This window comes from Aphis gossypii, chromosome 1, assembly GCF_020184175.1.
Source record: "Aphis gossypii isolate Hap1 chromosome 1, ASM2018417v2, whole genome shotgun sequence".
Taxonomy (NCBI): Eukaryota; Metazoa; Arthropoda; class Insecta; order Hemiptera; family Aphididae; genus Aphis; species Aphis gossypii.
Genome location: NC_065530.1, coordinates 2,124,898 through 2,239,214, shown reverse-complemented (window position 1 = coordinate 2,239,214; position 114,317 = coordinate 2,124,898). Strand labels below are relative to the sequence as shown.

The 114,317-nt window shown below is 27.5% G+C and overlaps 2 protein-coding genes and 1 pseudogene across 8 annotated transcripts; 1 reads left to right on the top strand and 2 right to left on the bottom strand.

The window, feature by feature from the left end:
• Window positions 1-1,055: 1,055 nt before the first annotated feature.
• On the bottom strand, window positions 1,056-24,812 carry LOC114131090 (uncharacterized). 4 transcript variants are annotated; one of them, XM_050198903.1, is made up of 8 exons: window positions 24,400-24,811; window positions 17,047-17,470; window positions 11,576-11,740; window positions 10,756-11,055; window positions 8,731-8,819; window positions 7,489-7,687; window positions 1,867-2,125; window positions 1,056-1,594 (listed from the first exon to the last, which is right to left on the bottom strand). In XM_050198903.1, coding segments are annotated over exons 2-8 (1,374 nt in total). In that variant the 5' UTR covers window positions 17,408-17,470; window positions 24,400-24,811; the 3' UTR covers window positions 1,056-1,593. The 4 variants fall into 4 exon arrangements, with proteins under 4 accessions (XP_050054860.1, XP_050054863.1, XP_050054870.1 ...); XM_050198906.1 differs by lacking the exon at window positions 1,056-1,594 and having other exon boundaries at window positions 1,798-2,125; window positions 24,362-24,812; XM_050198913.1 differs by lacking the exon at window positions 1,056-1,594 and having other exon boundaries at window positions 1,798-2,125; window positions 24,366-24,812.
• A 24,181-nt stretch (window positions 24,813-48,993) lies between these two features.
• Window positions 48,994-95,545, top strand: LOC114120849 (gamma-aminobutyric acid receptor subunit beta-like). Of its 4 annotated transcripts, XM_050198507.1 has the most exons (10): window positions 49,001-49,914; window positions 49,987-50,715; window positions 61,099-61,184; window positions 68,809-68,876; window positions 89,438-89,664; window positions 89,859-89,941; window positions 90,211-90,348; window positions 90,995-91,279; window positions 93,395-93,810; window positions 95,070-95,545. In XM_050198507.1, the coding sequence occupies exons 2-10, from the start codon at window positions 50,258-50,260 to the stop codon at window positions 95,361-95,363; spliced, it is 2,055 nt and encodes a 684-aa protein (XP_050054464.1). In that variant the 5' UTR covers window positions 49,001-49,914; window positions 49,987-50,257; the 3' UTR covers window positions 95,364-95,545. The 4 variants fall into 4 exon arrangements, with proteins under 4 accessions (XP_050054463.1, XP_050054464.1, XP_050054462.1 ...); XM_050198506.1 differs by lacking the exon at window positions 68,809-68,876 and adding an exon at window positions 82,457-82,524 and having other exon boundaries at window positions 48,994-50,715; XM_050198505.1 differs by having other exon boundaries at window positions 49,001-50,715.
• Window positions 95,546-100,712: 5,167 nt separating this feature from the next.
• LOC114120748 (ras-related protein Rab6-like) lies at window positions 100,713-102,197 on the bottom strand (annotated as a pseudogene).
• Between the last annotated feature and the right edge of the window lie 12,120 nt (window positions 102,198-114,317).

Sequence of the window (114,317 nt, the reverse complement as noted above, 5' to 3'; positions counted from 1 at the left end):
TAATAGTAATAATATAACAATAATGATAATAATATATAATATTGTTGTGTAAATACATATATATGTGTGTATGTACGATAACTGCAGACTAGGTGGGGTCGTTATTACGCGGGACGCTGTGAAATTGGTGCTAAATAAAATAAAATTAATAAAATTCGAGATCAGTTATTTATTCTTTTTTTAAATGTTTCAGAACTTTAGGTGCTATTATAAGTACAACAGTTATTTTTTAAATACGTAGAGGATATAGGTATATGCGTATAAATATAAAAAAAAATACTTGTTATAATTATTCAATACGGCCTTGGGTAATAATCGTTGTTTCGCGACGAAATTCGTTGGGATTTTTGATAAAGTGTTGATGATAAATAAGACGTGTTTCACAATAATAACCTTCTCGAATATGATTTAAAAATATAGTTATATAACTAGAATAATATGCGTTGTTACACATTTTCGAAAACAAATCTAATATATATTTTTTTACATATACAAGTGATGAAATTTTATCGAATATTTACACGTAATTATAACATTTTACAGACGCTTTAGAAAGAGTATTTGATTATATTCTGTGCACAAATTTAAAACCTTTAGCAAATATCTATGCACGACGATATAGTATGTTTTCAATATAAAAGATACTCGACAGAAATTTTAAAGTTGTTTTATGCCCGTTTCTCTTTACATTTATACCCGGTTTATCGAGGCGCTGTTTTATAATCAATATTATTCAATATTCTTTTATTTCTATTTCTTAGCCATAAACAAGAATGCATAATATTATCAATTGTACGAGCAGTCCGCTACAGACCTCTACCAGCTAAGGCTCTCCTGAAAAAGTACAAATAGATCGCCACTGCTAATACCTAATGTATATAATATATAATTTTAAATTATCGATAAGTAATTGTATCATAAGTGTTTGAAAAAATTGTGCCGTTAGCTGTGTTTGATGATTAAAGAGAAATGTTTTTTCGAGTAAAAATTGATACGAAACACTTAATTTGTTTGGGATCTCTCATATTATCGGAGGTAAAAAAAAATAATAATAATTTTGTTAGTTCAAAATATATATTATTGTGGTACATATAATATATTATAACATAATAATTAATATCTATAAAATACACATATAGTTATGGCAAAATAATGTATAAAAATTTAAAATACAAAAGTATATAATATAAATATTCAAAAAAGTAAAAAATACGACTACAACAAACAATTTATTAATCAACAACAAAAAACAAAAAAAACGAGTGATTTTTAGTACTTCTAAAAAATATCGTCTTATTTTTGTCTATGTTAGTTGGTACTCGTATGTCGGAAATCGATATCAGTTGTCCATCATTTTTTTTAGCTTTATAAAAAAGTTGTTTTAAAAACAGTAATCAATATTAATTTAAGTATAAAAACATTGATAAGTTATTTAGAATAGAATTATTTATGTTTTTTTTTTTAAAGTCTAAAAACCCATATCTGCCATATCCGTTTAATTTCTCTACTATCATCGATTATTTTTTATTAGACATTTTATACTCTCTCGTTGGCTGCTATAGCTTCATCCATCGTCCGCACGCGGTACATTTATCTAAAATAGAAATAATTTCATTTTGAATAAGCTTCGCCTACTTTCTAACGTGCAATTCGGACGACCATATTATGTATACAATAAACATTGTATTTTATAATATGCCTAACGGATTGTAGTACGATCGAAGAATTAACGCGAAAAGACACCTTTGCTAATAATGTATAAAATCGTTAAAAAAATAAAATAAAATAAAACCAAAAATTAAAAAAATGATATTATATTTATACAAATACGAATATTATTATAGATATATTTTTTAACACACTAACTAGAGAACTTGGAGATTTTCACAGTTTTTCATTTTCGTGTCCTCTTTTCCAAACACCCACGTGAACATCTGTCTAGCTTTGAGACTGGCTTTTAGGATGTTTCGGTTTTTGTACCAATGGTCGTGCCCCTCACCCCCGTCGGCTCGCTTGAGCCTGATCTGCGTGAGGATGCCCACCAGCAGCTCGTCGACGTTGTGATTGATGCCCACGGATACCTCGATGTACTTGGCCCTACATGTGCACGCCAAGTATCTACCTTCTGTACGTAAAACAAACAAACGAAAAAAAAGGATATTGTTAGTATAATATTGATATCGATAATCAATTTCACGTTTTAAATATTGATTTTTGTCCAAAATCATTAAAAAAAAAAATAAATAACTGACAATCGAAAGTTCAATAAAATATTCTGTAAACATATCGTCGTTACGATTTTGTTAATAGAGTTCAGTATAAACGTCCATTAAATGAACCGATGTTATTTAGAAAATAATTTTCTCGTTTCGAAACATGTATGCGCATATATTTAACTTATAAATACGCGTATAGTAGAATATTTTTAAAAACGTAGTAGGCATACATTTTTATTTTATTTAGCTTTAAATTAAAACCGGGTTATAAAATCAAATATAGGTATAGTCGTTAATTGTCAATGTCAATATAGTCGGTTAAAATTTTAAAATTCAATGGTTAACGCACGGACTTAAGTTTAAAAATATTAAATGTTAGAGTTGCATGTGTTTTAATCATTTTTCCGAAAGAAAATTGCATTACAGAAATGGAACAATTTAACTTTTCGAAATAATGAGAGTTTTTCGTTAAGAAATTGAATCACTTATAAATACTACCGTGCCTCGTACAGAATGTACGATGACCCGATTACTATACGTATTATATTATAACTACTTTAACTAATCTAATTGACTGTTAAAATAATACCCATAGCTTTTTTCAGTTGATTTAAAAGTAAATAGGTAGTAACATGGTTTTAAACAAAAATAAATTCAGTAAAACATATACTAACTGAATACCTGAAAATAATTGGATGGATATTAGGGCTAGGTAAATTGAGTCCGGAAAATTTTAACGTGCTAGGTAAATTGAGTCCCGAGTAATAATATTTTTCAAAAAAATAATTTACAAATAACGACGATATAAATAAAAAGTTTCTACATTCAATGAGTACTGTATAGTGACTATAGTCACCAATTAGTGATTATTTCTAGATAAAATAATATTATATGCATAGATATAGGCAAAAAATACTTTGTATATAATGATCTATGTATCAATTAAAAAAAAAATTAAAAAAAAGTAAAAAAAAAGTTTGTTAAACTGAATTAAGTTAATATTATTTTCCATATTAACTTCAAAATTAACGAGTTAAATTTATTATTTGTTAACTATCAACTTTTAATATATTTTAACCTTTTGCTCACTTAACTCAACTTAAATTAAGTTAATTATTTTCATTAACTTGTCCATATTTGAACAGTACATATTACATTAGTACTGTTAAGCAGTGAATAGCGTAACCGGGATATTTTCAAGGAGAGGGCATACTTATATTTATGCGCTGAATGTTGGTAAATGTTCTCCATAGCTGGTTACCATTTTCATAATAAATAACATAAAATCGTTATTATCTTTGATAATTATTATTCGTCATATTACGTATATTCCAAGTTAACAATAAAAACTTCTTTAAAAAATTATATTTTAAATATTATGCTTTTTATTTATAATTTAGATTTGACCAAGTCAATGTCTAAGGTTTACTTTATATTTTATAGAGTATACAGTGGCTCTTATAACATATCGATTCTATAAACTTAATATTTTATTGATGATAACATTTACTGGTCATGAGCTTTTTAATGAACTTTAATAAACAATATTTAAACACTAACTTTTGGTCAAACACTAGTTACCACTAACGGGTAACCGATAGATCACTATCGCGCTAAGTAGATTACACATAACAATAATAGTACTCAGTAAGTAACCCAAAACAGTCACATTTATACCCAGCCCAATACGATTTAAACAATAATACTTTAATACATTGAATATTTTTAAAGTTTAGATATATATATATATATTTTTTTACTAAACTAAAAACGCAATGATTAATGACAGAATAAGTGTAGCCGGTCGAATAAATTACTCTAAATGTGACGTAATGAGCTTGCTTGAAACTCCTCAAAGGTTGAACATTTTTTAAAATGTCGTTAGCTCTCGATTTAACGAGAGGCCTTTTTTAGATTCTGAGTGGAGCGATAAATGCACTGGTTTTACAATAATGTATAACGTATATGTGTTTTTTTTCCACTGTGTACACTTTTTACAGTAGGGTAAATGCTTCGATCTTTAACTTCAAAGGTTTCTGATAACAAATTAGATCAATTCTGTACTTTTGAAGGTAGAAAAGGGGGATCAAAAGAAAGTGCTTTTCAAAATAACCAAGATAAATAAAAAAAAAAAATGGAAAAGCTCTCTTTGCTGTACAGTAGTTGTTGAGTATACCTCAAAATTGAGTAGGTCAATGTAATTGAGGTGTTAAATTTGAATTCAACAATAAATCATTGCATACAAAATACAATTCTCATCTTATACTATCTGTCGGTCTACATAATATCAATATATCATATTATTATATATTTATAAGCTATTAGTAATTTATTTCATTATTAGAAGTTATGTGGTAGATTTAATAAATTTTCGATTGAAACAAAACATATATTGTTACAAAAATGGCTAGTATACATTTAATAAATCATAAAATAGATAGTTTAAAAGTGATATAACCAAAAAAACGACTAAAATTGATCTATTATATATATATTGTATATATTATACATATTTTGAAAATTTTATTATGTATATAAAGTGAAACAATAATATATAGGTAAAATTGTCAAGATCTCATCAACAATTATATTTTTAAATTACAACAAAATAACTGAAATAATAATTATTATTTTTTATATATATATATATATAAATAAAGTGTAAAAATTGTTCAGATGTATTTTTTGAATTTTTAGAAAAGAAAAAAAACTATTTATAGCAGTTATATACATAATAATATTATATTGTAATAAAAATACATTAAATTATATTAATTTTATATTTAATTAAAAATATAGGTACCTATTTCTATATAATCTATTGATATCTATTGACAAATAGATAGTCGGTATGCTAAACATATTTTTCGTTTTTAATAAAAATAAATATATAAATTATATATAAATTTAAATTTTAGCACTAACTATCTTAATTTTGATTTATACAACCATTGAAGTACATTCAATATCTATTATATTAAAGCAGTGTGTCTTGCACGTTTTTTTTTTTTTTAACATTTAAGACAAACAGTATAATATGGAGGTAGTCATCTGCCAAATTTACTTTTGATGTTTTAAAGGCATATACAACAAATTGGCGATGATCAAGGACTGTGGTAAATACGGGATATATACATACAGACCATCGTTGTTATTATCAATTGACGACGCATGTGGTGCATTGGCCAATTGTTCAAACAACGTTGTTCACAGTGGCGGATATCAATGAACGGCGAAGAACCGTTTCCGATTTAATATTGCTTTAAAAATGTCTGCACAAATATTATATTTATTATTTAATGATAATAATAATATATCAAAGTACAATTTTTCTTTCGAATGTTTTTATAGCGTTCTTGTATACGGACATGTAAGATTTACCTATCTATCTTATTCGTTTCAAAGGGTAAACAATATAATATAGGTACAAGAAAAAACGAGTTTTTTAATCGTACAACTTTTGCAGTGTATAAATAATAATGTAAACAATATTGTTTAGACTGTTTGAAATAAATTTGCGAATCACGCTTAGTATTTATAAATGAACAAACAAACTATAAAAATGTGAATAGCTTCCGAAGTATTATGTGGGTGGTGGGGAGGAGTGCCTATATGGTTTTTTTTGCTTTTTATGAAAGTGGCCATATATGAATGAATATTTAATTTTTGCATCAATATTTATTATTTGACCATTCCTGAACATGTATAAAATAATATATAACATACAAACAATTCCATAAAAACTAATATAATCTTAGTTAAAATCTTTTGATTTTCTATTTTTTATTTTTTGATAATATTTTTTATTATATATTATCATAAAACAAACATATTTTTCCGGTTGAGTAATATCATTGGATATTTTCTTAAACGATGTTACTTAACTTTATATTTCTTATTAAATAAAATACATTAAAAAAATATCTTTAATATCACTAATATCACTCGAATCATTACACGATTGATAGTCGTAAAGATTAAGTTAATATATAACTGCTCTCCTGTACAGTAGGTGTCAAATGAACCTCGATATTGAGTTAAATCATTGCATACAAAAAACAATTCTGATATACTATTATATATCAATTATATACAGGTGTATCACATAGGTAGTTATATTTTTAATATTAACTTTTGAATCAATAATAACTACCCACTTACCATAGAATGGTATGAATATAGGCAGCAACTTAAAATAAAATTAAATATTTTGGAAAAGTTATTGTGTATGATATTGAAATGGGAAAAAAATACGTATGTAATTATAGTTTCAAGTCACTTTAAAAAATATTTTGAGTTAAAATAAAATAAATAAAATCATTATTATTCATTTAAATATACAATTCCATTAACATTTAAACAACAAACAACAACTATAAAAAAGCAATTTATTTTTTTAAGATTTTTGAATATCAATACTTAACTTTTTTTTAAAAGAATTTTAGTGTTAGGTACATTTTCAACTTTTAACTATAAAAGTTGATAATTTTATATATTTTTAATTATACAATTTTTTTATCAACAGTAATTAAATTTCAAAAGTTTGAACAAAACTCACGTCTGCCTTTCCATTTCAATATTTTTAAATTATTTTAATATTGATATTACCATATATTTTAAATAAATGTAGACTTAGTAAATTAAGAGATCAATGATGTTTTTAGTTAACAAACTCATTCCCTTTTCTCGTATTGATTTATCACTGAACAAAAATGATATATTTGAACACTTTTTGTAAGATATAAGAAACATTATTAATATAAGTTTAATGTAATTCCTCTCTATATAACAATACGTGTTTACTGAAAAGCGTACTTGAATATTGTGTGTGCGTACAAGTGCTAAATAATAGTAAGCACCATATTATATAGTGCATTGTTATTATTATTAAGAGGCGAGTCTTGGACTCTGTTTCGATTGTTATCCAGTTAAATAATGTATAATGTGAGTATTATTTTCATTTTTAATAAAGTTGGTTTCAATAAGAGCATTTTGTGTAGATAACTATTATATAGGTATGTTCTAAATGATGTTAGAGTGAAGCGTTTTCTACATTTTTCAGTTAAATTTTTATTTTATCAAAATAAAATTTTACATTATCTTACGTAAGTAGCTTGAAATATTTTAAACACTAACCTTTTAACTGTTTCCCGTAAGTGTCAATAGTATTACGTACAAATTTATGTAGATAAAAAATAGATAGTTTAAAATTTACATCTGTGCATGTTAATAATTTAGTATGTACTATTATTTAAAATAATATTATGCATACCCTGGGCCGTCACTTCTCTGCTTCTGGCCATGTCAACTTTGTTGCCCACCAATATGGCTGGTTTCAATCGTAATAATTCGTGTTCCCGGAGGTTCTTTAGTATCGTCTCAGCCGTTTCAAAACTGTTTTTGTCCACTACTGAGAAGATCACCAGGTACGCGTCTGCGGGTTTGCTCCCAGTCAGTCGACTTTCCTTCGCCTATACACATACATAATAATATAGTACTATACATTATTAATTTTTTAACTTTTCAAAGATTTTTTATTCAACGTAGCATAATGGAAAAATGACCTATGGAAATGCAATATTAATGTAGAATGTACACTTGTTTTTTACCATAAAAATAGATATTTAAATTTTGTGATGCAATATTATGACACAAGCTTTTAAGAACACCACGTAATATATATATAATAATACAACAACGTGAAATCAATAGTATTGTCTCCAAGAGTAATTAGTTATGACAAATTAATATAATACATTAAAACATTATATTATGCATGATGATGTTCATCGACTACAAAAAAACACATTAAGTAGATTTATTAGGATTGGCACAAAATCAAATTTTGTTCTGGGCCACTTATAAAAAAATAAGTACCATCTCCAAAAATCATTCATGTAAGATTGCAGTGACATTTACTCATTGACAATTTTATTATTTTTGCGTGCATGGAAGAAACTTTGGATGTCATCCTTAAACATTAATGCAAGTCGATCATCGTATATAATTAAACATGACAACGCGCTCATACGTATTTTTATTTATTTATTTAAGAAGATAATAGGTCCAAATGAACAAGTTTGTGTATAGCACGTTATAAATTTAAAAAGTACAACAAATTATATAATTTTAAACCAAGCCTCAAAATTACAAAGAAAGTACATACCTATAAAACTGTTAAATTAATTCTACATAAAAAAGTAATACACCAAACTTCTAAAACTAAAACTATATTATAAGTAGGTAAATTAATTAAATAAATATTTTAAACAAACAGTGGATTATTTATTATTTAAAATATTCATACTTTGTTTTTTCAGAAGTTAAGTTAAAATTTTGTTTTTAAAAATTTTAAGAGACTACAATTTTTAACGTTTAAGTGTAATACATTATACATAAACACATAATATATTCGTGAACTAAATAAAATCAGATTGTATAAGTATTAATTTTCTATACATTAATAATACATTGCATATCAATACAATACAATAATTAATAAAAGTCGTCTTACCGAAATTTCTCCGTCATTGATAAACCTCAATTCAGATTCCTCGCCGTTTAACATTATGCATACCGACTGCATTGACGACTCGTTGTTGTCTGAAATAATACATACAATTTCATATTATGTATATTGATATAGATTTGGTATAATGTTATAAACTATAAAGTAATGATTTAAAGTGGAGTAGAATACACATTTGTAATTCTCCTAGACAGAGTAAATACTTGACCAGATTTCGAAAATTGTTTGCTATTTCGAAAAGTCAACTATAATAAAATATGATAGGTATATAATACAGCAATAATATTTTATAATATTATTATGGTTATAAAGTCACATACAAATATGATATAGTCACGTCATTGGTCTGGTCAGAAATATTATGTCGAAATTCGAAACGCGAGTTGTCGCCGAAAAGACGGACAACTTATCGTCATTAATAATTTATGGTAGTTGTAGTATTTGTAATAAATGAGGTGGTGGTAGTAATATAAGTATTTGTTGAAGATTGTAGTAGTTATACAGTGACAGTGCTCTATTGCCAAACGGTTTACAGCCGCGTCGTGGAAGGGTCGGGAAAATAGTTTGAAATGTTTGAATACCGTTTATCGGAGAATAGGTCGTCTCGGCTTCAACGGCGCTGTCATCACGATCTAGGGCTTAGATTCTGGGCGAATATTAGTACAATTATGACAGTAATAAAAGATGATAATAATATAATAATTTTTATCATAATTACACTACATTATGGCTATCCATATCACGATTTTCACATTGCCATTTAGTACCTATTGGAAGAGATGGGAAAAGAAAGAAACGTTCTATAAAGAAGTATTTTCGAAAACAAAGTATTTTATGAAATCGTAAAATCATAATTATTGGTTTTTGATTTACCCAAGAGTTATAATCAAAAATTCTATTAATATTAATATTAATATTATTTTATACATCTATAATATCCGTTTTTGTTTTATGTAGATGAATACTACGATTTTGGCGGAAATATATAATAATATTTATTACAATAATAAGTTATAGTAAGTAAAAATTTGTCATAAAATAGTCGGCTTTGAGCGAAATTGTGCCAGTGTAACGTTGATAGTATTATATTATTCTTATTGACTGTGGCGTCTATATATACATGTATGTATGTATATATATATATATATATATATATATATTTGTGTGTGTGTGTGTAGGTCTTGCGATAAATTCGTAAAGAAATTAATCTTTGAGTATACACTTTTTTGTGCGATTATAATGGGTAAGTACCTATTTGTCTATTTATACACATAAACTTTAAAGTATCTTCAATAAATTACCGTTAGTGTATATATATTTTGAATGGAGCTAATTTTATTCGATAACTAAGCCTAAAATCACGATTGTATACAATATTATTAATGTTATTTGTTTATTCAACAGTATTGAATGTATTTGAAAGAAAAAACTGTTATTAGAAATTTTAGGCACCTATATTTGCAATTACAATTTTTAGTGAATTTGTTTATTATTTTTATTAATTTCAATATTGAATTGTGGATAGTGTTAGTGTATTATAAGCCTAATAGCAAAGAATACCCTGGAAACTAATGTTATGGTCTATGTTCTATGATTCAAGAGTCAAAATATAAGATTGTACGTTCGTCTAAACTTATGCTAATAATTACAATTATTTATTTAATATGTGATGTATAATTATAATGCATCAACCTTTTTCAAAGAAAATATAATACAAAAATACTATGTTAAGTTTTTAAGTATTAAATTATAGATCTTTATTTAAAAAAGGAAAATTTAAAAAAAAAAATGTGTTTGTCGAAAAATAGTAAAAATTAGATTTTTTTTAAAGACAAAGTGCCTACTTAAAATTATTAAAAAATAAAAAAAAATAGTGCACCTTGTTAAAATGGATCATTGAACAACTCTTAAATATATAATATTATATAAAAAAGTTGATAATGCCACAAAAAGTCGATAAAAGTATATATGCATTACATTAATGTATTATAAAGTAAAACAACGACAAACCTTTTTGCCTCTCATAGGCGTTAATGTATTCTGAAGTCATGAACTGACTTATTAGAGTGGTCTTGCCCACTCCTCTTGATCCCATCAGTGACACTGTGTACGATGAGATGTCGTCGCCGCTTTCGTTTTGATGGTGTTGCTGCTGTTGTTGATTTTGAACTTGCTGTTGTTGTACCTGCTGCTGCTGACTATTATTGTCGTACGGGATCGGTGGTGTGAATTCTTTAGGGTCGTCTTCTCGGGCTAGGCTGTTGCTCCTCGACCGGCGTTTCCTGAACGAATCGCCTCTGTTGATGATACCTGTGAAAGAAATATCATTGTTATCTTATTGGTTTTTTTGAAAAATCGTTGTGTTTAAATATAATAAATTGGTTATCTTAAAATAAAATACGTAAATTGTTCTGAAGCGTATAAACTAGTTTACAATATTTTAATTTATATAAATTTCACTCAATCTCAATACATTATTTTACTTATTTTATTTAGTCATTGTTTATTTTTCACCATAATTAATTGTGGGTAAAACATTTATCGAAAATTAAAATTTTTAAGTTTAGAATATAAAGTAAAAAGTAAAAGAGTAAAAGGCTTTTTAAAAGAATTTTTTTAAAACATTCTCTCAAAATTCCTATTCTTACCATTTTCCTAATAATAATAATACAAAATGTTTTCTGCTAATTGTTTTAATTTTAGAAACTTTTACTTTTTCATTAATAGTTAAAAACTGATTTAATTTTGGATATCACGTTGTATTTTAAAGTAGTTTTATTTGATACGGTCTTTACTTTTCTCCACTTTCAGTTTATTAACACTAACTCACCTTTTGACGTAAAACTAAACGATCTAAGTCTGTATGAGTTTTCAGGATCTTCGGGTTCCGTGAGCTTTTTGTTTTCACCCGGCGGCACGTCTAAGAATGCTCCGGATTTCCTGTGGTTCGAGTTGACTTTCCTGGAAGATGGTTTCCGTTTGAACGCCGTTGCGTCTGAAAAAGAAGAACTTTATTTTTAAAACGATTTATACTCACCGAATAGAAATATAACGCATTCACGTACTCATATATATATATATGTATATACATATATATATACAAATATGAATGATAAATAAAACCCTAGTCGGCAATGGATCAATGGCAAGGCGTTTTGCCAAAGGGCCACTCCAGACACGTTTCTATATATAAAACCATGAACCAACGATCCTTTGTCAGTGGCGATGGACTGGGAGTCATGTACGCATATACCATAGTTCAAGCTACCATATATATGTACACGATTTGATCTTTTTGTACGCACAAGAGAGACGGGAGACGAAGCGAGACGGGCACATTTTACACATATGCTATTCGCGTCTTCACATATTTATTGTAACAAATATAAAATGTAGATGTTTGTATGTATAGAGATTTCAGCGATTGAAGAGATATCCGGAAATCCGTTTTAAAAGCGTTGTAAAAACGTGTCGTTGCCAAACCAAAAATCTATTTTCTAGTCTATATTTTCTATTATTACAAATTTTATATTTTTTATTACTTAAAACATCAAATTCGTATTGTAATAATATTCAATACGAATCAATATTTTATTCTTCATAGAAATGAATAATAATAATGATAATGAAAATTAAAGCGGAAACGGCAGAATTAATTAATTAAACTAGTGTTTAACCTTTGTCGAATCCGAACAGAAATTTAGCAAAAATATCCTTGAGATATATATTTTTTGAATACCTACATATTATACTTGTTAAAGATTTTATTTTACATGATTTTTAAATTTTTATGTACATTATATTATCGAAAATTATAAGACACTTATCACCGAACTCTAGATAGACTATAGAAGTTAGATGATTAGATTTGAGTAGACTGAGTAGAGAGTTTAATGTATCTACTTACTATCATGTGGATATTGATCAAATAGTAGAATACCTATGTTAGTATTAAGTAAGTCATATTGTTGATAATATATTTGAATATGTATATGTTTAATTTAAATTATTTTAACCATAAAAAGAATTATAAAAAAAGAATTCACTAGCAAGAATCATTTCAATAAATACTAAAAAGAATACGAATCACATTAAAACAAGACAACATTTTTAGGAAGGGGGAGGACATATAATATATTCGGTGGGGACTTATCCTCGTCTCCACCCATGTCACCACCATTTTTGGCTTCCGTTTTCGTCCTTTGATAAGTGTACGATCTATAATATCGCATAGGCTCTGATGATAAACACAACACACTGCTGTCGTATATAGAGGTACATCAGTAGAGGACCCGTTCGTATTTGGCTCAGCAGCGACGAAAAAACAACAATCGTTGTCGACGATTTTGGCACGTTCCCATTGTAAATCACCACTCCTACTGCATGCGGTTGTGTTTCTGTTAATTGCCACGCGTTGTTTAATATTAAGAACAACGTGTGTAGGGTGATTTGTTCATTTGACTTCATTAGTTTTCTAAGTAGCAAGTAATGATTATTAAACCTATTTTATTATTTTTTAATCGATACCGGCCTTTTTAGATTCTGAACGAAGTGATTTATGAATTTATTTTACAATGATATATTTTTTTTGTGTACAGCATAACTTGTCAAATTAATGCTTCAATTTCAAACTTTGGGGGTGGTTTCCGATGGAAAAATGAATATTCTTGGTGTATTATAGAGGTAAAAAATAAACATTTTATAGCAGTTTTCAAAAAAAAATGATTTTTTTTTACATGGTTGTAACTCAAAAACTAATCACTGTAAATACTTGAAATTTTCACCAAATGTCTTATTATTATATTATGATACATAATATATAAATACCGATTGTATTTTTAATCGTTTATTATATATGATTATAATTTACTAGGTACCTAACGATATTTAAAAAAAAAAAATTTAAACATTAATTTTTTAAACACAACCTATAAGTAATACATATTTCAATAATGTACTATGTATAATGTACGAAAATTCAAACAATGATTTAAAAAATGCATAACCATAAATTATAATATAGGTTTTAGGTATATATTTCCACATTGAAGGTCAGTAATTAACGCGAATCAAAATCGTTTAAAATAGGAAATATACGAATTAAATCTTTTTAGATTGATTTTGGGTCTTTGATATCGGTGATGCGTAGGTAACGTGTGTAATAAATAATTATGTTGCGTCTTGAAAAATTATGCGATGAGAATGTTATATAATTTATATCGGAAAGTTTTCTTTGTATTTATAGACTATATTATTATACCTATAGAATGGTCTTAAGTTTTTATTGAAGCGCAATTACAGTATTTATACTGCCATATAACATCACCTACTCAGCGTGTAAACATAACTCCATACACGCATTTCAAGGAAAAAAGCTTATAATGCTTACATATATTTATATAAAAAAAAAAAAATACCTGGTTTTATTTAGAGACTTTATATATAAGATTTTTTTTTTTGGAAATCGTTCTACAAAGGTCTCGGATGATGTCTAATATTTTTAACTAGAAAATGTTATTATTAATATATCATATTTAAGACTTGTAAAATAGTATTATATTTATAGATAATTATTAGTTATTACTTTAAAATAGTTTCATATTTTTCATATATAACTTTTTTTATTTTCTTATAAATTAAGTATCAACAGAAAAGACTTTTTTTTAACATTTTTATGTTCTCGATAATTGTATAGAATATTTTTTCACAGTATAATTTGATGTAACTATATTATATTATTATCTGTTTTATTTTTCAAGGAATTTATGTTTTTTGTTGGGTATAATTTACAGCAAAAAAATATGTAATATACTCGTACTTGCATATTATTATATATAAATATTATAATTTGTAATATTATCGATGTATATTTTATATAATTTTTTGTGATTAAATTTAAAATATAAAATATAAACTAAATACAAAAAGTATTTGAATATTTTTACTCAAGTACTTTATAAAATTGGTATATTAACAACTTTTTAAAATTTCGCTGTAGGAATAATTAATAAATGTGTTATTTGTATAAGCTTATCATAATATAAAGGGCATAATATTAAGATTTCATAAAAAATAAAAACGTCACTATAACGGCGCTACGATTGATGAACGAGATTGTGTTTAAAAACTTTAGTATTAACTGATTTCATAATTTTCTTCTGGATAATTTAAGATACCCACATAATAGAATTTGAACATTTTATTTTTTCTTATTTATTTTGTGAGTTAAGCCACTGTCATCTTTTGATTTTTAAACAACAACGTTTACAGGAAAATATTCAATAAATCGTTTAAGAAATTATAAGTATTTTATATGTTACTCTTTCAGATTATACTCGTAATGTATTGCCACGGTGAGAAACCATTTACACGAACAGTTGTATGCATTTTTTTCTTTTTAAGAGAAATGATATTTATTTATACTTGCTTTGATCATATTTTGATAGGTAATAATATTTGAACACTCCGACGGATTTTGTCTTTTATGTCTATGCAAAAAAATATTACAGGGTCATAAAATAAAACCAAAAGTTTAATATAAAATATTTACATTATATAATATTATTATTATATTTGCTTACATCGCATTAAATTCTTACACACATTATAATGTATAGCTGTTGTCGTATTGGCGTCTTCACAAAGATATACTTTTTACGAACCCAATGTTTACGTCCCGTTATTCACATATTATAGCTGAAGTAGTGCAGTGTTATACTTAATATATACGAGTTATACGACTGACGTGAACTATAAAACGTCTTACCTACAATAATTGCCGCTCGAGAAAAAATTAAGAACTCTGTCATTGCATGAATAAAAATTGCTTTTTTACGTGCCAAAAATCCGTTGCGTGTAATCGTCCGAATCTACGAAAAAAAAAATGCGTATCCGAAAACCGGAATTAGTATGTACGGAGGGTGTTTTCTTAACGTGTTTTCAGACGAATGCATACGAAATTAAAACAGCGACCACTGCGAGTAGGTAGCCGAGTAAATTATATACAAACGTTTTTCTCGTCCATTGGACTGCAAAAATACTCTAATGTCAACGAGGGTACGCGATGTGGTGGTGGTAAATGGAATAAAAAGTTCACCGGCGCTTATCGGATGGTTTCGATCGGTGAACCGACTTTTCCACCGAGGTCATTTGCCTACTAAACGTGATGGTGCAACAGGCGTTTTTACAAACAAAACAGGAATTTGACAAACGCGTTTTTTCTTTAACATATTATTATAATTTTTCTGTTAAAGGTTTTATTACCACAGACGACGATAATGCACATCAAATCAATAAAATATACACGATTTCTTCTTCTTCTCATATGCTGCTGATAGTTTTTCGCTTCTGGTCGTATAAATTTATAATATATTATTATATTATATTGCGCTTTTCTATGTGTGTTTAATAGTAGCGAGTTCGGTGGATTATTCCCGTGAGCGGAAGTATAATATTTTACGACCCGCGCCGGGCATTATAATATAATGTATGGAATAAAATCGTTTTTCCGCCTACCGATTTTGCAGACACTGCCAAAGTCTCTGTTGGCTGATTTTCTATTTCTACGACGCATATTATTTCACACAAGTGTATTATATTATATTATATTATATTATATTTTATAAACGTGCGACGGCGACCCGACAGTAGTTAAAATAATCTTGCGAAGTTTTTACGACTATTGCATCGTACGCAAACGTATGGTATAATATATTTAATATATATAGTATATACGATAGCTCATCCGTATTTAACTAACTACTTGAATTTTCTGAGAAGATTTTTTTGGAAAATAAGTTAGATTTTTATAGCTACTTAATTTTATACAATTTATAACTATAATCGTTCAAATTTCTAATACCCACGTAAGATGTCTTTTCCTTACAAACGGATAACAATTTTGTGTTTAGAATTTTATGTTGTTAACTAAAATATTAGTGATTTAATCTATTAAAAATTAATGGTAAAAAATTATCTGTATTCTCTAGTTGGTTTTCATAATATTTTAATTTTTAACCGAGTAATAATATGTAATAAGTATGTAAAAACCATCGAGTGAACTTATAGTTTATGTTAGAAAGACGAAGACAACATAATAATATACATATGATGTATTCTTAATATAGTTTTTAATTTCATAATAATTGCAAAAAGTATTGTTTCGATGATTAAATATTGTAGAAAAGACATTTCGAAAAAAAGACTAAAGATTATACTTTGAGGCATAAAAACCTATACCTAGTTAACGTCAGTGGAAGGTCATATCGAAGTCATAATAATATTGCATTTTATCGTTATTACCTTGGGGCGAAGACTCGTGGAGCCTTGGATCGCTGTAACCGCTACGGACACTCGTCCTGCTGTCACTGAAATACTGGCCGTGTTGAGCACCCACAGCTGCGGCCACCAGCGCTTTTTTCCGGATGGACCGGCCACCACTGGTCCGAGCGCTCTGCGACCGAACGGCTGGCCGACGGCGCTTGTTATCCTCAGCGGCCGCTATGGCGGCCGCACCACCGATGTGCCTGTGTGGTGGAGGTGTGGATGCGGCTGACTTGGCACAGGCCATCAGGTATTCGGTGCTGCCGGGTGGAAACCCGAAAGCGCATATGGACGCCGACCGAGCCTTGTTGTACATCATTCCGTTTTCCTCGGCTGCCATATTTGTTGTCAGCAGCTCCAGTCGTAGTCAGAAATTCTTCTCGTCGTCGTGTGTCTGAATTTTCTGCGAAAGAAAATGTAGCTAAATAAGATCTCATGATGAATAATTTGTACATTGTCGCATTGACGTGTTGGAGGTGCATAATTTCAGCAGCTTGACATAGAAGATTTTTTCAAATTTTATTTAAATATTAGTTATCTAAGTACCTAAAATAAGTATATTTTATATTTTATATATTATACACATGTATATTGTATATATATACATTATACACACTATAAATTATATATTATTTGTATTGTATTTGTCATTTTTTTATTATTCGTCCGTTATACATAAAACTACTGGATCAAGATTATTAATAGATCTCTAGAGACTTGGAGGGTTTTTGAATGTTATTTTTCCAACTCATTTAGGTTGCTATAGGACAGTTTACATATGAGTGTAGTTTTGGCTTATGAAAATTGAATATTTTTCGTTCATTAAAATTAATGGCATATAGAATATTATTTAATAACATGTTAAAAAAAAAGAAAATTAAAATCAAATACTTATAATACAATTGCAACTATTACTTTTATGAATTTCTATTTTAGTTAGCTTTCTTTACACCTTACATATTTTTGATGAATGCACATAAACACAACTACAAATTTTAACAATAGCCGTTGTACAAATTATTGATTTTTTAAAATTAATTTTTCAAAAACAAAATAATTTTGAAAGTTATTAGACTGATCTATCTGCTTATCTTACTGTTATGTGCTTTTTTATATACCTCTTAATAATACATAATAAGAAGTTGAATATTAAAGTTACCACTTATAATAAAAAAGAAACTTAAAAATGAATGACATGTCATACTATTATGTAGAAAATATGTACAGTTAAAATTTATTGAACGATACCTATTTTTTTTTGATTTAATACTCCAAATAGCATAATCTTTACTACACACATATACAAACCCACGTGCGCAATCATGTCTGTAACTATACATATCAATTTTTTAATGTTGAATCTAATATTAACACATCTCAACACTATAATAATTTGTATTTTTAAATTATGCAATTTGATTAAATCAATAAACATAGTTTATCATCTGCTTGTCAGGTGTTAGTATTTTCATTACGTTTATTTATTTTTCCACGAAGGCTCAAATTTATAAATTATAAAATTATATTATCATAAAAAGATATAATTGTTCTTTGCGAGCTGAATATGTTGGCAGGGGGGATGGTGGATAGTGAAAGAACCAATATGTTTAAAAATAAAAAAGGATATTGATGCCCGGAATCAAGAATTAATGTTTTGAATTTATCTAATAGTCGTTTAAAGATTTTGAAATATATAATATATATATCATGCATGCATCACTGAAAAATATTGTTACATGACGTATTGCGATCAATTATCATGCAAAGTATAGTATATACTATATATGATTTTCACTTTAATGGTTAATATATTTAAAAAAAAGCAATAAAACGTCAAAACATAAAAACTATATTTGTATAAAGAAAAAACGAGTTTATATTAACAAAAGTATTATTGATATTATGGAGAAAAAACATATTATTATTATTATTTTATTCTGCTTTAGTGTGTTTACGATACTAAATCAGCGATTGAAGCGTGTGGAGTTGGATCGATTTTAGTAAACTATAGTTCAAAAGAGAAGAATAAACAATGATTTTGATTAAGTGATGAAAAACGTTAACAGTATACCTATTATTATATTTACAAATGTTTAATCCTGTATTGTCGTTTTTTTTTATTTAATATATTTTTCACGTCGATCCTAGTTACGTTTCGTTAATTTTTTTGACCCACTATATTATTGCTATACACTTAGATTTATATGCAATTCAACGAAAACACTATTAATTATATTATAAAATAAAAAATATGAAACAGTGTTGTATAAAAATAAAGGACGATATGTGATAACTAATATTGTTTTGGAGTTAGGTATATTATATAAGTTTGTCAAGCAAACCTATTTTGACCATGTACTGTGTAATATTATCATTTATGATGACGGACGGAATACTTTGTACGTTTGTTTGACATCTGTCAGCAGACTTATATCAATTATTATGCAAAACATCATAGTTGCTTTATGGTCCGATGTTATGCATGTCAAACCTTTTCATGAATCAAATATATTATTTTATTTATTTTCGCCAATCTTTGAATATAGATACAGTAATAATTAATAATAATTTCGTTAAATTTTGTATTGGCTATTTTGGCACGAATAATATAATATGAAACGTACATATTTTATAGTGTTGTGGTTTTTGTTAGTTGTCATAAAAATGTTAAGTACACATAGTATTGAATTTGAATGAATTACCATAGTTATTATTTTTTTAATACTTTGAACGTTTTTCTGAAATATTTTTAACTCTGTTTACGCGTATTGGCGTTCGCTGCACTTATTTACTATAGACTTTTGTCACAACCACGATATGACTACACGAATATCATTTTTTTTCGTGTTTATATTTTTTTTTTTTTTTGAGCGATACAAACTTTAGTATACTTTCTTATTGAATAGAACTAATATCAATATGGTTCGAGTTCGCTTAGTCGAACATTTAACATATTTTTTACTTAGCGATTGCTACATTGCGTGTAAATTGTTTGTCATTCGAAAAATTTGTTACTTTATTTTTCAATTCTAAAAACGGAAAGAATTTTGAACTATTTTTACACGTGAAGAAACTGTGTGGGATTGAAATATTCGGTACTCACTATGCGCGTTGTCAACAAAATATTATTTAAAAATCCCGACATTGAAGCACCAGTAGCAGTTTACTTTTCTTTGTCGTGTAATATAGTTTCGTCATAAAACATTTTATTAAAAATAAAATGAATCTCTAAGCGTGATGGTGTTATTTCATCGCCCTATCATTAAATTTAAAGACGCTAATAATTTATAAAAACAGATTATTTATATTATGCATACAATTGTATATTTTCATCTGAATTTATCTTCAAGAAGTCAAACATACAATTATTGGCTGAGAGATTGAAACAATAATAAGTATATTACGCATGTTGTGTGTGATTAAAAAATAATAATAAATCGCTTTTAATCAGATTATCTGTTTGTAATACAAGTATAATAAATATAATATTATTAATCGTTTGATGTACTATTACCAGTAAGACAATCTATAGTTAGTTAATATTATATTTATTTAGATATCATATAAAATATTATGAAATTATACTAATTTGAGAGTAAGTGTTTCATATTTATTGGAAAATTTGTAATGTTTTTATGAATTCCTATTTTAATTTTAAAATTATTTTCTGAAACTATAAAACCCAGTGATTCGTTAAATTTTACAATATATTGTATGGGTGCTGTAAATAATTATTTGTGCAAAAGAAAAAAGCTAATTGAAAAGATTTAAAAAATATATATACAATCACTATATGTTCTAAATGCATTTAGAATTTTAAACGTTAACTAGTGCCAACTGACAATTACCGTTTCGTCTAAAAACATTTATATGACTGGTGAAATTGGTTATACATTTAAAAATAAGCTTATACCCACCGTTTAACGACGCCAAAAAAAACAAAATAATTTTCGATGTTATAGTAGTACTAAATCAATAAACATTTGAATTTATTAATTTATTATGTATTGTATATTTATTTGCTAGATTATAGTAAAAACCACAATGCAAGGGTGATAACTGGTATATTTTTGTTTATTTAAAATTTTATTATAATAATATTTGTATTTTTAACAGATATGTGAATATAATGAATTTACATATTTTTTATAATCGTTAGAAAAATTGTTAGTTCGATCAAAATTAGTTATGCATTTACTTAATACATAAGTTATTAATACTTGATGTATATTTTTTATTTATTATTTATACCACAATGGTTGAATAAAATAAAATAGCAATTTTGTTTTTATTAATAAATAAGTTATATTTTGTATAATTTATAATTATATAATATTAATAAATATTTTTATATTTTATTTGAAAAAAAAAACTAATTTTTAATAAAACTGCTTGTTTTTTTTTACATTTTTCATTGTTATTTTTAATGAATAAATGCTAGCTAATTTATTAGTATTCAGTATGTTACATTTACATATCTGTAAATTATATTATTAGAAATATTTGGTGGATGTAGTACATATTTTATGTAATGAATATTTTTAATAAAAACTCATTAGGTGCTGTTATAAAATTATAATAAATGAGTTGCATAACAAAAGATGATGGAAGTATGTAATTTATCATTACTTTGATATATTTTAATTTTTAATACAAATAATTTTAAATTTTAGCCCGAGTGGTTCAGGTGTCGTTGATAAAATACTTTTATAATATTATACTTGTCTTACAACTTGACTTAATACGACGCCAAACGTCATTATATAAAGCGGGCTACACGCACTCAATGTAGAGACTGCTGTATGAGTTTACTGTTATTTAGGTATAATATAGTAGAAAGAAGGATGGTGCACTTAAAAATTAGACCACCGGTCCTGTTGGTTGAAGTAAAGGGTGAGAGCAAGGACGGTTATATTTTTTATTTTTTGGCATAAGCATCGCGTAATATAATTTTTCGGAGTATAGACGAAAATTATTTGGCAAACCGTTTTCAGGTTGAGGTCAAGTGTTTTACATCGGAGAAATTACACGTTGGCCTTGCTGAGTTCATAACGCCATGTAGGAAAATAATACATAATGACACTAGCAAAATATCGCGTCCGCACACTTACGCATAGGATGTATGTCTCGTCAGTAAATTACACGTGTTACGCGTCTCATAGGTTTTGAGTTGTAAGTTGTACATAGTAATTATATTATTACTATTATGCGCTATTAGTATTTTAATATTATCTGTATTACTATAAAGGCATTATAAAGAAAGTAAGTACTTTATGGATTAATTTAAAAACGTTACGAACACTCGACTACTTATAATTTACGGTACCTATAAACAATATAATACTATTGAGGGATCCATTTGATACTTGCAGACTTCACAAGCTTTCTACATAAGGTTGAATATTTTACTAAAAATATCAAACAATGAGTAAATAATTTATTGTATTAATAAGCATTTAAATTTAAGATTATTTGAATGTTTGTTGAAAATGTATTTTATGCTTTAAAATAAAATCAAATAGGTAAAAGTTTGATTTTTTTCTTTTTTAAATTTAAGTGTTCTAAATATTACAAATAAATTTTTTTAAATACCATTGATTTACACTTTCAGAACTATAGTAGTGGTAATTAAACGGAATAGATACCTACATCTTTTGTTACATTAAATAGGTACTAATTATAATTGATAAATAATAAGTAATAATGTAACTATCAATACTTATAATAATATATTACATAGTATAAACTAGTTATACAAAATATTATTATACAATCATCCTGATTAATAAACTATTAATACGCGTGTCATAATCTACCACTAAAAATGAATATTAGTATGGAAACTGATAAATTACCCACAGATCATGTACATGTTGCGAACGTGTCGAACTCGATTTATATCGTTGTGAAAAATATTTAAAAACATACGGATTATTAATCAAGCAAAAATCAGAAGCGTATAAACCTTTTATAGAACTATTTTTGTACCTGTTTATTGTGTTTACTCTTTATACGAGTACATTATACGTATAAAAGTTTAAATCGTAATTAATTAAAAAAATGTGGTTATTTTCTCTCGAAAATACAAAATAAACAAGCAACAATTGCTTGAGTGTCATGCGCGATCGAAATTTCACCACCACCTTAAAGTAGTCTGATAGAGGGTATCTTAAATAACTCATTTAGAATTTCAGGGTTGTAATTTTCAAACAATTATTATTTACTAGTTTACACTTATCATTAATATGGTTGTATAGACTTCGTGTGGTTTATTGTTCTCGAAACATGTTTATGAAGTTTTTTCTTTTTTTTAGTTACCTATCCAATGTAACAATCCCTGATTTTGAGATTAATTCAAACTTGAACTGAACCAAACTTCATCTTATCTTAAATTAAAGTTCACTTATATGATATTATTATGAATTATTAATTTTTGATAACAACAAAAATACAAAATAGAGCAGGTTCAAGCCTATTTGACATACAAACATTTCTATTTTATTTATTATTTTTTATGTTAGACCATTTTCTTCAACAAATCAAGTTATAAAAACAAGTTATAAGTGCTAAGTTATTTTGCTAACATAGGTAACAACTATTGTTTTTTATTTTTGAGTGATTTGCAAAAAAAAAAAAACAAAAAAAAAATATTAAAACCAATTGATCTAAGTAAAGGTTTTAATTAAATTTAGGGGATATCATTTAACCCAGAGAACTCCATATAGGGGACCTTTATTAACTAAAAAATGGATATTTTCCATTATATTAGGAACAAATCATAGATCATTAAAGTAGTGGTTATTATGTAGTTTTATGTAGTTATAGTAATTATGTGGTTCTAAGATAAAAAACGCAGAAAACACCAAAATTTATCAAATTTTCTGGCGAAAAGGTGATCAGCAAATAGCGGAAAATAGCAAAGAGATCAATATAAATAAAGGGTTTTGTGAATATGTGGACATTTAACCCGGAAAACCCTAGGCAGTTAATCCATTCATCCACCACATTATTAGGAGACTTAAAGTTACTATAATTATACCACTGTCATCGTTATCCGTGCAAACCGTGTTTAGGTTTTTCTTGTTATCTATTTAATGAAATACTATTAGATAGATAGATAAGGTAAAACGATTTCACTAGTGATTATAATAACAATTTTTAAATAACCACCAAATCCACAGCGGAGGAGTAGTTGAATATTTGCAACTACTACTTGGTACAATATTGTGAAAACGGTTTGACTATTTCTAATTGCAGGTATAAACGAAATACGGTGACATGTAATAGTACCTACCTACCTCAATCGCTGATCATTAGAACGGTAATCGTTACCTGCAGCGAGCGTGGGTTCGCGAATCCGGTTCTCCTCGACAATAACTGATATAATAATCGATTTAACGACAAAAACGGTAAATATGACTGCGACTGCGTCTCGTCGGCTCGGCGTGACTGCCGCGGCGAGCAACCGCGGTAACCGCGCAATGGGGAACTGTGGTAACCGCTCAGTTTCGTCGTCGCAGAGAGACACCGCGAGTTGATAAGCTGCTATACCGTGGTCACGGGAGTACTCGTATACGCGCGCACGCCGTTTCGTAATGCGTTTTGTACGCTCAAGTACTCCAAACACGAAAGACAAACTACTGATGCGTCGCTGCAACGGCCGGTACGGACGTCGTCTGTGGTCCGCTGCAAGTGGCCGCCGTGACGAATCACCGTCGGGCCTGCGCGCGTCCGTCTCGCGTTTTTCTATTCTCCGCGTCGTACGCCGTCCAACGGGCGTTTATAAATAATCCACGCGCGTATGCGGCCGCCCGTCTTCTCGCAGCGCGTTTAATTTTAAATATTTTAATCCATTTCGAGTTCGCCAACCCGGTCGTGGGCGCCGCCGAGTCGTTGTCTTCGTTGCCGTATGTTACATAATAATAATAATAATAATAGAAAAATAACGAAAATTTAGCGTATAATATTATCATGAAATTTATGTCGTCGCGTCAGCATCGCACGTTTTTCACGTGCGCTTTTTCCCATCGTTAGTCATAATCAGTATCGTAACAAAAAAATTTGACCCCCCCCCCATCCGCAAAAATAAAAAAATGGGCCACTAAAATATTGTTACAGTGTTACACCAAATAAACCATATAACCAAAGGCCCCAAATTACCATGCCCCCCCCCCTTCGCAACGCGTGATCCGCGGGCCCTCAATTACGACACTGGCCATAATAATGTAATATCATATTATATCGAAATGTATCGCAATCATAATAATAAAACAAAAAAACAAAAATGTCAAATGTTTAATGTGGATGCACAGATTGTAAAATAATAAAGCATTATAATCATACAATTGACTAGACGCCGCGGGGCCGATAATAAAGTCATAATTATTTAAGTTAACTAAGTCGGGTGAAAACGCGTTTTAGGAAATGTAGATCAATATTTTATTTTAAAGTGACAATTAGTTTCTGGTTCAAGAAATAATGATTAAAATCTTGAAAGAATATATTACATTATTCACTAATTGTTTAAATTCGGTCTGTCGTATATTCTATAGTTGTCTACATCGATTTTTTTCAAATATTAAAACTCGTTGTATTTACTATAAATCACAATATTCAAGTTGAACATTACATTTATCTATTTTAATCACCCACGCAAAATTTTAAGTGGCTTTAATTTAGACGCACCACTATTTAAATAACGCTAAATCAAATGAATTTCGAGGTATCAACCATTTTTTTTCTTAAACTGTAATAAATATTTACACTCATATTATGTAAACTACATTAGTATACCATTAACTTGTGTTCGATTTTTTCTAAAAGAAAGATAGAGAGAGAGATATATAGAAAAAAATAGATTATCAAATTATTATTACCAAATTCATTTAAATTTCAACCGTCATCCTCAAACTTACACGTCATTGAGGTATGGTATTATATAATAATAATAATAATAAAAAAAAATTCCAATGGAAAAATTTTCAGAAAATAAGTCAATACAATGCGTTAGATATTATCATTTATGTAAATACTAGTTATTTTTGCGAAATATTAGACGGGCTTGTTTTTCTACCTTTACACAAAGCAATGGATATTTACTAGAAAGTAATGAATTACATTAATTAATCAGAAAATGCATACAATTACTCCAAATTTAAATGTTGAATTTACCAGAGACGTATTGAAGCGACATCATACGGAGAACATTAAACAAAAGATTGAGAGAAAATATGAATTTTTTCGCTTAAAATCTGCAGTATTTGACAAAATTGATTTTTTATTATTATTATTATTTAAAATTTGAACATAAATAATCAAAAATTTAAAATGCTAATTAATTATAAATATTAGCATTTTAAAATATGAAATTTTAAAAAATATTTAAATTGATTTTAAAATTTTTTTTTTTTTGTTGACAACACCATTATACCGTGATTCATATTAACTTAATATGTTGATGAGAGCTAGTTAATAATTATATTATATTAATTAATGTTACCTACTTGTTTTTACCAACATCAAGTTAAGTTACTGTATTACTTATAAATAATAAACTAAAAAAAAAATTAAAAAAACTGTTTATTGGTAATAAAATTTCCTTAGAATTTAGTTTAATAAAACCATCTAGACACATATTCGTTTTTTCATGGATACATTTATGTTATTTATCATCAGTTAATTCAAATCTAACACTTCCAATACAGTGACCAACACATTGACCCTCAAAACCTGATATTCAGCTCAGCAAGTCCACCTCTTTTTACATTTATTCGAATTTTATCCCCTGACTTTTTTACTGTTTAATACGTAGCATATAACGAGAACGAATCGAATTTCACATGTGAATGATTATTTTTATCCATTTAGAGTTTGCCAACTCAACACAGCACCGATTCATCGTCGTCACGTTGTATAACTATGTGTGTGACAACGACGACGACGACACGACGACGGCGTAGTAATAATATTTATATCGTCGATGACGCGATCGTAGGTCCACAGCTGTACACCACGATTACGCATCCGTTTTTCACGGAATAGAATTATTTAAACAAATCCGTTTCTCCTTAATGTTCTATATGCACAATTGATATAAATAATATACGGACAGAGTTAGTTGAAATAGATATGTGACAAGTCTTTAGATTATTTTAAATTTTTTGCAAAAAATTGTTCACAAACTTAAGTAATATTTTACCTTTATGAAATGAGGTGAATTTATACTCCAATTATGTCGGGCATGAGTATAGCTGCTATTCCATTTACATTGAACTATTGATATGAGTAGATAGGAAACTCTGTCAGTCGATCCGAGAACCTAACCTACATGTAACTTACACCAATAGAGTTGAATTTATTCCTGGATCATTTAGAAGTATGAAAGAGTAAATTTACTATTTTTAAATATCAGTAACGAAAATGGAATAATTCAAGATAAATATTTTTTTTGAGAGAGAGTAATGACTAAGAATACCGATAATCTCATTACCAGAAACCAGTGTTGAAAAATAACATAATTTAAATAATTACCTAACTACTGAACTTTTTAATAAATAATAAATATAATACGATTAATGAAAATTAATGATGCTATTAGGCTAAATATTTTATAATAATATATTATAATATTTCCATTATTAGTATACAAATAATAGAATTATCAATTCGTGCATACCTCTAAATAGCCCGGAAATCAACTAATACATAAGTCTCAGGAGACAACTCACTAATCAATAGCGATAATTTCCTTCGGAAAGATCTCTAAGATATGTAATTTAAATTATTAAAATGCACGAACAATTTTATTAGTAAAAAAAAATCTACAATACATAAAAAAAATTAAAAAGTCTAAAATAATTATAAGTTTATATTATAATAATTATAATTTATGAATTTATGTTGAACTACACATAAATGTTAATTTATTTTGTTTATTTTTATTTATGTATATATTTTTTTATTATTAATATTACAAAAAATATATTATTATTATCATAATAATATAATCAATCCATTACCCTTTGGTTAAAAATCTAAAATAATAAAATTAAGATGGTTTTCAAATTATTGGTTTTACTTGAACCTTAATAAAAATTGAAATATAAATAAATAAATAAATACCATATAATATCTGCATATGACTGGCGAGAAGGGCTAGATGATAATTGGTATTGGTCCGAAAAGGATGTATAGTGCCATGGAATCGTCCCTGAATGACAAACCTATACCTATCTATATTATGTTTTAAACTCCAAAATGTGAAATGGAATAGGCTTTCAAAACAAATTGTCGTATATCAAACAAATATGAACTAAACAATATTTTGAGATTAATATTAGTCGACAAGTCAATTTTAATTTTAAGCTGCATCTTTTTTTTCAACTTTTCTTTATTTACAATCTAGAAAGATTTAATTTATAAATTATTTCGGTCAGCATGTATATAGTGCCATAAAACATAATTTACAGATGATAAGTATACTAGAAAGTTATTCATAGTTTGTGTTTAAATTTATAAAATATAAACAATTTAAACATTTACTCTTCCTGGCCAAAGTCAATCATTATTTAAACATATTTTATAAATTTGATTTTGAATATGAAATTTTAAATTGTTTACTATATTTAACTAGTTAAAAAATATTTAAAACCGTGAATTACCTGTTTACTATAACAAATCTCTGGAAAATGTCGTGAAATGAAATTGTAACGAGAATGATAACATTGGGTAGGTATAAGTGGAATGTTAATGATAAAAATGAAGACCAGATAATAGATCTTACTGCTAACGGGGACCTTTTAAGATCTATTATCGATCTCACTGGAGATGACGAAAGTTTAACAATTATTATTACAACCGTATACATTATTTTAATATTTTATTAGATAATAATAATAAGTGTAATAAGTACCTATAAACATGTTTTTTTGATATTTTAAATTTAATTAGACAAGCTCGGATGACTCAAGTGTTGGAATGAATTCTGTGGACTAGAGAGATGACGTCAACGATATGAATTCTACAAATTCTGGAAAAGAAGTATGTATATATATTTTATAAATAAAAATATAAAAATTAACACTATGATATAATTTTTTTTTAATTTTTTAAATTCAATTATACGTTTATAAGTGTAGAATCATCTTTTGATGAATCGTATTCTGATATAGTTACTACGATTAAGTAATAATATGAGTAGAACTGCAGATTACCTAGTTGAAAATTATTATTTTTTTTGAAATTTAATTGATATTCTATTATTATTTCTTCTTTATGACCATAATATTATTATAATATAGAGCCTTGTGTTAAGACATTTTTTTATTTTTTAATACTCCACACTCCACATTAAGTTTGCCCTACGTTAAACCATTTCCATGAATAAATCACGTACTGGCTGTTAATCCTCTTAAAAATAAAAAAATAAAAATAAATCGAACTATTAGGATATATGTCTAAATCATTCTACCCCTTACTAATCAAATAATAGTAATAACTACTATTAATTTTCATTGAATTACAATTATGTATATTATATTACTCGTGATCTTGATTGATTTTATGTATTGTGTAATTTTTAGAAATAATAAATGAGATAAAGAGAAGCTGTTAAAATATCAGGTTTTTACATGCGACTATGGATGATTAAAGAAAAGTGGAAGAATTCCGTTCTATAAAGAACATAAAACATTTGAATAATAATATTTATATTTTCATTTTTTCTCTTATATTAATTTATAGGTAATTGTTTATATATTAACCAAATTAATTTATTTTCTTATATAAATTAATTATTGTTTATAATATATTAACCAAATTAATTTATTTTTTTATATTAATTAATAATTCTTTATACATATATTAACAAAAATCATTCATTTATTATTATTTGTTATTTATTAATTTGTACAACACTTTTTTAAATATTAAAATTATGTTATTTATAGTTATAATAACATTTTTTTTCCTTTTGTGCATATTTGTATAAACATTATAACAATATAAAGGGTATTTTTTTAAATGCATGCGTTCTACCTACTGAACTTTTAATGTTTCATACATGTTCTGTTATATTGTTATGTCTGTTTTGATACTTTTAATAATTTGACATTTGACATTAAGGGGATTGGTTAATGATATCTGTGTAGCTTTTGTCTTTTATATGTGATGCATTGTAAGACTATGGCGAAAGTACGATTACATCAAACATATTATATTATGTTGGTTCAGCCAAACTATCTCTTATACAACCCGGTTTGTCGCAGTTGTTAACTTTGATTAGCTGATAATTTTAGTATTATTTGACGAGGAAATTTGTAGAAAAATGTATAATATTTATCTCTTTTTAAAATATTGCGCTAAACCAAATACATCATTTTAAATTTTTTATTATAAAAATTTCCAGATTATTTAGTACGACGATTAAAGATACAAGGGTTCTGTGATCTATTAAATAATAATTAACTATAATAATTAATTTAAACTATCAATTTCTACTATTCTGTATTCATTCATTGGATTGGCCGATAAGTAGACTTCGGTCGCTGTTAGACTTTGTATATAACAAGTGGTCTAGCAAACTATTTCTATCTAAACTTGATTTTATCTTTAAATTTAAAAATGCGTGTAACGTTTTTTGTTTGTTTTATTTTTAAAATAAACTTTTATGATTATTCTGTTATATATTTAGTGTATATTAAAAATAATATATACTTACTTTTTTGTACATTAGATTGTATGTCTGCATATGTTTTAAATTTCTGGAGCACAGTTTAAATTTTAAATTTTTGATGCAAAATAATTACATATTTTTTAATAGTTTCTGTTTTTTAATGCATTTAATTTGAACCTATTATTATAATTAAGTGATTATTAAAAATATGAAAATACTGCATTAAGGCTAGAAAAAAAGTATGCAGTTGGTATGTGGTCTACCAATAATTTTGTCTATAAAAATGTTATAAATTATATAATATGTAATATAAGTTATACAGTTCTGTTCAATAATATTAATTGAGTATTGATGTTAATAATAAAAAAATTTTTTTATAATAAATATCTCAGTACCTTTCAAATCATTATAATATAATATAATATATTATATAGATATAAATAAATGTTATGTTCATATGAATTGCTCTATTTAATAAAATTATACAGTTATTTTAAGGGTATATTACAAAGTCAAGAAAAATGTAGATCGACCGCATCGAGTATAAAAAATAGCCAAATATTTTACTAAATATTACAATACAGATAGGATTAGTATTTCTCGGTGTTTTGCAACAATGAGTGTCGAATCCACGTAAATATATGTATGTATTAATTGTTACTAGCACCATTGAAACACACCCAAATCCAATAATGATTAACGATAATATATTATCTCATTTAATATTACAAAACGAAGAGCGGCGAAAGAATAACACTAAATGAAACGAGACAAGACGATATTATGATATGATATAATATTAAATATTATATACATATATATTATGGCTGTATATCATCGCAGTAGAGGAGTGATTAATCTAGACGGCTACAGACGCGTGAGCAATACGACGCCGGGAGATGACGCGTCTTTACAGCAAACGTTGTATCTGCAGCGCTGTTTGCCGAAGACGACGCGGTCAGTCCAAAAGAAATTTATGTGTCGTCTAGTGATTAATTTCCTAGTTGGATGCGCCAAATGAAAATAATTACTCGCAATTTTTTTTGTTTTTTGTATTCGTATTTTTTTTTTTTTTTGTGCTCAGGCGTAACATAAAGACACCCCTAATGAGCTTTTAAAGTTTCGTAATTAGAATAATGAATTTGATTGTTTAATTCTATATAATATAATGTATACTCGAGTAATATTACTGAACTTGGGTGTATATATAAATTAAACTTTTTTTTTAAATATTTTTAAAAAAGCCTACAGGGATAAAATAAATGACGACAATTTGTTCTAAAACCAAAGATTGATCTTGGTTTTAAAAAGCACCAAAAAAGATCGTTTTATGAGGTAAAAGGATCTTTAAGATGTTTATCTATTCTTTTTCTTCAGATAGATAGTACGTATAGCTTATGAAATACAACGACATTATACATATTTTACATATTTTTATGACGATATTGGTCTAAAAAAATTAAAATATTACAATATGCTTTACATTTGTTTTTGGTGACGTGATATTATACACATTAATATTTTACAATATTTATATTCACGATCGCTTCAGCTGCAGGATTGTCAACGTTTCAGTCGGTTTTTGGATTCAGAGACTTGTTAGATTTAACAGTACGAGTTTATTACCACAATCGAACAGGCAAGTGTACGTGTGTTTGTAAACATAATATATATAATAATGACAACCATATACGATATACTATTAACTACGATTGACTACTGCCACCTATCCACTACGCTGTACTTACACTCGGAATCGACAAACCCATCAAAGTCTTGCTCGTTACAAATCGACATTAACTCGTCTGATCTCTCTCTCGGTCATATATTTACATGTCACTTCCGTGACCCTAATAAAATACAAGTTGTATAACTTGCGTGTTCTTCGATACGGCTATCGTACGTACGAGTTTGATTATGTTCACACATTCTCAGAACGGTAAATTATTGATCGAGACTATGAACGATAATAATGCAATTTAGTATAATATTATTATATTTGTTTTTATGGTTTATTTTAATAGATATTTTTATGAATTTTATATTTTCACATTATCTGTAGCAAGAAAAATTTTATTAAAATAATTTATATTTATATACATATTCTTAATATTATAAAAGAGGAACTTCATAGAAGTGGCCTTGTTGACACTCGTAAAAATATATATCCTAATATTGTTCTATTAAATTTTCAAGACTATGACATTAAATATACATATATAGATGCAGTTGTTAAAAATATAACACTATAAAATATTACTTTTTTAAGTTTTACTATAGGTAATAATAATCTTACTAGTTAAATTCAAATTATGTTGTGTACACACTTGAATCTGAAAAAAATGGTTTTTTAATCTCTATACATTATGAATGGAAATTAGTTATGATGATTGATTTTTAATAAATTTGATAACGTCAAAGAATATCAAAATTTATTTTATTAGAGTATTATAATATTAGTTTATCAATTATTATTTTATTATTAGTCTTATTAGTATTAGAATTAGTACACATTTCCAGTTTCACATTATAATAAAATATAATTTCTTAGAAAATACCACTAAAACTGATAATTTTTAATTTTAATTTAATATGTTATATGTGTAAGGAAATATTAATAATATAAAATTATCATAGTGTAATAATCTTGCATTGAAAATTAGAAATGTAACAATTTTTAGAGCATGTTATATTTTTAAAAATCACATTATCCATTTTGTTGTCGAGACGAATTTCACAAATGACTCAAAACAGTGTATTATATCATAAAAACCAATTTTTAGTATGTCATTAAACTATATGAGTAATATTTTAAAGACGAATAAAACATTGCAGCGACAACAAAATAAAACGGAGAGACAATAAACATCTTCGTATTCATGAATATTTATAACATAATATATTGGGAGCAATCCAATTTTTATCGAACTAAAGGATTTTAACTTAAGATTATCATGTTTTTGTATAATAATAAATTGTCAATAGAAAAAGTTAATTTCTTATCGGTACATAACATTAAAAAATAATCATTCTCGGGATGTGTTTTCTCAAAAATAATCACATTAATAAATTAATAGTATATTTTCAACATTTATTGTACTTTGAATAAAATAGAATATACTTTATCCTGTTGTGTATTTGTTTACAACATATTTATTTTTAGTACCTTGTTTGTAAAAATCAAACATGTTTTGTTATGTGGTGTTTAATTTTTTGATACTTAAGTACACAAACTTCCAGATAGTATAAAAAAATGTTTGTCCGTCGAAAATACTTTTCTCAGGAATATAAGCAAATTGAATAATAGAACTAGATTAGTAGATAAGTGATATATTTATTCTTCATCATATAGTATAAATTAAATTTATAATACAATAATATAGATCGTGGACACTATAAAAATTAAAAACTAAACATTGTTCTGTAGCTACGCGCAAGCACTGATCGAGTAGCCAATCGGAGCTCATTTTAATATTTCTACTCTCGTGATGCAATGTCACTAGCAATAATAGACCTTCCAAGTTGACTTTGGCTGCCTGTCGAAATAATGGATAATCAGAAGGCATTAGATGACTGAGGTTTGATAAATAAGTTTCGACAGCTTAGTCAATAATTATTAATATTATAATAAAAGTAATTTTTGACTGATATAAATAATTGATGACTGTTGAAATACAAGTATTTACCTAGGTGCATTTTTTAAAAACAATACTTAACAACAAATAATGAACAATTGTAATTCCGCAATACTTTAATTTAAATTAGTATTATGTAGTTGTAAAGCTGTATGTTTAATACGTTTATGTGGTTATTTTTTTTTTACTAATAGGAAAATAATTGAGTTTAGTATAAATTGGTTTTACATATCTTTTAGGACCTAATAAACAAACACAAATGCAATTTGATTAGATATTAAATATTTAAAAATATTAGGTATTTCATATATTTTTTTAACATTTTTATGTGTTAAAATATTTATTTTTTTTTATGCTTTTAGTAAATTCAGAGAATCGTAACTATTTATTAATCTCGGGATTTATTTTGATTTTGATCAATTCATTAATTTCAGTAGTAATTTGCATTGTCTTTTAGAAGATAAATTATTTTTAGATTAGGTTAGGTTAGGTTTAGCCGATTGTTGATAAAACATATTATGCAATACTTTTAATATTTATTTATTATAACAATAGAATAACATAGGTACTTAAAATATCCAAAAAAAATTTTATATAAATAAAAATGACAATGCAAAATAATTGGGATTTCAAGATTATATTTTATAAATTTTTCATCCATATAGGTACTTAATAACTGTTTTACTGTTTTTATATAATTATAAAAAGACATGATTCTGTAAATATTCTTATTAAAAAACACGTAAATGGTGTAATTGATAAAATAGATACAACCAGTTGTCGATTAAAATCATTTTACCATGAGCTATGAACATTTTACTTATCAGAAATATTTTTATTAATACAAAATTTACTTATCTTATCTTATCAGACCGTAAAAATTAGTTTAATTTCAAAGCAAGTGCTTGGAAAAAATGAACATAATCAAGTTAAAAAATTAAATTATATCCTTGTGTTGCAGTATAGCTTGGCGACTCTTTAAATAATAAAAATACGAGTATTGGAGTTTTTTTATTTATGTAATGAATTTTGCTTTATATTTACCATGACCGTATAATAATAAAAATATATATACAGCTTTCATCATACACCAACACACTGTTTTTTTGAAGAAAAAATATTGTTATTAGATATTTTTCTTAATGACTTCAAAAATTGTAAGCCGAGATTTATGTACTCTTTTTTTAGTCTTATGTGTGCTTGGCATCGTTGTATGAAAAATCCACCATATACTTACTAAAACGTGTTCCAAATCAGAAGAAATATTACCAGAGCTTAACGTGAAAATATCGTACAAGTTGATGCTGCGGTTTACTAGCAGCCATTTTAGCGTTTTTACGATAGCTAACAATAGTATATGCAATTGTCACACGATATGATATTATAGAACAATGATACGGATCCAATACAAATAACAATACTTTTATTTTTTTTATAGTGTAGCAAATAATAATAATAATAATAATAATAATAATAATAATAATATGTACATATATTATATATATTATAAACGTTTCTTTGCTTTTAAAATCGAAAGTTCAATGATAACGTTTTTGTTTTTCAAACCCCGCATTTTTTCTTTCATTGCATTTTTCAAAATCACATCATATTTTAAAAGTAAGATTCGATTCTTAAACAACATTCTAATAATGCAATTTAAAAAATAAAATTGAGTATTACGTATACCAATAAGAGTACCTCATTTAATGTCTGTTTACAATTTTTCCATTCTTAAATAATTAACATTAATACTTTTTTAATACTAATTAGAGTGATGTAAAGATTAAATGAAATACACCGTGACATGCATATGACAGGAGCAATAGTTAATAAAATTGGTCAGATGCTTTTTATCATTGTTTTGTTTTTAGGGATGAGCTCAAAGCACATAAGCTTTTGTAGGATAGTCGTATATGATTTAAATTAATTTTAAATTAAAATCACTTTATTATACATTGTTTATTATTATTTAATAAAAACAATGTTTGACTATCCAAACTTAACAGTCTATGATAATTTACTCTTCCCCTCCTCCCTTTACTACCACTAAAAAATCTTTAAATGAAATGTTTAATATAAAGCCGGTCGATGTTTATAATAATGTAGAAAAATATGTAAAATAGCATAGTGTAAGAATATGAAAAAAACCTAACATTTCACGATAAATCTCATACACGATGACATCCCCTCTTTTAATCTTTTAACAAATGGAATAAGGCGTGAAGGATTTACTTTTCAAGATTTTCAATAATTTACATGTCGATTTAATGTTTCAGAAGGCATTCATTTTTCGTCGTGTCAAGAAATCTATTTCATACTTATTTGATCGTGATAATTTATTTTATGTTTAAATATTGGCAATGCCACTGCAGTGAACTTGATTTACCATGAGAAACATCTGTCGTCGTCCTTTATAAGAATTTTATGTGCAATATTTCATTAATAATTTATTATGTTTGCACTTAAACAATATACTCGTATTCAAATATTTTACAATAAATTAATCGTAACTTAAATTCAACTAAATTATTATACAATATAATGGAATCATAATAATTAGTTACTCACTCAGTGCTCTTACTAATATAAAAATTATTCAATATTCAATTGATATGACGAGAAATGTACAGATTATTAGTTACATCGTCCATATAAAAAACAAATATATTTCTTTTTTGTGAATTAAAGTTACAGCAACAAAACTTACTTATTTGATTTGCCGTGAGTAAGATACAATTTACCGAATTCGTTTTATGGATAGGCCAAATTGGAATTGTGGGTTGATCGCCTGTGTGGCTGCGGTGGTTATGATGAAAAGTGTAATAGTCTATTTGTCAGAAATAAGGCAAGCAGTTGACAAAATAGTCTTACGGCTCAGTGACTCGTTTAGTATACAAACTATACGACCCCGGATGGAAGACCAACGATGACGTCTCGCTGGTTAGCGGATATTCTTCAGTCCTTTTAACTATCTAATACCACGACTATTGTGGTTCATTTCAATTCGTTTAATGTTTGTTAAACATGGACCATCATCAATTTATAATCAATCTTAATGATTAGCAATCTCAAATTCAACATTTAATCAAATTTATACCAAAAACCACATAATACACTTCTGAGACTGACAAATGCCGACTGACCCTGTATAACAGAAAGCGGCCGCTGAAAGATTCGTGGCCCATCTAAATTAGTCTTACAGACACCTTCAAGATTTAACACACCTTATATTTTCCGTCAGAAATAGGTATCTTTATATTATTTTAACTGTTTATTAGCTATAAGGTTGAAAATACGGGATGTCCGCACAAAATGCAGAACACTAATGGTATAATATAATATAATTGCTTTGTATAAAAACACGTTTGTTATTTTAATATAAATATTTAATTTTCCCTTAAGCCATTAAGAGGTTATTTATTTCTAATAAAAACGTTTTATAATTTGAATATAAAATAACATTATAAACATGTATTCGCTCGATGATTTTGTCAACTATACATTATAGCTAGTGAAGACGCTTTTTAGCATTATTCTTAAGTAAAAACTAGATCTTGATATCAGTAACCACCCTTAAAATTTAAAATTAAAGTATTTTTCTGCTATAAAATGAGATATAAAAACACACATAATTTTTAAATTTATTAATTTCTTTGCTCTAAATCTATAAGACAAATAAATAATAATAGATTTTAATTTTTGTTTCAAAAACATAAAAAAAAAAGAAAGTAATCGTAAGCATCACCACTATTACTTACCGGTAATTTGATCAATTTTTCACGTGATAATAAAATGCGTAATTTAGGATTATATTATTATTATAGCAACGATTGTTTTTGTAACGGTGTTTGTTTAATTCAGTGTGTAAACAAAACAGAATTCTGCAAAAGACGTTATAACTATATATTCGTATATAGGTCACTCGTGGGTAATAGTTAAACTTATTTACGCAAGCCTGATAAATATATATACCTATGCGTATATTATGTAAAATTATTATCTTTCGTTAAAACACAAAATAATATTGTAGATAGGTAGAGGTACACAATATTATCCAACCTGACCTCGCGAAAATATAATTTTTTTATGAACTTTTATACGGTACTTCAATTTAATTTCTCTGAGTCTATTAAAAACTTTTTCACGGGGGCAAAGTCATCATCAGTCATCACAGTCACCCATAATAGACGTGCATAAATTACATTAGAGTGGAAATTTCGAAAACTCTTCACTGAAGTAATATGCGCGTAAACATGCATAATGTAATCATTTTTCCCTTATTATATTTAAGCACACTTTTTAATCATTTATTTAATAGTATACAGTAAATATCTTAATTAAAATAATTATGTATATATTTTTAAACAAAAGACCATTTTAAAATCGATTATGAAACAATTAATGTTGCACATTATGAACTAGTTTAATACTATAATGTTATATTATATTATTTACCCACTGGAGAAAAAAGAATGTTCTTGTTAATAATATTTGCAGTGTTACCGAACGTTGATCACATATTTTAGAAAATGTATGTTATGTTCTGAATTTTGGTCTTATTTGTAGTTTGAATTGAATTTTAATAATAAATCACTAAATCATATACTGAAAATATAACTTGTCTTTATAACAACACAAAAGATAAATAACTATAAATATATTATGTATGTACCTATCGACTATCACATATATTTTATAGCTTATATATTTATACGAAATAAACTATAGCGTTCAATCTCTCAAAATTGATCGTTTTGATTGAGAAAAGCACTATAATATTATCATTGATACTTTATGATTTGTATTTTTTTTTATACAATAATATCGCTATGTTATATCAAAACCGACATCAACTATAAATATTGCAAACTAATTTTACCAAACGATCGTCGTGTATTTTTATCGGAGTTTATATATTACTTATTGTATTGTATACTATTTATATTATAAAATATGATAATAAATTGACAAAGGTACACACTAATCAGTAATCATATAATTATTATTAGGTAAGCCACATAATATAATAATTATATATATTTAATTATTATTATATACATAATACGAGTATACTTTTCAAATCAAATAATTATGGATTTTTTAGTTGGTTTTGTAGTAATAATTATTAATTGTATATATTAAATAGAAATGTAATTGAACTTTTTTAAAATTTCGATTCCATTTGGATACATTTTCATAATTATTCAGGTTATTATTCACTACTATTTTATTGATTTCATCGAAATCAATTCATCAAACATTATGAATTGGCATAATATTAATTATAATAAAACAAAAAACAAAATATAATTGTACGAGTATTTAGATTTAAATATTTATCTATATAAACGTCAAAAATATATGCAGATTTAAAGAACACATTCGAGATTATATTTGGCCGTTGTACGTACGTGTAATATGTATAGTTATGTACAAAATTGCGCATTTAATAATTAGTACGATAATAGTGTCTATAATAGTATATAAATTGTGTATAAACACTTGCACGAGTGGTTGCAGTTTTCATGCATATAGAACTGTTGTTACTTGTTAATAAGTGCGTTGTGAATTTGAATGTTCGTCTCGTATAATAATATAATAATCTGAGGCGAGTATATACATTATATAGTACTTAGGTACTACCTATGTGCATTTCATAGGATGATGATTTTTTTTTTTGTTTTGCAGCATCGATTGCTCTCGATTTTTGTCGTTTAATCTTCAATATACGCATATGTACGTTTAGAACTAATTCAATAGCTACATAATTTATGTTAAATAATATGATAATTATTAATTTTAAAGTTATGAATGTGCAGTATAGTATAAAATTGTATCGTAATGTATATCATTCACTCACTATCTTAATTCAGATAATACAATAAATTGTAATGATAATATACTTAATAAATTGCTCAAACAATTACTGTCTGTTACTAAAATATTGTACGTTATAACCCGATCTATAATAGGTGTCCGAGCGTCAGTATTTCACCGTCAATAAATTATTATTCTATTAAAATATATTTTTAAAACGGGGTTTACCAAATATGGTGATTATTATAACTTCAATTTACTATACATCTTATATACATACGATTTATAATTTTATTGTAGTTTATTTGTGAAGCTAATTATCGGTAACAACAAATTAACATACTTATGAAAGTTAAAATGTTTACAAATTAATCAAGCCATATTATACTCTTACCAAATTTTCTACAGAAAACAACAATTCTTATTATCTAAGTTTATATCACGCATACAACTTTCAATGATTTTTTTTTTCAATTTTCTGCATTGGGTTTAATTTAAAAGTTGTAGAAAAAAATTATATTTACTTACTACGTAATTGACGAGAACTCGATTTGAGAGGACTTGGTATAGTTTTATGAGGTTTAAACCCTCGCTTTCGGTCGTCTCAATCGTTATATATGCTTTTAAGTTGAGACTACAGGAGGTGAGTAGAGGGTAATAAACCTAGAAAGGTTGGTTTGTATGTCGTTTATTGCCACAGACCGCAAAACGTGTATACTCTGTATAAATATTAAACATAATGTATATTATATCTGCCAGAGTTGAGATCCGAATAAACTTAATTTTGTAAAAATTCAAAAAATACTTTTTTTTTTTACTTTAAGTCTTCTATAAACTTCTATAGAATATAAATATTATTATACAAAAAAATGGTAGTAAAATGTGTTTACTGAAATAATAAAAAAAGAGTACATCATTACGCATGTGAGAGTTCAATATTATTATCGATTTTAAGTATAGAGTTAAAAAAAACTCGCTGTCCGATAGAAAATTGTGTGGTTTACACCTTGTATTGTACCTATTTTAATTCTTATTGCGGAAAAACTAAAATAATAACGTTATAACAAATGTATTTATTCTTTATCGGTGTATTTAAAAACTGAAACGATTAATGTTTATAAATTATTATACATATTTCGGTATTCCAGCAATTCGCTTGAATACAACGTGTTAAAAACAATTAAATAAGTGTCCACCATTACAAAAAAAAAAAAAAAAATAAAACAATACTTTTATCGTCCTTAAAAATGTTCTGTCTATGCTGATCGTCCACCTTTCCACCTCCATAAAAGCGACATCGAATTGTCGATTTATCACAGTCGTCGTTCGCTGCTTGCGTATGAAATATTCTGATTGAAAAAAACAATCATACACGTTTTTGGGAGAAATGAAAATTAAAACGTGAATTAATAATATTTGAACTGGGAGTCGGTAACGCTGAACGATTATTGGATTGTATTGTTTTTAATTTCAAAATGAAAATGTTCGATTTTGTTCAAATGGAAGAGCATAATTGGTTTAAAAGTGATTTTATTGATGCTAAATATAAATTATTATATATATTAGATGACATGACATCGCGTTTTATTTATTATGTGCTTTCCTTAATCCGAAATATTTTGAACGTTGTAGTACGTGTACAAAATGATTTCGTGTTCACGTTGAACCATTATTATTTATTCAAAAGTAATTCCTGTAGATAGGTATAACGAAGATGAATAAACGAAATAATTAATAAATAAACAGCCTTCGATGCTTGCAAAAACGCTGCACAGAAAGTGTAACACAATAATAAATAGAGCGTATCTAGTAGATTTGATGGTTAAAATGTCACGGTACTTTATTATATATAATTTAATACTCGTAATAGTTACGTCATACTAAATATGGCTTAATCAATGCAAATTATCTAAACCAATCGCATTGTTAAGTATAATATTATATTTAACACTAATGTAATGATAATTTGAAATGAAAATCCAAATTATTCATATAATAATAATATAAATATCATTAAATATCGGTATATCAAACCAGACAAGATGACCTACGTATGTGTTATTAATGTCTAATTAGACAGCAGCAAACTGATGTGCGAATGTACCCTTCTTAGTTAATAATTTACTTTGGAAAAACATTGTTTTCAAATTTTTCGTTTTAATTAGATAAATTTATGCAAGGGTGAAGGGTGTAACCAGAGAGGGATAAGGGTTTAGACCCCCCCCCCAAAAAAAAAAAAAAAATAAATATTTTGCTTTGTTTGGTATTTTAAGTATGCAATTTATTAAAGTAAAATATTATAAAAGATTATTATTGTAATGGCTGTGACGTGGTCGACTTGCAGATAATTTTTTCGCAACGGTGTGTGCGTAAAAATGAAAAGAGGTTGATTTTTCAAAATCAATAGTAGCTGTGAACTTTTTTAAATTCCCTGAGAAATTATTTGGCAGTAGTTAGTTCAGGAAACGTCGTAATGTATAATAGAATGGTGCAGTAAGTATAGTAACAATATTATTATTATTATTAGTAGTAGTAGTAGTAGAACAGTACTAGAGTAGTGGTTTTAGTGGCGTACTCAGGATTTCAGGTCGGACAGTATTTTTTTTTTTTAGACTTATAGCGGGTATGTGATACACTTTGCCTCCAGGCTCTCTTCACATTATTGATCAATAATTTATAAATATATTTATTACTTTATTCCTTCACATTTTTTCATTATTAAAAATGGATAACGTGCATCGATGTAGCACACGAGTGAAAATGTGAAATAAAATAATATATTCGGGGTCACTAAAGTAATATAGTTGGTTAGGTCTTATAGTCTTATAACTTTATAAGACACTATATTATATATAATAATAGTCGTATATATACTAAATATATACTTAAATAAGTGCACGTCTTACCTACGACGTTATTACACTTTGATTTTGATCGACGATTAGTGTCATTACCATACAAGACTTGTTATGTACATATAAAAGAGTGATGGCCAACGACATAATTTTAAATATAAAGTTCATATATCTTTGATACTTTGTGATTTTATATAACTTATAATATTTAAATATTTTTTTAATTTATCTTAATATTATTGATTTTACAAAAATAAACAATATGATATTCATAATATTTGAAATCAACGGACATATCAATTAATCTCTAGCAGTGTGTGACATGTGAGCTATATATATATATATTTTTTTTTTTTTTTTGTAGTAACAGTGTGTTAATAAAATATTATTTAAATAATATATTATGTTCCTCTTCATAAAAGTGTTTTTAGCTCACCAAGCTACTGCATCTTGAGGAGGGGTGAGCGGGCGGACTTGAGTACTGACGGCTATAGACCATCGACAAGAGTTTATTCACCTAAACACTATATTATAATAAACAACACACATATATATATATATTTATATTGAACTAATACAATAATTATTTCAAAAATAATTAAAGTGTTAGAAAATATTTTTTAATATAATTTTGAGTTGTTAAACACAAAATTGTTCTTAAAAAAAAAAAATAATATTTTAATATTTTTTAATCACCACCAAACAATTTGTTTCTATAAGTATTTTTCTTCTTTTAAAGACTATATAATGTGTAGGTAGCAATGACAATATTAATATTTTTGTTATTATATTTTTAATTTCTTATCTCAAAGCATAATAATTTTGTTGAAATATATTGAAGGATAAAAATTATAATTTTGGAAGAGTGGCTAATGAGTTAATAGAATTTAAAATGTATTTGAGTTAAATTGAGCAATAGAAAGGCACTCCACAAAACATCGAATCACTACTCAGATCATCAGATCTTTAAACTACTTTAAAATTTTTTTAAAAAAAGTAAAAGTAAAAAGTTTTTTTTTTCAAAAATATTATACTTTAATGACTTAAAATACTATTTTAAAGAAATATTTTCAAAAACGTCAGGGATTTTTTTTTAAATGAATGTCTGACGTTAAATGGCTGTACAGGGATCCTTTATACACATACATACAACAATTGCATATTATAACGAGAGACATTATTCGTTACCGCGTCTGATAGAATAATAATAATAAGCGTAAGCTCGTAATAGATATGTATGTACGTATGTCCACGTGTTTGTTTTCGCGGTACGTACGTCTTTTTTTACGAAGGGTTGAAAGCCACCAAGGCCGACGGGGTAGTATTATATATTCGTTTAAATAGTATGAGCACTGATTTATCGTGTTCCGGACAAGACCGCGCAATGTACCACTGTATAATAATAATATTATTATACATACGTCCTCGCCTGGAAGTGCGTATAATATATATATTTATATAATATATAGTATAATATGCTTTCGAAACAATCCCCAGTTTTTCGCGAGGTTATAATAATAGCCCGCGGCGTTGAACATAAATATAAAATACGTGTGCACCAACTTCCCCACCGATATGTCTTCTGGATGATACGTTTTTGGCTATATATGGCCGCGGCAAGTTACACCCCGTTGTAAAAAATATAAAACACACATACTCGTATGTATAAAACCCATATTTTTATATTTTTTTATCATTCGGACCTTATCAGAACTACGTGTACATAATATTATTATTATATTGTGTGTGTACGTTCGTCTACGTGTGTGGCGGTACTATGTGCGCATTGGAGTAGGCTTATTATACATATAATAATATAATATCTATATACGTGTCGTGTTTTTATATAGATTTTATTATCGTCGGGCCTTACGTTTTACGCAGGAGCGAATTCTGCAGCATCATCATTATCATTGGCTTTACAGCGACGATTCCGGTTGTCCCGGTAAATATATATTATATACTACAAATATGTTATATACCGCAGCAGTTTTAAGTGTAGCCGTGGATATCATATCGATTGAAAATTTCATCTGGTTGGTATAATATATATATTATACTAATACACTGGGTGATCCATTTAACGTAATACACTTATAATTTCAAAAACTATTATCGTGTTATAAAAAGTATTTTGATACATCATTTTAAGTTATCAAAAAACAATATTTTTCAAACATATAACTGATAATTATAGTTTTTTAAATGTCTACTTTTTAAATTACAACATAAAATTTTAATTCCTGATTCTAAAGAAAAATAGTTTTTTGAGTACATCGATATAGGTATACAAATCAAATTTTAAACAAAGTATTTTTAAGTAAATTTACAAGTCTTTAAAATTTTAATGAGTGAAGCACAGTGATTCAACTAAATTTTAAATACTATAACTAATAAATAAGGGTTTGAAAATCGATTCCACAAATTGAATAATATTATGTTCGGAAATATGAAATTCATAATACATGTTGTCGTTCAAAAAAGTAAAAATACTTAAAAGTAGTAAAAAATGTAATTATTTTATTATAATGTTGTTTTATTATGACTTAAAATATTATTTTTAAAAATATAGTGTTTTCTAAAATAATGAATGTTTTACATTAAACAGGTCACCCCGTATATATATTTTACAAGATATATTTTGAGAGAATATTACTATTTTCATATATTATGTTATATACAATCGTTTAAGCTATATAAACAAGTACAACGTTTTGTAAGGTTGTAACTCGATAAATGTGGGCTTCATTATTCTTTTCTTATAGATAAAATATTATTTTAATGTGTAGTATAAAATATTTTGAGACTCTATGAAACATTTCAATTAGTTTTTATTAATTTTCCTAGGGACATTATAATATGATTAACAATTATTATTATTATTTTTTTATTTGATAATAATACCCTAAGGCCTTGCAGTCATGATATAAATTTCTATTTTTATTCCCAGGTTATTTAAAAATACATCATATACCTGTATATGAAGTATATTTGTTTATTTGTTTCTATAGTTCAATCTAAAATTTCTCTATTTATACCAGAATGAAAACTAATAAGTACAGTACTAAAATATAAGCAATTTTATATCAGTTATTGGTCTGACTTAATTATATTTATTTTAAAATAAATATTTCTAATTTTGAACCCTTATTATTATATTGTTTTTCAACCCATATTATATGATTACTAACATTATACAGTGCAATAATAGGATTAATATATTATTTTATATTATGATCTAACAGCACGACAAAAACTGCACTCTACCACGTGGCACATCCAAATTCTGCAGCTGTATTTAATCTTGCAAATAGACAACTTTTTTTTCTTTAATTTATATATATATATATATATATAAATAAATGTATCAAATCACTACGCGTATAAACTTTGCACTCGAGTTTCACGATTCACCGCGTCGGCTTCCGCAGTCTGTTGAGCAAATATTATACGCTCGAGTTTAAACGGTTTTAATATGCTACTATATATATAGAATAATACGTATATATATAAAAGTGTATACGTTTTTGAAATATTATCATAATATTTCGTAAGCAACTCTTCTTCGCACGGCTATAATATTATATTTTATAGTTAAATTTTTACTACGTATACTTCCTATACACATTCAATATAATAATATCAATACTTATACTTTATATAAAGTTGTGCTATACGTGGACTATCTAATGATTCTTTTAATTAATAAATTACTATTTATACAAAATTCATGGACTCATGGCGCTGCTATTGAGCCATTTTGATTTATAATGACGGCATATTTAAAAAGAAAAAAAAATTATCTTCAAAAATCAATATCATAGGTAGTTTTTTTTTATGCGTGTAGATATCATTTTTAATAATTTTTTTAGTTTATAATGATTATGAATATAAATCATGATATTACAATTATTCAGTAAGTTTATTAAGGTAACTAAATATTATAAGATTACAATATGATTAAAAATTAAAAAACAAAAAAAAAAAACAATTAAACATTACATAGTTTTTAATTTTATTTTTAAATTAATATTTATTATGTATTCTGTAATATCTTAAAATAATATAGCTAAACTATTTGTTTTTACTGAATGGTTTATTGTAATTTGTAATAAATATTCTATTGAATAAAAGCCATAGCATTTAATGTCATAAATGCGTTTTTATATTATTATTCGTGTAAATGTTCACACTTAAAAAATGACGAACGTCAAAATGTACACACAAGCATAATATACACAATATACCTAATATATAGGTACAATAGGTACTTATGTACTTGTAATTACCGCGTACCCTAGCTACCACCCAATCGACTTTTTTTAACGGTTTACCCTCCAATTTTATGTTTTTAAGTTAACTTAACTTAAAACCATAAACGTTATATGATTCTTTTTACTTAATTTACAAAAATTGTTTAAACTCAACATGGTAGTAATAAATATAATTAAAAATTGCATATTTTAAAATGAGCAATTCACTTTTCAATCATATTTTATTATGCAGATACATCGTACTGCATATCTCAGTTAAAAGTAAAAATGTAACTATATATTTACATAAATACATTCATAAAACCTTCTGATATTATATATTTGGCATGTATGTTAATATGATTATGAGCTTGACAAAAATATGTTTTTCTCCAGGAAGCTTTCACGATATTTTATTTACTATATTGTCAAACTTCTCGTCGTCGGATACTGCAACTATTAAAATCATTGTTTATTTTTTTTTAATAGACCTAACACTCATTCACCGTACAACTATGGAAACATCTGGTCAAAGTTGTGTTTATAATAATGAAGCACATAATATAAAATATTTCGTCAACATCCGAAGTCGTATTATACCATTATAAAAGCTTCGTCATCTCCCCTCACTGTTTTATAATATTTAATATAAATAATAATAGGCGCGTCTTCTTGGGTATAAAGTATGATATAAGAATATAGAAATGCCTTGAATAGTCATCAATTCAACTGAATGAAAACGAATTCGATTATCGTCATCGTCGACTTTGTATAATATATATAAAGCCAGAACGGGCGTCAAGGACCCTATTCGTCGTGGACCAACCAATTTATGGTCGTGTGAGGAGGAGGGAAGAAAGAACCATTTATATGCTATTATTAAAACGACTGCAGCCGATCGACCAGGGGCGGATTGCGAGATTTTAAAAAATATGTATTTTCTCTGTTCTTGCAGTATAGAAAAGAATGAAAACTTCAATACTATAATAATATATATATGTGTGTGTGTATATATGTATAATATACATATTCATATACATTGTATACCTACATAGTAATATATTTATAGTATTATAATATTACGTCATCTGCTATCTGTCATCACATATAATCGACACTAAATGTAAAAAAAAATGTTCAAATATACTTGATTAAAATAGACGATAAAACTTTTTAAAAAAATTCCATAGTATAGGCGGTTTTGAGGCGGGACTTGTGGAGCATAAGCCCCGCCCCTGATCAGCTTTCAGTTTGACCAATTTATTTTCAATTAATTATTATCATGCAGTACAACTCTTACATCACTTCGAAGACGACGGAATAAAGTATTAAAAAAATAAAATTAGTGTAATTTAGGGAAGTGCTCAAGTATTTTAAATAGCTACAATATTAATTTATAATAATATCAATTATCAATAAATTTCAATTAAAAACAATAAAATTTCTGAATTATTGCCGATTGATTGAGGTTTTGCAGTGCTGGACCGTCCCCAAACACAAAACACGCTTGCAGATAGAAAACGTTACAAAAGATATTATAACAAGAAAATAATAATATCTAATAAAAGTCGTATCGATTTATTTTATAAATCCATAAACCGTATAAAAATTTGAGTATAAGTAGTAAAATACTGGCGATAAGACATATCGAGTTTATTAGATAATAATATTATATCGCGACGACGATAACACGAATTCAGCGATATATTATTATATTCCGACGTATGGCGGCGGGGCGAACGCGTTTTCGTCCAAAGTTTTGGGCCGCGAGCGCGCCCGCGTGCACGTGTATCGAAAAAACCTATATAAGGTAATTGGGTGGTGTCGGCGGCGGCGGCGGCGTATGTGAATGAGCGAGCGGGACCAGGAGGGAGAAAGGGTCGAAGGGTCGGTTGGCGGTTTAAGGCGAGGCGAGGTGAGGCGTCACAAGGTGGCGGCGGCGGAGGTCGCGAACGAGCAGCATTACGAGGGTGTAGGCGGGCGACGAAGACAGGGTCGTGACGCGGACGGAGTGGCGGGCGTCGTCGGGTGGCCCCCGTGCCGAATCAATACGGCGCGCGCGGCGTACAACTATGCGCGACCGGCCCCGCCACCGTCGCCTCAAAGCTCGCGAGAGTGTCGGTGCGCGCCAAGCGGAATACCCGGGCGGCACGGGGCGTCCCGTCGCCCAGCTGCCGGAGCGCGCAAACAACCCTGGAGAAAGCTCTCCGGGACCGCGCACGGACAATCGCGCTCGCGGACGGACGGTCGCTCGCACACCGTACACACACGCGCACACCCGCACACCCGCACACCCACACACAAACACCTATACACCAGCCGCACGTAATACGCACGCGCAAGCGAACACGCTTTTTCCTATTTTTCCGGTCCTTTTTATATTCTACTCTCGCTCCGCGGCATCTCTGTTTCGGCCGCTCGGGCGCGCGCGTTCTCTGTCGAGCTCTCGTCGTCGTCGTCTCTCTCTCTCTCTCTTTCTCGCTCGCCGTCCGCAAGGCGCACGGCGCGCGCGTCGCACTCTGCACCGCGTATAGGTACGTCGCGTACGTGTGTATACGCGCGCCCGGCTCCGCGGAAATATCCCGGCCGAAGTCGTCTCCGTCGCCGTTAAACAGGTACCGATAATAATAATAATAATATTGTTTGACGCACCGACCGACGGCACGTTAATCCGCGTGTCGTATCAGTGATTTTTCGTACGGTTTTTTTTTTTTATCCGACCGACGAGCCAGACCCCCGGGAGCGGCGCGGGCAGAGGAAAAGGCGGCGGTTGCGGTAGGCCAACCCCCCCACCTCCACCACTCGTTATCGCCGCTACGACGACCGCGACGACGTCGCCGTATATGGTGCTCTGGCGACGGCCGTGCCAGATCGGTGGTTGGCCCGCGGGACGTCCACGACGACGCGCCGACAGCACCATAGTCACCGCCCGTACCAGCCGCAGCGGCCACGGCCACGATGACGTGTGGCGGCCGGCGGCTATCGCCGTCGTATTACCGACACCACAGGCGCCGGTGTCGGCACGCCGGCGACCAGCAGCACCGCCGCCGTATGAACCACCAACACGATCACCGCAACCATCACCACTATCACCACAACTACTATCGTCACCATCATCACCACTACCACCATCACAATCACCATCGCCAACACGACCGAAACGGGCGCGGCCCGCACCGGCCGCGGGCCACCGTCACTGCCGATAGCCGCGCCCGTATGCCGTACGCGGCCACTGAAGCCGTGGACGCGTCAGATGCGAAGTCGCCGCCGTTGTCGCCGCCGACAATGAAGCACTCGACCAACCCCCGAAGGCATTCGTCGTCTCTGTCGTCGGCGGCGGCTGTCCGCCGGATGTCCGCGTGGCTGGTGGCCTGCGTTGCCTTTTGGGCCCCATCGACGCCCTGCACGCATGCCGCGTGAGTATACCAGTTTTTGATCCGTTTTTTAAGTTGTTTAAACCTTTTTTTCCCCATCGTTTATTTGCTTCGAGTCCCACGACGATTTGTGCACGAAAACTTGCCGGATCATTTCAAAAATCAAACCACGAGAATGGCTTTGAATCGGTTTTCCTCCTCCTACTCCTTTCACTTTAGATATTGGTCCTTAATTATTCCTCGTGCTCACGTTAGAATGTGTGTGCACCATCGTTTACGCACTAAATTATCATCGTTTGCACACAAACACTCGTTGAGATATACCACGAAAGCCAAACGGGGAGGATCTTGTAAGTCTTTGTAAGCAACACTTTTCTAACCCTCAAAAATCTCAAGTAAATTAGAGTGTCTTTTCGGGGCGAGCTGTCTTATTCGAGTGCCATAGGCCAGATTTCGAGAGACTCGGCGGAGCTCGTTGCACGTTAATTTTGTATTATAATATTATATATACATAATAATATAATAACAATAATAATATAATATAATAAAGGCGATGAACAGCCACTATATAAACGCTGCCGCCGTTGTTGTCGTGTCCTCGAGACGTAAAGAGCTCGTTCGAGTCGGGACTTTAGTGTATAGATATATAGATGTTAACAGCGAGAGTATGTCCTCGAAACGCGCCTCACACACAATGCCCGGGACTCGAGAGTAACGCACCACTACACATAATATTATATAATATTTTATTATTGTTATTATATAAGTTCCAGTATTGTACCATACTCTTCCTTAATCTTATCAAATCACCGTAACAACACTAATTACATGAAAAGGAGACTAATGTTAAGCGGGGCTGATTTTCTATAAAAACAAAGAAAACCTTGAAAAATCAAAAACAAAAAATATATTAAGCATTTTCCATTTTTTTTCTAAAAATTGTTTTGTTCATTATTATTATGTTTATCTATCCTGTAAATACTAAAATCACATACTAATTTTTTGAGACCTTTGTTTTACTTGTTTTATTAAGCACGAAATCACAACACAAATATATTCCAATTGTATTTATAAAGTTCAGTTATATTTTATCACAATGATTTTAATGTTAATTTGTTTCGTATTTGATGTTAACCTTTACATACAAATATTATGTTGAATAATATTCTTTGTCAGGAAATGATAGGAACCTCATAATAAAATTAATATTATGGATATTTCTATATATAGTGGAAAATGTTTGGTGGGGGAAACATTTTAAGATGTGTTTTGTATATATTTTTTTTAAAAATGATCGGTAGAAGTTCATTTTCATCAATTATTTTATACTTTTACTATCTATTTTTTTTTTTTAAATAGTGGCCATGGTTTTCTGATTAGGTTAGATAAGATAAAGTACACAACAAATTAATTTTATAGAACTCTGCTGTATTAATATTTCAAAATAGTATTGATATTTAAATATATAAGACGTGATAAGAACGTATTGTGTTATACTACACAATTCATGCACATCCTGGTTGTTATAAATACGTATAATATAAATTTCATTTAAACGGGTATATGATGTGCTTTAGACGATTATAGTTTTTACGCTGAGGTGTAACTGTATTACATGTTGTTCCGGTAATTATATATTAATTCGACTGTCGTTTAGAAAATATTTCGGTTATTTACCGGACATTAAATCACCGCGAGCTGTTGTTATCAATTCAATTTTTGTTTTCTATCCGTCTTACGTACCTAAGTTATGCGTATGTCATAATATTTTCTTGAAAGTCTATTTATTATGTTGTTGGTATTTAGAATTTGGTGGTTTTTACTTTTTAGTTTTAGTACTAATCGTGTCATCAATTATTTACCACCGCTCTGAGAGTATAAATATTATTTGTTCCACACTCGATATAATATACAATTCATTATATTAGGATTAGGAGATCGATTGATTTTTAAACTTAGATTTTTGTTTTATGAGTTTTTTTCCTTCAAATAAAACACCTTTTGCCAACTTATAAAAATGCATTTCTTATAATTTTCTTGTAATAAATATTGAATTGCATACATTTTAATATTAAATAAAGAAAATATCTTATCGACTTTTAGTGTATGTATAATATAATATTCACAGCGTCTTTATCGATTTAAAAATTACTTAATATCTCCGATGTTTTTCAATGAACGGTTTCAAAACTTTCTTTAACAAGCTTATCACAATACTCATTTATAGGCAAATTTGAATTTTTAAGCTCCGCAGTAGGCGCATGCAAGCACTATAACACTTCTATTATTATTTTTAATTATCAACTAATTTTTTTGATATTATATTTGATTACCTAGTCCTATTTATTTTTCAAAGTAGATTTTACATAATTCTGTGAGGTATTTTTTTACTTAACACTTAACTCATTGAGAGCTATTAATGTTTACTGTCGATACATTTTTCAAAATGTTTAAAATTGAACAATTTTTAACATTTTTAGACTTATTATTTAATGATTATCATTATTCATTTTTATTATTTAGTATGCATAGGTAATTGTAATATATTCATTTAAAAGTTATGCAAAAAATGTATACCTATTTAAATATAGACAATTTAAATTAAGTCTAAATATAAATTCTAATATTTTTGAAAAATATTTTTAATAAAATAGTTGATTGCGCGAACTTTTAACGTACCTACGCTTGATCATTTTTTCTCGTCAGTCACTCATTTAACTAAACTTAAAATGGTTTTTGAGTTTATTATACATATATTTTGATAAAATTACCGATTTGACACATCATAGCAGTTAAAAAATAAAGATCATCAATCAACGAATACAAATAACAAAAAAGTAGTGATCAATAATTTAAATTAAATATTCTAAAACTGTAGGGTTTGATAGTATTTATTTTCAATTTTTTCATATTAACATTTTATAAGCTAATATCCATATCATAATATAATCATTAATAATTGTTATTTTATTAAAATATAATGTTCAGGTATTTTTATTGAATATTATGCAAATCACTAAAAACTTAATTGAATTACCAGTGTTTTAAAGTATTTTAAAGTAAATAATAAAAAAAAACTGTGCATTGGAAAATATTTTATAGAACTTGGCAAATGTCATTATTATCGCTAAGTATTTTTAAATTAAATTAAATTAGTTTATTTAATATAAAATCAACTTGAAAACCACTTAACAGAAACAAACATAATAATTTATCTTTGGATGTTGAGTTATGGATTTTGTGTTCACTTTATTTTAAGATAAGATTGCAACTAAAATTGAGAGCCGAAGACATTCACTTACCTTACTCTTCCGTTCATCACACCTTTGACAATTTCAGTGAATTAGTTTCAAAATTTTGAAAATTTTTATTTTTCCGTTAAGATCTTACATGATAGTTTAAACGGCCTGAAAAAATTATTGTTTCGTGTTTCTTATAAAAACTTGATTAAGTAGATATCAAAAATAAAAATAAAATTTCGTGATGGTACATGAATGTTATTTATATTCGTATTTAATAATATATTTAGTAGTAGCTTATTGAAAGAAAATCGTATATTTTTGATAGTTGAAATCCGTCGCTCGTCTGGTATAATAATATTATCACTTTATTTGCGAAAATATACCTATACAAATATACAATAATAATATTATAAATAAGTTCGAAAAAGTCATTGAATACCACTTGCGCCGCAAACAGTATACACTTGCACTCAGAATAGAATGTCAGTACCAGCAACAATGTTTTAACACTATACTGTCAATCGATGCTCTTATTTCCGTCATTTCCATAACACTCACGCACACATATATCAGAGTGCGCATTTTCTATTTGAAGTGCCATACTTTTTGAGTGTTTTCGCGAGTGGCGTAATATGTTGTATATTCATTTTTTAAACCGGAGAAATATCATCATAATATTATATTGCATTGTATACGAATCGGTGTTTTTCCATCGTATACAATATTGTTATTATATTATATTTCGTGTATATATCGACGAGAAAACGACAAGTACATACAAAGTTTTAACTTTTGAGCAACATGTGTGTTATAGCCTCGTAACTCTTCCGATACATAAAACTACATGAAATTTGTTACAATATATTATATGACATCATACACATAATATTATTATTATAAAATTACTAGTTTTTTTATAAATAATACATGGTCTGTAAGCAAATTATTCTCTTAAAAACTTCAACGAAATGTAATGATAATATTATTTACCAATAACTGTTGCAAAGAACTAAAAGGCAGAAAAGCTTAGTTAAAAGATTCAAACACTAGTGCCGCAATGACTTATAATCAAAACTAGACCATCATGAAATAATAATATTTATAATACTTATAAAATCATAAAATAAAAACCTATACCTATATTATTTAAGATTAGTATTTAAAAAATCTTTTAAATAATTTGAGTGAAATTGAAGAGTGCTCAACCGAAGTATATACGAAAAAAACTTACTGCATAATATGTATACTAATACATGTATTACTGCTGGTTATCAAGAAATCATTCTTTGCAATGATTGAACGTTCCTCTTCTCGTCATCAGCTAATAACGTTTTATATATTTTTCTCATATTCTGCTCTGCTTTTAGATAAAATATCGCTTTATTTTTTTATAATTGTAATTTTATGCTTTTAGTCTCACGTATTGATTAACAGTGTTATTTTTTTCTATTCCATTCCCTTATCATCAGACCATCATAGTTGTAGAGGATTCTTTTGAGTATCTGGAGTTTATTTTAACGATTTCATAGTCGATGGAGAAAAAAATACTGATATAAATAAGTTGCTTCTATATAATATTATACAATTATAGAGTATTTGATAGTCGCTACAGCAAAAAAGTCAGTGCATGATATGTCATTTTAAAATTAGAATAGGTAGTAAATTATAAAATGCAATTTGAGTCGTATTCGATTATAGTATAAAGTAACGAGTAGGTTTCAACGTTCGAATTTGAATTTCGTTTATTATGTTATCTCGAAGATCTCAGGAGATATGTTTAAAGTACATTTTAGTTTTATAAAAATTATAATAATTATTAAACTGCAGTAGATATTTTATATTTCAATTAATCATAATACATAATATGTATTTTCTTTAACTTATTGGCTTCATATTTTCATCAAACTGATATATAATAAAAATTTAATAAAAATAATTCGATGGAATACAGATCATAGATTGGATGTAGCATTTATATAACAATAATAACAATAACTATAATATCGGATATAATATATTGTTATTGCAGTGATAGACGAGTGGTTTAAATTGTAGATAAAAATAATATCACGTCTTTCATAAATCTATCAAAGCGTGTTAGGCGAACTTTTCTATTATCTGTTTCCCGCACCACATTGAGTACATATATAATACGAATACAATGAGACATGTATTGGTGGCCGATTCCTTACACAACCTTTGCCAATCTTGGCAAAATCTCAAAAAAATTTAAAAAAAGAGAAAATAAAACCCGTTCCTAGTAAATTCTAATGATTCGTATCTCATATTTTGTTCTGTCAATTTTATTATTGTCATGTGCGGACTTTGTACGTCAATCGCTCGACCAATAGTTATTCTATATGTAAACAGAGATTATTAATTTGACGGTAAACCTGAAACGCATTATCTCGGGAAGTACTTTTTTCCCCGGAATAGTATTGTGTTTTAGAATGTTAAAGTAAATGCGTATGTTATAATATTAATAAAAGAATAAAAAGAACTAATAAAACACTTTAAAAATAAAGTAAATTTAACGTTGTTGAATTTAAATGTCACTCGATATAATATAATATTCATCATACTAATTTTTATTGAATCTATCAATAATTGTACAGTGCCATTATAGTATTTAAATAATTAATCGTTAAAATTAAAAAAAAAAAAAAAACAATCTAATGAATGCACAAATAATAATATTATGATATTATGAATTAGATATTAAAAATTATCATGTGACTTTTTTTAAACAAATGTATATCGGACGGGGAGTCTAGACGAAATTTATTTCAAACACACATCGTGTTTACAGTTCTATAAATTTATACAATATGTGTCTTTTTCCGGAAAACAAGCATCGGGTATCAAAACTCTTATATAACATTATATTATATACATATGGTATATATATTTAGACGGTGAGATCTAATAACCACGTAGGAAAGTAAATATTTGTACGGCATGCGATGACGTGTCGACAGAACGTCATTTCAACCACCACGCCAGTACCGGAGCTGTCGTTTTTAAAATGGATGCGCTCAAAGGAGGGTATAATAGTTTCATTCATACAACGAAATTGAACAGAAAAATTATGTTTTACGATTATATATGGAGTAAATTAGCCGATTATTGAATTGTTGATTTGTATATTGAATAGCTTGAAAACTGTTTAAAGTGCGTAAAATAAATTTACTATATTATCGTATAATGTGAAAACATTTTCCAAAATCGCTGTTAATTTACGTATTAGTATTGTTTTTTTTCTTTTTTCTCCGTAGTATTAATTAATTCATTATAATTAATTCTCTCATATCATAATACAATATTATTATGATGAAATTAAAGGTAATTTTTTTAATAATACAGAGTAAACGTTAGTTATTTGACGCCTGGCTAAAATCTTCATTTAAATATTGGAGACAAACAAGTTTTTATAAACTTATAATCATATAATACTATCACATAAGAAAAATGTATCTATAAGGGTCTTAGCGAGTTGCTTACACTGGTTTGAAGGGTCAATGTTTATTTTTAAGGGTATATTTATATACATTTTAGACTATTTTATTTCATATGTTTCAAGGACCAATACTATTTTGATGCCTTAATATATCAAAAAGTACTACAGATTTAAAAATAATTTTTTTTATTTAAGTAAGTAATTATTTATAGAAAAAAAATAGTATTTATTTAATTTTCATACTTATTATTATATATGTTTATATTTATAATTATAAATGGTTATTATTTGAAATATTTAAATAAATATTTATTAAAACATTTTTATTTAATTTTTTTATTTCTATAAATAAGTATGAGTATATTATTTTATTCTTAAAAATTTCACCTTATTGACTCATCAGGTTAATGAATTCAAATACTTTAGTTCCAAAGTGAGTCCATTAAGCAATGACTATTGCATATAAGTTAGCTCCATTGTCACACTATTTTACATATAATTTATAATGTGAAGTGAATTCACTGTCGCCATTACAGTACTCATGGGCATCTACACAAGTAGTTGAGACATATTTATCATAACCATCATAATCATCACAATATCAAACAATATAAATTTATATAAAAGCTTAATAAACTTTTTCCGGCCTAATGGTAATTTTTGGAATTATTTTTTTTTTTTTTTTAATACGAGTATATTATTAAATGCTCCGTAAAGCTCAACAAGTACTATTAAAACTCACTGTAAAAAAAATAACTTAAGTATTTTTCCAATTGGTTAAATTGATTTTTTATCATTGGTTTTTTTGTATAAATGAAAAAATTGTGTTATTTCTAATTAGTCGCTAACTTTAGTTGATGTTAAACTGACAAATTTAGAATTTATTCACTAAATTAGGTAATATTGATATATTTCTATTATATGAAAAAAGTTTTGCCAAATAGCTACTATTAACCGAATCATAAGTAAATAATGGTTATTATTATTGTTAATAATATAAATTAACATAAATATTTGTTTCCAACAAATAATTTTTTAAATAGATATTTTGTAATTGTTAGGATGCTATTTAAAATATCAGATGAAAATAACGCGTTAAAAAAAAAAAAAAAACAAAGAAAAGAATATCACGAAAAGAAATCAAAGAAAACAATTAAAAGAAAGAACAAACAGAAGAATCTAAATATTTAGCGTTATGAAAGAGAGGGTTGGTGAGTAAATCGAGTAGAGGGCAGAGCGTCATAGTAAAATAAAACAAAAATAATCAACACAGACACTTCCATTGAAATAATTTTTTTCTATTTACATAATATAATATAATATTGCACTTTATTAGCTATATAATATACTTAAAAATTAATTTATAATTACTATAGTATTATGACATAGAGCAATTATTGATGGTTTAATAATATAGTATATATATTGATATTATTAAGATGATAGATTGATTTAAGGAATCATATTATATTTTGTAAAATCCTCATTAAGTATTTTAAAATTAAAACGTTTTATCTTATTTTGGATAATACATACATTTAATAAGTAACTAAGTAAAAAAAAAATTTTTATATAAAAAATAAAGTTGGGCCAGAAAGAATTTTAGATTCTCATGATAACGCAACCAAAAAACAACCTATACAGTCATGTACCCAAATTGCCTATATGGCGCGCCGGCTTATAAATATAAATTAATTATTGTCTTATTACTAATAATAATAAATTATAATATAATATTATTAACAGATAAGTATCGAGAAAAATAACCATTAACTATTTATTTCCTATACAAAAAATCGTACACACTGTTCAATATGAGTGTATCAGAATAAAAATAAGCGATAATGAATAATTTTATATTTCACACCTATGATTATGATAATGTTGTTTGAAAATATTATAAATTATACAATTTCATAGTTTATTTTTCATTTTTATTTTTTTTTTATTGATTTACTGGGAATTGTATATATTTAGTGATTATTAATTGAAAAAAATGCTAATTGTAATAATTATTATCATATTAATATATATATTTATTTTTCAGTTTAGTATTTAAGTTTGTTACTTTAAATATTGTTTATATGAACATTGAATAATATATAATTAATGATTTAACGCTATTATATAAATATTAAGTAATATTCTGTTTATAAATAAAATGCGTCTATTCTTGCATTATGTACCACTAAATACTTTGGCCATGTTATTAATACCTTGGATTGAAATTTGGTTAACAAAATAACTAACAAGTAATAACTAAAGTACCAAAATAAATATGTATGATCTTTCCATTAAAAAATTACTTTTTGTATTTGTACACAATACTTAGTACATAAATCTCTATTTATTTTTTTTTCACCATATTATTATACGATGCATTTAATTGTTTTAAGTAATTATTTTCCATAAACTTGTTATTATATTATGACTCTATTCTTAAAATTAGATCAGGAAAAGTTATTTTAAGTTTTAATATACATGCATAGTACAAGTACAGTTGAACGAAGGTATTAAATTATGATAGAGTTATGCAATTTTGTCTCTTTTCTAGTTTTTATATATAGAAAATTATCCAAAATCGTGAAAAAATTATTTTTCAATTGTTTTAATTTTTTTTAAAAGATATAAGGATGTTAATATATATTCAATTTTTCGATAAATATAAATTATTACATTTTGGATTTAGGACCATGATATAGATCGAAGTTTATTAAAATAATAATTAAAAATTCATAGTAATGAAAAAATATATACTGCTATAACAAAAAAAAAAAAAAACTAAGGTGTATTGTGTATTAAAATGAAACATTTTATTATACTTTTTATATATCATATAGATTTTTTTTATTACATAATATACTGTGTTAATATCTAGCATTTTGTCAAAAAATAAAAAAATAAAATAATATTATATGTATTATATTATTTTAATACACTGTAATATGTGAAAATTTAATTACTAAAAGCAATTTCTGAAGTTAATTATACTTAATAATCGTGTTAATAATAAAAGAAATGAATTAGTCAAGAAACTTCAAAATTATATTTTATAATTAAACTGATGATTATGTAATACCTATGATATTGACATATGATTATATTATATATATTTTTTTTTTTTTGATTAATGGTGGGAACTTTGTTTCATTACTGCAAAGGTAGGAGTGAAACAGTTATTGTGTTTGACTGATTTATGTTGTATACGAGTTAAGATGAGGTTTTCGTAAAATGAGTATTATTTATACGAAGCTAATACAACCCCGGGCATAGGGCGCTTACGATATTATTTGAGAAATTACTATTTTCACATTTAACGAGATGATGGAGGAGGGGGAACGGGAACAATAATATTATTAGTGTAATATTAAGCATAAAAATCAATGCGCTATGAAGAAAAGCGTTAGTTAATTTTTTATTATTATTATTATATTTCCTATCATTATTCCCTTCTATAATGTTTATTTCTAAATATTATTCTTATAACGATGTCGTTTTCCATAAATTATATGTATATCTGCAAACCACTGCTGTTATTAGAATACACCGTCATTCATTTTGTGTAATACATAAATAAAATATTTTTTCATATTATTATAAATATTTTATAACACACTTGATCATACTGAACTAGACCTCCATGCGAGATACTACATAATGATTTTGAACAATGGTCGTTTTCTCTAGCAAACAAACTGTGACGATTGTATCGCTTTGTTTCAGCAGTAGTATGTTTGGAGACGTGAATATTTCGGCCATACTCGATTCATTCAGCGGCAGTTACGACAAAAGAGTAAGACCGAATTACGGAGGTGAGTCAATAATTATTTTTATAAAATAATTTACATGCAATAATAATACTATTATCTTATATTTAAATCAATATAATAATATGTACTTCGTATATTTTATATAATACCAGTTATAATCACTTTAAACAAAATATTATTGTTGTATAATACGTAATAGTATTGTACAACCATCATAATTCAAAATACTCAAATCCGGTGTTATTATATTATATTATAATAAAGCATATGTCATTAAGATATGCAATATAATTGTTATTATTACAAGATGTTATATTTTATTTATGTTAATTTAATTTTTAATTTGAACAACAGATCGGTAATTATTCTACAAGAGGTATTTTTTTTTTTACGCATTACATTATCCTGGTTTTTGGTAAATCATTTCAGTATTTACTTTTTATATAAATACAAACTTATGTTAGTAAACGCATTACTATTATTAAAAAAACACTGATCCAATTAAACTGACCTTTAATTATTGTTCATAACAAATGATAATACATTTATACGACTGTTAATACATTTAATATATTTATTGATAAAAATGTAATAGGATAATTTTATATTCTGATATAATTCATTACCGTATCAGTATTATACTAGTATAATCTTAAAAAGTTAATATGAAAAGTAAAGACATAAACTATTTGTGTAGATTGAGTTGTTTTACGATAATAAAATATGCTAAAACTATTCCAAGAAATATATTATTATAGTTATTTTATTATATATAATTTTTAAAAATTCAGTATTGATACGAGTTTATCATAATAATAGCCATTAATTCATAATCATTTCGTTGTAAATTTATGCTTTTTAACAAAGTCGTAATTGAGGGAGGATTTTAGGTATTAATTAATTATTTTCCTTAAGCTTGATTTCATTTTTGTATCATATTCAAATCACCTATAGTCTATTAAAAAATATAATATTAAATAACGATTTATATTTTCAAGAATTCATCCGAAACGTTTTTCTAATTACTGTTTTTTTACATCACTAGAACATGATATTGTAATCGTACTATTATGATATTATAGAATTTCCAACATTTTTTTTTTTACATTATTAAGATAATAATTAAGTATTATTATAACAAATACTTCTCAGATGATACCACACATTAATGGTTATTAAGTAGATGTTACAATTTTCAATATTAAGCCCTAATAATTACAATATACAATATTATATTATACTCAATTCAAATTAAAACTAAAAACATGAATACAATTTCTTTTTAATAATATACTTCGTTAAATACATGCGATTTATATATTATATACTATAAATTATGTACAGATCCCAAAAGAGTATATCAAACAAACGGTAGTATGTACTGTATAATGTATATGATATGTTATATTATATTTATACTATTGTACAGTTATGTGTTTATAGTAGATCGATATATACGTTTAAAGTTTGGGCGATCCAAATGTGGAAATACACACATACAAAGTAATATAAGTGCATGCGAAGAAATTGTATATATTTTCCTCTGCCGCCACTCTTGTAAAAAACTCGTCTAAACTTTAAACGGATCTCACACTCTATCTCACTCTCTGTATACAAAGTGTGTGTATATATCATGTGCGTGCAATACGCGTCGTTTGTAGTGTAATATCAAATCGTTACCTTTTCAATACTATAAAAAAATTTAGAGAAAAAATATCCATTTAAATCGTTTGTTTGCCACTGTATCATCAAATACGTCACGCTAGTCCCCTGGCCTTATTTTTTTTTTATATAAGTCTTTAAGGATTTTTATAAAAATAGAGTGCAAATTGATGCTCAAATTTATTTTTTAAACATTTTAAATCGGTTGTCTTATGTGACGTACGTTATATACGTCACATATTATATACGACTTACGACGAGACTTGTAATAATTGAAATACAATATACATATTGTGTGTGAGAGCGTGCGTGCGTGTTGCGTGCTGCGTGCATAGTGGGATGGTTTATGTGGTTTGAGCAACCCCGATCCATCTATACAATATATTCGAAACATCGACTAGTTGAAAAATAACTATAAATTTATATAACATTGCTTCCCTCTTTTTAAAGAATTATAAAATTAACGTGTCTAATCTCTCGTTGAAAATTCTTAAGAACGCCTTTTGGTGTTCTTATACACATGCTAGACGATTTTATGCCTTAATAAAATAATGTTTTTAGGATTTATGCTTTTTTATTTATTATTTATTAATCATGCTGTATACAAAATGACCGCTTGCCGTCATCAATAATTTACTTTCAATATACACTCTATATTTCAATGATAGATTGCACATAACCAGATAGGTGGACGGACACTTCGTTATAACTGATAGCATACGTCTTACGTTTTATTTATTTTATCATAGGTATATTTCCCTATTATACGTTTCATATGCTAGTCTATCTATAGAGTATTTTATTTTTTCCGTTATTATTAAATAATAAAATATTGAAATATGGGTTATGAAAGTATTATAAAAAATATATATATCAACCCTCTTAATACAGTATAATATATACGAGTTAACACAAATACACACGGAGATAGTGTACACTTGTACAGGTTGGGTGATTGAGTGTAGTGGCAAATCCGGTTCCTCACCCCTCTGAATCACGTGATTCCGTTCATAATATTGATATCCGTAACAATGGACGACGTCTACGTTGATGAAAATACAGTAAAGATGATGGCGTACACGCACCAGTTGACCCATATTAGATGCGGCGCATATGTTATGATATAAGTATAATAATATATTATGCATTATATATTATATATTATATACGTATAATGTCTACCTGCGCCTCGACGATATGGTTACCGCGCCGCTGCGATTGTGCTGCTGTGATGTCGGCTACATTCTGCCGAAGCCGTGGCAAGGCGGCAGCGTAGGTCGGTTTGTCGGACACTGGTGCAGCAGTGGTATACGGAGTTGGGAGGGGGGCTGCAGCTAGGCAAAGGACGATATGTGGGTGTGCGGAACGCACAGTAAACACCCTCTCCGGTCATACATTTCCGACCCACTCGACCGCCGTCACCCGTTCCCCACGAGGGTATCCATACATATATAGGTCACATTTGTACCAGATCTAAATCATACACACGATAGAATGTATATACATATATAATGACAGAGAGTGGGGGAGAGAGAGATACGGGTGAGAAACGGGCGACGGGTTGGCAGGACGAGTTAAATACATACACACATATAATATCGCACTATCGTGGTGCTGAGTGCTTCTGGCGGCGGCCGTGTACACATTGTATATGGCGAGACAGCAGAAGCAGCAGCAGCAGCACTATCGTAGACCACTGTTACACCGTGGGTTTGGGTACGGTGCGGGTCGCGAGAGGAATAAGCAGCGGCAGTGGCGGTGTAACGGCGGTGTGTGGGCGTGTAAACTCCGGCCATCATCTCTCCCGAAATCGATTTGACCTGTAGCGCCGTGACTCTATTTTCGATTTCACCGGCTCCCGGCTTTTTTTAGGCTAAACACGCCCCGGAACACGATATATATATATACATACACCTAGCTCTGGTAAATGCACACGCGCACTTTAGGTGTGTAAGACCTAAGCTACACACACGCACACATGATGCACACACGCGCGCGCACTTATAAACGGATATAAATGCGTGCACGCATATATGGGTTATTCGACTTAGGTCGCGGTCGACGGCGACTCGAAAGAGGTGTATACCGAACACGGTACATACTACGTCTACCACAGTATCATGTATCTTGCTTGCGTAAGCTTTGTCGGTAGTTTTTTGTTGGCGTCCGTTTTCTTTAGCTTTTCTGTTTTCCTCGCGGCGTTCTCGTGTTTTCCTTTCCGTTTTCGCTTACCGTCTCCGCAGTCCTGTAAGAGATACTTTTTAAAAGTGTTTAAGTACGCAGATACAAATGCGCTTATTTCGGAAAAAAAGTATTATTAAAAAACGAATACACCGTGAAAAATGATTTCCGTTATACGAATACGAATACGGATAATTTAAAGTTTTTGTAGATCGTTTCATAGTTATGAATATTTTTAAATTATTTATAAAACGTTTTGTTTTGTCTTATTATACATCATATACATCAATTAAACCAAATTATGCTTTCATTTTTATTCGATGTACGAGTACTTTTTTTCAAAAGCATTTAAAATACGCATTTGATTACTTAAAAAGTATTTAAATACTTTAACTCAAGTATACTTTACAAAACTGTGTATAACATAATATAAATGTATGCACAGGTTCGTTTAGTTTAAAAAAAAATGAATAAACTATAGGCGAACATTTACGTCATCAGCAATGCGTATTTTACGTAGTTGAAACTTTGAACTTGATGATATTTAATTTTTATGATAACTATATCAGCTTGCGTCATACAATTTCGTGGTATACAAATATACAATGTAAAATATATAATATATTTTATATATTATGTTACGGGTAAGGTATACAAAAAGGAGTAGTGTACATATTACCTGAGTAATGTAAACCTTATCCATATGAACAGTGTAATGTATACATTATATACTTTAAATATGTACAATGTATACATTGCCCGGTGAGCTATAGATAAAGTATTACTATATAATCCTAAGTGGACAATGTTGGTACAACACGACCAACGCACCAAACATTTCAAATATTTCAATTATACAGATTTATTCTAGTTTAAAAACCAAATTATACTAATCTAAAAAAAAAATTATTAATTGGTGATCATCTAATTATATAATTAGACTATTAAATCATTAAGTAATTATAATATACTACTTGAGAAATTTTATTAGAATTTAATTTAAATTTAAAATGAAATACGAGTTAATACAATTATTTATTAGAGAATTTATTTCCATAAATTTGGGTGAAATTTTGATTTGCAAAGTATTTTCTTGAATTTACATTTATATTTATTTGATTGACATTGTTTAAGCTTTGACCACCGGAACAAGTTTGTACGTTAACTACTTAACGCGACTAAAAAATCTACAGTATTTACTATTGGTTAAGGATATATAGTAAATTGATTTATAGAATTAAGCTAAAGAAGGGTACCATTTTTATTTCTGAATTCATAGAGCTAATTATCGCTAATAGACACAATTTCAAAAATTAGGTTTCTACAATCTAAGGTCATCTCTGATTCTGTCTACTTCTGGTAGTTTGGCAATCGTTATTTTCGTTTCATGAATAATATTTTTATTTTATCTAATAGGTTTGTATATAATGTTAAGTGTTCACCTTACCTAAATTTATACATTATCCGATTTTTGTATTTTATCCGTAACATAAAAACATACATACATAAACATACGCACGCACGCCAGCACGCACCCACCCATTCGCGCTCACCACCACACTGCTTTGAGAACATAATGTACGTGTATTAATTATAATATAATTAACATAAATATAATTATGGAAACTATGTGTATAAATCATAGTTAACATTTCCTGGGTTGAACGCTATTTGCAGAATTTTAATTATCGACGGGTCGTACTTCTGTGGTTGTTATCTGTATAATATTATATCATCATACATTGGCTAAAAGTGTTCGCTTTTCTAAAAGGAACGTTGGTTTACGTTCACAAATATCGATTTTTATCGTAATCTCGATCGAAATTAATTTATCGATATCTAGTTGATATTTTATTTTTTATCTGAACCTTTACAATGCGTAACCCCTTTGAAGAAAACAATAATGACAACATATTTTATTATAACATTGCTATAATATTATGGCTACGTTGTCTTTTCAGCAACCGCGTTCAAATAGAGCCGCGACCTCGGCATTTCAACCGAGCGAAATAATGATAAATCGGCTTTGAAAATATATACGTATATAATATATTTTATTATTCACGCGGTGGCGGTCTTTGAAGGAAAAAAAAAAATTAAAAAAAAAACTACGTAAAAACGAAACCTTTATTATTATCCGACGTCATTAATCCTCTCCCCAGCCAACAACCACCTCACCACCATACACGACCGGTCAACCGAAATAAATTAAAATCTTGCGGATTTCCCCAGCAAAACGTCGTGAGGTATACATACGGTATCGTTGAACTCGGTTTCATTGTTTTAAAATGTGTTATACAGAGTGAATCGTCAAGCACGCTCACATTTATTTTTATTTTTACTATTCATTTATTTAAATTTAAATTCTAGGAATTTTTAAATACATGCTTTATATTTTTGAATTCCTGAAATATTTTTTGTACTTCTAAGAGTGTCATGTTTAGGCAATTAAAACTTTTGATTTTCAAATAATAACCACCCTTCTTAGAAGAAAGTGGTTCTTATTTAAATGTACACAAGTTTAGGTTAAACAACAAATCTTAAGAATTTAAAAATATTATGTTTATATAAGTATTAAAAAAAAAAAAAAAAAAAATACTAAAGTTTAGTTTAGAATAATTTCATTATCAGAGAAACGGGATAATGATTAATGAGCATACTTGGTAAATTACCCTGTCCTGGACATGTACGCCATCTTAGTTTCTTATTCGCAAACACCAATTGAAAAATATCGACCATCAAAGGTCGTACAATAATAACTAGATATATCTGTCCAAGATAATTTTTACTACGGTCTTTGATGGTACTTATTAGAAAGCTTTCGTTTTAATGTTTTTTTTTTTTTAAATAATACATTTCGGTAGCTCGATATTCATAATTTGTTTTCAAAGTATTTTGATAATTTTAGTTTTAACCTTTATCGACACAACGACTGAGACGGCCCGTTGATAATTTTAAACAGGTATGCGTTCTATTTTGTACTATAATATTATACGTATTATATAGCATTAAGCATTTTACATGTGTGTGTTTCGATAATAATATTATAATATACATTTTGCCTTTAAGATTTTTAATCGTAGAATTTTCGACTTATTTGAGTTGGTATTGAAATTAAATTTAAAAACCTGCGTGATCTATAATATTCAAATGTAATGTTGATCGAGCTTTAAATTCGAGTGTAAAAAAATCTAGAATGGTACGTACAAATAACGATAAACGAATGATATTATTATATTGGTTTATGGAGAGTTATACATAGTTCAGTTTATATGTATTATACTAGCCTTAAAATAGTACATTTTATAAAGGTTTCCAAACGAGTTAAATATGATATAATATATATTATATGCACCGTGGCAATAATATAATATATTTAGATGTATTTATGTTAAAGCCAAGGACGTGCATTTGGTGCGTATAATAATATAATGTTTAACGTATATTATATTGTTTAGCTTAACCATTGAAATTTTAGTATAATTGGTATTATAACATAATGTTTACAGGAGCATATTCGTCTCTTTAGTTTTTATTTATAAGGTCGTCGGTAACCTACGCATATGATGATAATATATTATTATATTACCAACGAATCATACGTTGCCAATGTTTGGCATAGGTACTTTTATCGATTTAATGTAATTGATTTAATTAGTTTAATGTGTTTTATAATATCGTATACATTTATACCATAATATAACACGTGTAATAAAATTTATATTAAATTTGTATATATTATCGTCGCTTCAGAGAATTTCCAATATTTCGTATCATTTTTTGATTTTGATTTTTTTTTTTTTTTTAATCTGCCGGGTTTCAGGTACTCCAGTAGAAGTCGGTGTCACCATGTACGTGCTGAGCATCAGCTCATTGTCTGAAGTGCAAATGGTACAATAAATATATATTTTTAAGCAAACTACATAATATAATATTGTTATGCATATCGGACCATTTATATTATAATGTGTTTATTTACAACTATTATTAATTTTATTATTTTTTTATAATTTAAACATTTTTAATTAACTCAAATACACACTATCTATTATTATATTATATTATCATCCTAGCTGAACTAGTTGCATCCAAACGAATATATTCTTAAACCATTAATCTCATCTAGTCTCATTATTATAATTATGTTACAAACCATTTGGAACGCTTTGTTGTAATACATAAACGTTGGGTTTGAAGCACGTTGTAGACTGTCGTTTTTTCGTTGTTGTGATATATATATATATACATATATAGGTGTATACTATATATACATATATTGTAATATAAAAAAAAAATTGTCCCGGAAATTTCGTAATTATATATATTTGTAGATTGTATATATATTACATATATATGTGTATGTGTATATAATATATATATACATGTATATGTATTATGTATACAAATATACTATATAATCTTACAAATCGACAACGACTAGAGTATTATATAATATAAAACAAACTGTATGATAATCATCCAAACACACTGCATTTGATAACGCAACAGGTATTATTATTGTAGCGAGCTTTACGCGTAGCGTGTACTACTTAGACGTGTAAATACTATAAATGGTCAAAATAGAGTCGGATTAAAGAGTAACCGAGTGATTTTATTTTGTGGCTATTAAGTAATGTTGTTTTGTCGATATCACGTCTTTGAGCGTTTAATATTGTTATAAATACTTAAATACTCGTGTATAGTGACGTTATATATTGTACAACTATGGAGTATAGATCAAGGATTCGTTGATATAGGGGGAGGCTTCCACTTATCAAATTATCGTTTGTAAAATTTTAAAAACGCTAGAAATACTTAAAAAATATATACATATTTATAAATAATATTATAACGATATTGGGTTACACAGTAGTACCATGTCCAAGTAAAATGTTGGTATTAATATTACCTAATATTGCAATATGATAAAAAAAAACCGATCGGCGCCCGGATATATGAAAACAATTAATGTCACCGAAATGATAGTATTGTTATAGTGAGATGTGGGTACTATACAAATAACAGTGATAGTGGGCGAACTCTACCGAGCGTTGAGTGTTGTATTTAAAGCACTCAACGTTCATATATTATCGACGTACCCACACACCCATATTACTACACACGTGCCACATCGCAAATTCAGGAATAAATTTGTATCCCGTTTCTTTAGATTTTCACTGGGAATTTATTTTGTTAAATCGCTATATCGATCTATTGCTTGGCTTCGGACCGCACATACCTATAGAGTATTATAGGTACATGACGTATACTGCACCGCGCGGCAGCCGGCTGGCGACCGAGAATTGCGGTGAAACGATATTTGTGGAAAATCATTTGCGTTTTAGTACGTTTTTATGTAAATTCAACTATATTCACGTCCGTATATTATAAATAATATAATAACACGTGAGGTTTCTCGTGGGAATACCAATGAAGTTTAATAGTGGCCGCCGTCGACGCATTTTACGGATCTCGCGTCTTCTGTAGCGCGAGAAACCCCAACCGACTGCGTAATAATAATATTATTAATAGCTACATACATATAATATATTGCAACGTGTACTATATTATATTATAAGGAACGTCGATTTTTTTTTTATATACTATTATTTTATATTTTTACGTGCTCTGCACGTCGTATATAATAAATATAGAACACCAGAGATGTAATCTATTTAACTGACTACACAATTATTTTCTGTAACTTATTAGACATTTGTGCTTTAACATCATTCAGGTTTCACACTTATTTTAAATATTCTTCATAATATTTTGTTTCAAAGTATTCAATTAAAAATGTTTGTTAATTATTTAAAAGAGTAAAATTTAAAATATAATAACTATTAACAAATATAAAAAGTGTAAAAAAATATTTTAAAAAAAGTAAATATTTTATGAAGTAATTAGTCAAATATACCTAATATTAATTACTTTTTCTTCAGTGTCTAGTTGCTATTATATAATATGAGCTTTCAAATATAGTAATAAGTTTTGAGGAATATCTCACGCAATTTCATTTTAACATTTGATTTTGAAAATTGGTGAGTAGCAAATCAAACTAATCACACCGTATTTCGACAATGCGTCTATAAGGTCAAAACATAAATATATATTTATAAGCCATCAGCATTACAGTATGTGCATCTGAAAACCATACGGGTTTCTATATAAAAATCGGAAGTAGTAGCAGTATCGTTCACCGCTTGCAAAACACAGAGTTGTATATAATATAATCAATAAGTGCGATGAATAGTTTTCAATAGAAAAAGAAAAAAAGGCGTTAAAAAATATTATTACCCCTAATAACGACGCGAAGATTTAGTGGTCGAAATTTCCGGTGAAAACAAAAATCGATCAAAACATAACCTAACCCGGAAAATATCACCCGAACGGAAATGGTTGTTATTATTTTTATTATTATTATGTGTATGATAGTATGAACACTTTACACATCAAAAATCGTTTATTAACGTTTCACATTTTAGGATTGTGTATACTAATATGTAACATAAACACAAGTATAATGTATAACATAGTTTTTTGGAAATTCACCGCCAAAGGGGACTGAATTTTTTTTTTTTTTGGACAACAGTTTCATATCTGTAGCTTAAAATATGCCACTTTTTTATATCATCAAAAAGACGGACGTAGGTATGTACGGTATTATGTTCGGACGAGGATGGCTTTGCATTATTGAACGCGGCTGACTGTTTGATATTCATGGGCTGTACGGCGGCTGCGTTGGTCTGTACCATTATTACAATGGAAACCTGCGCGCGACGTATACATACATTATGATAACAATATGAACATATTATATATATTTATGTGCATACAGGGTGACACACTTTTGTCTTTTTCCGGTCGATTGTTGCATCCAGATGTTTCATTATGTTCAGGTTAATAGCTATTTTTCCCAATTTAATAATGTTTTTGAAATAATACTCGTATTTTAAAAAAAAAATTATTGTAATAACTTGCTTGGCTGTGCATTTATGCTTTCTCTGACGTTATGGTATTTCGACCAACATAATATTGTATGTAATAACGATAATGATTTTTCCGTAAACCAGTCTTATGATATATGGTAACCTTATCGAGGTTACGAGATTGTGCTACAGACCAGACGGGTGGGTATCGATCGGAAACTCGAATGATTTACCCGTTGTATCATACACCCTATGCCATGTTGGTAATTGATCCATCCGATGATTTACTAGTTAATTATGATCTAAAACAACCAATAAAAAGCCATTTACCATAATTAGGTCAACTCACGGTTTAGAAGAATAGAAGACGACGCAGTCAAAACGCCACAGGGAAATAAACATACTACTAGTAGGTACATTATTTTCATTTTATATAATACACATCCTAAGTGCGGCGATTGCGGTTTTTGCGTTTCGTAATTAAAAAAATAAAAACGAGTTTCCGTGTTCTGATCGTTTTTTTACTCTTTTAAAATATATAATAACGACACTCGTGGTTGAGTGTTGAATAACAGTCATATATATATACAATAAATATTATAATATATGTTTTTTTTAGATTCTGAACGGAGTGAAGAATGTATTGATTTTACAATGATGTATGTTTTTTTTTTTTTTTTTTTTTGTTTTTTTTTTTTTTGTGTCTGTGTACAGCATAACTAGTCGAAATAATGCTCCAATTTCAAACAATGGGGGTGGTTTCCGATGTAAAAGTGAATATCCTTGGTGCATTATAGAGGTAAAAAGTTAACATTTTCCAACAGTTTTCAAAAAAATCGAGAAAAACAAAAAAAAAATGACGGAAAAACGGCAATTTTTACGCAAAACCAGTTTTCGACCAAATCGATTTTTTTTTATGGTTGTAATTCAAAAACTAATCACTGAAAATACTTGAAATTTTCACCAAATGTTAATGTCAGTGGTATCCGTATATAGTTAAATTTTCAAAAAATTTTGACTTTTTTTGAGTTATTTATAGACTACTGAAATTTTCGATTTTTTTGAAAATTTTTTTTTAAAGTGTCGATAAAAAATTTTTGGATGACCAAAAAGTTTTGAAAATTTAATACAAGGTTCCTTATGAGTTGTTTTTAATGTAGCTAAAAAAATTAAAAATCGTTAGTCACAATTTTTTTTTATAAGCGTTTTTAGTTCAAATTTTTACGAAATCTGTCGAAAACGCGAAAATTTGCAAGAAATTTTGAAGTTGAAAAATCATAAAATTTTTTTCTTTTATAACTAAGTTTTGAAAATTTGGTACAAGGTTCTCCATACATTTTTCTTCAAATATCTGTAAAAAAAACTCTACCGGATTCAGGCAAAAAATTTTTATGAGTGTTTGAAATTTAAATTTTTACAAAAACCGCGTTAAATAACAGTTTAGCCTCAAACGATTTTTGATATTTGTTATTATTCAAAAAGTATAAGTCGTAGATACTTGAAAATTTTACCAGTTATTAAGATTCGCGTTTTCTTTACGTGATTTAAATTTCAAAATATTTTGACTTTTTTTGAGCTATTTATAGACAACTGAAATTTTCAATTTTTCTGAAAAAATATTTTTGAAGTGTCGATAAAATTTTTTTGGCCCTATCAAAATACTTGAAAATTTAATACAAAGTTCCTCATATGTTATTCTTATAGTGATTAAAAAATTATAAGAATACATAGGCACAATTTTTTTTTATTAGCATTTGAAGTTCTAATTTTGACGAAAATTCGTCAAAATTATGAATATTTGCGAAATATTTGAAGTTGAAAAATCATAAAATTTTTTGTGTTTATAACTAAGGATTAAAAATACAACACTAAGTTTTCCATAAGTTTACCTTCAAGTATCTATAGAGAAAACTCGAAGCATCATTATAGGAAAAATTTTAAGTGCGTTTGAATTTTAAATTTTAACGAAATAGCGTAATGATAACGATTTATCCTCAAACGATTTTAAATATTTGTTATTATTCAAAAAGTATAAGTCGTAGATACTTGAAAATTTTACCAGTTATTAAGATTCGCGTTTTCTTTACGTGATTTAATTTTCAAAATATTTTTTAATATAAGCTGGTTTTTTTAAACCACCTTTTTCACCAACCACTAGAAATTATATCCTAGGCTGACAAATCATCTTCGTTCAGAATCGTTTTTCGTATACAATGATAACTATCATTGGATTCAAATTTAACACTCCTATAATATATAATAATGATCCATACAGCACCTAATGTACAGCAGAGCGGTACTCACTTGCCGACTTTTTTAATATATATTTTCTCATTTGAAACTTATTGTCGTAAGCTTTATCACAACGAGTCATGACTCTTCTCAGTAACTACGCATAACGAGTTAAAGACGTATGTATAAAGGTGACATATAGCTGTGGCATTCAGCTACAGACGCCTTTGTCAGACGACCGTGTGATTTTTTTTTTTACCCCTTTATAATCGCGCCACCAGCACAAAACGATCGGTTTTATACGCGCTCGTGACTCATAAAATTCATCGGGTTAATTTCACCGGGTTTTATATTTTTTTTTATTATTTCATCGTATGCGTTTCTCTAAAGCACAAAAATATTATTAAATTTTTATGTTTATACCATATTATTACTTCATATAGTGCGATGAATAGTCTGATAAAGTCTTTTCTGTTCTGTCATCTTTGCAATTTATTTATAATATAAAGTCAGAAAGATTCACCGACTATATAGCCTCTATTTTTTCTTTTAATAATAAATTTATTCAAATTCAGATTTTTAAAAATTTTGATTTAAATCATTAATTCAAAATTTTAATTAGTTGGTTCGAGTATACCTCCTAAGTATATATAAAAAAATCATGAAATTACAATTTATGTGGTCTTTAAGTATATTTAAAAATTCAAAAATTAGATTTTATAAACTATATTATAGAAGAAAAATAGTGATGTTGCATGAATGATGAAGGAAATTAATAACAAAATATTAAGTATCTACAAAGATTTAGGCAAAAAAAAAGTGTATCTTAATTGTTATTATTTTGAACCACATATTTATTTATCTGCGTGAATACTAAGATAATATTGTTTTGATAAAGTCTTTTCCATAAATTTTTGTAATCAAATATTTTATATTTTTATTATATTTTGAAATCGTCATAGTTATAATAATATTGTCATAGTTAAATAACAATCGTTATTACGTTAACGAATTATTGTACTTCAATGCAATAATATACCTATATTTCCTACACATTTTATCAGATCAGACATATGATAGTGGCCTGTAATATTAATATTATTAATTCAATCTGTAATATTAATCCTACCTCGACAAACAGAAAACACCTCATATTTATTGTTTGGAAATCAAGTAAACAACATATCAGATACTATGGTTAAGTGTATTTGGTCTGATTATTTTATTTCAATTAATTTTTATCAATAAGGTTATTCAATTTCAAATAATTACAATTAAAATCTGTATAAAACGTATTATACCAGGGGTACCCATCGAGAAGAGACTCGCAAATCACCAAATATAATAATAAATATGGAAGAGCCAAAATGTAAAAAAAAGGTCATTTTATTATATGATATATAAATTCATATTAAAAATAAAAAAATTTTTTTGTAAAAATGTTACGCTGAGATGCAAGCCATCCATGTAACTATACAGTATACATATACATAAAAGCGTAGCGAAATTATGAAATAAAAGTTGATCCCTTTTTGTCAGAACTTACTATTGTACATTTAGAAACCCTCCTAAAAAACCCAATGATCACCTGTGACAATAGTTACAGTATGTATTTGTATACATTCAAAGAAAAACAATATAGTTTCAGTAGATTTTTATTATAAATCATAAAAGAGAAAATGTTTACAGTTCATCAAAGAATAATATATGAATATGCCGGTGATATATATCATCGGGCTGATGAAACTCTAGTAACAAAAGTAATGGTAAATTTAATGAGAGAAAAAACCGTAAAAGGAATACCTCCAAGACCAGACAACATTAAGAAATTGTTAGATAAATTATTTGGAGTATGGAATAGAAACAGCTAAAAAAAAAAAGATCTGCAAAAATGTTATGCTACCTCTGGTGTATAATGAGAAAGCCACCATCCAAATTATTAATCGTATGTATGACAAAGGTTTTATGATAATAGCAGTTAAAAGGCTTATTATTTTTTTTTTTTTGATGAATCGTGGCTCTACGAGGGGGTACTTCGCCTTTGCGGACAGTCCTTCCCTTCCTATCCACATCGTTTATTAAAAACAAACAAACAAATAATAATCTAGTTAAAAGGCTTATTAGTTATTATATTAATATCATAGTAATGAAATCAAAATATTTCTTATGACGACATAATAATATTATATAATAATTACGATTTTCGTCCATAATCACATTGAATTTCTGCACACAGAACGGCACAATCGCGCCATCTTGTACCGGGTACGTTCTATAGTAACATAATGTCTTATTATATTTTTGTCATATCATATTCATGTACTTCGGCATTAGACTTCTAAATAATAGGTACATACAATATTGTATGTAATGTAATTTCATACGTATCATAGCTAAGTAACATTTTGTATCACCCTTTATTTTATACAGTTGTATAAATTCTCCTCTCGTACTTGAAGATGGGGAGAATTGTTGTATTTAATTTTTTTTATTAATTTTTAAAACATATTTCTACTAAGACACGATACAACTAATAGGTATATTATCGCCAACTCAAAATCATAATATGTTTCAAACATATTTTAAAATAAACAAAATTTTGCGGAAAAAGTCAATTTTAGTATCTATTGTAGTAAGGTACTGATGATGTTGCGTTTTTTAAAGTATAAATTAGTTTCTGGTTCCGGTTCCCTATATATTTTAGTCGTTTTTAGACCGCAACGAAAAATAATGTACTTTTATCTAAGAAAATCATTGCGCCAGTTGATCATTTTTGGAACCATTTCGCATATATTATTACGTAATAACATATATCATACGGTGTACGCTGTATAAACGCACAACGACCCGGGTGGGCCCCTGGTGCAACGTTTTGGGAAAATGGCGAAAAACATTAATCAACGTTTCATCGTAATATTACACACGTCGTATATTATAATGTTATATATCATGTCTTCCGTAACGAATATGAAGCCGTTCGTTATAACAATAATAGTAACAATAATAATAATAATATAATATACTGTCGGGAGTCGTATATTTATAAATAGGTATATATAATAATATAGTATATGTATATGAGTCCATGTTGAAGACGATGGGCACCGCCGCCTATTATAAAATAATAATATATACGTGGTAACTCATTTATATATTTTGTATATTCAACCGTGGCTGAAATGATTACTTTACTTTTTATTTATAATAATGATATAATATAATAATTTTTGATTTGGATAATTATCAAGTTTTCGTAGATTTCTAAGAACGAATATTTTCGTTTAATATACATACCTATTATATGTATATATTATATTATATCATCGTATGTGAATTTTTTTTATTATTTCGGTTATAAAAGTTAAAAATAATATAATGCTATATCATTATTAATTATAAATATAGTCATTCGGTTAATCTTGATGGGAAGCGACCGGAAGTGAAAAACAAAACGTATCAGATTCATACCACGAAATTTTGTATTCGTTAGTTTCAGATAAAAAAAAATAAACCAAAACGTTATCTGTTTCGTTATTAAAAATTTAGAAAACAAATAAGCCAGATGGCCAGTACATCTCGTCGTTCGATAATATTACGTATATTATACGGAATGATAATTTTAGCAAAATAATTATTAATACAAATTGCTTTTAGAAAAATTGCATTTTCACACATAAAACAAACAACGTACATCGTTATAAAATCAATACAATCATCGATAGTTAAAAATCTTAAATATTAAATTATATAATATATTTATATATATTTATATAACACATAAAAATAACATATATTTTTATTTTTTGCTTTGTATTGAATTAGAATTATGTAAAAAAAATATCAAAAACATTTTTACTTTTTGATACATTGCTTGCCTACCGTTAAAAACATTAACACATCATAGCATCCTTTGCTGGTTAATATAATAACGATATATACTTCTCGGTCATACACTCATACGGTTCGTATATGATAATATTATAAATAGCTCATAGGCCAATTACGAATTCCCCGAACTCGGTCTCACAACTACCGGCGGCCGGTCAATATGATTTTAAAACGCAAAACGTTGCGCCGTGCGTCACGACCACCATGATATTGATAGAAAATTGACGTTAACCAAACTTTAGAAAATGAAACAGAAATTACTATAATACCTAAACTATTAACTACCGATGCTTCTCTCATCAACGGAATTGAAGAAAAAAAAAGTTAGACTGAATGTAAAATCAAAGTTTGTATTTTATATTATATATACACTGCGATTCATCATAATCAAAAATGCTCACTTCTGTTTCATTCCTGTATCAATGTATCAATGATTTCATTCAAATGTTGATATTTAGAAATTTTGAGTATATTTAAGGACAACATTTTTAATTATTTTGATTTTTTATGATTTGAATAAGTGTCTAATGTCGATACAAATTCCTTTATTCGTACTAGAACGTGAATCTCACTATACGCATAATATTATATTATAGTAAATGACGTCTTGTTTTTATCAAAATGTTGTTTTTGTGTTTTATCGTTAGTAAAACCGTTGAGGTCTTGAGTTGTTAATTCACGTCGAATACAAACAGTTAAAATTTTAATAACTGTTAAAAAAAAAGTGTCGGATTTAGTGCCTCTCTATCTATACATATTAATATTCGTATTGTAGTGATCAAAAACACATGTGGAATTAAATATTGTTTTTCTGTAAAATGTACCTACACCCATAATACTATGTTATTCATAAAAAACTGTGAAGTGACTTATTGATGGGTACCTTAAAACTTTCAATAACGGTATACGCCCATAGTATTATACACATGAATATTAAATAATAAATTATATCCATATTCATAACAACACTATAACGTATTCATTTTAATCACAAACGTATAATAATTATAGCATAGTGTTGTGAGTTTATTACTTTACGTTATTAAAATGTCTCTTTTTTTTGCCCATTCTGCAGTTTACATCATCATGAACTTGTTGGTAAATAACACATAACATATCGGTATTTTGTAATTAAAAAATCACAAAGTTCACTTTAGAGTTTTATACTATTAATGGACCATGATATTACCTATAAACAAATATATTGTAAATTAATCAAATTGATTTTATTCTACAACCAATTAATACATTATATACCAGATTCGGTAACGGTTTTAAGGGCAAACATTCTAACAACATTAAAATATAATGATCAACATTTTTTCTTAAACGAGCAATCGACTGCAAAATATTGTATTTGTTAGATAACCAACAATTTTTCATGTTATAACAATTTAAAATGTATAAATAAGTGGTTTACCAAATAGACCAGGTTAGGTAAAACAATATAACAAAATTAAAAGCTTAGATTCCTGTTTTACGTGATAAAACGTGATAACAGTTTTGTCCACATACTATAACAAATAATATTTAAACGGTGAAAAAAATTTGAAGGATTAAAACAAAAAGTCAGTTTCACTCGTGTTACAAATGTTATCTAAGTGAAATATTTTTAATACAAAATTATAATTACCTAAGTGGTTTAAGATTAATAATTATCTTGTAATCACCATGCATCTCTTGATAAATGCAATAATATTGTTATAACGTACGCAAATTCCTGCCAACGGCAAAATTAATTAAATCCGTTTCGTGGTAGGATAGTTAAAGTAGTGTGATAATATAATTTCGTAACGTACCTATATATTATTTACAAGCTTTTTTGATTTAGTATGAGTGTAATTTTTCACATTACTCATAAAGTTACGTCACAACGGTGTCGGAGTAAGTAAGTAGAGGAGATCGCGATGGAAAGATTTGAGAAAATATATTATAAAAACCCTACTGTGAATTTGAGCGTTAATAACTGGTTGTTCCAATAGCGAGGGCGGTGGCAAAAAAAAAAAACCGTTAACAAAAAACTTGTTGTCCACGTGCGTAAATATTTCTGTTAGAAATGTTACCTTTACTATTCAGATTGCCAAACAAATTTTGTAAATTCAAAATAAACCATTGAAGCATTATTGTATACTGAGTGATTCTAAATTTGATTTGATTAAAATTGTTAAGTAAGCATATAATTTAATACAATAATTTCTAATTACCTATAAAGATTTGTTCTATACTGTATAGTGACACAAAATTTCTTGTACAAATTTAAAACGGTTAATATTTAATTATTATTTCTTTAATATTTATTTTATTATATTATGAATTATTTGAACTTGGCTATATTTGTACCAGCATTCAATTAAATCAGTTCCACACAATATGTCAGTGTCTATAAAATAGGGCTACAAATGTATTCTCTGAGATACCCCAAATATCCTTAGTGCCTATAAGGGTATATAATAAAACAATATGATAGCATTTTTTCACATACGTTGCGAAATATTTTTTATAGTATTATGTATAATATAATACATTTTCTACTCTGATATACATTATGTGAATCATAATATTTTACCCTACAAAGGTTCGATACGAATATTAGGTCAAACATTTTTAAAGGCGATTTGATTTAAATTTAGAGTTATTTATCGGAAATAGGTATTAAAAAATACAACTTAGAATTTATTAATATTTCATTAAATGATTTCTGAAAAAATGTAAAGCGATAATAAAATAGTTTAATATTGTAAACTGTAGTATTGATAATCGATAGTGAAATAAATATGTATATATTTTCTAGAAAAATTTATCTTCACAATATATAATTCTTCTAGTTTGATTTCTAGTCGGTTGGTAGCTGATGAAAAAAGAGGAAGAAAAAGGGATTAAACCCAAATCAGTTTTCCGTTAAAAAAAATGTTAGTGGGTCTCATTTTATTCTCTATTCAAAGATATTAATTTATAGTATGTTGAAACATTTCAAAAATCAATAATATATGAACTTATAATAATATACAGTAAAAATCGTTTATAATTAACTCAAGGGACCAGGAAAAATAAGCAATATAACCGATATGCATAACAACCAAAATGAAATATATTATATATAAATTACAAAACCGTATACATTTTATTAGATTTTAATCCTAATTACTTTCATTATTAATTACATTTTCATAACTAACGGAAAAAAGTATATTATTATTATTATTAATAACAATACACTTTTATTATAAAAATATCTTATTATATTTTTAAATGTCTGTTTAAACTTTATCAAATTTGTTTTTAACACAAATTTAGCCATATAACTTAATACCGATTATTTAATTTTATAACATAGACAACAATTTGTCTAAGTTCACCCATAATTATTAACATCATAACCTACCAATAAAAATTAGAATATATTTATAACATAAAAGTTTTGAAGACATTTTTATTTTTAACGCTGAACTTTTACTCTTACCCAGAATTTCACTAACACGGTTGTAATTTTGAAATAGGTACTTCTTCTGTAATATTGTACACTTTCTACAGCTTATAATTTGAGTTTGTGGACAAAATATAAGTCATGAGATAATTACATAATGGAATCAACGGATCTTGAAAATGTTTTTATCATGGAAAAAAAAACTCATCTGCGCATTTCTATAAATATATATTTTTAGTCCGAGCCGATGCTTTTGAGTGTAGAGTTCCGTCTCTGGAATATTCCGATGTTTAAACGATAAGAGACAGGGAAACTTATGTCAGATTTTTTTGTGACAATACTCGCTTATTTGCAGACATTTTATAATAGCTACATATATATATATTTACAAGATTTGCTTAATAATACTCTCACGATAACACTGGATAAGCCTTAAATATTATCTTTTCGATTTCTGGTGCTGACAATGATGTCTATAATAATGTCAAACTTGTGGAATTTTGGACAGACGTAAAAACTCAACCCCGATTATTTGTATAATAGCACGTGTATACATTTATTGTTAGAATACAAGTATTATATATTATATTATGTATGTGCGGATTGTATTAATATGTCACGTTCAGTAGTCGATCCGTTCGAGACTGAATCTGATGATTTTATTCAAATTCAAAAATTTCAAAAAAAAAAATTTATGTATTGATATTTAAAATACGACATTTAACCTTTTAGGTTGATTATGTTTGTCAACGGGATCAGAGGGGAATAAAGGTAAAAATATGAGATTTGTAATTCTAAACGATACAAATATTAAACGAAATTCTTTGTTGTTTTAATCTTTTTTCGTTTTGTTTTTGTTTTGTTTTATTTTTTTAACTATACCATATTGAAATTGTTAATCCATTAATATTATAATACATAGAAAAATAAACCCTTTTATGTATACTTGTGGAATAGTCATACATAATTAGTATTGACGTTTTAACCTATCATTGCAGGTCCCCCAGTAGAGGTCGGAGTCACCATGTATGTTCTCAGTATAAGCTCCGTGTCCGAAGTACTCATGGTACAAATAACCTAATAATAATAATAAAATATATTTTTTTTATTTTAAAACGTTTTTGTTATTTTAAATTTTTGACATTAATCATATGATACGAAATAATATGATTAATTTTTATTTTTAAGAGTGTTTCTATATTCGTAAAATATATTATGTTGTATTAATCGATATTATAATATGTCTTAAATATAATATCTATGTATTATATATATGTAATACGCATATATATTTAAAGATTTACATAATATTATGAGTATACTGTATATATGTGTACAGGCTGATCGGAATTTCATGACAGTAATTGTCTAATGGAAATTTTCAAAATGGAGAAAATCTTGAAAATGGAAATGGAAATGTAATATTATATTAATCAAAAATAATGAAACTGTATAACAACTTACGGATTATCTCACATAAAAATGATATATATCATTGATTCTTAGCTGGTTATGTATATTTTAACTGATCTAATCTAACCAAAATGAGCTTTAAAAAATTATTTTAAGCAATTATTATATTTATTAAAATTCTTTAATAATACTATAATATTCTTTTCCATTTCGAATATTTATGTCTAAGAACATTGCTGGAACACGAAATCTTGATCGCACCGTATACATATGTATAAATACACAAGCGTATAATATTATCATTATTTTTTAATTGTTTTTGTTATTTTGTGTTCCAATAATACGTCCGTTTGAACAGACGCTTTCTTTTGCTTATTGTTTTGTTTCAAAACATTATGTTTAAACGACTCGTGGAAACATGAAACAATATAATATTATATTTTATTTACAATGTCGATTTTTTTTATAGAGCCAATTTTACCGTTATTATTGACTATATAATTATTTAAGTTATGATTCGCCATAACTAAAACTCGCTACGAAAACTATGAAAGGAACCAAATGACGTTCCCTGCATGCAATTCTGCTGCTTGACAATTGCGGTGTCCATATAATCATCTGTGTCACTATAATATGCGTACGGCGCTTTGTTATTACCTGAAAAAATGTGTTATGACATGTGACCACTACTCAAATAATAAATACCATCATATCGTATGCTGTACTCATGTATATTGATCAAAGTGAATCAAAATATTAAGTGGGAGGAATTACACTAATCCAGTTAGTTAAAATATTATAGGATATTATTTTCGCAATGGTTACTATCAAATCGAAACGATTTTACATGCAGCAATACATTTTAGGTTTCGTTACATTAGAAAAAAATCGATGATCGATGGCAGTCTATATTATTCGTGAAGAAAATGTTTGGTCAACGTGAATATTACCGTGTATATTATAGTCGTTGTACAATTTTAGTGTGACTTTGAATAGACGCATAATAATAATTAATTACTATTATGAATTAAATGAACGATCATCCAATTATGAATATCAGATTAATAATATATTTTAATCGATGACTATAATATGCACTTAAGCTACAGTGGGATAAAGGTTGAAATAGTATAAGCCTGATTTGTTAGGATTCATAACAATTAGTCAAATATTCGGTAACGTACATTATTTTCTATTTTAGTTTATCCACTAGCGTGTAAAAATCGTGACGAGAAAATTAATCTTATCATCAATGAAAATAATATCTTGCTATGAAAACTGACCAGAAACCAATTTTAGGGTTGCTAATGTTTGTCGAATAATCAAATTACATTTAAAATCGTGTCATGGTCTCGAAACTCGTTAAGTTAAATTTCAAATTTTCGTCATGATACCACAACAATAATTTTTCATATACTAACTATAATATTATGTAGTAGAAAATCGCAAAAATAATAACAACATAGTATAATGTATGTTATACAACGAGCGTGTGACGAAATCAAAACACGTGTCACCGTATGGAAATATAATATTTACGATAGTTTTCCAAATAAGTATCCGAATAATTTGTTTTTGTTCCGTAGAATAACATTATATACGATTAACCAACAAAAACCATGAATAGTTTAATTATTTACTCTCCTCTATAATACTATGCGAACAGTCGCCGTGATGTACATTATTAAATCGTTTCCAAAGGCACCGATGTCGATCAATCGCCGTCACTGGACCTAATCTTAAAATAATAATATACGAACTGACACGTCACAAAAACTAGAGTGGTGATTGAGTTAAAATCGTATTCGGATCACCAACGACTTTATATGGTGTGAAATTTGAACTATTCTACACGTCCTAACAATTAATACAGAGACAACAAATCGACTGCAACAGAATTTTAAATCAAACGCGAGAAACTTAATCTTTCTTAGATTTTTTTTTTTAAGGTATAATTTTGTAAGGTTAATATTAATATTATACCTATCCGTAAGTGAAACAGATAACAATGAAAAATATATATTATACCATATATCTATATTGACATTTTATTATAAGTGCTTATACTTAAATTCTGTCTGTTTTTAATATTAAAAATTTGGAAAGGTCATTGATTTTATAAATAAAGCATCTTTAAAAAAATAAATAAATAAATCCCTAATAATAGAATGGAGGTTGGTAACAAAATGTGTATGGTTAAACTAACTTGAAACTCATGCTTTTTAACAAATTTAGTGAAACATGCATACCTAATACTTCCATACTTATCATTTGTCATGTTAACATAATTACTGATATGCTCGCAAATCGTAGGAAATAGCTAGCGCCATAATGTACGTGTGTATCACCCTGTTAGATTTTGTGAAAAAAGCATCGATGATATAACGGTATAATATATATTATTGTTATTGTCATAATAAGTATGTAGTATACATTATAATATACATCCGCGTTTGTAGGTTTTTTATTATTATTAGTTTCTTTTGTCGCAATATTTTTTCGAGTCTCATTATTATTGCGCCGTCGAAAAGTTCACCAGCACGGAAATATCACACGAGACCGAACTATCGGCGCCTAAGACACAATACAACAACACTTACTGTTATACCATAATAATAATATTGCATTATGACGTGATTTATATATTGTACACAGTCGCAAACGGCGCGAGTTATACTATCATCTACGATCACATCTCACGCCGCAGTATACATCGTGTACACGTTTAACGGCTCTTTTATGGGTCCAATAACGATGTTATGCATCATAATAATATTATTATTATAATTTTATTTATATTAATGTCGTTCACGTCGCAATACTTTAAAATATCTTGGCGTGACACGAAGACTTAGCTGAGATCGTGATCTCCGTCGTCGAAGTCCTCTCAGGTGTACTCTTTCATTCACGCTCGACGTCGTGCTATTTATGTTATTATGTTTATCGCTGCAATACGTCATACGAAAAACTTGTCGATCAGATTGACACGGGAGGTATGTTACATGATATTATGACGTCTATCTTTTATATATATATATACATAATGAGTAAAGAGACGCTCGTCAGCGATGTTTCTTACTGTTATTAATATTTTTTTCCCTCCGCTCTTAACCCCCGATTCAAGGTCGTGTTTGTACACCGAATAAACATGCCACCAACGACCGAGTGTCAAAAAACACAAACACCCTTCACTTGAGTTGTTCTATATAATATGCGTGTAATGTACACCGGCTTTGCGTTTGTATAATATTACATTTACGCGTGTTGGTTTCTAGCAAAACTCTTTATTACACATCGCACAAGTTTATAAAAACAACGTCGCCACCAACAAGCGAAAACCTCAGGCAAAATAAATGTATAACAATAATTCGTTTTATGTGCATTTTATTATATTAGAAAGGCTGAATATTATCTTTAATATCTCTTTTGGGTTATATTTAAATAGTAAAGTTAATTAACCTAATATGAAATTAAATTAGTTTCCTAATTAATCACTCGCATATCATGGTACAATAACTCGTTGGGATAAAAAATACGATGTAACGTTATGAAACTTAATTAAAAAAATTTCATTAAATATTTAACTTAAATTAAATTTTATAAATCGTTGATTGCCCGTTTTTTTATTAAGCTTATTGAATTTACGACCTACACGGAAGTAATCCTTCTATGATCGCGTACAATTTTATTATAAATTACTATAGTCGACTGTTTTTGATGTATCTAATATTTTAATTTTGTCATTATTGACACAATACTGATTAAAATTCGCATTTATAGCGCTTTAAGATTTAACACCTCAGTACTGCAGGATTCGTGCGATAGGTTTAAATATAATATATATATAATCTACGATCGGATAAATGTTGTAGATTGACATAAATTATATTATACGTATTCGATATACTATTGGAATCATAGACCTAGACTACAATATAAGCCGACCATTAAAAAACGATAATATATTTTATTAAATTAAACCTGCAGATATCTGGGCCTAAGTTTAGCCACGTCATGTTAAGTCGGATTAACAGCTACGTCATCTATAGCGTGTAAGTCTTTTATCGTGTTTTAATTGGTTCTTGTAATAATGGTAATATTTAAACTAACTACGATTTACTAAGGAATTTCCAGAATTAGGCCAAGCTAAATTTTTGAACACGATACGACAGACGACGAAGTTGTAAATCCAGATTTAATGTATCTACTTATATTATTATTTATCATAATAGCTAGGTATTAAAGACTTTTTCCCATTTTTCGAGTTGACCATGATTCTTGTGGTGCATTATGAGGTTTCACAGTAGTATGTACATCAGACATATAATATTTCTTAAATTCTCTCGTTAACTAATAGCGAAATATTTTTTTCATTTCATCAATACTAAAAGAGATCGCTCGATGTTAGTGGTTTTACAACTCCGAAACATCTTAGTTAAATCATGCGCAGTTCGGAATTTCATAGTCTTATATAAGGTACAATGTACATCATAATTATAATAAAATAAGTGTACATAAACGACCATGATTATTTCATGAACTATTGTTAGCTATGTTATTGTTATTATGGCTGTAGATTGGCCCGTGAGTGAACTAAAGCGGCGATTTCAATGAGCGCATAGTTACAAATTGTATTACACGGGTGCCATCTCTTTTGAGGCAGGCAACCGAAAACTTCTCACAAACATAACCTCGACTTACGTTTGTCTAATTAAAACTCTCAGAAAAAATGATAAAAAATATTATTATGAACATTGAACGTTCATAATAATAGGTACATTTAATATAATATACAATTTATTTAATTTAAGTGGAAAAGCAGAAAATATAACGATAAACAGTAAAACTACTTATGTATATTATTAAATGATGATATCGCATGTTTTGATGCATGACGTAGATTGCAATTAATACACGCCACGGTTTTTTGCGTCAAAGCATGATGCCAAAAAAAAAAATGAATACAATAATTTAAAAACTCAAAAACCATTTCAATCTGTGTAAAGTATAAAATATTATAAAAAAATATTAAATAAGGTGATTCTTTTGTCGTTTTTATATCTTAAAAAATACGAGGTTTTTTTAGATTTTAAACTTTAAGGATAAATTATATTGATCGACGAAGAAAAATGTCGATTAATATAACATTGTGTCTTTAAACGCTTAAAAAAATAAATAATTGATTTGAATAAAAATTCTTCGTGTATGCTAAGATATTATTTTTCACCTACGACGAGAGCATCACCTCACATAAAATGTCTATACATACTTATGCATAATAATATACGATATACCTATTAAAGACCTTTGCGTGTGTATTTTAAATCTTAGCCCTGTTGCATGTACTACCCATCTATTATAATTGTATTTTACATTGTTATCATTGTTATTATTATCATTATTGTTATATTATTAATTATTATTATTATACTTGATCTCACAGTAATATTTGTTCACTTACATAGTTTAATCATTATAATAATATTATTATGAATGGAAATATTAGTTATATTTCGTTATAATTACGATCTATAATACATTTATATGTTTATATATATATATATATATTATATATATTAGACGATATAATTATAGTAGTAATAAATACTATAGTTTTGGATACGTTCAAACGTCTTGGTGAAATGTCTGCGTACGGTTTAACTTTGAAAAAATGAATTTTCTTTTCCTGTCCACGTATCACTTTGATCGATCATCATTTAAAAACCTACGTAAACGTAGAGTAAAAAAAAACATACATCTATACGCGTATTAAGCCAGGGATACATGCAAATGCAATAATGATTAGCGATGTTCTGTCAACATTCAGACACTTTATTATTAAGCTCCATCATTAGCGACAAATCGAATTTGAGTTTGGACCCCCAAAGGACTGGCAGGTACGCTAATATTTTTAACGATCAACTGTTCAAAAACCCTCCTCTATCTATCAGAGACGTTTGATCGTATCCGGTCCAACCGACCAATGACTTAGAGTCTAAGTCTTAGACGATCGTAGATCGTAGTTTATCGTACAATTCCATATTCTCAGTCTTGTAAAGTACTCGAGTAAAAGTATTTAAATAATTCTTTAGTACCTGAAATGATACTTATTTTTTATATTTTTGAAAAAATTTACTTGGACAAAGTATTTTAAATATTTTTAAAAAAATAACCAAATTAAAATATATTTAAAATTAAATAATAATTTTTCAAATATTTTTTCGATAAAATATTTTATATTTTCAATTATAGAATCACGTAAAAAAATAATAAAAAAATTCAGTTTTATTGATTTCTAAATAAATTAAAATAAAATTTAATCAAAAAATGTATTAAATTTTTTTTCTAAAAATCTATACACACACATATATATATATATATTTAATTTATCCATATAATATTATGTACTTGAATACTTTTAAAACGTACCTTTTACAAGACTGTTATCATAGTAATGTATTATATTATCATTATAATATATCAATACGCGTATACAATAGATCACATGAATATACCTATACTTTCCAAATACTCACGGCCACAATCGTTGTGCGCGCATTTTGCAGGACTTTACCCTGGACTTTTACTTCAGACAGTTCTGGACCGATCCCCGGTTGGCATTCACTAAGCGGCAAGGTGTTGAGACCCTATCCGTGGGATCGGAATTCATAAAGAATATTTGGGTTCCCGACACGTTCTTCGTCAATGAGAAACAGTCGTACTTCCACATAGCGACCACCAGCAACGAATTCATCCGGATACACCATTCGGGGAGCATAACGCGAAGTATTCGGTAGGTGTTACTACTATATTAGATTACTATTATAATATAGGTACTAGGAGGTTCTGAAAAATTTCTAATTCCGATCAATACTGATTTTTCTTGATTCTTTTCTCAGTGACTCATCATGTATTACTCTACCCCTTTAAATCTTGGAATTTAATATCTTTAATTTATATATATTTTTTTACTTTTGTTCTCCATAGATTAACCATCACTGCCTCGTGTCCCATGAACTTGCAGTACTTCCCAATGGACCGACAATTGTGCCACATCGAGATCGAAAGCTGTAAGGTTTTTTTTACGATCATCATCATACAAATAAAAACCACCTTATAGTATTATATTATAAAAAAAATAAATAGGTATCGAAAACAATAAGAGATGTTGATTTAAAACTTTATGTAATGTGATATTATTTTGTTGTACAATTATATGATAACTAGGATGAACAACAACAGTTTTAAAATCCATAAAAATATAAATTCTAAAAATATTGTGATAGTAAATTTTGATTTTCACCCGACGAGTGTTTCACTTTTTTCCTGCTTTTTTCAGTTGGATACACGATGAGGGACATCAGGTATAAATGGAACAAGGGACCAAACTCGGTGGGCGTGTCCAACGAAGTATCGCTGCCGCAGTTTAAAGTGCTCGGGCACCGTCAACGAGCGATGGAAATAAGCTTGACGACGGGTACGATGATCTATTAACAATCTATAACAATAATTGATAGTTGATAATTGGGGTGGAGCCTTTTTGGCCATCCTGAAATAATCGTTTTCAGCCAGTAAACTATTTTAGTTAATGGTTACTGTTTTTGGTTGTAATTTTTATTTCTGTTGTTGGTTAATATTTTAAAGATACATTTTTATTAATTACTTTGTCACAGTTATGTTCAACGTGTATACTTATACTTATTGTAGCGTATTGATTAAATTTCAAGTTGATAACTATTATTTATTTTAATAAATAATTGCAAATACATATTTAAGTTTTCAGTGTATTTTATATGTATTGTTTTAACTGTGGATTTTATGAATCTAGGACATTTCCCCTTTATACTATTACAAAATAAAACGTTGTTACAATATTATGAATTATTAAATAAGTCATTAAGAAATGTTCTTCTTTGAGAAGTGGGGAAAGTCTATATATCAAATTTACTGAATGTAAACTTATTATAATCATATTGAATCGTTTTTAAAATATTGGTAATTAAAATATTTTGTATCTTAAATTTATGAACAAAACATTTTACTGGCCGAAAAGGGACAAAAACAGTTTCACTTAGTGGTTAAAAGCGTTGCAGTGTAATAATGACAACCGTTGACTGTTGCAGGAAACTATTCGAGACTGGCTTGTGAGATCCAATTTGTACGGTCCATGGGTTACTACCTGATTCAGATCTATATACCCAGCGGACTGATCGTCATAATATCGTGGGTTAGCTTTTGGCTAAATAGGTGTGCAACACCCGCCCGCGTCTCGTTGGGTGTTACTACTGTGTTGACCATGACTACACTCATGTCATCCACCAATGCTGCGCTGCCGAAGATATCTTACGTCAAGTCCATCGACGTTTACCTGGGCACGTGTTTCGTCATGGTGTTTGCTTCGCTCTTAGGTGATTGATTATACTATAATATTATTAATATTGTACAGTATACAATGTATACGATTGATGCCATATGATTAATTAATGATTACGTTTTTGCTCACTGTGTTTCCGTTTTTGCATAGTACCACTATAGCGGTGGTATAGGTATTGTTTCCATATTTGTAAAATAATAACTGTGCTATAATGTCTTTGACGTGTTTTCGTATGATTTTAAATTTAATTTAACCATACAAATTTTAATCTTATAAACTTTTATACAATTTAATGCTGAAAAAATAATCCCCCTAATTTATGAAATTAAAATAAATAAATTTAGCCAAGTATAAAAATATTTCTTACTTATAACTTGTTCATAATATAATGATATTCTATATTATTTATTCTAAAAATAAAAATATCTGTAAATATCTGTAAGTATCATATACATGGTGGCTCTAGTTTTAAATACATTTGTCAAGTATTTCTCGATTGTTTATTCTATGACTCTACAAATAATTTCGAGCAGGATATTCTCCTTCTTTATTTTTTTAGGTCAACTTCCCCTTTAGATCTTTAAGGTACACTTAGATTTTTTCACAGAATAAAAAAATCACACAGATTCAAGTCTATGTAACACACATGGGGTTATTGGCAAACCACTATTTTTTTATAAACTCATGGCTACAAACATACAATGGTATTTCGACAATCCATAACAAATATCAATAATGATATTGATACAGCTTTCTATTAGTTTAAATAGTACTATTGAATCTCAATCTAAATCCAAACAATGAAACAACAATCTTACTAAACATCGAGTTATTACCCTATACATCTACCGAATAAAATAAAATAATATACTCTCGGCGACGACGTTGAGTCATTATTCCAATAGCCACGGACTGCTAAACACTTCCTTCGGGTCATTATAAATATAACAATCATTTTAAAGCCGTGTTTATGTTGAAATTCGTCATGGATACCATATTGTTATATTTACCTTTGAAAATGAGTAAAAATGTTTGTCTCACCAACCAATTAACAACCCGGAGTGAAATTAGTTTGCACATCAAAGCCCGCATAATATTGTACACACCTAAACCCAACACTCATCCCTTTTACACAACACGCCGTTGGTCACTATACTGGTTATTTATTACCAAGAATTCGTCCAGGGTTAATGATACATCAGCAAAATAATAATCATTAAGAGAACACCACACCCGCACGTGTTGCCTCTGTCTTACTCACATAGAATATAATACATTTTCGTACAGTTGAATACATTTATCCTATTTGCTTTAGTATTAAAGCCAATTTACCTAGTGTCAAACTTAATAATTATGATATTGTCTAGAGCATCTCAAAGGATTTTATTGATATTTTAATATTTAAGTGAGTTACGAGCATTTTAAAGTTTTAATATTTTGCATAACTATAACTCACTTAAAGTTAAAATATAAATAAAAACTTTCGAGATGCCCTAGATAATATTATTATTTATTACCTTTAAGTTTTATAATAGGTAAATTGGCTCTAATATTAAAGTTAACAGCATACAATTGATTCCACTGAACGAAAATTTACTATGTTGTATGTACTCGTATATAAGAAGGGAACAATACATGTAGGCATGGTGTTCTTTTAATAACATTTCATCGCTGGTAACTATTAATTATCAACTGTACATGGGATATTTATTTGTAGCCTACTTAGTATAATAATTTAGTGCACTATTTAATATTATTTTCTCCAATGAACGGAAAAAATAAATATTTCCCCGAATATACAGTTATTGAAAAACGTAAAATCAGTTAGTAAAATACTATTTATTTATTTAGAAATGTGTTGTTTTCATTTCAAATGTAATATGAAACTCAAGTATACCACGTAAAATCAACGAAAGAAAATAATTGATATAATCAAATAACCATTAAAAAGTTAAACAATTGTTTTATATCCAACCTAAAAATCTATATTAAAAATCGAAACATTTTAAATTCCTTTTTCGTGAGATTTAATAAGTAAGCACTAAGCAAATTCTACCATGGACTATTATTTTTATTATATTATGATTCTTTTAATTATTTTATTATATACAATTTTTAATCTGAAACGATTGACGATTGTTTTTCACAGAATATGCCACCGTAGGGTACATGGCTAAGAGAATACAAATGAGAAAAAACCGTTTCTTAGCAATACAAAAAATTGCCGAACAGAAGAAAGGCGGTGGTGGAAGCGGTGGAGGAGTTGGTGCAGGTGGTCACTCCGCCCACGACGGCCACTCGCACGCTCATCACACATCACGTCACAGTCATGGTCACGGCTCGATATCCGGTCACAGCACCCTGTCGGGACACGGCACTCTGTCCGGTGGCCACGGGCACCAGTCCGGCCATGGTACGCTTCCCCACGGAATGTCCAGCCATATACTGGCGTCACATGGAACTATGTCCAGCCATGGTTACGACAGCGGAGGTCACCGGCACAGTCACATGAGTCATGGAGGATCGCTGTTAACTGGAGACTTAGACCACATGCCTCGACAAACCGTAAGCGTCGTAAATGTTTATCCTCCAATTTTGTGAATTAATTGCTAGCCTGCAAAACCATGACACCATTATTTAAAAGTTTTTGAATAATTAAAAACCACTTTTGTGGTTTGAATTCAATAAAAGATATTAGAAGTGTTATCTATGTTCTATAATAATTAAATAGAGTATAACCGATAAAGCTTACTACTCATTCTTTTTTTCTAAAATGCATTATTTAAAAGCCTAATCTTGGAATTTTTGATTAAACTTATAAAAAACTGTTCGTACTACTTAAGGAGTACAGAATTCTATTTTTTTAAATAAACACCCCCTTTTTATATTATTAGTTATTTAGCAGATAATTATTTTGAAAATATCAAAGTATCTAAATTCGAACTAGTAATTTTTTTAGAGTTATTAAAATTTGCTTAACAAGGTTAAGACCATTTCATTGATTATGTGTTGTGTGTGTGTGTATATATAATATATGTACAGTACATGTTAAGTAATTAATATAATATTTCAATTTTCATTTTTATGGGTGATTTGGATAAAGAATTAAATATATTATCTTTGAAGAGGTGAGATATATATTTATGAATATTAAAAATATATAACTTCAATATTTTTGTATGGGTATTGAAGTTAGAATTTGGAAAAAAAAACCAAAGTATTTTGTAGTTTACAATCCATAAAAATTCATAAAAATGTTTTGCTTTAGATCTATGTACTGAAAATTTAATAAAATATTCCTCATAAGTTGTTCATATTATACTGAAACTATAAAATTTAAATAATATATATAGACAATTTTTTTAATAATTTTTTAGTCATTTCGATAGATAAAATTATTTATTTAAACCATAAACGAGTTTTTAATTATTTATTTATTATATTTTAAAAATATTATATTAGAAGAACTTAATATGTTACGTATACTCTATGCAATATACATATTATTATACAATTATGAATTTTATGATACAAAATTGTATTTTTGATTTTTTCCAAGATATTATCAACTAATAAACCATCTATGTTTACTCTTTAACAGTATTTACAGAAATATGCTATTTCATTTTGAATTATATAAGTTTATATTATAGTAGGTATGATAAAAATATATATTATTATAATAATTAAATATAATAGAGGTTAAAATAGAGGATTTAATAAATACAATACTTTCGGAATAATCTATATTAATCCAACATAATTGATCCTCGACCATGTCATAGATTGCGGTGCCCCTTTTAAGTGATTCCCGTTTGTTCCAGGAGGTGCGGTTCAAGGGTCATGATACAAAAAACTACCTCAAGAGTGGTTCTTTAGATAACACCATCAACGGCAGAGGGGATGACGACAACATCACTCCCATCCCCACGCAACATGTCTTGCACCCCAACAAAGACATCAACAAGCTATATGGCATTACGCCCAGTGACATTGATAAGTACTCGAGGATCGTGTTCCCGGTGTGCTTCATCTGCTTCAATCTTATGTATTGGATTATATACCTACACATTAGTGACGTGGTCGCCGATGATCTGGTGCTTCTGGGCGCAGACTGAACTCATCGGTTACCGTGTTCACCAAACCGCCGTTTTATATACCACACACAGACACACACACAGACAGACATACACACACACACACACACACACACACACACACACACACACACACACACACACACACACACACACACACACACACACACACACACACACACACACACACACACACACACACATTATTATTATTATCTTTAATAAAAATGATAATAATAATATATATATTTATATATATATATATATACTACTTACATGCGATAAAATAATGTATATTGTACACTTAGACCTAGTGGTGGTGATAAGAGCTCAAATAAATACAAATTCCGTAAGATTTATATATATATATATTATATATGTATAAATATTATACTATACGATATTTAGTAGTGTTAACGCAATTATTAATATTATTGAATTATGTCATACTGCGTATGACATAATATTCTCTATGTGTATATTATGATATAAGTCTATAGACAGGATCGATCTAACACCTGCAGGGTTTTTCACAGATTCTCATAAGCGTAGGACTAGACTACGTTATAATAATAATATGATATTATTTATTATTAATTATTATCAACTAAATTGGAATAACAATTATTAACATATATTATTATAATTATTATCATGTTGAGCGATATTTCGATTGCGTGACAATGATTTCAATATACGCATTGGATGGTCGTTAAAGGCGTGGCGTTTTGTTTTTAAAATTGTTGATTAAAGTATGATATTATAATGAAATGATTTTATTATTACCATGGTACATTGGGTACCTCCGCGGCGATAACCTCGTTTTTTTCAAGCGAAATTAATTGTTCGTTGAACTTCCTAAGAAATGATCATATTATTTATGATTCATGTGGTACAAAATCAAATTTTTTTGTCCAAAAAAACAACAAAATTTACAAAAAGCAATAGCAATAATTATTACGCTAATGAACAATAAACAATAATTTGTAACGCGAGAGCAATAATATTACGTTGTGGTCGTCGACGCCGGAAACGCCCAAAACGGAGACTGATATGAATAAATATTATGATAATAAAATTACATATTGAAATCTATAACTTGTATGCCAATGCCTTGACGAATAATTCATCGATTAACGATATTTTTCAAAAAAGCGTGATACTAAAAAAATTAATAATAGTATGTGTTATTAAAATGTATGTAAATTAAACATTATTACTTATAGATGACAATACCTACCCTATAACGTTTTCAACAACTATTTAAACCAAAATTAGCTCACAATACATAATACATAATATATATATTATATATATATGCATTTTATAATATGTACGATAACATCTATGCATACTATATTGCTTGTACAATATAATATCATCATAAGAACGTCATTTTAAAACTTGAAATCGAATGTAATGCACACACCAAAATTCACACTTGCAATTATTCCAATAAATCGTCTACCAAAACAAAATCGTGAATCCAAGAAATCTTTTAACCCAATGTTAGTACAATGAATAGGTATAGTAAAACTGTCCATACATTTTTCATAATATACAGGATAATTTACAAAACATGAGCATCTCCATTAACAATGAATTTATAAAAAATATTCTGATTTTTGAAAACTTTGAATGCACTTAATTATATTCTTGCGATGTTATTTATTAAATAAGAAGTGTTATGATACAAAATTATGTTTTTCAAATGAGAACCCATATGAATGTGATCAATTTATTATTGGACAGATGATTTTTCGAATTATTTAGTTTAGAGGGAGACCCATTTTTGTTTTAAAAACAGAAGTTCTACACAACAGTCCTGAAATAGCAAAAAAAAAAATTCAATAATTAATATTAAACCATAAAAATATGATCTTTATCTATGTTAAATAATTTCACAAACTAAATTTTGAATAATTGCATTATTTAAAAATAAGAAAAGAGGTGAGTATGCTTGATTAATCATCTTATATTATAATTAAAAATGTGCTAAAGATTAACTACAGCGTTTAATTTTACATTCATATTCAAACGATTTCTGGTTTTGCGTTTTTGCCCTCAGTATATGCACTATCTAAACGACTCTATATACCTACGTTAAATGTACGTATTTATTCTTTATATATATATATATATATTTGATATGTGTATTATCGTATTTCCATGGTCGCGTAATGCACCTGCGACTGTTTATAATTATTATTATTATAAAATAAGTACTAAAATTCTATTATATTATTATTATTACGTTAAGTTTATGTTAGGACTGAAATTATGAAGATTAAAGCAATTTAATATGTAATAATTATTATATTATAATATTATAAAAATTCGACTATTTGTAGTGTTTTATACTGAAAAAAAATCTAAATACTATATATTATAAACACTAATATATTATTATGTATATGCCAGGTGTACATACAAAATACATACTTGACCGTAGTTATTAAACAATTAGGGTAATATATACATATTATATATATACATATTTATGTATATATGTATATATAGCGTTGCCCAGTGATTAGCTCATTGTTCCAGTGGCATATTTTAGTTTATATAAAACCTATATAATATTATTATAACATGTATACTGTATAGGTATAATAATATGTAATATTATTACGATTGTATTGTAATATTAAGAGAAAACAAAAATGAGTATTGTAATAATAATTAGTGATAATGGTAAAATATTTTTTATTTTTTTTGTTATTGAATCCCAATATTATATTATTATTATTATTATTATTGTTTGATTAGGTGTCGCCGTTCTCATTTCTCAAAATTATTTTTATAAGTCGCAAATTATATTATATATATATATATATATATATGTACTATTATTAATATGATATTATTTTCACGTGTACAAAACTATATACCTATAATACATCGTGATGTGAAATTATGTATATTAAGCATTGTATGGGCGTACATGTGGTACGTACCTACGTATGTGCCGCATGGTGGGGTACGTCCATACACTACTCACTATACATAATTAATTAATATTATATAAAATGTGTTTATGTGACGTTTTATGCATATTAATAATATAATATATTGTATTAAGGTCGATCGGACACTATTAACAGTGTATGTAATCGACGATATTATATGATATTATATCGAGGGGAAACAAAAAGTTAACAACACTATAATAGTATTATTAGTAGTATAAGTGTATTATGTTTTACTGCTGTAAGTAACAATACGATTATAACGTGCAATTTTCCAATTCGTTCTTATGATGGTTTTAGCTTAGATATTGTAAACAGTAATATAATATAAATTATCTCGTAGTCACCTAGGCAATTTCATTAGGCCAGTAGCGACCAATCCAAATTAAACGCCACACTATAATAATATTATCATGATGATTGAAGAAAAACAATTCTGTTTCGTTTCGAAAAAAATATTATATTCTTAATATCGTCAACGGAAAATATAGATTCTAAAAATGTCGACCTCATAATCCTTCTGCATATCCTCGTCCAACCACAAGCCAAAACGTTGTGAAAAAAAACAGAATCGATATCGATTCTAAAAACCTCAATTCGTGTAATTTTTTTTAATTGATTTGTATTGTAACATACAATTAAAACGTGATATCAAAACAAATTATTCAGAAAACACGGGTTAATATGATCTGGATTTCACCATTTCTAAACGGCAACAAGTAAACACTAATTATATTTTATTTGTTCATCTTTATATTAATATTATATAATAATTAATATTGTACCCGCGTTGAGTATTATGTAGTTACAATACCGGCAACGTTACATTGTTATTAATTATTATATATTATTAAATACGATATAATATTATGTAATATATTTATATGATATCGTGTATGTTTAGATATTAATAATTATTTAACAAAAATATTTTTAAAAGCACTTTCAGATTGTGATTCGCACATTTTAAACGATAATACAATTTGACTTCCTTAGTACTTAAATCAGCAATACGGTAGCTCGTTGTTATTTAAAAATAATAATAAAAAAAAAAAAAAAATGAAAAAAACTAAAAAAAAATTGTAAAAAATGTGAAACTACCGTCGTATATTCTAAATCTCGTTAGGTAATAATAATATTATTATATTATATTAAACTGTTATTATTTTAAGTTTTTGTAGTCTATTATTGTAAGACCGTTATTCGTTTGCGTTCATAAATAGCACAATAATAATATATTATTATTATATTGTATTCTATGATGATAATATATTTATATGTTATATTATGTTTCCCCTTATTTATGTCAATAATAATTATTAATTACATACAAATAGTTTATACATTATTATTATTGTGATTATTATTATATTGTTTGTTTTAATTGTATGCTTCCGTTATTTTTTTCATTCTTTTTCTTTATAAAATTATTATTATTATTATTATTATTATTATATATAATATATATATATATGTATGTATATTATATATAATATTTTACACGTCGATTAAGTTACAATAAATATAATTAAATACTCATTTGAAGTGTATAACAAATTATATTAGTCAACTGAATCTCAATACGCTCAATAAATAAAGTGAAGCAAATAAATGTTTTGTGTTTTTGTTTAATTTTTATAAACCTTTCATTCTTTTGTTTATCTACTTAATATAATATTGTATCCAAAATTGAATCTCTTCGTTAGATTAAAAATAATTCATATTATAAAAGTGTCCTATATATTATTTAATAATAATTACAGTAAGCAATCCATGAATAATTTTACTACAATGGCAGTACTAAGAGAATAATAATAATAATATGTATGAAAATTAAATAATTAAAAACGTTTCCATATTATGTTCAAAAAAAAAAAAATTAAATTTTGGTAATTTATTTTATTTGAGTAATCATGAGCGACTGCAAAATAATTTATTATACGACTTATTATTTTTAATTGAAGATTGGTAAATCGAAAAAAAAAAATTTGCACATAGATAAAATAAAAGATTTCAAATTGTTTATATATAAATGTCTATCAAAATCCTAACCAAGTACCTTAGTCATATTTTTTTACCTTCAAACACCAACCATAAATGAGAAGATCTATCAAAAATATTGGTTATTATAACGGGGCTTTAACTATATTATTCTGGTAATTTTATCATAAAGCAAAATAAATGGGCTTACAAATTTTAGCATAAGATAAACGTATGATGTTTTTAACTAAAAAGTTATTAATAATAATATAATCATATAGGTTAAATATATAGCGTTTTTGGACCATCGATGAAGTTTGTCACCTCCGTGTTGCTGTCAGTCGGACCAATGACTGAGCTTATCGAGCTCGTCTGGCGAAGCTCTGTGTGGCCGGCGACGGTTGCGTTTTTTGTTTTATCTGTTGGCAGCCACAGAAAGTTGCCAGAAACCGCGTTGGTGCCTTTGGTTTTTTTATGGATATGGTATTGCATCACTATAATGTAATTTCAGGATTTATTTTTTGCATATTTTCATAGAGCACTTCAATTTTTTTATATGTAATGAAAAATTGGATGGATTTAAATTATATATGTTAAACTATAAATTAGGTATATATTATAACATGCACAACTCTTCTCTGGATTTGCTGCATCATTTGACGTATCTTTAAGCACGACTTCTTACATGTCTTCTGGCTGTCGATTCTTAGCTACATCCATGCCAGGTAATGCTACTGCCACTCTTTTGAATAATTGTTTAACATTGTAACCAGTTTTAGCATTAGTTTCAATAAACATGACATTTAACTCTTTTGCTTTATGTTCACCATCTACAGCTAATACTTGTCGTGTATCCGTTAAATCAGTTTTGTTACCAACTAGCATTATTATTACACCACTGCCACGTTCAGTTCAAACATCATCAATCCATTTTGATGTTTAGTGAAAAAAAAATAGCATTTATCATATCATGTACAACAACAGCAACAGTAGAATCTCTTGTATAGGAAGGAATAAGACTTCTGAATCTTTATTGTCCTGCTGTATCTTATAACCTTACAGTTCTATCTTCAAGATACATAGTTTTAGACAAAAAATCAATACCTATAGTGGCCTGGTAAGTATTATCAAAACTATCATACATAAATCGTGTAATGAGTGACGTTTCGCCGACGCTTTGTTTGCCCAAAAACACCAATTTGAACTTCCTAAGAGGATTACCAAAATCTCCGAAAGACGACATATTTAACGAGTTTATTTTAATTTGTATGAAACATTAATAATTAACTATCAATGGCTACCACAAAATGTTTATGTAAAAAACAAATCAGTATTTATATAACAATTGTTTAATGTCAACAATTTGCAAGTCTACCTTTTTTAAACATAATATCCAACACTAAACATTTTCTACATCTATAACTACTAAGCCATAATGGATTGGGAAATCATTATATGGAATATGCTCACACATATCTAACCGCTTTTAATATATCTGATTAGTAAACTGAACGAATTCGTTATCAAAAATTATTCTAGTCTCTCCTTTAATGTATTTTTATGAACATCTTAATATACGCATCGTTGCAACTCTGATCCATATACAGCCAGAAACGATACCGCCCTTGCAGATTTTACGGACCAAAGCCACAGATGTCAATTCCAGAACACTTCAACTAGGTTGGCAAACGATGTCATCAATTTATTGTGAGTCTTTAATTCTTAACAACATATTATATACACATTTATTTCTTTACTGTATATTTTTTTATTAATGTCAAGTCACGTCAGGTGATATAAAAGTGTAAAAAAAAATACTGTATCATGTACTAAATTTCATTAATATTGAAAACAAGATAGTAAAAATAACCATTCAATTAACCTATAAATCACTAGCGTTAATATTACAGCTACAAGGTGTTATATTATGATAATGATTTTCATGTTATAAAAATATTTTTGGATTAATCTAACTGCAATTAAGTTAACTTTTTTTCTTTTAAGTACTTTTTTAATTTTTACATATTATGATTACTATGATTATATATTATTATTATACTAAATCATTTTCAATTATAAGTTATCTATAAATAAATGATTACCTATATAAAACATAGACATATAAAACAACTAAATAGCGGACTGCGTATTACATTCCCATAGGAAAGTTGAAGTCGAGCGGCCATATGCCAACAGGGCAATGTTTTTAAAATAACTCAATGGATAAGAGCGCTATATTGATAATAATACAAATAACGAATTTATTTTCATAGCATGAAAAATTTTATAAACATTGCCTTGTTAGTATAGGGCCGCTGACTTCAATTCTATCGTACAGTCCGCTATCTAGTTGTTTTATACGAGTATGTCTATGATATAACACTATAATATATGAATGATAAAATAACTATTTGAGTAACAATATACTTAGCTTAATCAAGATAATATTTGTAATTATTTTCTTACTCGTTATTTATGGAAAGGAAAAATGATCTGTTACGTCCGTGAATTGCATTATTATAATTTATATTTACTTGCTATTTTTGGAAAGGAAAAATGATCTGTCATATCTGTGTATTGCATTATATAATTTATAGAAAATAATTGCAGTGCTGTACTACAATCTTCTAATTAATATAATAACACATTTAAAAAATTAAATTTGATTACAGAGTTGAATTAAACTATTGTATAATATCATATAATATTATTACGATAGAAAATCCAATTTTTGAAAATACTAAAAATGCATTTTTGACCCACTTGCTGTAGCTAAATTTTTAGTCTACGGAATAGTCGTTATAGATTTTAAAATAGCAGATTGCAACTTGCAAAGTATGCTACACTGAAACAAAAAATGTTAGTAAGTTGCGATTATTTAATCAAATTATGTCGTTTATAAAATTATTTTATAACTACAAGGGTAAAAACTACGATAAAAATATGTAACTTTTTGCCTGTATTAATAATTAATAGTTTTAAAAGGAAGCTTTTTAATTATTTTTAATTGCATACAAATATGATAATAATTTTACATTAAACAATATAATATTATATAATATAGTACCTATACATGAAATATGATTTTTATCCAATAGTTTTACCCTTGTTTAGTAAATTAAAATAGTGTGTATTTATATCAAACAAATTAAAGTATGTTTGTATATTATTTCAAAATATGTATATATATATATATATACGAGTAAGTATTAAAAAACGTGATTTTATTAATTTTTGATACTGAATATTTGAGTGAGAATTTATTACAAATCAGTTTAATTGTTGTCGATAACAATGGTCATGGAAAATTTATCAATGATATTTTGTATACATATATTGACTCAATTTTAAAAAAATAACCTTATCATTCCTAGATTTTGCCTTTTGGCTTTCTAAAAATGACTTGTATAATATTATAATATATGATTGTAAATGTATTTTAAAATCTTCAGATTATATTTAATTAATCTTTTTTCAACTGGATATTTTCCTAATATTTGTTTATTTTCCAGTTATTAAGAAATATTAAAAATTTAATTTGTACGAAAAAATGGTTTTTCTTCTCAACTAAGTTTTAGTGAAATAAGAATCTCATATTTTCTATGAAGACGTATGTAGTACAACCAATAATAAATTGATATATTATATTATATTTTTTGAGATTCAAAATTATCATTGAAAATATCTAAGTTTTTAACACCAGTAAACCAAATATTAAAAACATATTATAGAATTGACATTTATAATGGGCAACGAAGTACCGGGGGTTAGTTAGTAGTTAATATTATAAATTATGATTTTTGACAAGTTGTTACTCGTTTCAGACGTTTCAGAACTCAACAAATATCTATTATTTAATACATTTTATATAAATGCATTGACTATAAATTATTTTTGCCAATTAATATTTTTTCAATACTATTTTGTGTAATCATGTCTCATATTAAATATAATATAATATAATATAATATTAATTCAAATCAAATTTATGTATTTCTAGTTTGAAAGACTAATAATAGTGAAAATGGGATATACCTTATGGGATATAAATCGTCTATTGGTCATACATATATTTTACCAATTATATGTAATACGTATATACGATTTAGTTAAGTGAGGACATTTTACCATTTTTGTTCCACTTTTATACGCTTTAATATATTCAAAAATAGAAGAATCTTAGGTAAATATGTTTCAATTAATACATTTGAAATCCGTCTGAGTTCATGGAGGACGGTGAAAAAGGGCGATGAACTTCATGGACTTATATAGTGATAATACTTCTTTTTTTATTTTATATATTTTGCATATTTACATACCTATTAGTACTGTAGATACAGTGATACACCAAGAATAGTTTAAAAACTATCGATTTAAAAATATTATAACTAAAAGCAAACAACTATAGCATTTTGCAACTGTAGAAAAAAAAACAAAAGTTTCATAAAGCTATTTTATTTTACAACATGTAAAAGTATTCATTTTTATATTATGCAACATTGTTTCAATTTGTCAAAATAACTATATATCCTTTTACCTAGTTAAGAAACTGGTCAATTAAATATATCTAAATATTGTTAACAAAAAATATTAAAATAATAATATAATTGTTTATAAATTAGTATTGTAATAAACTTACTGAATTTATATGTTGGTGTATAAATCATAAAAATAACAGGAAATTATTCAATAGTGAATAGATCATCAGAATTTTAAATTAATTACCTAGACAACAATGAATTTTAAGTTGCATCAAACGTCAAATAATAAAATGAATTTGTTACCTTCACGAAAAACACATTTTCAAATTTTATATTTTAAAACATTTATTGTCTATGCAAAATCAGTGAAAATTGTGTTATTAATATTGTAATATGATAAGATACAAATTACCTACTAGTAACAGTGGATGTGAGGCTTCAAACGTTTATATGGTTTATATTTTTTATATGGTTAGTATAGGAAAGGTTAGATTAGCAATCTAGTTTATCATTTATATCTTTGAATATTATATGCAACAATATAGGCACCTAATATCTATTAAAATGTGCACTTGAAATCTACGTAATATTATTATGTAAGTAGGTATATCAATTTTTCTTTCTTATACTTTAAACTCGAAAGAATAGAAAAAAAATATCAGCAGCACAGGTAAAACTCATAAATATTAATTTTACTGCACTTATATTAATACACGCATGCCTTACAAGCTAATTTGTTGCAAAAATTTGCATTTAAGATATTATCATATATCGTGATAACAATATACACTTAAATATAATCATAGAATAATATGTTATTTAATATTTACATAAAAACATAAAATACCTAAATTACTTGTAAATAATGACTTTTATGATACAACATATTATGATATAATTTATTACAATGCTCGCCAATATTTCCTAGCGTAGTATACAATTTTATCACTGTGTACATCATAGTCACGTGGTCTGTTTTCCCGATATCTATCATAATAATATATAAAATGTACGAGTAAAATACATGTTTAATGATAAACTGATATAAGTGAGTACTTATGCATAGGTAAATAAATTAGTAAAATAATGGAGGTCATTCAATTAAAGACTAATTTAATTAATAAAACAGAAATCTTTTAATTTGAAACTAATATATTTGGTATCATGCAGTATTTTCTAAAGAAATATGAATTAGTATTATAATATGTATCTATGCTAGTTAAATAAAGTTGTACGATTATTATGATATCGATTTAACATTATAATTACAGTGGTAGGTTTAACTACGATAATATGGACATTCAGGGACTGGGACATAAATTTTTAAATTTTATCAAAATCAGAACGGAAAATAATTCAACTATAAGTATAGTCACGGTATGTTATAGAATATGAATTTACTGAGCTAAAATGTAACTAATAAGTTATAAATCTTATAATACATGTCGACTTTTTATACCCATGGATATATTATTTCAGTTATTTTATTTTATATTTATAAATACTAATTGAGAGTAATGTTATTAACGTTTTATAAGTTTCAGATATCATTATTAATATACCTATCTATTATGTACTTTTTTATTGTTTAAAATTGAAAATATTAAAAAATATAATAGATAACTAAACAAGAACAGAAAGCAATTTAACTCAATATATTTATTTAAAAAAAGAAAAACCCAAATATTGCCTTACCCTTGAGTAATTATTTTACTGGGCCTTTGTATAATATTTGAGGACTGGGCCTTTTCCCTTAAATCCACTACTACCATATTGACATTACTACAATATTATACAGAGATTTCCCTACCTCTCGAGCCAATTATGTACACCGCACGACGCATAACGCACGCACGCACCTATACACAATATATTATATTAGAGTAGAGCTCGGTGGGTATCTGGATTTTCGTCCCATTTCTCTCCATGGCAACATATATATATATATATATATATTCAGGATAACCTAATTATTGTGTAGTGCGGCCGACCATTTTGTCATCCGCCAGAACCGTGTCGCAGCTATATATAATATACTTACATATATTATATTGTACGTGTAGCCAGTTGTCGCGCCAAAAGTCTGTACTATAGCTAAACCAGCGGCGAAATAATTTCGTAACTCAATTATTTCTCTTATCTACAATCCCGCAGACATTTATATATACTGTATAATATATAATATATTACGCACATAAGTGCATAACTTCATTAAGCATATTATATTGTAATGCGTATGATACTTGTTAATAATATCGTTATTATCATTATTAATATTTATTTAATGAGCGCACTCTCGGCCGTTTCCAACGTGATCGCATAGTGGGACAGATAATACAAATCAACAAAAATAAAAATATATAATTATAATATGAGTCTTGTAACAAATTATCAATAGGTATGATGTAAAGATGACACTTATCGCAACTTTAGATAATATTAACATCATTAACAGCTATTAGAAGGTGTTCGTAATAATGAAAATATTGATTCATTATACGTTATCTGTTTGTACATTACATTTCAGTTTTATTTTATTAATATTTGTTGTGTATTTTTTAATATCGTTGTACCTATTGTTTAAAAGCCATATGGTTAGGAATATTTTAGGAACTGTAGTGATACAAGACAACTTCTTACGTATATATACGTACATGATTAGTCGATTATCCTCCTTGGAAATAACCAAATCTCCAACCTTGTCTTAAAATTATCTAACGATTTTGACTTTGGAGCTGAGTTTTTTATACCATTCTATATAATTAAAATCTCCACTTGGCTTACCAGTAAAATAATTCAGCGAGTTCAGCTTATTTCAGTCAAAAAAAAAATAACTATATTAAAACTTATTTTTTTGAAAAACAATAAATACTAAGCGGAGACTTGAACTTACTAAAGTCTTCTACTTTATATTCAATTAGTAGTACTTATTAGTACTAAGGTTAGTACTTAGGTGTAAATTATATCAACCTACCGTAATATTAAAAGTAAAATAAATTAGTAGCATCAAAAAAACATGAAATTTAATATACTTACTAATATAAGCTGACAGCCAGTCTTCACTCGCATTCATTTTTTATATACAATGATATATTATTGAATTAAAATTCAACACACCCACAAAAGTGATCCATTCGACTCCTAATGTATAGCAGAGCGATACCCACTCATCGTCTTCTTTTTTATTAATAATATTAGGTATGTATACTGTTCGCCAATATTTACGTTCATCTTTAATACAATGCCTATATTTCACAATCCTTATTGTTTATATATTTACTGATACCATAGTTTATAGTTTATATATGTACTAGGTTTATTATACTTAACATCTCAATATCTCTACAATATTTTTGAAATGCTGGGCCCCCACACGAATTTTCTTAGTGGGGCCCAGTATTCATATGTATGTATGAAATTTAATAAATATATTTATAAATAATAAATAGGCAGGTCAAATAGTGGTCATATTAAGTAAAATGCTGAACCATAAAATATAGACTTTTGATGATGACAGTGAAATTAATATATGTACCTATGACTACGATAGAGGAATAATTTGAAAATTTATATACAATGCAAGATTAGTTTTATTAATACATTAACAATATAGGTTTATAAAGATTCTTATATAATTATAGACAAGTCGTAAGTTTTAAATATTCTTGTATTCTAATAGACATATAATACGTTAATTCTTTTTATTTTTAAATTTAAAGATTCTTAATTATTGACTATGGTTAATGTAAATGCAATTTTACCGCAAACACTAAATTTGCTAGCAAGATGAAAAAACGTCTATGAATCTTGTATCTCGTATAGTCCCATGGGCTTAGAATTAAATCTCATCTTCTGCAAATTGAAAAATTGTTTGGTATTTTGTAAAAAATATTGCATTATATTACTTACATTTGATATTACGAAAAAAAACAATTTTATGTGTACATTTTTTAAAATTTTATTGGCTTTTTAAGACATTTATTAAATGTATTCAACATAAAAAATAATTTTGACAAAAAAAAGAAAATACATTTACAAAACGTATAAATAAATAAATGAAAATATAAGCATTAACTAAAAAAAAAAAAAACAATAAAAAATGTAGCTCAAGAGCTCGGACAACATATTATATTTGAATAATGAAAAAATAGTAAAACAAATATTTATTTTTAAAAATTCAGCTCATTCTGTAAAAAATACAATATAAAATGTATTAATATAAATAAAAAAAAACTGGCCTTTGAAAAAGGAAAAACATAAAAACGAAATTAAAAAAAAAGTTACATCAAAAGTACAACGCAATAAACGAGGAGAGAGGATATGAAATGTCAAAATGGGCGCAAAATAATATGTACCAGCTAAGGATATAAACCACTGGGTTGATCACCCTAATATCTGTTTAGACGAATACACAATTCCTTTTGCTCCCAACGTCTGTTACCTCGTCTTCACACTTGATCCTAAAGTTCGTTGGCATTCTTATATTACATCTCTCTCCGCTTAAATATCTTGATGGTTAAATTTGTGTTGCTACTGATATAATTTGTCTGCCAATTTTGCAACCAAATATAAAAACATAGTCCCCAATATATTTAGCAACCTAATATGTTTTAAAATTTAAAATTCAATAAATTTACAAAGATCAATAATTGTTTGCTTTAATCGATTCCGCGGAGGTCATTCAATCCTACCAGATTACGCTTATTAACTTGGCCTTAAATGGTACTACTCTTTGCACTTTACATTTCACTGAAAGTGTCTATGGTCTTCAAAATCTACTCTTTCATTGTCCATCCCTAGATTCTAAACGTTTAATTGTACTCAATTCTCTTAGTACCTTAATGGCTTAATACGATGTATATATCGTATATTATCAACCTCTTAATCTTTCCATTATAATCAACATTATTTTGAAAATTGTTATCAATAAAATAATCAACTTTGTTTTAGAAGCTCTTTTTCTTATCTAGCAATTTTGTTTTCTCTGTCGTATTTATTTTTTTAACTGTATAATTGTGTTTGGTTAAGTAAATTATGTAATTGTCGAGCTGAACAGTATTGTACTGAAAGCTAAAACTAATTTGGACTAAACAATGATTTATTTTATTCTTACTGACATTAGTAACCGATGTAATAATATGTTTTATATCTGATCAAATCGTACATTCAACTATTTTCATCTGGTAGAGTCGAGTATGAAGTTAATACAGTTAATAATTTTTACAGGTGGTGTGGAATATACATACAGATTCGTAACTGTCAATACAGTCGACTTTGATTAATATATTTATAGATGTATCGGATGCTTGTTGTTTTGTTGTAATAAATCGGCTGCCATAGATACAAATAGGGAAGAACTGAGAGAACTGGAAGGCTTAGCCCCCTAAATCATACATAACTCCCCCCCCCCCAAAAAAAAATCAGACAAAATGTATTAAGAAATCAACAAATGATTAAAATGCAAAATTTGTTATGGATCCCATCCAAGTCAAAAACTAACATTTTTCCTGTGCAGTTGTCCCAATCATCCAAAAAAAAAAAATAAAAATAATACAAATATACATTTATCTATTGATTACCTACATACTGATTTCTTACACTTTTATTGTTGCATAATATCATATTATAATATTACATTTTATTATTTTTATTTTTACATAAATTTACGTGTACAACAGAACGATACCCACTTACCAACCTTTTTATTATTACATTTGCAGAGATTCGAAATTATAACACTTATTGTTATTGTAAGTATAAATAATATTACCGAATTTGTTTTCTACTTTGGATATTTTATCAGAAAAATCACCTATTAACAACATTATTATAATGCATTTGTCATAATATGTGTTTTGAAATTGTAATTAATTGAATAAAAAATAAAAAATAATGATTATTATTTTTTTTTTTTTTTTTTTGTTAACTGTAACTGGTTTTGAATATATTTTTTTAATTATTTTATATTTTCTAATTGGTTCATAGTTATTATTATAAAATTTTATAGTATAACTTATATAACCATAATGTAATAGTATACAGCATATTAGTATAATGATACATTCTATCGTGGATTATAATTTATTATAGAACTTAAGGTTATATATAACCGACTATAAATAAGTAGAAAGATTACATTTTAAATCATTTATAAATCAAGTTATATGTAACGCTGTGTCATTAACTGTATTAATATCATTCTAGAGTTTGAGAAATCTTTTTAATGTGTTGTTGTTTTAAATAAAAAAAATTACAACAAAATGTGAAACAAAACATTTGAATATTGTCAAAAACAATATATTTAATATAAATAATCTAATTTTTCCACTTCGTGTCAATATTGATTCTCAATTCACGAATATATTATAGTCTCACCAATGCACTTATTAGTCAAAATGTTGTTTTAATATGAAAGTACATAATTATGCCAAAAAAATAAATTTTAAAGAAGTTTTAAAAATAAATCGTCATTAAGGCTAACATTAACAAAATTAATTTTATTTAAGAATGTATAACACTGTTTATCGAGTGTATAACAAACTATTTTTTATACCTCACAAACGGATTAATAACAATTTATTAACATGAAAGTTCATAAAAAAAAAAATTTACATCAATTCATAGTACATCGATTTTATTTTACTCTTTAAAATAAAATTGTCTAATGGCTTAACTAATAAATATAAGAATAAACACAATTTAAATATTATATAATATTAGAAAAAGTGTATTTAATTTTTTTTCCAAACTTAATAAATTTTATAGTTTTTGAAATAATTAGATTCTGAGTCTATAAATGGATACTATTTTAATGGATCCTATATAATATACTATTATGTATATAAATTCGTATCATTCATATTGAGAGATGCTCGCTTGAACCTATTATGTTTTATCCTCGTACACTCTATAAGTGATTAAGCTATGACTATAATTTAAAGTGTAATATTTCTAGCTCTTTGACTTATGTAGAGGTAAAATGGTATACGTTTACTGTTTCATGTGTGAAACATTATGACTATAATAATATAAATACCTTGGCGCTGTAAATTTGTAAAGGTAGAACGTCAAATAATTGTAAGAAAGTTTAACACAATTTATGGTCGGAAGCACTTAAATTACATAAAAACAAACATACAATAATCCAGTGAATTTCATGTGACAGACTTTCGCCTTTCCATGACCATTACACATACACACACACACCAAACCCCTGTCGAGCTCTATGACAGCAGCAGTACTACCTCGAACTCTTAATAGCGACGCCGTTAAATAACATAATATTATGTTACCTCAGAATAATTTGATTCTCGGGCCCTAGCTATATTAGTAACTTACATGCTAAGACATAATGTATTATTATAGAATACGACAATATATTTATTGTTTTTTCCAAATGATATAGACGATCTGGAATCTAGGACCTAGTGTACAATAATGATAATACGTGACAAATGAATAAATATGATGATAGAGAATTGCTTGATGGAAGAAGCCATTTTTTATCATTATTATTATGTCTTATTAGTTTAACAAGTCTCCATAGTATTTTTGCTTTATACGTCTCAGAGGATTACCAAAAATTACAGTGACTGATTGTTTTCGATAAGAAACAAAAAGCACATACAGTTTGTACGTCAAGTTATCACCTCGTTATTTATTTTTGTTAAAATATAATGTTTTATTAAAATCGTAGTATAATTGGTTAAGTTATAGAAGAAAAAGAAAAAATTATTTTTCTTATGTGACCAAATAGTACAAGCAGATCGAACTAAATTAAGTAATTTTATCAATTACTGATTCGTACAATTAATTGATGAAATCAATAACATGTTTATTGTTTGTATTTTATAGGCAATATATTATTATTATTATTAATTTACGCGAAACAATAAAAACATTATAGTGTTATTAAATATCGTCAATAGTCATCTATCATACTTTTTGATATTTTTAACCCAGAATTGGAGTTATTATTATTATTATTACTATTTTTTTATCATCACAAACATTTGTGATCACTATAGTAATATGTGACGCTACGGTCAATAAAATTGTAGAAACGACGTTAGATGAGAGTTAAGTAAGCTGTAAAAGCCATGGCAAGTTATTATAACATATTATACGTCGACTACTTACGTATATACTATATTACACAATTTTGTGGCACGCCTCATTGTCACCATTGTATTTAGCGTTCATTTATATAGAGTGATAAATTGTTTAACCAACTACACTAATTTTTCAAGTAGATTTTACGTGTTTTGGAGTAAAAATATAGTTGTTAGTAAACGCAGTTCAAGTATAGAGTTTTTATTATACTGTATTTTACAAAACAATTTAATTTTTCACTTTTATCATAGTAGGTACAAAAAACAATAAGTTATATATAATATAAAAAATATATAAATAAATTCTTCATTCATTCAATAATTTAAAATATTATAAATACGCATCATTTTTAAGAAAAAAAATGTCTCAACTGTCCAAATGTCTCATTGGATAATTAAGAATGTGTTGGTAAAATTATGAAACCTGTTGCAGACATTATTTATTTAATTGTATAAAATAAGTAATTACCACAATTATAGTCCACAATTTTTAGTTTTTGGTTTTACATAAACAATATTGTAAGATAAATATCTAGCATAGACAATGGTATTGAAAAATAAGAAATTACTGTAAACTTGAGTATACTCTCTACTAGTCGCTAATTCTTAGGTTAAATTTAAATTTAAACTATAATTGTTATATTATAAAAATTAAATCACATTCCTTTGCATTAACGACACTGGTATCATTGTTATCGATTTTTGAATTTATTTTTACATACACATTTAATACATATATTTCGTAATTTTCTGTTGATCGTGCTCGTATGATTTTTATAACTATTGAAATTTTATTTATAAATAAGATCTAATTAACTAACCAATTACAAATAAGTAACTATTAATAAATAAATTAAGTATATACGTGCTCAATTCCTGCCACAACGCTCACTAGGTATATAAAAATAATATGGACCACGATTTTGGTGAGCCAATTATTATCTTGTTTTACTCCATTTCTTTAATATTTGAGGAAATGTTTACTGATAAATATAATATTAATATACCTATTAAAGTGGGTACTTCTATACATAATTAATAAATCAGTCAAATATTTTTGGAAATGCATTTATTTAATGACAAGTATGAGTTCAACCGTCATTATTGAATCGTTTGTAGTTTATTGGCACACAAATAAAACTTCTCATAACCACGAAAACAAATATATACAATATGATCTAAAAGCAAACCATCAGTACTTTTCGGTAAGATTCTTTTTATAATTATAAAAATTATACAATTATTTACAATATAATATATTATTTTGAACTTAATTATTTTTGAATATAAAATACATTCGTAGTATAACTATAGTACCTATGTTATCTGTGTATTATCATATCCTGTCATCTTAGGTTAGGTTAGGTTATGTATTGTGTGGATATAATTTATTTTAGACCCGTATTTTATATTTGGTCGAAACTAACCAAA

What these genes read in the sequence shown, in the direction of transcription:
- LOC114131090 (XM_050198906.1), bottom strand. Translation starts at nt 17,407, where the DNA reads ATGGCAGCCGAGGAAAACGGAATGATGTACAACAAGGCTCGGTCGGCG. An exon ending in TCAATGACGGAGAAATTTCG is followed by an intron (nt 7,688 to 8,730) that starts GTAAGACGACTT and finishes GTATGTGTATAG; the next exon opens with GCGAAGGAAAGTCGACTGAC. An exon ending in CAGAGAAGTGACGGCCCAGG is followed by an intron (nt 2,126 to 7,488) that starts GTATGCATAATA and finishes TTTTACGTACAG; the next exon opens with AAGGTAGATACTTGGCGTGC.
- LOC114120849 (XM_050198506.1), top strand. Translation starts at nt 50,258, where the DNA reads ATGACGTGTGGCGGCCGGCGGCTATCGCCGTCGTATTACCGACACCAC. An exon ending in GGTGTTTGCTTCGCTCTTAG is followed by an intron (nt 91,280 to 93,394) that starts GTGATTGATTAT and finishes TGTTTTTCACAG; the next exon opens with AATATGCCACCGTAGGGTAC. An exon ending in ACCACATGCCTCGACAAACC is followed by an intron (nt 93,811 to 95,069) that starts GTAAGCGTCGTA and finishes CGTTTGTTCCAG; the next exon opens with GAGGTGCGGTTCAAGGGTCA.